The sequence below is a fragment of the Odontesthes bonariensis genome, chromosome 6 (assembly GCF_027942865.1).
Source record: "Odontesthes bonariensis isolate fOdoBon6 chromosome 6, fOdoBon6.hap1, whole genome shotgun sequence".
NCBI classification, from domain to species: domain Eukaryota; kingdom Metazoa; phylum Chordata; class Actinopteri; order Atheriniformes; family Atherinopsidae; genus Odontesthes; species Odontesthes bonariensis.
In genome coordinates this window covers 12,683,032-12,823,739 of record NC_134511.1, presented here as the reverse complement: position 1 = coordinate 12,823,739, position 140,708 = coordinate 12,683,032, and the positions used below count along the sequence as shown (strand labels likewise).

The following is a 140,708-nucleotide window of genomic DNA, read 5'->3' as shown; positions in this document are numbered from 1 at the left end:
TTTCTGTATCATCTTTTATATGTTTATACTTTTTCTAGTTTTTTTTTAAGTAGAGTCAGGGAGTCACGGTGCCGCTGGTTTTAACTTATTTGTGTATTTAGTAAAGAACTGTGTTGACTGATGATGCTTTTCAAAGGGGTTCTTGAGCCTGGGCAATAATTTTGAATACAAAGTTGAGTCTGTTTCTAATGCAACAGCTGAGTGCACCTGAAGACCACAGCCATTCATCACTGGTTTTCAGCACTGTGCCGAGTGTAAAGACATTAGACCTGACTTTTATTCAGATTGCAGAAGCTGTAAGAGATGCGTGAGCAGTAAATTCTCAAGCTATTTCCTAATGCAGTCTTTCACAGTGGTGAACCCCTCTTCAGCTTTGTTTTTGAAAAAACTCTGCCTCTTAGATCTTGCAAATTTTCCATTTTTTTTTCAAAAAATTGAAAACAAATTTTCTTTAAGGCGTCAATGCTATCATATTCAAGATTTCAGTTGAAATGATTTGTCCCAACTTGTTTTTGGTATTTATTATGATTCAGGAGTGATATCAGTGGGTGAGCTCTTCGGCACTTGTGGTCGGCCAGGATTTTGCGTTCCATACAGCTTTTCACCTTGGTCAGTAAATTGAAATATAGATAATTGTTTGAGAGTAAAATCCTAAAATGAAAGAAAAACAAATCTTGCATTGATACTGAAATACATGTGTTGTCATGACTATAGGTGTATAAGAGAATGGAGTCATGTCAAAAGGAGTCATTGAGAAGAATCAGGAGAGACAGCAAGACTCTTCTTCGGGATCTTTTTTACAGGGGTGTTCATGAGGGAGACAGAGACACTCCTGTAAGTGCCCATGTGCCTGTTTCTGATCCACGTTAGACCTATTAATACAATAAATATCATTATGATAATTACGGTTTATTGTTTGATTCTGCAGGTTAATGCTCCAGCCTTCTTTTCTTGGTGATCTTGTTTTTGTCATCACAGATTCCAGCTCAGCCAAGAGATTCTAAAATGATCCACTCCATTGCCAGTCTCATTAGAGCAAAGAGCAAACTGCTCCTTCTCGAAAATCCTGATACAGTGGAAATTTACAAGGTAAGCGTCCATTTTGAACAATTTTGTGTTTTGACAGTGGGCTGCACGGTGGTGTGTTGGTTAGCACTGTTGCCTCACAGCAAGAAGGTTCCAGGTTCAACTCCCAGCTAGGGCCTTTCTGTGTGGAGTTTGCATGTTCTCCCCGTGTATGCGTGGGTTCTCTCCAGGTACTCCAGCTTCCTCCCACTGTCCAAAAACATGCATGTTAAGTTGATTGGTGTCTCTAAAATTGTCCTTAGGAGTGAGTGTGAGCATGTATGGCTGTTTGTCTCTGTGTGGCCCTGTGATGGACTGGCGGTCTGTCCAGGGTGTACCCTGCCTCTCGCCCATTGACTGCTGGGACAGGCTCCTGCGACCCGACCGACAGATTCAGCGGGTATAGAAAATGGATGGATGGATGTTTTAACAGTGAGAAATCCAACCATTTTTTCACTTAGCACTTAAAATACCAGAACCAAAACAAGCTCCCGCTGTTTTCTTTTTTAACGCATGCTGTTTTCCTGCCATGTTTTATGTTTCACATGCATTCATAGTCACACACCGGCTTGTCTTGCACAAAGACAGATTGCAAATCCTTTAGACTTTTACAGCCTGATAATATTTGGGCTGAAATGTGTTTTTATGGTGTCTATCAAGCAGAACTACTGCATCAAATCATTTCGGAAATGTAGCATGAAACATGTTTTACAGAATACATCTTATTTGCCTGCCCAAAAATCAGTCACATGGAAAAATGTATCCAACAAATTAAATTGACTTTTTTTCACTGTCGGTCAGGCCTAACGTACCTTACACTCTCATAATGAAGACAAAATTACAACACCAAACGCAGATACAGAACACGCAGCCGTACACAACCGTGGGTCACCAGTTGAAGAAAAGTATCATTTTCTGCAGCAGACTTATGAGCATTTCATCAGTTGAAAATCATATTCATGGAGAATTCCTTTAAGTTAAGGATAGAGCGTGCTGAACACAATAAACTAAACTAAAATGAAGTTTTGCTTGCATTTTCTGCTTCTTCTTCAAAATGCTGCATGTTCTGAATCCAGCTGGACGAGCCAGCAGGTAGTTCTAGTAGACCTGGAAAAAGAGACGCGTACCTTCCAGCCATCACAAGAAAAGCTTCCAGTCTGAACACAATCAAAGGGACTCTGAGTCAGTCCTGCCCTTATTTATACGACAAACGAAGAGGATCCTTCTCATCAGTTGCCTCTCAGAGAACAGCGGGTTGCTCTAAACAGGTGACTGTTTAATCTCTTTACCTCCCAGTACACTTCAGCCACACAGTTATTAAAAGTTACAATGCCTTCCCCTTTCTTCTCTCTTCATACCAGAGGAATTTGAAGGCACAAAGAGAGGCTAAGAAATCCAATGTTACCGTGACGATGACCTACCTGGGACGAGGCCATCCAGGGTCAGGGTCTGGAACAAGTCAGGATGAACTGAAAGTGCTTCAGCAGGTCAACGGAGGGGAAAATATCTGTGTCTTCAAAGGTCTGGTTACTCCAGGTGGTAGGTGCCATTACAAGACCTTAGATTGCTCACTTTCCAAAAATGAAAAAAAATGAGGACGCTGGCAACAAGGAGGCCTTATTTGAGACCAAAAAGAAGAAAAAGCTGATATGGCACCATTTCAACAAATACCTCTGTAAACCAAAGATTTTTTCTTGTAGCTGCTAGATGTTTATACACTCTGCACAACCATCACCCGATGAGGGCATTAAAATGTTAGGAACATGTTTAATAAAGAAGTTATGGATTTCGGCTTCAAACTGTGTGTATGATGTGTTTACAATAAGGAGGTGAAGCACTGAAGCACAATCCAGTCTATACAGCATCAAGCTTCGTTCATGAGATTTGATATGACTTATTACTCTTTATGACCTTTTTTTTTACCCAGAAATGTACACTGTTTCTCGACATAGATGTCCATCCATTCATTCATTTTCTATACCTGCTTCATCCAAATGGGGGGGTTGCACCTATCCCAGTTGTCATTGGGTGGGAGGCAGGTTACACCTTGGATGGGTTGCCAGGCCCACATAGAGACAAACAACCGTCCACGCTCACACTCACCCTAGAGTCAATTTTAGAAACATGGATAATGCATATAACTCCACACAGAAAGAACACAAACCAGAACTGGGATTCGAACCAGGAACACTCTTGCTGTGAGGCGTCCTGTCTTATTTTCAATTCACATTGTGGACACAACTTTGTTTATGACACTTCAGACTCCAATTGCCAAAATTCTACTTCAATCTTGCCAATAAATATGGATATCTGCCTTCTTGTGATCTATCCTTATTGAACTTGCATGTTGATGTGTTTTAAGCCTGGTTTTAGGCTAAACATTACGTAACAGTTTGATCCAGCAACTGGCTGAACTTACTCAATGCCTTTGTTAAAAAAAAAGAAGTAAATATGCATGCAGTATCTATCTGAAAAAAACAGGAATCACTCCTGAATGTTATAAGGAAACAGTCATTCCTAAAGTTCATTGTCTGTGTCCATTTATCTTTCAGAGCAGTTCCAGTTTGTGTCTCAGAGACACAGAGGTTACCCTTTCAGTGCTACATTGTACATTAATGGCATTATGGTGACCAGGATCAGTTCCTGCTGTGAGTACCGCTATGCTCCCGGATTTCAGCAGGGCAGGAAGAGTTGCTTCAGACTGACTTGGCTGGCTGGTGGGACACCCTGTTACAGGTCAGATATTCACCTTCTGAGGACAGTCAACATTGGAGGTAAATTAGAAATTGGGACCAGTCCAAACAGATTGGGTAAACCCAACGTGACACATGAAGGAAGATGATGCAGGCTGCACAACACCAGGGAATGATGTTGGTGGTGAGACAGGAGGGGAAATGTGACCCATGATGAAAGCAGATTTTTCATCTTTTTCAGATGCACGAGTCTCCGAAACAAATACGGCTCCTGCCAGCAGCTGAACAACAGCACAAAGGACAATTCAATTCTCCCTCTTGAGCAGAAGACTGGCAATGGTACAAAGTCTGGAAATAAGTGTCTCCATGTTCCATTACTTCCTAAAGCTTATTCATCAACATTTTTTGACAGTGGGCCCAGTCCTTGGTTTCCGAGGACTAGTTTAAAGACAAAATGTCCCACAAAGCATGTTTTTCTTTCATTTTTTTCCTCTAATGTTTCCAACACAGGCACCATTGAATCATGTCCATCATCCCCGCTTTTTATCCCAGCCAGACCTGTGAAGAAATCAGTGAGGAAGACAAAAAAACACATCAAGGAGGGCGGCGGAGGATCCACTGACAGCGAAGACCCCGTTGTTGCTGGAACTAAAGAAACCTCCACGAAGAAAAGACGCAAGGGTCAAACTAATCAGAAAGGGAGCAAAGGCAAGACAACTGTAAATAACAGAGAAGCAGAGGGTAGAGACAGCAAGGGCTCAGAGCGGTCAACAGTGAAAGAAAAATCTGAAGATCAGACAAGACACAAGCAAAAACAAGTGAAAACAGCCAGCAATGCCACAGCGTTGCAGAAAGGGCAGCCACTGTCAAACAAGACACGCAAAACTCTTGGTGAGCACTTTTTGACTGAGTTTTGGTTGGTTTCATTCCTGTAAGAGAAGATGGAAAAGAAAAAAAAAAGATACTGATGACCCTCAAGCCAAAAGCATGTGGTATTTCCATTTAATAGTCCTTGTGGAAAAAAATGGGAAAGAACAAGAGTGCTTCTTTTTTAAGTTTTGTTGCAGGATGAGGAAGCACTGACTAAGCAGAACAGGGAGAAGCAGACAGACCCAAACAGAGATGGGGAAAGACAGAAGGACTTCTATGAAGAATGTGTGGAAATGAGTGCTGCGCTGAACCAGGTCCCAAACAAACACCGGTTCAAGGAAAGCAGTGAGTAAAGACACCACAGCACAGAAGGAATGAGCTGTCCCACAGGAGTGCTGTAACTGATTCACATATTTCTGCAGAAAAGACTGAATTCGCAAAAAAATCCATTGAGCAATATCTGCTTGTTGGAAGATGGATGACGTGTGGCAGAGATCATACAGAAATAGTTCACACAGATTCACACATAACTGTGTGCATAAGTCTCAGATCTGCTCCCTCTGTTGCCCCTAACAAATGCACCAAAACTGAATATATTATAATTTACACTCTCACATTTACTGTAGGCATTACTATCAGACAGCTTTATGGCACCTGGGTTCTTTAATTTTCTCTCTGTATGCCAAGTCCTGGAGAGGTGCCGACTCCAGAAGAGGCTGTCGTCGTGCCCCAAAGCTCAGAGCTCCGAGGTGGAGCTCAGTGCAGAAAGTGACACCGTGCTGCAGCCTGATGGAGAGCCTGTGGGAGAACAGGACATGACCTGCCAGAGCGCTGGCAAAGAAGAGCCTGTTAAAGAACAAGACCTTCAGGCACAGGTGTGTGTTCTACACAAATTTACCACAGTGCGTCTGTGTTTCTGCCAGAAGCCGTCTTGGCATTAAATCCCTGGCTCGGGCTCTTGAAACAGCCCCATCCCTGGATTAAGTAGAAGTTTGCCTTACCTTGTGTTAGGATGACACATGGCATAATAAAATGTCAATATCAAGATAATACATTGCTTAACATACAGCCATCCCCTTTCACTTTCTGTTTGGTAAGTAAGTTTGTCAAGTTATTAGGTGCTGCCTTGACAGTATTACCTTGCTCCAAGTCTTCATCAGTTCCATGTGGTGTGTTACTCTGAGACAAAAGCTCAAACACATGCTTCATTTGAGTGCCAGCTTTTCTCCTCTGATGACTTCCTCATATTTTTGCGCTTAAGCATGGACTGCCTCTGGAGCACACAGGAGGCAATCTGTGTTCTGCTTTGACATACGACATTTTTCTTTTTTTTATAAATGCTCAAACATGGGAGATTAAAAGCCTGTGACACCTTCAGTCTTTTCTGTATTTCTGACATAAATAATAATGAATATCAAAATAAATGTGATATAATAATGAATTTAAATGAGAAACTAAAGTCCTTTATCGAGATGAACAGTCCCATATTATGGTACATATATGCAAGTGTCAGGTGTGTGTATCTTTGCTGGTGTGACACCCTCATTCAGTAATAAGTACAGCTGGATGTCTCCAGAAAATGTTGGGCAGTCCTGCGCATCAGCTTGGAGGAATTTAACCCATTCCTTTGTGTAGTACAGAGGTGTTTGGTGTTTTTGTCCTGTTATATTTTCCTGTATAATCTGCAGGTGTCATTTAGAATTCATTGTTTCGTCATCAATGGCGGGCCGCCCTGTCCGTGATGCAGCAAAAACAGGCCCAAACCATTATAGCACTACCACCTGCTCTAATTTCCCCTTCAAAGTAACTGCTAATCCAAGAGGTTTCACATCATTTTGTCTCGTCTTTTAGAGATACCGTTCTCTGTAAATTATTGTAGGTTTGTGTGAAAATCTGATGTTTTTTATAACAATGCAAAAATATTCCCAAAAGGTTCACAAACTTTGAAGCACAGTTGATTACAAAGCAAATGCTGGGATCTGGGGCTGCACGGTGGTGTGGTGGTTAGCACTGTCGCCTCCCAGCAAGAAGGTTCCAGGTTTGATTCCCGGCTGGGCATGTTCTACCTGTATCTGTGTGGGTTCTCTCCAGGTACTCCATCTTCCTCTTAATGCTCAAAGACATACATGTCAGGTTAATTGGTGACTCTAAATAGTCTCTAGGTGTGAGTGTGCATGGTTGTTTGTCTCGTCTGTCTCTGTGTGGCCCTGCGGCGGACTGGCGACCGCTCCAGGGTGTACCCTGCCTATCGCCCAATGGCAGCTGGGATAGGTTCCAACCCCCCCTAAATTGGATTAGGCGGGTATAGAAAATGGATGGATGGACAATTGTTTAATTGTTTCATTCTTAATAGAGAAGTCACATTGCAAATTTCCAACAATGGCACTGGAGAGAGAAATTATCACTATGAGGAGAAAAGTCCCTGACAGATACAAATGTCATACACCACACGTGGTAGAATCTAAATCTGTTGCTTCAGTTTAAAAGGGATTAAAATACATGTTAGTGTCACTTTGATAAGTTTAGTCGTCGTCCACCTTGTCTTAGACATCCTGAAAAAGTCAATAATACAAAATCTTCCAGAGTGGCAAAATTGTAATATTACTATATATTTCTTATTCATGAACCATTCAGAGTGGCATGAACCTGATTAATTCACGACAGATTCCCTCTATTCTGAAGGGTTATTTCATTATTTGCGAGTTTAATAGGCTAGTTGTAACAAATGGCCACTGACTTTTATCTTGGCCCGGCAGGCGTTTGGCCCCGTCGAGCAGGTCCTGATGAAAAAGCTTCTGATAGTGCCTGAAAAATTCCTCAAGGTCTCGTAATGTGGCACGGTGGACGTGGCCGACAGCCAGAGCGTATGACTCTCATCTTGTCTCTGTTCTTGGAAAACCTGCAGCAGCTGTCTTACTGCTGCTCTCAAACTCAGTAATTTCTTAATGTCAGCAATTCTCCACAGAATTGAAGATGTATTTCAGTATAAAGGAAAGGTAAACTGTTGGTGTTGAAAAATGGGATTTTTAAAAAAAAAACTTGCTGTCTGGTAACTCATGAGATGAAGAAGAAGTTAGATGTAAGAAATTTCTTTGTCTTGTTTTTTTTTTTTTTTTTTTCAGTTTTGCACCTTATTATTGAGCACCATTTCCCACCAGGTTTGGAGAACATTATAAATAACATTATAACACAAATAAGGAAATATACAGAATGGTTCAAACATTCAACAAACATTTTTCTTCATGGTTACACAACTCCTGCCCGGAAATCTCAAGCTCTTGACATTTTGGCTTACCTCTTACACAAAGCCAAACTACATCAGAAAACAGCTCATCCAAACACCTAACTGAATTTCTCTCGAATGTAGCTTGACGCCATGATGACGGTGCTGAGCACATCCGACGAAGTGGAGCAGCTGGTTCTGAGGAACACGGACCTGACAGACGATCTTCTGCTAAGTTTGGCGGGGGTCCTGAAGAGCAGCCCTTCTGAGGTCACAATGCTCAATCTCAACCTCAACCTCATTGGTCCTTACGGTGCCCACATCCTGCTGGACGTTCTGAGAGTGAAGCCGCAGGTCAAAAGCTTGCAGTAAGTTCCAGGCTCCTTTCGAGCCACTGCAACACCAAATGTCAGATCAGGAATAAAGATAGAAATCCTAAAAGGGACCCAAGGCATTTAAAAGCATTCGTATATATGGCTCTAAAAATAAAACAGTGGAGACGAGGAGAAAGTAAAATGTGGCAGCAAATCTAAAGAAGAACTACACAATAGAAAAACATGAGCTTCCACCTTTCTGAATTATACAGTCCATCTCTTTTATGTAACAAAAAAAAAAGCCTTCAGTGCTTCACCTTATTGAGTTATTCCCTTTTTCTCCACAAAGCACAGTTATTGTGTAAGAGCTTGCCTTTCTGACTCTGACTCTGATCAAACATCCTGACAGATTTAGAAAGGTAAGGTGTGCTGACACGTGACATCAAACCAAGGGTCAAGACAAAGCACAATGTTGGTGAAAACACGTCTTGGGAAAATAAAGATTTTGCTTCCCAGAGGGAATTAGAAGTTTGACACCACTCTCGTAGCTGCGAGTTAAATGTAAATGCAGATGTTTAGTTTAACAGCTCAGAACAGTTGCTAGGCAACCAAAGGAGATGCCAGGAAGTCATGGCCCATAATCACCCTTTAAATTGGTGTGTTATTGTTTCACACTGAGGTTTTATGTGGAATAAACAAATGAGATATGCGTTGCTAAATATTGAGCTGGTAGACTGATTTTGTTACCTCTGTCACACCATCTGTTTCTCTGTCTGGATAAACCAACCAGCTGCTGTCTGAGAATGGCATTGTGCTTCTCATCTGACTTTCTGATTATGAGCATATAATGCAAACTTTAAAGGTTAAGATACAGGTTAAGGGTTCAACACGTTTTTGAGAGTCAAAGCAAACCCATTAAACTAATTGGGAAATGTGTGTCAGAGGAACAGGTGTGAAAATTAATCTTTATGGTTTCCGTCTTCTTCTTCCTGCAGCTTGTTTGGAAACAAGCTGCGTGACCATGGCGTGCTGACCCTGCTGACTGGAATAGCTGAGCTGCAGGAGCAAACAGCAGGAGCCGCAGCCGCCATCCATCAGGCGCTGCTCACCCCATCAGAGCAGAGTGTGCTGCTGCAGCTCCCCACTGGGTGGAGCTCTTTTAGCGCTTTTGCCCTTTTTGAACTGGATATTGGTGCAAATGGCTTGAGCAGCGACGGGGTCAAGGTGCTAGCATCATATATGCGTTCCCACTCATATATTCAGTACTTGGGGCTGGCACAGACCAACGGCGCAGATCTGGCGGCGTGGAAGGAGCTTTTTGAAAGTTTCAAAGGAAACAGCTCACTGACTCAGATCATCTTAGATGAGAACAACTTGGGAGACCCCGGGGTCAGGCTGCTGGCCGAAGTGCTGAAGGTGAACTTGAGTCTGCGGCAGGTGGATCTGGACAGGAATGGTATCAGCGACGTGGGAGGAAACGACATCATGGGGGCGATGCTTTGCAGGACACAGCTTCCACTGAGGCACCTGAGCCTTCAGGAGAACAACATCAGTGCAGGGTTGATGAGAAGGATACAGGAGGAAGTGAAATACATATGAATCCTGCACAACGTGAGATTCTTTGTGTTTATTCTGAGGCCAGAGAAGAAAAGCTTGACTCATTTGGCTTATTTGACCATCAAACACACATGCTCACACAAAAGTCTCTCCCTTCCTATAAGTGGGTGGCCCCGCTAACAAATGCAGCGTCTCACTTTAGTCCAGGCAGGTAGTGTAGGAGGCATGTTTGCTCTGGGCCTGCACTGTGGTCCGGAGGCATTTTCACAGACGCATCATTGAAGTGAACCTTTCTTCTGTGCGTTGAGATTGCATCTTCACCTTTTTCTTCCCACCAGCGTTACACCTCATGACTTCACACCCACTTTGCTAAAACTGACTCCAGCACATGGCTCACTGATCCCTCTGATGTTTCATCGAATAATCTGTTGCCTGCTGAGAAATAAAAAGAAACTACGGTGATTCATTCCACCCACAGTGTTTAGAAGTGGACAACTTGCTCACAGCCCCCTCCTTCCAGAACATCAAAGCAACCATCAACAGATCGCCTTCCTCCACTTCTACAAATCAACCAAGCTGTGCCGCGTCATCGACCCCCATTTTGTTGTTCTTGTTTCTTCATGTGCTAGACAGTGCTTCTATTCAGAACCTCAGTAAGGGGGAGCGAAGCTGAGGAAAATTCATCAAAATTTCAAGGCCATCACCTCCTTGTTCTATCAGCACAGGCATTTTGAGAATAACTGTACCTGTGATCAAAGCTTGTCAAAGTGGTAATTATCTCTTCCTCTCAGAGCTGCCGGTAGTGATTCTGCAGAAACCAAGCCGTCCATATTTAATCCGCGCTATTTGCAAAATTCCTTTCTGTGGATCCCTGATAAAGACGTTACCCAAACCCCCAGGAGGATGACAGATAAATGAGACTGGCGCTCCTTAAGATTACATCTGCAGAAGGTATCCCAGTGAATATGCTTCTTTTTGTGCTGTTGTACATTTAAACACATCGTAAAGCAAAAACAATAGTCTTACATATGAGACACATCTTGGTATTTGCGCTACATAGAGTCCAAGTTTCTTTTCTGTATAACCGTTGATGTTTGTACATCTCAACGGCCACATTTGTAATAGAATCAATATAGAACTAAGTAGTAAACCATCATGCCTGACTGAGCATAAGCTGGCAAACAAGAGCCGCACTGTAATTTGCAGACTCCTTCAGTACGGTCTCTGTTACATGTGAAACTCAGATCACTGACCCCATTGTCCGTCTGCTAATGTACTTGCCATGAAAGAAATCCTGCGGTGTAACAAGCTTCTTTCAGCTGCTTTTCAAAGAACTAGGCCTTCAACCACAGAGGCTCAATCTGTTTGGAATTTACAGGTTTGTTTGAGAAATAGTTCCCCCTCTTAGGTCTTTGTAGATTACCGTAGAGCATCTCTTGGCACTGGAAAGTAATATAATGTCTTGATACTTCAGCTGTGTCCTCTTGTCCTGGAATGATCGAGTTAAGCACGTCATTCATCAGTGCTGTGCAGATAATAGTACTACTTAAGGATGAAGTGCCTAAATCTTTGAAAAAGCAAAGGAAGCACTATATACAGCTAAAAGAAGAGTGGACCAAGCTGATACACAGGCATACATGGCTTCACTTCCAGGTAACTGATATTTTGCTGAGAGCAAACTAGAAAATGGAAAGTCTTGGGAATTTAGTTTCTTAGCACTGAGCAAAGGCGTAAACAAAACAAATAGAGTGAACAATGGTTCAATGTTCAGACTTCCTGTAAGTTTCCCGGGAAAAGTGATGCCATTTCTTCCCATATGAAGGTTCCGCGTCTGTTTGCTGAGCCATTAACTTTTGATGTCTTTTTATTTTTTTTATGTGCAAGTTTAAAATGGAGAAGCACAACTTGTTGCAGAGCCACTTATTGTTCATTCAGTATATGATGTAGACTAAAGACAACACACCACCAAGAGACTGACATTTGTAATTCTTCACTAAAGGTGTTGACATTTCAATGGATAGCCATGAAATGTGCTTCAGCTTTTCGGTCTAGCTCCGGATAAAATGTGTTAACTTACTATTACCTGGATCTTTAATCTGACATGATCTTTGAGTAAAAACTATTTCTATTTCTGACAGAGGCGATTGCTGTTTGCCTGTCTCTTTATTGTCTATTTGTCAGCAAGATAACCCTAAAACTGTAGGGTGAATTTGATGAAACTTAGAGAGAGCATGGACAAATAAGGAACCCATCAACGGAATACTCTATTCCTTTGTAGTGGGGTTGTGTGAGGTACTTTAGGTAGTTTAAAGAATTGATCATTGGATTATTATCATCAGTTTGGGCAATCAGAAATGCATGCTGACAAAGAAGCTAACCTAAATAAATCTCAGAAGAAGACCATGAGAGAAACAAATTTTTTCGCTCCCCCAAAAACACCTAAAACTGCCAATTACTGCTTTTCAGACTGGACAAATGTCTGTTTTAACACATTGATAAACAAAATAAGAAGCTTATTCTCCCTCTCTGCAACTCTCATGTGCATCATTTCCACCACTGAACACCAACTCGTGCTGAGACAGACTGGATGCACTGTGCAACTATTTGAGTCACAGTATGACTTGAGGGAAAGGTTGGGCAGGAGTGTGACTGTGTGCGGTGGACCTGTTTTCAAACGAGATTTAGAAACCCAGGTGCTGTGTTTTTGTTTACGGAATCCTGGACCTGTCATGGCACCAAACTCTCTGTCTCATTTAAGTGGAATCTGATTTGACCACAGGCACACACCAATTTGTTTTATGTACTCAGTCCGAAGATGTTCATTCAAAACCTTTTTTTATTTTTTTCTCTCAATTGCACTGGAGAGATGCCGCAAGGCCAGAAAACATTGGCGGGCTTTGTGGCACGCTAATTAGGCAGAAACGTTTGCCAGCGTGTGACAATGAAACGCAAGCGGCTGAGTTCCAGGGCTCACAGAAAACTATCCTCCAAGCTTTTGCAGTAAACAATGAGTCTAGAGCAGGAAGTTGATATTGGCTCTCACTTGATGCATGCAGTGTAGCAAAAGATAAATGTCAAAAAGCCTTGATGGAGTGAGGATGAGGGTCACTGGACTTGAGTTTATAGTGTGACCTCATAGTGAGGTCTGCCAATAACAGAAAACAAAAGAAAACTTTGCCATTATCAAAAACTTATTTGAGGATGACTGCGCATAAACGTGCTTAGAGCGTCCGTGGAATCCATTTTAAGTGCGCTTCATTCACAATAGGAAAGACTGCAGTGTTAGAAGATGAGCAAAGTCAGTAAGGAAAGTGAATGGAGGTGGTTAATTACGCAAGAAGCAGTAATGTTTCCGTCCTTTAACTCTCAATATTTTGGTTCCCACTAAACTGGCACATTCTCTGTGTAGTGTGACAAAGCATTATGATGATGGCGAATGAAAAGTTTTAGAGACAGCTCCTATAACAATGGCTCAGGCTGCTGTTTGACATTTGGCAGAAAGAGCAGCTTTTCAATATGGATTATTCATCAGCGGTTTGATCCTCCACTCAAATGTCACCACAACAATGCCTCTGGCTTGGCAGCAGTGCCTGTCTCTCTGCAGCTCCACGGGGTGAGGAATTGGGAATAATTACCACATCCAAGCAGCCTTCAGACAGATTAAGACATTTTGTTCAAGCACGTTGTTTTTCAAATTATTATTGCCGTTTTACTGAGACGTAAAGTCTTGGCTAACCACATTACATCCCTGCAACTTGGTGTAAGTAATGACTTATGATGCCCTCTAAATAGGTTGTTAAGATTATGATGCAGAAAGTTCACAGACTGCTGTTCAGGACCTACACATGGTCACAAAACATATCACCTGCATTGACTTAGCAAGCAGCTTGAACCCAAAACATGTTGGCAACTTACAAGAACCCTGATCTGTTTCTCATTTAAAAAAGAATATGAAACCTTGTTTGAAGCTCTAATTGAGAATAGCTTGCAAAATAAAAGCAACAACCCTCCCTGTTTCTGCCTAAAAACTGTCTTTCTTTGATCCATATGGACAAAATCTGGACAAAAAGTTGTCTATTTTCACATTTAGTAAACACGGAAGAACATAATTATATGTTTGAGGCTTTTATTTTCAGTCCACTACTGACTCATGATGGTAGTTTTCGGCTAAACAATGTTGACTTCATAAGCCTTTAGCATTTTCGGCTCATCAGAGCTTTTTCACTGAAATTTGGTATCTGCTGTGATGAAAAAAAAGGGGAAAAAGCAGTGAAACCTTGTAAAGCTGTGGGCCAAAAAGCAATCACAGCTAAAAATGGTTAACTCCTCTGTGAGCAAAAAGTCATCTCTTTTTGTTTGCAACACACATTTTTTACGCAATGTTAACTATTTATTTTGATCAGCACCACATCACAAAATTTCAGGTACAGAATATAAGACTTTAAATGATTTTTATGGTGGCTCCCGATGATTATTTTCATGATCCCGTGGCCTTCCAAATATTTCGTCCTGGAGGCTGCAGGGTTTTCCACACTAAATCCTGGCAACACATCACCGTCACTCATATCCACCTACACTGGCTTGAAAAAACAGTCCCGCAATCAATACAAGATTCCCCTTCTTTCCTGCAGGTCCGCTCACGCTCTTGCCCCTCAGCTCCTCTCTGACCTCCTTCACCTCTTCACCCCATCCTGAAATCTTTGCCCCTCTGACACTGGGCAGCTGTCCATTCCTTCCTTCAGGTTGCACCCTGGGGGACAAAGCCTTCTATGTCCAGGCTCAAACAATACAAAACTCTCGCCCTCAGAGCATCGGGTGTGCCGATAACCTGTAGGACAATTTAAGTCATTACTCACAGGTCACCTTTTTCACATTGCCATTTGAGCTCAAACCGCCACAGTGCTTGGTTGCTTCCCTTGACTTAGTTTGTTTTATATTTTTGTTTGTTCTCACGTTTGCTCCCATACTTTTCCTTATCCTATGCCTCTACTCTTAGGTGATTTTTGTATCTTGAAAGGACCTTTGGGAGTACGAGCTGTTACTGTTTGATAGATAATTGCTTGTTTGGACTGTAAGCACCAGAAAAACAGTGAGACAATTTCTCTCAAAGATGACACCTTCATATTGCTGGTTTTAACAAAACCATTGGTTCAAACAGGAAGAAAATACTATAAATGTACTTTTTAAATGTTATTTTGAATCACTAAACTTCTCTCTAAATTTCCTGTTGTAATGTATGGAATGGGTAAACAGAGCACCAGGACATGCTCTTATTGAATCCAGCTGTGCCAGCACAGAGTTTGCTGCATTCAGCTGGCCCCAATTCAACAAGACATGAGAGTTCAACAAAAGAGTCTGTGTTTATTTGACAAGAATTTCCATCACTTAAGCATGGCATAAAGGAAACTTGTACAGTGTGCTTAGCTCATATTGTGATGCCTCGTAAAAATGGAACAGAACAACTTAAACCATCATAACTGTCAGATTTCTTGATGTTTTTACCATCAAACATCATTTTTGGACTGAGCACAACCAAACGTTGCGCGTGTGACTGATTTATTGACTAAAATTGTTTCATATGGATATGGTATAGGCATTATAATAGCACTGACACAGTCTGCAGGGAAAAAAAATCCTCAAATTTCCTGCAGACACTGAACTTCTAATAATGTCAGGGTATACAGCTGACTTTTATTACCCACCCTTGGTCTGGAGTAAAAACAGTCTCAGCAGCTATCTGCACCTGACAATGGTTATATACGAGATCGCGGATGGTAGTCATGTGTGATGAGTGGAAGAAAATCAACTCATAAAACGGTTGTAGAAACACTCCGAATCTCTTTAAAAAAAAAAAAAAGCGTATTTCCATACTTCTTTTTTTTTCTTACACAAGCTCATTAGTCACTGCCAAACAAGCTTTTGGCTACAAATGAGTTCTTTGCTGAACTTTGCTGAACTGCTGTCAGGTAGGAAATCAGTGGTCAAACTGCTGCATTCTTGCTCTCAGGCACAATGTCCCTTTGGGCTAACAGTAAACGGATTGTAAAACTTTTTAATGTAACGGACCACCAGCACGTGTCAGATCACAATCTCTGAGGAACCATATCCGGAAAAACTTTACAAAAGAGTAACACAACTTTTCACAGCCGAGGTTACAAAGGAAGGCTACTACTGATCATTTCTTTCCAAGGATAAGTCTGATGATATTTAGTACCCTTTCTACTTTAAACATATCATTTGAAAAGAGGAAAACAGCAAGTTTTGCCTCTGTCGTCAAAGTCTATTCTACTTTGCTATCCAGAACCCACTAAATCATTCTGTTGCAGAGGGGAACAAGTTTATATAGACTCAGTTCACCCCTAAACAACATAAAAAACTATCAGTTCATAGCAACAAATTAAGTGTAAATCATTTTTTTTAATGGAATGTACACTAAACTCTACAGTTCCCTTCAGGAGATTGTTTACGAATTTTACATTCCTTTTCTTTTACATCCCTAAGCAAGAATTAAAAGGCTTGGGTGTGAGTGCCAGAACATGTTGAGATAATGACAACCGTTGGTCAATCTCAACCGCAGCCCATATAATCTGTTTATCTTAAGATGCACAATAAGAATCTTTGCTTGTGAAGTAAACATTCAAAGTTGAATCCTGTTCTACCTTCTACTATATAAAGTAGACATAATCATGTTAGGATCCATTGACTATATTTGGACAAGAGGATGAACTGGGAAATAATACCTTAAACCTGATTGGACAAAAATACATTCCTTCTTCCTTTGAAGCCTATTTAATGTCTATTTCATTAGGGAATTATTTTCAAAATGAGCATGAGCTCATGAAATGAGCTCATTGATTAGGAGGAGTGAAATAAAGGTTTTGGCATAGTCTGTTGGAGATGTTTAGGAGCAAACCCATAACAATGGTCAGTGGTATTACAGTTTCAGGCATTTTTTTCTGCAAGTCTCTCCTGAAGCAACCTCTGAAATTTTCTTTAAAAAGTCTTTTGGATTAAAACTACTGATACTTTTATTCAAAGAGTGTTAAAGGTAATTGTACATTTTGGGAAATAATTCAGAAGATTACTTGTCTTGTTTGACAGTAATATGGGAGGACACTGTTGTGCCTGTTTGGTACTGTGAAGTTATTAATGGCAGTTAGTTTAATTAGGTTAGTCAAGCATGGGGAAGTAAAACGATCTGTGGCTCTGACTAAAGGTGACAAAAGAAAGCTGTAGCTCAATAATTGTTGTACTTCGTATGTTTCAAACAAAACTGAAGTGTAAAAAGAATTAGATTAAAATTAAACTAAACTGATCCCAAAGATAAATTAGAATGTTTCTTTTTTTTTTGTATTAATCTTTATAAGGCATCATTGTGTGGGGCTACTGCTGCTGGCAGGAATGAACCCATTTACAGTTCTGTGTTGCATGACTGAACATACTCCATTCTTTCAAGACTTTGTTATATAAAGGGTGGGCAGTATTGTCCATTATGTTCAACAACTTGTGCAGCGTTCTTCTTACCATAAACAGCTCCAGGAGTTCCAGAGCACTCCAAGAGCACAGAGATAGTCTTCTTTGAAAGATTATTCAGTTTCTTTGACTAAAGTAACTGGCTCTGGTGCTGCTGCCCTTACAGTTGGAAGTAAAGCAGATTGTGCTCTCCACCACAGACTTCTAAGATATGCAACATCATGCTGGAGACACTGAAGTACCTCAGCTTCCTTAAGAAATACAGTCTGTTATATATCTGTAGTCCTCTACCACCTCCAACTCTTCTCCCAGAATGGAGGGTTTGGCTTATTCTTGGTTTTCCTAAAGTCTAAAAGCATCTCTTTTGTTTCGGTCATGTTCAAGATGAGGTTATTATTCCTACGCCATGCCACAAAGTGGTCGGCCAGATCCCTGTACTCAGCCTCTTTTCCATAACTGATACATCCAACAACTGCTGAGTCATCTGAGTATTTCTGGAGATGACAGGACTCTGAGTCGTACAGGAAGTCTGAGGTGTACAGAGTGAAGAGAAACTATGCTGACCACCCTCTCAGATACACAACTTTTTAGTCTCACAAATTGTGATCTGTTTGTAACGTAGTCAATAAACCAAAAATCCACTTGGATCATCTACAGCTTCATACATAACAGTACAGGCTGAATTGTATGAAAAGCACAAGAGAAATCAAAGAACATGATGATGATGATGACATCTTTAACACCAACCCCAGGACAAAATGCGAACTGTAGTGGGTCCTGGAAGGTGTTCACTTACTTACTTACTGAGATAAGCTAATAACAGTCTCTCTAGGACTTTCATGATGTGGTATGTTAGGTGGTGAATGGAGGCAGATGGATTAGATATTTAGGTACTGGATCAAGGCGGGATGTCTTCCACAGCCCTGGAACTTTCTTTTGACTCTAAGGTTTCAGCTAAGGTTGAAAAGGTGCCGTAGAAAACCACAAAGCTATTCTGCAAAGGCCTTCAGGACCCCGGGGCTGACTGACACCATCTGGACCTCCAGCTTTTTTCTAGTTCAGTCTTTCCAGCCGCCTCTTAACCTGACTGCTGGAGACATGCAGGATGGAGGGGAGCCAGAGGAGTTTTAATTGTGTCCCGATGTGGGGGGAGATGTTGGTGAGGCTGTGTTAAGATCCATAATTGAGGTGGAGTGTGACGTTATGGAGGTGTGACAGGGAGTACAGATGGGGTGTGAGGTCTGTAATGCTGGAGGCAGGTGAGGAGCATGCTGAGTTTTGATCAGAGCTGAACCTACTAAAATGCATGTACAGCTCATTGACTCTGTCTAGACTTCCATTAGTCTAATAATTCTCTTATAATATTTTGTCCCAATAGTGTATTTTGGATGCAGTGTCTGTTCTTTTCATGTCAGTCATGCCAATGTTAAACTTATGGCTGCCCCATAAAAGATTGGGCAATTCAATCCACAATAGTAGTGGATTTACTTTGACTGTTCTTGTTAAACTGTATAAAATGAAAAATAAACAGTTTAATTGCATTGTAATTTGGTTGTGTGATATGTGATAAATATATATTAAATGCATAGAGTATTGGTTACATTTATTTGGTAACATTTATCAAAAGAATAATGGCAAGGATTACCTAATTTTAGTGAGTAATGTAATGTATGCAACCAAGTAAATTCAAATGTCAAGCACAAGAAAATAATTCAAATCTACTAAATTACTTCATAACAGCAAATACTCCAGATATATAAAATTTACTTAAAATTTTGAGTAAAATGATGTTCCTGCCTATGAAAAACAAGTAGACTTTACTTAATTTGTTTAAATAAATATAACTTAAAACTTACATGTAATTAAGTAAATGTTACTTAATATCTTCACAACTGTAATGTTTTATGGTAAGTAAATTTTACTTGATACTGGCAAGGGAGTGTTACTTGATATTGCAGCCTTAAATTTTACTTAAATCATTTGAGTGCAAATACTTACAAAGGGTTTTTTAAGTAAATCTTATGAGTTGTTTTTTTCAGTGTAAAAGCCTGTGATCTTTTTCATCCCTCACCACACATCTGTCACATTGTTCTGTTGGAGCTTGCTTTCAAATGTTTTTCTGTTTACCTAATTGATTCTGTTATCCTTTTTTTCAGCTAGATTTTTCAGGCCAGATAAAATAAACTTGTCACTGTTAATATGCTAAGCTAAGCTAAGACAAGTTAAGCCAAGCTAACCAACAACCAAGTTTCTTCTCATCTAACTTTACTGTTTACCCTGACATGCTTTGCCTGTCCCTAGTCCACACTCTGAAACCCACTTTCACAGGCTGCCACAATAATTATCTGAAGTGAAATTTTACACTACAGATAAGAGATTCACATCTGTGCGCCTCCAAAGGCTCTGAGGACATTGCCCTACTTGTCTGTGAACTTGTGGTAATAAAAGCTCACATCCGATGTTGCTCAGGTACATGGGAAGTGATCTTTCAAGGTGGTGAGCTCCCTTCCTTCCTGGCTATGAGAGGATGAACTGTGAGGGGGCACTGTGGGAGGAGGGGGGATCTAGTTGCAAGCGGCTGAATCGGTGCTCTGTTGGGTCTCCCCTGGACACTGTCATAGCGTGTTTGTTGAAGGCGGGTCAATGAGGACTTTCTTTGGCAGAGGAATTTCACAGCACACGACAGCACACACACACACACACACACACGTAAACACACTAGAATCACTGCAGCCCCGCAACCCAGATCTGTGCAACTCTGGGGAGTATGAATGTGAATGTCAGTCAAGCGAGAGATGAAGAAAAGGCTGTCCAAAAGCTGGTACATTGGTTTTTAAATTTCACTTGATTAAATCAATCGGTCATTTTTGTCGCCGGTATATGTTTGTCATATTTGCTCTGGTTTAATGGAACTCGACAGAGACAGAGTAGTTGTGAAGGACAAACAGTGGGAGTGTTTACTCTTCAAATTTTTAACTGTCAAACAGATTACACAGTAAAAGTTCAGCCAACACTCTCACCAGAAACGACACGCGGAGGTCATGTCCTGGTTTTTGGCTCCAGAGATTTATTTTTACATGAGAAGCAGTTTTCATTTGAGACTGAACAATAAAATCATGTAATGTTATAATTAATATACAGCCAAGTATGGGCTCACATGTATGCAGGAATGTGATAGGAAATTGCAAGATATCAGCTGATCAAGGTTATTTTAATTGCAAAAACGATTTGAAAACAGCTGAGATAACTTTTATTTTTAGAATAGAATTCTTCAAATTGGATACTTGTTGGGTCAAAATTAAATCAAATTTTGTGAACAGACACAGGAAAGTACAGATTGCAAAGTCCATAATGTTAAAATATCATGTTAAAATATTACTAAACATATCATGAACTAAAAGTAAAAAGCTGTTTGAACAGTAGACATTTTGACATACTATATGGTAATGCCAGCATCGTAAACTGTACAGAAAATCTATTTGGTCACTTGCTGTCAAAAGTGAAGCCAACTCGGAAGTGACTTAAAGCGTAATACTGTACAATTAAAGCCAGGTTCACACTACAAGGTTTTTAAGTCTGATCGTCACACCGCAGACAAATGTTTTAGGTTACAGACTAATATAACCCCGATCTGAATTAAATTGGAGGGAAACATTGCTCAATGTTCATCAATAGCTCAGTGGGAAAGTTGCAAAGATGTGACTTAAGAGGCTTGCAGACGTGTCCCAGTCTCTGACCAAATATCTAACATGCTAGATATTTTGGAGGAGTCCACGGGGGAAGAGTTGCTGAGGAAGGCAATGGGCAATACATTAATTCAACAAAGTTGACTCCAAAGATAACGCACACCTTAGCAGTATTTATATCTGCCATCATCAATGAATGAAATAACTTCTGTTGTTGCTTGGTACCTGCTGTAGAAATGCTACAACCGTCAAAATCATTGTTGGGTCTTTCTGGTCCTGGTCCGAAGGTGGTTTATAATAGGGAAGTAACAGTTGCGTATTTTAACAACTTACCAGTTTTGCAAACATCCCCTGATGCACTGACTTGGACACATCATCAGTGTTGTTTCCTGGAGTCACTGGATGTTTCGGGTCTCGCAACAGACACCCTCGTCCAGGCGACCCGACCGGGGATGATCAGACCCCGGCCTGTGTCCAAGTGGCATTCTACTCCCCCCACCTATCTCCCCTCTTCAGCCAGAGCCATCTGGATGCTTTCTCAGCAGCCTCTGCATTGCTGTTGATGGCTCTCTTCCGATTGCCACCCGTTATGCCTAGTGTGCCTGGAGGCCTTGCTCAGGGAGTGGCTGGCAAATCCCCGGCTCCCCACCTCCACTGGCATGCATCTGGTCCTCCAGCCATTCCTACGACAGTCCTCTACCAGCTCCTGGTATTTCTCCCTCTTTCTCTCCTGTGCCTCCTCCATCCTATCTTCCCATGGAACTGTCAACTCGAGCATGACGAGTTGCCTTGTAGCCTCCGAGACCAGGATGATGTCTGGTCTCATCTTGGACTGGGTGATGTGCTGGGGAATTTTCAGCTGCCTCTCCAGGTCAACTGTCATAACCCAGTCTCGGGCCGTGGAGAGCAACCCTGTCGAGCCGTTTCTTGGTGCTTTCTCTGGCTTTTGTCCTTCCTTTACGAACCGGATGGTTTTGGCTGTAGCTTGGGTGTACCGGCTGTCCTTAATCCCCTTGCTGATTGCCTCAGCTATGGATTTGAGGACCTGATCGTGCCTCCATCGATACCGCCCCTCGCTCAGTGCCTTGGAGCAGCTGCTCAGGATGTGCTCTAATGTACCTATCTTGGAACAAAGGGTGCATGCAGGTGTCTCCATTTTTCCCCATATGTGCAGGTTAGATGGGCTCGGGAGGACATCGTAAACCCCTTGGATTAAGAACTTAATCCTCTGGGGGTTCCACTGCCAGATGTCCTTCCAGGTGATGTGTCGCTCCATCGCCTGCTCCCACTTCATCCAGGCCCCTTGCTGCTTCATGGCCACTGCTCTGCTGGTTCGCACTTCCTCCACTGAAGCTCGCACCTCTTCCTGCACCAGCCTCTGTCTCTCCCTCCCAGTGGCAGACTCGTACTGGGCTGAGGTTGACACCCCACGTCCCGCTCTGCCCTGTGCCACTGTGCCGAGCATGGCCTTGTGCTTCAGCCGAGACTCTGCATGCTGGACTGCATCGGCTGCCCTCCACTTCCTCCCTGTCCTCACCACGATTCCTGCCCCGGACACTTTGGCGTCCCTGGATCCTACGTACTGCAGGTGTTCCCGTGTCCGTGTCACAATGAACTCCTCCCTGACCGAGCTAAAAGGGAGCCTGAGCTTGTTGGAATTCCCACACAGCCCAATGTTACTCAAGCTGCGTGGTAGCCCCAGCCATCTGCGCAGATAGCTGCTCACCCTCTGCTCAAACCCTTCCACCAAGGTCATGGGAACCTCGTATATGAGGAGAGGCCAGAGGATTCTTGGAAGGATCCCATGTTGGTACATCCAGGCCTTGAATCTACCAGGGAGTCCAGACTTATCCACTGTTCTCAGCCATCCATCCAAGTCAGCGCTGGTTGCCTTGATAGAGTCTCTGTCATTCAGGCTGCAGTTGAAGACCTTCCCCAGGCTCTTCACTGGTTTCTCAGTAAACCGACGGGATCAGATGTTCTCCCGACCTGAAGCGGAATTTGTCTGAGACCTTCCCTTTCCGTAGAACCAATGACCTGGACTTTGCTGGCTTGAAGCACATGCGTGCCCAAGTCATGATCCTCTCCAACCCCTGGAGAATCCATCTGGCTCCTGGTACAGAATAAATAAACAGAATAGAACTGAATAATCTATGGAACCATAAGATCCATCACTGGTTCTCACCCCTGGTGATGTCAGAAGAATCTCAGTGCTGATAGGCCGTTGGAAAAAAGAGTCATGCAAATTGTTTGCTCAAGACATTCAACTGATACGTCCTCTGTCGTTTTCCATCCATGCCTTTTCTATACCTGTTTTATCAAGTCAAGGTCATAGGGGGGATGGTGCCTATCCCCGCTACCAATGGGGGAGAGGTAGGGTATAAACTATTAATGGTTACCAGTCCAACACAAAAACACAGCCATGTGTAACAGGTTGGCTGTTGATTCCACTTCCACAGTGACTGCCAATCATATTTACCGTTATTCATGTATCATGGATGCTCACTGGTTGGCAGGGCTCTCCTCAGCACATAAATATGGGCTGTGATGTAGGCGCAGTGCCAGTGCACGAGGATTGAGCCCATGCTGTGCCGAACGAGTGCTGTGCTTGACCGTGAGCTGACCAGTCGTATTCCTTATCGTTATTCAGGCAATAAAAGTCCAGTCCTGAAGCTAAAAGAGTGTCGGTCCTTCTTCTAAAAACGCAACACAACGCAGACAACGGTTACACATGCATGCTCACTAGTGAAGTTCGGCTCTTTTCCGAGAGCCGGCTCTTTTGACTTGGTTCCCAAAGAAGAGCCAACTCTTTCAACTCCCGAACGGCTCATTATTTAGGATCTTTTGTAGCCTATATTTTACCTTAACTTTGCAAAAACAAATCATGGTTTATGTGTTGAAAACCATTTTGCTTTAAGTGTTTTTATGAGAGACCTTATAATTGCCTAATTCTTTGCATTTATTCTGTGACAAAACCACTCATACATTTGTTTATTTCAATTAAATGTTTTCATTAACAAATTAACAATAAACTTCAAACAAATCCACAGAACAGAACCAAAACCAGAACCAAACTCAAGCTAACATTAATAATGTCCTCAATTAAACTTTTTTATTGGACAAATGAACAAAAAAACTTCAAACAAATCCACAGAACAGAAACAAAACCAGAACCAAACTCCAGCAAACAGCATTAGTCCTCAGGGCAGGTTGGCATTCAGGAAGATCAGATGCCTCAGCTTGGATGGTGTGATGGCCACACCTGCAGCCACACAGTTGCTTGGACTGGGCTGAAACTAAGCACTCCACTCCAATCCCAGACTGATTGGGTGATACCAACTATGGGGGGGGGGGGGGGCTATGGAGTCTTTTAATTTCTGCATTAGTTCTTTTTGCTTTTGTGATTTGTTTATTTTGTTGACTTGGTTTAGGTATTAGGCATTTAAGTTTATTCTTGAGCTAACTGTGTTTATTTACTTTTGTTAGTTAAATTTGTGTTGATGTTTCCCTTCCCTCTTCCTCAGTGTGTCATGGTTTGATCAGCCAACATTTAAGTCCCCTTTGTTTCTGGTGTGTCAGGTCAGTTTTGTTTGTTAGCTTAAGGTTATGTTAAAATCTTGATTTTTGTCTTTGAATTTAGTTTCCTTATCTGACCTCTTTTAAGGGCCCTGTCAACTATTGTTTAAAGTTTATTAATTTTTGGGAATAAACCCCTTCTTTTTTGAAAATCTTTTCTGTGTCCTCATGTTTGACCGGCTCGGTCCCTCACAGATGGGCTGATACGATTTTGCCTCTCCGTGAGTATCTGCCCTGTTTTGGAAAAGATTCTCTCAGAAGGAACTGATGTGGCAACCAGAGCTGGGACTGAGCACTGAAAGTGAAACCTAAGCAGCGAATGGAAAAAACTGGGAGCCGTGACTTCTGATTCACTAAAAAGAGCCGGCTCTCAGAGCCGATGCTTGTGCGCATGGCCCATCACTAATGCTCACACTCAATTTAGAATTGCTTATTAACTTAACATACATGTTTTTGGGCTGATATTTAAACCAGGGACCATGTTGCCATGAATGAACCATGCTAACCACCACACCACTGTGCAGCCCTTGGTATTTTTTCCATGTAATCGCACTGCCTATCTTCCTCGCAGGAAATGACCAGTTCAAGTGGAACCGAGTTTCACTTTGGGCATAGCCTCTAGAAATTCTATTTGGTTTTATATTTACTTCGTGTTATTGATTATGAGCAGTGATGTTGTGGTGCCTTTAGAAGCAGGTATACTTGATCTCTGTCTCCTGTTGCTTGACATTGAGATGTAAGCATCAGTAAAAAAGTTATTGTCCTCAATCTCATGCATGAACTGAACCAATCCATCCAACCAAGGCAACTAATTCTAGCCAGTGAGAGGCCAAATGTCATGTTGTTGCCTTCATGTCTCCTCTTCACATAAGAGATTTACTAATCTTTACTGTTAACAGCAACAAGAAGTAACAATACAGAAGCCGCTAAAAAGAATACAGCCTTCATTTAAATTGAACATCCATTACAATTAGTGATGGGTCATGCGCAGAAGCCTCGGCTCTTAGTAGTGATTTAGAAGAGCCGGCTCCCAGTTTTTTTCCATTCCCTCCTTTAGACTCCAGAGTGTTAAGGCCTCAGTATGCTTCTCCGTAGTCACGGAGAGGCTCTCCGTCCTTTCGAAGTTCTCTGTCGGGCTGTCGGATACAAAAGGCAATTCACCTCCCGATCAGTAGGCGTCGCTACGTTAAATGACCCAATCTTGCCACGTCTATCGTGAAAGTCGTTGATTGATTGTTTACCTTCCGGATACGTTTCACTCCTCACAGTGAACGATGGCGACCGAGAGAGAAAGACTGTTGTTGGAGCTTATTACCTCCGCCAAGGAGGTTATGTGATCGCCCGAGTTTGTCTGTTGGTTCGTCTGGATGTCTGGATGTTCGTCTGTTCGCTGCAATCTTGCGACCTGCCACAAGGTGGCTTGGCTTGGTTGTTTTGTTGTCGTTGAGGGAGGGGTAGGAGGGGGGGCGCAGGTGGAAAGCTTACACTAACTGCGCAGGGGGGAAGGTAAACACAAATGGAAGCCATCTTTAGGCTGAGTTATACTTCTTTTAACTGCCCTTGCGCTTGGGTCTTGCGCTTGTGTTAATGGCTCGAGACGTTTATGCTTCATTTAGCTTTGCCGGCGCTTGCGTGTGCTGCGTGGCGATTCACCGCCAGGACAGTAGGTGGAGTAGCGGCTTTTTTCAATGACAAGCCTACTATGATGAAAGGAAATTCACCGCCAGGACCTCTTCGAGTGGATTCATGCTTCTACTTCTTGTAAATAGCCGGTATTTTGTCAGGTTTTCAACACGTTGGGGGTCTAAACGACTACTTTCTCGCCTGAAAATGTTTCAAATGTTGCTAAAGTTATATATTTACAGAGTTTATAGCTTAAGGGAAATCAGCTTTTCAGGCTGGCTGATTTCGGCTCGGACAGGAGTGAAGTGCACTGTGTGTAAACGTTCTGCATACTGTCTGATCGATGAGTATGCCGTTTTCAAGTAGTAGGCTTGCGTCTCTTGCGTGAAATTTAGAAAATTGAGGTGACACAGGCAACCACGCAAGGGGGGGCTTGCAAACGCGCAAAGGCTTGCGTTTCTTCTTGCGTCTTGCGTTACCGACTATAAACCAGGCTTTTGCCGTTTCTGAGAAGTCGCATCTGAAAGATAGCATCTTAACTTTGTAAACCTTTTAAATCGGAACACGAGCCAGCTGAATCTATGCACAAGTTTAAGCAGACGCATCGCTTTCTCTCGGACGTGGTAGATTACAACGTTAATCGTTTCAGACCATTCACTACAATATATGGGTGGATAAAAAAAATGCGCTTATAAAACAAAGCTTCATTGGCGGAGGTCTGCACTCTCTGAGTGCATTTCTAGGTGATTTTGAAATGCAAATAATTTTGACCAAATGTTGACCGGCCACACAGTGAACTCTTTCAAAAATGGCAGTGTTGTTGTTCTGAGAGGAAGGCGCTAAACCGCAAAAGTGATTCCGGAAATGATGTTGTTAGCTGACCAATCACAACCCTTGCGGTTTCCGTCGCAATGTAAGAGGGGTTTTGTCACAGAATAAATGCACAGAATTAGGCAATTATAAGGTTTCTCATAAAAACACTGAAAGCAAAAGGGTTTTCAACAAATAAACCATGATTTTTTTTTTTGCAAAGTTAAGGTAAAATATAGGCTACAAAAGATCCTAAATAAAGAGCCGTGCTGGAGTCGAAAGAGCCGGCTCTTCTTTGAGAGCCGAGTCAAAAAAGATTCCCATCACTAATAACAATAAACCAATGAGCGAAAAACTAACAAACAAGTTTGACAGAAGTAGCCTGGTGTCTGGTCAGAATCTTCTGTGGGTGGGACCGTGGGGGCTTTGGCTCATGACGTCCCTAAAATCGTAGCAGCGGCCCTGCACATGCACCAAACGCAACAACATGTACGATCACGAAAAACTACAGCATTTAAACGCAAACAGCACCACCATACACGTGCAATCTGGGAGGGAGTCCTGCTCTCTGAAAAAGACACACCTTCTGCTGAAGGAGCGCAGAACCGCTGTTTCTCCAAGTGTGTTTGCTTGGATGTCAGCTGAGGGCGACAGAGGGAGGTCTCCCCCCCTTTCCCGGTTCTCAAGATTTCTCTCAGTCCACAATAAACTTTCATTTAGGAAAGTCGTCACACATGCACACACACAACCGCGGTCGTCATCTTGTCCTGCAACGGTTACCCAGGAAAGCTGAACAACACTTTACTTCTCGTTTATTGTTCTGTTGTACAAAACTCTCGGAGGGAAGACGGAAAATCTATAAGAAGCGCACAGGTGGACTGTCTTATTCTTTTTTCAATTTTTTATTATTTTTTTTTTAATTAGACGGTCGTCTAGTTTGAGACTCCAGGGAAAAGAAAAAAGAAGAGAAAGGACAATGACAGCAAGTAGCCTCTTCATTGTTGGTTAATCCCGCATCATTTTTCTAAAAAAAAAAAAATATTTTGCACGTTCACTCCTCGCGCAAGAAACACCTGGGATGGAAAAAACTTTGCTTCATCTGGACTGTAATAAAAACTCCCAAGAAAGAATGAAGTAACCGCTATGGAGCCGGACAATGCCCCGTACTCCAAACTCACAACCACTGGAGTCGGGGGGTGAGTTGAGAGATTAGTAAAGCTTTTCCCTTTTTGCACTTTCTCAGGGTTATCAGGTTCAAGACTCGAGTCCTCCATGTGCTCGCGCACACCGAATGCGTCTTAATTAGGGGACGTTTGACGAAGATGTTCGTGTTAAACTGCTGGTTACGTTAAGAAACTTGAGCATTTTTGGACATGCAGTCCGGAAAACCTCTTGCAGAACTTGTTGGGTTAATAAGTGAGCTGGATTTTAAAGTCTCTGTTTGAACGTTTGTTCAGATAGGAATGGTAACAGGTGACATTCTTTAATAGGTCGCATATATAAGCGTGTGGAAACAAAATTTTCCCTGCCATTCATACAGTTTGGTGAAAGTCAGTTTCTCCGGCTTGAGTCTTTGCAGCTTGTTTCAGAATGAGCTGCCAAGTTATCTGGGACTGATTTGAGGGGGATGTATGAGAGGAGGAGACACTCTTCTCCTCCCTCCATCCCCTCTCCTTTTCTCTCCTCCCTGCTGTGCATCTCACTCAGCTGGTTGGCCAGGCAGCCCCAATGGGAGGGGGAATAAAAGTTAATAAAACAAAATGTTGCATCATGTAACCCTGCCGGACTTGTGGGAGGCTTGGTCACAAACTACACACCCCCTATTTTCTTTCTGCTGCTAATTTGAGTTTGGTGTGACATGAACAGTAGAGGCAGGACTACTTTTTAAAGCATTGAGCAGGCATGCGAGCTGTTGACCAGTGTTTTTTTTTTTTTTTTTGTGGCTCCCTGCAAAAATCACAAGTGTAAAATATTTCCAGAAGGCTCCTGCGACTGAGGCAACCAATTACATCTTTCATCTTGCATTTCACCAAATCCTTACCTGTAGGGTGGGAAAAATCCAGCATGATACTGTGATAGTTTGGATTTACACTCGTCTGATGTAGTTTAACACCTTTTAGAGTGACATCCCCTCTGGGTGTGAGCCATAAGCACCCTTCTTTTATCCCATATCTTCAGACATAGATGTCATTGGAAGCTCATTTGTGGAAAATTAGCCATTAAATGGCACTGCCGTCATGGTGAAAGCAGGTTTATTTGAGATTACACGGATGTCTACATTCCAAAACGTGCACAGCGAGGGTGGGACACAAGTTCAGATGCTGCAGACGGTTCTTTTCAGACATTTATCTGGATCGCGTTGAATTGAGGTTTTGAGGGGATGCAGTGTTCATTGTTTTTTTTTTTGTTTACGTTAGACAAAGGTGGCCTTGTTGGAGCACTCCCCAGCTCTGCTGAGCAGTAGCTTATCTCGTCAGGCAGCGAGATAAGATGAAGCTTGTTGTTCTGAAAAAAAGATGTTTGAGCCTTTGAACAAAGCAGAGCCGAAGCTGCAGCTGGCCTGGTCGCTTTGGTGCGAGCATGTTTAAGTTTAGGTGTATTAAAATGTACATTTAAAGACCGGCTCTATTTCCTGCCACTGCTAGTTGACTGTTTGAGTATGTGACCGTTTAATTAGGAGCTGAAACAACGTGAACAAAGTTGAGGCTGTCATTCCCATATGTGAGTTACGACTTCATAAATAAAAGTCTGATCTTGGTTTTCATTGTTTTATATGTTTTTGAAGGGGGGGGGCTTAAATTTCTGATTCAAAATGTCCATTTCCATAAGAATTCCTCACTGTATTTGACATTTTATGTAACTTGACTGTCTGCCCTGTTTTCTCCCACCTTTGTGTGCAGGAGAGCTCTGATTCTTTGGACCGTACTCTGTTGCACCTGCTCTCTGACGCTAACACAAGCACAAGGTAAGCTGCCCCAATCAAAGATGGCAGAGTGCATGCAGTCGCACTATTGAGAAGGAAGTGTGACAAACCAAATGAAAACTGCATTCCAGTGACTATTACAGGTGTCTCCTTTCACCTGAGTGAGAACCAGGGAAATTTACGATTTTAGAAGTGTAGTGTGTGGTTACGCAGCCCTAAAGTAAAGAAAGGATGTAAGGAGGCCCACCCTGACATGAAATCTCTATTGTGTACATTAACTATCCAGCTTCAGGTATTCATATGGTCTGTTTCACTCTTTTCTATTGTTTTTGCTGAACTCTTACAATGAATTAAAAGGAAACTCTACACGTCTTTCTTTATATTGTCAGAACAAACATGAAGACAAACCTGGAATCTTAATAATTATGTAGTTAAAGAATCTACCTTATGGAATGATGTGCGTTTTTTTTCATCCTGTGATGACTGCTGGTAGACTCGGACCATAACAATGTAGACATGAGATATGCTTTGTCATCTGAACTTGGAAAGAGAAATTGGCTGTCGGTATAGACCTATTCTTTGATCAGTTGTAAGAGAAGCACTCTTTGATCAGCTCTTGAAGAACAAAATAGCATATTTTAAAGTCAGGGCCTTGTTATCCCCCTTTAGCGTCTAGATGATTAACAGGGACGAAAAGGCTTAGAAATGGTCCAGTGTTGAGTGCGTCATCTTGATTTGAGGAAAAGTTGCCCGTGTCAAAGGGAAAGCGCTCGCCTCTGCCACTGGAAGTGTCTGGTAACATTATAGAGAGCATTCTTACAGAGAGAGACGTGTCCCACTTTCAACGGAAGTCAGAAAGAAAATGCTAATGTGCTACATGTCATGAAGATTTCACCGATGAGGGTGGTGACAGTGTGGGCTGCGAATGGAAGTTCGTTTTTATCATTTGGAGTGCATTCAATGACCAGGCATTGGTACAAATGAAAGAAAGGCAGCAAAAAAACGAGCACTTTTACTTTGATGCTACATTGCTACTGTTTTTGTTTTTTTTGGATGCTCACGTTTCTGACCCAATTGATCATTTTTAGACCCTAAAAGAGAGGAAGATTGGTCCCGGTACATTTTCAGTACAACACATGCCACAGATGTCAAGCGTAATAAAAACGGCTTTGCCATCTTGTTGTACCACGTCTTTGTTTGTTTTCTTTCCCACGGTGCTGGCTTTACTCCTAAAGACAGAATCCAGGTGTGGTGGGCTGAAAGCCTTTTTTCCTCTGCCGTGCTGCTACTTTTGACCACAGTGAGCACAGGTCCTGGAGTTCAACCTTTTTCGCTCACTTCCCACTCAGCTACACATACATTATACATACACTTTTCCTCAGAAGGGTTTCTGACTGAGGTCATCCAAAGCCCAGTAGGAGCCCTTGAGTAGGTTGGGGGTATTACCGACCATCTTCCAGGTGACGGCCCAGCTGTCAAAGCCAGAAATTCACCAAGCGCCGTTTGAGCCCTCACATCTACCTCTACTTTAAGGTCAAACTATTTGAATAACATAAACAACACCACATTATCCTTGCATACATAAGAAAGAGATACACTCTGGTGATTCTGGGAATATACTCTTTTATGTGGTTGACTGTGGTGTGTTCCTTACTCAGAGTCAGAGGCCAAGCAGTATGTACCTTTGAACATTTTATGAATTTTATCCTTCTATAAATGCAGGTTCTAGTTTATCTAGTTGTATTAAGTATTATGATCCAGTGTTCCTACTTAGTGCCTTACTGCCATGTGCAGTGCATTTTTCGCACTGTTGGAGGATTGAAACTGTGAGGCGGCTGCAGGAGGCGACGGGACCTCCCTCACTGCATGCTGATAGTAAAAAAAAATGCAGTAGTCCGTGTTGGTGCCTGCTTTCTCGCAAAGTTTTCTCGTCTGATGTTGTTGTTCTATTTTTCAAACTTGTCTGTAGGATGTCCTGTGCTTAATTCACAGTTATTTTTGTTCTGCTCATCAGGAAGTCAAAAAAAGCCTCGGGCAGCCCGCCTCCTTGCTAAGATATAGATATTATGCAGCGACAGCCCTGAGAATGAATCGCACAATCAAAGAGCAGTTTTGCTTCCTCGTACCACATTAACAATTCAGATTAGTGCCACATAAAGAAAACCAACTGTAGACGTCTTTGTTTGATGTTTCCTCTCCGTGCGTTCAGCTTTTTCAGTCGGGCTGACCTCCTGCTGCATGTTCTCACTGAGTTGGCCTTCCCTCCTCTTAACAGGAACTGAGTCTATACTTGCTTCTCCTCTGCTGAGCAGCACTTTATTATTCAACAGTTAATTTCAGTCTTCCCCACATTTGTTTAGCATTAATCTGGAAAAGGATGGATATTTGAGCTTTTTATGTAAGGTTTTAGTCTGTGTTGGACTTAACCGAGAGGATTTAGGATGTGCTGATAGATTTAAGATGACATGTTATTTTCTATTTCCCATCCTTGCGAGGGTAAACAAAAAAGCCTCTGTTTGACAGTACTGATGACTTGCAGTTGTGTAAAAAGAAAAATACAGTAGGATAATGGAAACACTCAATATGTTTTAATGTTTGACTTTCAAAGGACACGGAATGTTACGCTGGTTGTTGAATAAGTTTTATGCTGCTGTTTATCTGTCTTGCCATATCGAAGCCATCCCATAGTTCTTTTTGATATTTCTCTATGCTCACTGTAATATGTGGCCACCCGTAAGAAAGTTCAAATAACTGCCTCAAGAATGAGAAATTGTTTGAAGAGTCTCCATAATGGAGGACAGTTTCTTTCTACACCTGAAATGTGGGTTCAATTAAACTCCTCCACAAACGTGTGGATCCAATTAGGAGCAATATAGCGTGCACACTGCACTGTAATGTGTGAACATAACTCACATTTTCCTCCCATGAGTTACAAGTAGCAATTAAAACCTGCAGAAAGCACTGCAGTATGTTATGAGCTCTGGCTGCTGTCAGAGGGATCATCTTTAATCAGCGGACATTTCCAGATAAAGAGAGATAACATTCCCATCCTCGCAAAACTCTTACATCCCCACAACTGTCCTCTCCTGGGACTCGTTCAGCCCCTGTTTCCTGATGTTGTCCTAATTAAGAGTGATGTAACGATTACATAATACGCAGCAATCCCCAAAAGAAAATGTTAATGTGCGACGCTACATTGGAACTTTAATGCACCCTTTTTGAAATAGCTTTTGCTGCAGGTTTTCTATTAATCTGGCTTTAAACTTGGGAACTCCAAGTATAACATCTTAAAAATCACTTATGTTTTTGCAGTTTTATTTTGTTCCCTTTATGCATTTGATGCAGATCAGTACACCTGGATGGAAAGGTTTTTAAAAGGAGTTTACACTAATTGATACCACATTTTTCTCTTTAATGTCTCATTAAGTGTCCATTTTGGGTGAAATGCAATATGTGCCGTTAATCCCTTTGTAGTTTGATGAGAGCCAACAGGTGGTGCAGGTAAAAGAAAACTACCTTTTTGTCACAAAAGCATGAAAATCTCGATCCTTTCAAATATCATTAAGTCTAAAAGGCCCGGAGTCACTGACTTCTTACTCTGTTCTGTGTTTTTTTTTGAAGATGTGGATATCCTGCAGCAACTTGGGCTTTTTGGGCGAAGGACAGGCGGCTCGACATCATCGGGCGTACGGTCCATCCCCAACGGCGTCATTCCCTTCAGGTCCGGCGTCATCCTCACGCCGAGGGCACGTATCCAGGTGCCCCTGCGCTCCGTCATCCCTGCTGCCTACAACACCACCAGCCTCTCTCTGATCCTCAGCCTCTCTGTTCATCGCTTCAACAGCGCCTTTCTTTTCTCAGTTCTGTCTAAGAAAAGACGAGTGCAGCTCGGAGTGCAGTTCCTACCTGGGAGTGTCCTCGTTCAGGTGGGGCAGAAGACATCGGTGAGCTTTGACTACGATGTCTATGATGGTCAGTGGCACAATCTTGCTTTGGATATTCAAGGCCATCAAGTATTCTTACACACGCCTTGTGGTAAGAAAAGTCTACATGCAGATTTGTACTCCAAAAAAGAGGAGGCCCTGGATCCAGAGGGCTCTTTCTTGCTTGGCAAAATGAACCACAACTCGGTGCCTTTTGAAGGTGCCATCTGTCAGTTTGACATTTATCCCTCTGCTGAGGCAGCTCATAACTATTGTGATTATATCAAGAAACATTGCAGAGAAGCTGACACATATCGGCCGGTGTTTGCACCCCTGCTACCTCTATTTTCAGACCCAAACATTACTGTCGCTCACAAAACTCCACCGTCATTGACGGAGATATCTAAAAAGGCCCAAACACCTACTTTGGCTCTGACTTGGGTAAACACCAGGACTGAAATTCCTCTGTCAACCGACCACTCGCTGATGCTTAAAAAAGCAGCAGCGTATCAGGCTGTCAGCTCTCCAAAACCTGCTGCTGTGTCTGTTTCTCCACCGGTTCATCTGGGTTTGGAACCCCCGTTCAACTTTCCAGCTCAAACTGTTACCGCATCTCTTAGGATTAGCGTGACTCCACCACATCCAAAACAAAATTCCCACACAAGAAAGGACACAAAGCGGGGAGAAACTAACTCTCCGAAACCTTTTGGGAAAAGTATACATTTACCTTTTTCCACCAGACCATCAGAAATGAAGCCAACCCTCCGGATTATGGCTGCTCCCACACAGGGGTCTCCTTCAAACGCCTACATTCCCCATAATACGCAGCTAGCCACAGTTGCTCCAAAGAAACCTGAGCCAAAAGTGACCAGTGTGCAGGATTTCAAACCCACCTCACTCATTCCAGTCACTCCAGCTGCAACAGATGGCTTCCAAACTTTTGACCTGGAGCCGACCCAGTTCTCAATGCTTGCTGGACCACCTGGACTAAAGGGAGAGCCAGGCCCGCCGGTGAGTGAGTCAGTTCTTTACAAACACAACACAAACCTGTACAAGAGATCCACGAATCGGTGTATGCATATTTACTTGTTGTATGATTAGTTTAAAGTTTAGCTCTGGGGTGTTTATTTTTATGCCTGGATTGGGGCACATCTCTGGAAGACAGTGATGCACTAGCCTGACAGCTTGTCGTGTGTTAGCTTGTTTACCCTTCGATGACTGGAACCACTGCCGACGTGGATACTGACATTTGTCTTGACTCTGTGGTTCCTGTGAACTTGGCAGTGTTGTGTTTCTTGGTGACTGAGACTTTTCAAAGTACTTCACTCCAAATCTGTTTATTTCCTGTTCTGCATACATGTGATAAATGCTCTTTCTTCTCTATTTTTCATCCATTTAAGCAGCAGTGTAATTCCTCAGGGTCCGAGCCGCCCTTTGCCACCTACTACTTAGTGGAGGGGCTGGCGGTGAGGTGTCAGATTCCTCTTGCAGGGGGTGTGACTGCGCAGAGAATGGATACTTTTAAAGCGGGGTCAAAGGTTAAAGGGATAAAGCACATGTACACAATCAACCATTCAGAGTAAATATTGAAAAGCCCCATGAACATGAATGCTGGGCTTTATGTGTCATTATGGAGCACCACAGATTGTCCAGGTAGAAACGTAAAACACATTGAAATATTGAGCTAATTTATTTTTGTACGAGCATCTTTAAACTAACCTGGACCTGGACATGGATGGAGAAATTAAATGAGAGCCTCCCAGGCATTATTATTCTTAATATGTGGCAGGTTACTTTCAGATTCACTTGATCATACACATCCAAATCAGCAGTGTTATTTGTGATCGTGCTTATGGGCTTCTATTCTATAATCACCTCCCCCTCCCCTTCATGAATCTAACTCATGAAATGATCATCGGTTGTAGAAATCCATCACAAGATCGAATAGCATTAAAGAATTACAGAGCGTAGGCTTCTTTGTATACTGTGCCCCACTTAGCTGTTGCACAGTTTTTGTACCAGGACAAGGGAAACATACTGACTGTGTAAATCGGAAAGCCTTAGATTTAAAGATAGTGAGAGTTCTCACACAACTAGGACTCTTCGTATCCTTGCCATGAGTTATGATACAGGCCAGTTTAACCAAAGAACCTCGATAAATTGGGTTTATATGCAAAGTTACACTTTCAGATGATATCCCATGACAGGGGATTCCATTGATTGTTTTATACCTTCACAAAATGCTTGTGATACTGTACTGGAGTGACTCTTTGATAATAGATAATGATGGATGCAATGACGGTGCATTGTGTATGACATTCAAACATCAGCGTTTTGATGGTAGTTGCTAATCATGCACACCACACTTCAGTTTTAGATACATGAATAGACCTGTGATAAATCTTCCAAAGTTTACTCACTTTTTCCATTGTTGAAAGGACTTTGGTTTCGCAGTGGATCATGTTTGACTTAAAATCTATGTTTTAAGTGAAGCCTTCCTGCTTTGGCAAAGATGAAAAAACGGAGCTCTGTAATGGAAATGTTTTCAGCTGCCTCAAAAAGACCGCAGAGAAGTAACCAACAATCCCCAAGTCCTGTGTGTGCTCATGCTCGCTCTCATGAAGATTTTCCGTTTTTACACTGCTTGTTAATGTTTCAGACCGAAAAAAGTTTTTTTTTAAGTCATGAAAATCATGAAATTGTTTTGTTCCTTTGGATAGAGCGATGCTCAGAACTTTGCTGGAGTGCTGGCTTGAAAGTTGTTTGAAACTATAATTTGATTTTGGTCTGTTTGACCAAGTAAAACAATGTTCAAGGCGTAAAATGGCCGATCATTTGTCGGTTATTTGTGACAAAGCAATCTGGAAGTCCAATTTCGACTTGATCTTACATGTGGCATATTCTTATATACATAAACTGTATTGAGACAATAGCTCTGGCACTGACCCCAACAGAGACTGCAGCTCGGACCACTGATCACGTGTGGACAAAGCGATGATTTCAATGTAAAGAATCTTAAAGTTGCCATCAGGGTATATCCTGATTAAAGCTCAGGGTTCTGTCCGAGCTACACAAAAAGGCACAATACATCTTACAATATTACACAGGCCCAATCTCAGCCAGATTGCCTCGAGTTGTTTTTAGGCCCATTTCGCCTTTTTTTCTTTAAACTTCTTGAGTAATGGGAAAATAAGTCACACTCTGACATTTAGAAACAAACTCAGGTTCCCTCAGGTTGACCTCTCATTAAAGTTGACCTTTCAGAGCTTTGCTAATCCATGTATGAAATTGTTTTAAAGCGAGCTGATGCTTATAATTAAAGTGATTGGCTGTGTCTGGAACTGTTGTCGACCTCCCTGCCAGTACATTGACTCATACCTGCAGTCTGTGCACTGTTGTGGTTATGGGCTGAAATAATGTTGGCTGAAGGAGAGGGCTGTATCAGCTTCTAACAAGACACCTCCTGCCTGCCAGAGTCTTACCGACTGTTTTGTAACTTTCAGCTAATGTCACCAAATGTGTCGTCAGGAAAAAAAGAAAAAAAAGCTCACGACGATTTTACTGACTGAATGTCTTGTGACTTTTACAGGATTTTTCTTAACTTTGAACACTTGTTCTTTAGTGTTCAGCTCTCCTTTAAAATGACACAACAAAAGGCAGCAGCTTTTACTTTCGCTGTTGTTTTTATAGGCTTGCTTCACTCGACCCGTGACATCTTTTTCTTTTCCTCTTAGGGCCCTCACGGATTTCCAGGTTTGCCAGGAAAACCAGGCAAGAGGGGCCCAAGGGTAAGCATATCCCACTCACAAATGACAGGTGTTTCATTTAACTTTGCACAGTTCCTTTTTGTTTTTCCATTTTCCCTTCCCAGTACCCCTAAAGTGTCTTCCACGTGTCTCTAATCTCTGCGGTGCCTTCATCACAAGGAGATGACTCCATATCTGCCGGCGCAGATATAGAGGACATTGGAGTATTCTCATCAAACACTCAGAGGCATCTTTGTATGAGAGAGAATTGCTCAGCCAGACCTTGATTTGCTTTGGCTCGCTGTTTGATCAAGCTTTGCTGCACTGCAGCCAAGGTTCATTTGTAAATTTGTAGCGCAAACAACCATAATCTGCAAATCTGTGGTTTGCCGGTATTAAATTAATTGAATACATCGGGTAGGTAATAGAAGGAGGGAAAATATTGTTACTTTGCCAGGATATACTGTACATGTATTTCCATGAACAAGTGTTTTAGATCCCAAGCATAAACACTGCAGGTTCGTAAATCAGGCACAGGCCGTGCTTTAACATCAGTGAACACGTCTGGTGTATTCGACCTCTAATGCAGTCCCTTGGTGGCGTGTCTCTCATTTAGATGATCTCCAGCTGATGGATCAAAACAGAGAAGGTGCAGATGCTGTTTTAGGCTAATGTTCTCCAAAGAAATATAAGATGAAAGAAAACTCCAGTACGTGATTCCTCCCAAGGGAATGATGTGTTATTCTGATTTTTACTATTTGTTACTAATAATTGTGTAGCTGGCCTCCTCCCAGCAAACTACCTCTTCTCCCTCTACGGATGAAAATGAATGAAGCAGAGGTTGAAAGTGGTATTTTAGTGGTGAGATGACAGTCTTGATTGCTCCTTTGCAGAGCTCCTGCAGAGTGCTTGTGCTTCTGAGGAGTGTGTGTGAGCTACCTGCTGCAGACCTGCAGTTGGGCCTCAGGGGAGGGTTGTGGGAACCCAATCTCTTTAAACAAGGAAGAAAGAGGGCTTTGTCCCCATCTTATTAAAGGCATTTAAGATCCTGTCTGGGGCTCAGTAGCTCCATCCAGTAGTACACCAACCTCTATAGAGTTCATTCATCATCAGGCTCTTGAGACCCAACTGCAGGCCACATGGACTCAGGTGCAGTTCAGTTTTTTTTTACAGACTGTTTTCTTGAACCATTAGAGTTTCCCTAGATGGTTCACATGATTAGAGGGAAAAGCCTCACGGCTACACACATGACCTGCAGAAATCCCGCAAATGGACTCTGGCCTTGTAAAGCTTGTGCAAACATTTGGATTAAAAGCCAAATTCACTTGATGTTATATTTACAGATCATTTTCATTTAACCTTCAACATAGTTGATCTTTTTGACCCAGTCTGTGTCAACTTGTTGAGACAACCTTGAAGCTGTTGGACATAGAGCAATATTTACTGGAAAACTGACTGCACGCTCGAGTACAGGATCAAATTGTGTGATTTTAAACATAACAAGATGTGGTAATTTTTAAAATAAACTTCCCGATGCTCAATTTATAGATAACAGAGACAAGTATGAGTATTAAGTGGTAAAAAATAAGATAAGGAATTACAGATTATGTGAGTTTAAAGTCCTTTTCACACAGTGGTCACTTTAAATTGGCAAAACAAAGAAAAGGTAGCCTGGTTAAAAATGAATATTTCAGTTCAGCTTTTTTCTGTCTTGGCTTACTCAGCATTGCTGCTCACATCCCACCAGCACTTCATACCTGCATACTGTGGGCCACCTTTAGAAACCGCGTTGCGCAGTGGCTCATAAAACACAAATGTTTTATTAATCCCTGAATCAATGGATATTTGGCCCGTATTCTTGCCATTTAAAAAACCAAAACAATGAAACATCGATCACCTTTATGAAGCTCAAAGGCATCACAAAACAGAGGATGTGTGTTGAATTTATTGTCCTCCGCATTTCCTGAAGATCAGAGAGCAGCTGCAGTTCGTAGCAGAGCATGACCTCATTCTGAACTCTTCTTTTCAGGCCACATGTAGAAAAGTCTGAGGGGAAGTGTGTCACACAAACTATTGCTGTTGCAGAAGCAGTCCAGCCTCTCCTGAAGGTTGTAGGCATTCTTACTCATTGCGAAAAAATGCTTGACGGCATTTGGAACCGCACCGTACTGTCAGGGCTGTACTTCCCTGACAGCAAGGTGTCATGTCTGACTGAGCAGACAGTCTCACCTCTGCTTCCACCAAGCAAGCAGTCTTTTCACGTGAGAGCGTCCACGTTCCTCTACGTAACTGTAAGCCCTGCTGAAGTTCACCCCGGTCCTGGAGGGGAGGCTCAAGAGCGGATCAAAGGTGGCTTTGTGCTGTGAAAAAAGACCTGCAGTCAGCTTCTGTGAAGTTGAGAACATTTAGATCATTGCTTAAAGAATGATTGACACCACATGACATGAATTAAGGCGTCTATGGAGGCTGAAGTAATGGCACCATTTGATGGTTACTGAAAACTGAACTGATTTATGTCGGTTGTAAAATGCTGATTTTTCAGAGACAAACCACATGTGTGGGCATGAGTGAGCAGTTTCTCCGAGGCTTGATTCTAATTTTCTCTGTCATTATTGGTTACACAGACATTTTCCACTGTTGCTTGTACTAAGGCTAATGAGGAGCACATTTAGAGTTGAAGTTAAGCGGCGGAGGGTGTGCCAGCAACAGCACGGACACCTTATTCCGAGCATCAAGCGTAAAACTAAGCCAATGACAATTTCTTTGCGGAGACTTTTTAAAAAAAAAAAGGTTTTTAATCTAATCTATTTCCCATCAGCCCCTGTAATATGAACACACTCTGAGACTCAGTTTCAGAAAATGCTGACATTTGCTGCTGTCAGCATATGGTGCGTCTGCCCACCAGACATCACCGCTGGTCCAAAGGAGGTGATGCATTTCATGTTCCCAGCTGCACCAACAAATGTTTGCTTTGAGTAAATGCATGAATGATAGCACCAGTGCAATTAAAAAAAAAAGGCAGTTAAATCTGTTTATCATTCTGTGTCATTGAGTCAGCGGATGCAGTCGTCTCAGGGAAGTAATTGGCACTTAATTAGCATCAAAGTCCTTAATTCTAGATTAAATAAACATGAGTGGAAATCCTTCAATACACATTCAGCTGTGTGACCACACTAATCCCACTTTTTCCATCTCTGCAGTCCAGAGAAGGTGTTGGCAGCTCTGTTCTGGGTTAATGGCTAATAATAAGAATAGCACCCCACGCGTCATTACTGTAAAAGTACTTTGCCCTCATCGTAAAGCTGCTCACAGCTCTGGCACACAGGTGCCCTTCATCTGCAGGCTCCAGGTGCAATGGTGTGTGTGTATGTTTCTCTGTCTGCTTCGCACTGCAGTTTGTGTTTAATTGCTAGTTGTCTCCAAACTGTTACTTGACAGGAGCTCTTTTTGGTAATTAAGCAAAAAGAGTATTTTCATTCTTCTTCTCGCCCACATGAAGATGGATGGACCAAGTGGCTTATTCGGCCCATTATTCTTGTCCCAATGGGATACCACCCGGTGGCTTCTCATCAGCATTGCGCCTCCTTATCTTTTGCACTGCAAGAATGCAATTTGTAATACTCAATCCCGACGCCACTATTTCTATACTTCTCCTCCTCCGTTTGCTTCCTATCTGGATATAATGACTTCCATACGTTTTAATATTGAGCGAGTGAAAAGAGGAATGGTCTGAGTAGAGGAGGAGGAGAAGGAGGAGGAAATCTGTGTATGAGCTTCTGTTAAATGTCCCCATATGTCCTGCAAGGGGCGAGGTCTGGCCAGGTTGAGAGAAGCGGAACTGCCTTGGCTCTTTGAGTCCTTTCCGCAGTGTGATAATAGAGCACAGATAGATGACAGACCCTGTCTGGATCACCCAGCCATACACTTACACCTCTTAGCCCTGGTCTGTTTTACTCCTCCTTGGGGGGGGGGGGGGGGGGGGTCTCTCCTCACTACCCACGGAAACTCTGAACCACTCAAAGAACGGGTTGAAGATAGATTTTCTTCCTGTTCTGGCCATCTGAACATGTTTCAATGCTTTGCTGGAGAATATTTTCCATGCTCGGCATTTCATCTCAACTCCACACAAGCGTGCAGCTGAACTGAAGGCTCTTGGATGGAAGTTGTGGCTTTAATTTTCCAAACATTCCGCCTTTGCAAACTGTTTGAATTTATGATCCCTTCAACCCCCAATGTGAACGCAAGGCCTGTGCCTGCCTCTCAGCCCTTTGTGTCTGTGCATCCACCCACCTGGTATGCCATGCAGGAGATGGTTCATTTAGACAAAATATTTGCCACAGATAGTTTAATGAGTTTAACTGACTTACATTTCATGTGATGTGATGGATGAGTGGCCGACGCTTTGTGGGACATCAGAAACCAGTGGAAGAAGTGTAAGACTGAGGGAAATCACATCCATATGTTATAACTTTGACAGGCAGGCAGAAAACACAAGACACAGTATGTTTCACACAGCACCTATACACAAACACAGAGAGCGCTCGTTAGCTGTACGGGGAACATGAATGACATGTCTGTGACTACTGCACATCTACCTCTAGCTCCCCCTTAAGTGAATGTCCTAATAATGGTACCTGTGCTCACCTTTACTCTGTGTCTTTCTTTATCACGTGCATCTCTATTCTAGGGTCCTCCTGGTCCTCATGGGAATCCCGGTCGTCCTGGACCGCCTGGAGTGAAAGTAAGGAGATAATGCCATCTACATTATAGTCATCAGATATTTGATAAGTACACTGGATTAACATGACCCAGAACATGTTGTAAGGCAACTAGTGAATCGCGTTATGTTCCAGATCCCTAAACTATAACTTAAATAGTGCTAAAATCTGTCATCTCTTTCGAAGAGCAACTATCAGTGTTACCAATCTTCTTTACTGCATGCAGTAATGACAAAAAAGTAAAGAATAATCCTGGTGGGACTTTAGATTTTTCCTCTCCTTTCTTGTAAATAAATTTTACAAAAACACCAAAAGAATAATAAATTCATTCTGACAGTAAGTAGTGTCTTTGTAGACGGAGCTTATGTTTCTGCCAGAGACCTTCATTGTTTTCCAGAAACTAGTAAAAATGCATCTTGGAGCCACACTGTTGCACTGGTTGCTACGCTCATTCATCACATTGAACACGAGAACTGTTGTATATTACTCCAAACTGCGCTGTCCTGCTACTGTAAATACTCACTTGGGAGTGTGTATTAATCTGAAGCCAAAATATGCATTCTGTTTTATTTGCTTCAGTTGAGTATGCCTGGCTAAGAAATTCAGTTTGACACAAAGCTCCCTAACAAGATTACACAGCCTTTAAGATTAAAAATAAACTATGTATTTCTTAAAAACTTAAAATCATAGAAATTCAACCATAGATAAACAATGAAGCATGAACAGTGAAACAATGAAAGTGTGAAAAACTTATCTCAATTTTAGTTAATAGGGTAAGTAGCAGCCAGGTGCTGCTGATCCAATCATTCTGCAATGAGAACGATTGTCCACAAGTGGAACATTGAAGACATTTGCCAATCTTCCCAGGAGAGGACGTACCAGCAAGTTAACATGAACATGCGAACTCTACACAGTAAGGCCCCAGCTGGGATTCGAACCAGGAACCGCCTCAACACAGAACAGAAAATATGGTGATGTTGCGCCATCTAGTGGCTTAAATAGCAAAATGCAACAAACTGAATTTCTGCACAAAATGCTAAAGGCCCATTGTGGAGCTAAGGGGCCAATGTAGTGACATGGTGGTGCAGAATGCTGGAAAGTGAGGAGAAGGATCTGTGGTGACTTTGAATCTGAAGCTATGACTATTACATTCTGCCAATATGTTGCTCTAAATATAACACACTGGAAATTTAATGAAACAATTTGACTTTTAAACAAGGGTTTAAACTAAACTTGCTCTCCATTAAAGTATCCCAATTTATATTTGCTCTCAACGGACAGCCTTGACTCAAAGTTAGGTGACATGGCATTTGTGTTTAGCATCCATCTCAATTGAAGCAAAGGTGCATAGATTAACAGCGGGGACTCGAATATGAGCCCCTCAAGGGCTCAAGTAGTTTTAATCACGGTGTGACTGATCAGGTAATTTTAATCAAAAACAATGAAAGACATGCATTTTCTTCTTTTCTTCATATTTGAGCGTACTTAATCTCAGTTTGAGGAGGATTTCAACCTCGAACAGGATATGGTCTTTTGTACATAAACTAGTACTAGTGGTTCTTGTGTGTTTTCTTAGTCATCCAATGTTTGTTTGTGATTTCAGTCAGTTCGCCTGCCTGAGGTCAGATCTTCTTGGCTTTTCTCCTCATAAAAATCCATTTTTATCATTGCCCTCTGGAAGAAACGGGAGTTTTAAATTATTCTGTCTCACTAATTTGCAGGTACTCGTGACAGTCTGTGTTCCAGCTGAATTCTTTTGTCCACAAAGTGGGTTCTTAGCTCCATAAAATGCCTGCAAGCCTTCACAGAGTGGGCTTCTGTGGTAATCTTTGTCAGAATGAGGTGACAGATTGCTCGTATTCCTGGTCTAATGGTAATCCACGTGAATGCAGTGAATTTCAGCGCTTCCCAAATGATTGGGGGAAAAACTTAACTGATACCACGCTTTGGCCTACTTAAAACTGAAAAACCATAACTCGTATTTTGTATACACGTGTTTGTTGGAGCTGAACTGAAAGCCTAGCCTGGCTTTGTTTGGACAGTTTGCACACAAACCTCAAACCACAGACTGTCTGATATAACACAGTGCTTTTATATAAAAAAAAAAGATGTAAAGATATTGAGTTTTAGAAGAATTTGTAATGATGACAGATTGAGACAATATGATGCTCAATTCATCCATTCATAATAGCCCGGCATTAGACCTAAACTTCACACTTTCACGTGAAAACCTAAAAGTAGCAACAAAAAAAAATGGTTCACATAATGCATGTTGCTTTTAGCTGGAGGAATTCAAAAGAAATGAATGCCTCTGGAGAAAGAAATGCCACCAAAAGTAGTTTTGTTATTCCCAGTTGTGCCTAACATGAACATGCAGGTTTAGATGGGCTGATTTACTATAGATGGAGAGATTTGTATCACTTTTACCAGACAAACAAGTGTCACAACTTTCCATATATGCTTTGATCTAGTAATTCCAAGAAGTTTTGAAATAAATAACCCCCATACAGCTTTAAAAGTAGGCTTTAGCTGTGGTGTCGTGTGGCAGAGGTTGATTTATTTCTACTCTCAGACCTCAATTTGTCAAATAAAATGTGCATTCAGCTGTTGTCTGATTCCAGTCCAACTCGCTCAATAAAGTAACATTTTATTAATTTGTTTCTGTTTGCGATAAGCACCAACACAGGAAACAATCTGCTTTCTCCTTTGAGCTCTTGTATTGTAATTGCGCCGGAAGATTACTGGGCTGCTCTTTCACAAGAAAAATTAAACATCGAGTGCTGGCCCAGACTGGACTAACAGGATTCCCACTGCCCGAAAAGGGAGAAGAATGTGCGCGATCACTCCCCATCCCTTCTTGCAGGCTCTCTGGAAACCGAGTCACAGGAGGGCCTAAACGGACTGCACGTTTGTGTAAACACAACCAGTCGAAAGAAATAGAGTGAACTCACGAGGCTTTGATAGTGTAAATGTCGCAGAGGCTCGAAGCTCACTGGAACCCAAATCATTCTTTGCCGGCGGAAGTGTCTCTAAAAGTGAAAAAAGAATATGCTTTCTGTTTTCTTTTTTTGTTCCAGGGACAAAAAGGAGATCCTGGACTGTCCCCTGGTCAAGCCCCAAAAGGACTAAAAGTATACACGTTGTTATGGTTCCTTACTTTAAACACCTTGACAATAGCAGGCATGTTTGGTAAATGAATGAGACTTAATTAATTCTTTCAGGGAGAGGCTGGTGTTATGGGCCCCCCCGGACTGCCTGGCCAAGATGGACGGAAGGTAAATAAGAAATCAGTTTTTTACAAACATGAATTGCTTGTGTGTGTATATGTGTGTGTGTAAATCCACATTTACATCATGTCATCACAGTTTACGGGCTCAGCTCCATTCAATGGAGCCGTGGATTTCTGTATATTGTAGATCACAAATTTAATGCACCCCGAAATCTGCCTCTGAAAGCAGTGTCTCCCACATGGTGGTGTTCTCAGTGTCTAGCCAAATGGGCATGTTTGAGCTCTTGTTTGGAAAGCAGGTGTGGAAAAGCAGCCCTTTGTTCTGGCTCCCATGCAGGTCCAATTATTAGAGGGTTTGGATATCAGGCGTGTGGCATCATCTGTGTCACAGGCCTCAGATGTGTTGAACGCAGCTGAGGAGAAAATGAGACTCACTGGGTGAAAAGTTTTGCATGCTTCCTCCACTCGCTCCCTGGAGAATAGCTCCTCTCAAAAGTAGGACAAGTTAGGAATGTGGGTTAGTTCTGTGATCTGGTCCCGCTCATGATCTTGAGTACGGTATTTGCCTTCTTTGCGTACTCCTTTGCTGGGTTATCTTGACAGAGAGTGACCACAGATCGTTCGCTCCACGGCCTTGTGCATTTTATCATTGGCCTTTTCCCAACCCCGCACAGTAATTACACGTGTCGAGTGGGCCGGTGCCTGCCGGGATTTCTTACGCCGCATAGTTTGCAAATAAGATGGTAAACATAGTTCGCTTCAACACCCCAGTTTTGCATTCATTTTTAATCAGGAAATTGTTCATTTACTCACCTGTCGAAAAAAGTAAGCTAAACATTACGTTTTACTTGCCAAGCTTCCTTTTTTGTGAGTTTCTCTAAAGTGCATTAGTTCCCACTGAAGATACCTAAACAGCCTTGTGTAAAAGCCTGGCGAGAGCCACTCCTTATTTCTTTACATTTCACTTCCAAGCAAACAGACTCTCACTTTTTTTTCCCTAAGCGAATTAACTCTTGCTTGTGAATCATTCAAGCATAAAAAGAGGCTCCAAACTCAAGGTTTGAACATCTACAAGTAACAGACAACTTAACAAAGAACATTTCTGAAATTGTATTTTTAAGCACTTTGTGACTAGCAGCCTGTTTCTAAGTTCCCATTTCTTTAGTTATAAGTATGAAAAATAACATCGACAACACAGCTTTGACAGACATAAAACTGCATAAAAATAAATGAGTGGTGGCTCAAGACTTTTGCACAGTACTGTGTTACAGTTCCTCTGTAACATCTGGACACAGTAGTTTTACAATATTTATATGTCTACACCTACTGTACCTCATCCCTGGAGAGTTAGATAATGTGCACCTTTTCCAGCATTTCCCAACTTCTCAGTTGGGAGAATAAACAGCCCTAAACTCTCCTCTGATAGCAAAATGTAGTGATGTATAAACTTCTAGTTTGGCAGAAAGCATAAATGATCATGGGAGAAAATGCTGAGACAGAATCTCCTTTAAAACACACTTTGGCAGTTTATGATAACTGTTCGGATGCCAGATGAAAACTAAGTAGAAGCAACTTCATTTCTTTATGCGATGCATACATACACACCACTCACGTTTTTTAATCAATAGCATGAGTGGAATAATGCCTTGGAGGGAGCTCCAGCAGTGTGTTATGTAATCCGACCGGGCTGGCGGTGAAAAACCATCTGGTGTGCTCCAGGTTCCTCCATTCAGTGTGTTTGTGGGGCTTAAAAGAGGAAGACCTCCTCTTGTCTTGTGAGTCATGGAACATGGAGTCATTGGAAAAGGCCCATGTTCTCCCCCACTGATTTACGGTTTTTGTGAACCTTTGCTGGCTGTGCACCAGCCATTTCATGTCCTCATGATCAGTTCAGGTGGGATTCTGATCCCTCTGTTGCAAGTCTGTGTTAACTTTTAAGAACTCGTGTGTGTGCAGGTAACAGCTGACAGCCATTCAAAGCGTTAAAGTGCAGTTTGTATCCAGCTAATAAAAACAAGGCAATCGGCTTGGCTCTGCTGAAGGCCACCAGACACCTCATTGCTTGCAGCTGTTCTTGAGACTTCTTTCTTTTCTTTTTTTTTTAAGTGGTTTTCTGGCACAGAAAACCAAAACTCTTTAAAATGCAGAATTTTACTGAATTTCCACAAGCAGCCACAGTTCAAGCTCAAGGTTTTCTTTCTTGCTGTCTAACCAGCCGGTAAAACTTTGACCCGCGGCAGCTTGATGGACCCTTTTCGCTGAGGTTTTCTGCTCAGTCCCTGGCTCTCTGCCAGAAAAAGCCTTCCTCACTGTGGGAAATGTGTAAAGATGTAATGGGAAGGTTGCCTGGGAGTCAGTCAGTAGTTTGCACTGTAAGGAAAAAGGGGACTGGTGGTATGTGTGTGTCAAACCCAAAACACTGTGGAGAGTATTACCAATTCTGGACCAGATTGTCTTTTACACAGCCAGCTTAGATATTTTTTCACACACTGTGCTAACACTCAATTTTTTACGAAGTGTGCAGCCCCCGTGCTTTTTTTTTTTCTTCCTGCTTCTCAGCTTTATACAGTAACATACTCGTTCCTAAAAGTTTTTATTATGATAAAGAGAAAAATCCATAAAAGAAGGGTGTATATTTTCTTTGTCCGCCAGGTCTGTTACAGTCTGTTACTTCCTCTTTAAGCAGGGGAAACACTGCTGCTGCCTCAGTTTGAGGTTTGTTGGCTGCAGGGTCGATCTGGTGTGAGTCACACTAATTAAAACGGTTTGCTCTTCATTAGGATACGGATCTAATTGAGAATGTGCTCCTTTGCCATCTTTGTGTCATTTTACAGAACCTTGAAAGTTGTCCATGCACAACAGACATGCACATGTAAGGGACGGCCTTCTTTTTCCTGTTTTCACTGTACTCAGCTGTTTTCGGCTTTGCTGGAAGGTTCAGGCACATTTTTTGTCCTTTTCCCGTCAGCATTACTTTTGCTCCTGTAGGAGACTCATTCACTCCCCAACATCCTATCAAATATCCAACTCCCTGCCTGTTTACAGATGAATGGACAAATAATCACAAGAACTAAATTACAACAGTGTCTGAGAGAATCATTGTGTCCAGTGGGCCAGCATCTGGCTTCAATCTGTCCAAAAGCTGCTGGTAGGAGGGCCAGAACGTTGTGTCTCAAAAAAATAGTTTTTTGTCTGCGTGTGTTTATTTCTTTGTGAGGACTTAATGGATTCAGGAACATTTGGCGAGGGGACAATTTTTTCAAATTATTTTGCCCAGCATGATTTCGCTACGTTTTCTGGTCCGTCAGTTTTATCTCCCCCAGTCCTGTCTTGGCTTCAGTATGTCCCTCAGTATTAACTCCCGCTGTGAAATCAAATCACTTTCAAACTAAAACTAAACCTCAGCCAGAGCCGTTGTACTATCAAAAATTATGACATATCATTTTCAGTCATTGATATTTAGTGCTGCGACTGATCTGGGACCTCCCCGACCTATCTCAAGCATCGGAGGCCCTGGTCAGGGGGAGCGGCAGCCAAGCAGAATAAGATTCGGTGACGTCAGACTTGATATTAAGTAGAACACAGTTTGAAAAGAGAAGGAGGAGCCGGGCTGGAGTTGGGTTGCAAAGTGCCTTTCAGAAAAGGCAGCAAAGGCAGGCAGACTAAAGCAGTTTAGATAAAGTTCTCTGTATGTGGTTTGACAGTCGAATGCATTGAAGGGGATCAGCTGTGTGATCGAGTGGTGTGGCCTTAATTTTGTGGCCTATTTTAAGTGAAACGATGTGTCCACAGTTTGGAAAAAAACAGTGAAGGCATCAGGCTTCATAACTGCAACATAATTGACTAGACATGGAATTTATGGAGTTTTATGATACATTTTTTTAAGATACACCAGAATGTTGTATGTGTTGGGCGAGTGTGTGTGTGTGTCTGTGTGTATGTGTAACAGTTACCCAACATGTCCTCCACTAAGGCTAATTTTCTTGAAGTTTTACAGAAAATAATCTTCATCCAAATTTCAAAGGCTCGTCCTTTGGCCATGCTCTAACCCACCACCAGATTTCATGAAATTGGGCTTGGTAGTTTTTTTTAGTTTTTTTTTTTTTTATAAAAAAATAATTAATTTCTGTTTTCATTTTCCGATCCTTTCCCAAAAAGTGGATTATTTAAAAAAAAATTTCAATGATGCTGGAGTTAAAATCAGCCCGATCCTGTTTGAAATGATTGAATTTAGTTGTAACTGATTGCATTGCACTGAGACCCAATAAAACAGCATTTAACATTTGGAGTTTAAAAACTTTCAAAAGTTTCCTTGACGTATTTTTTTCTTCCAAATGCCTCTGTACATTTGCGTAAGTAGATTTAATTCTCTCTCTGACTAACTGTTCGAGGATACTTTGTCTGAAGACATTATTGTTTACACTGATTCAGTTTTTTTGGCCTTCACCGCCTGCTGGTTACTTGTTCTGCCGCTGATAGGCCAGCACAGCTGGTGGCAAATGACTTTACACTCGAGAGGACAGACTTGTTCATCCCTCAGAGATGACCTCACACAACTATCTCTGCGATTTTAAGTGTTGATTAAAGAAAAAAAAAAGGATTAATAAAATTTGTTTCCTGCTGGCATACTCATTCGAGATCACAGAGCATGAAGATGAGCATCAATTACCCTTTAGGGTGTTCATGTGTTGCTGCCTAATTAGTTTACCGCTTTTGTTAATGGGAGACAGTTCTAAATAGTTTTTTCACATTGCAGAGGGGGCAATAAATAGACAAACAAAAAAAACAAGCAGCAGGGCTACGATAATAAATGGAACCTGCATTGTTTTTGTGTGGAAATTGAAAAGAATGACTTCATTCAGCGCTGAGGAGCGGCCTATTAGTTTCACAGCCAGCACATTTGCTTTTTCTACGGAGCCTTTTAAACTAAGCTTCCGTGGTTTTATTAAGTTATTTCATTTAACTTTGTAGAAACAAACGAATCGATGTTCTCGATGAGAAAACCTTTCAACCTAATTCCAGCCGTTGCAGTGTTGATTGAGACCCTCATGGGAACAAAGTGGAAAACACAATCCATGGTACTATAAATGGTATACAAAGTATAGTATATGTGTACTTTATTTATAATGTAATTTTCATTTCACTTCACAAAAGAAATGTTAGAAGATAAAGGAGACTAATTTTTCTATCAGAAACACAAACTTATTCATTACAGTCGTATTTAAGTCTCTTCATCAAGCCCATTTGGTCCTGTGTAATCTTGACTAAATATTTGTTTAGTCACTCTCCACTACTCCCTTTATTGTTCTTCCCTGTGGTTTTGCGATGAGAATCTGGGATTAGATGCACCACAGCATTTTCACTTTGATTTGCAAAGCCCTTAACTTGTTTATTTCTCATATCAACAGGGACAAAAAGGCCACCCTGGTCCCTCTGGCCTCCAAGGTGAACCTGTGAGTATTTTTTTCCCCTGTTAAAAAGTTATTGGAACTTGAATGTACTTTATCTGACATGCAGTGCTATCACAGACGGCAATAATTTCAGTCAGCGGCATGAAAATGAGCTCAAACATACAGTCGGCCTTGTTAAGAGCTGCAAACTGTGATGCAACAGATGGAATTTCTCCCATAGAGTAATTGCAGTAAGTTTTCTAAGTCGCTTAGACAACCAGCCTGCAAGTGAATAACAAAAGACAAACACTTGCCAAGAATGCAGAGGAGAGCTGGTGTCAGTTTACCAGGCAAATCTTTCATGGTTTCATTCAAACTTTATACTTTTATTCTACTTTGTATCAAGGTAAAAGGCCAACTACTAAAATCCACATTTTACTTTAGCATTTACACTGTATTGAATATCACACATTATCTCGTGTATGATCCATATCAGTGTAATATTTACTGATGAAATACCACAGCTCAGAGTCTAAATAGAGAAGTTTTTGGTACATTTTTTCATTTATAGTTTGAAAACCGGACAAAAGAGGGTAAAGATGGAACAAAAACATTAACACAGACAATGCAGGGTTTAAAAAAGCAGCAGGGGTTTCTCAACACTTGGAGAGTGCAGACGCCAGATATATGACGTTCAGGAATATTGGCGGGAAAATGGCACAAGATTTTTGGCACAGGTACAAGTGGGCTAAATAGTTTGGATGTCACGGGTCATTCCTCCTCCACATCCTCCTCTTCCTCCTTCTTCAGTCCAGACTATGTGTTACATCTCATAGAGAAATGTGTTGTGTCCCTAAGAAAATTTTATTTTTCTTCCAGTAATCTTTCGAGATGATGCCCTGTTTTCTGTTGAAAATGTCTTAGACGTTATGCTTGCTTATTTAATGCACACTTCTCTTTCATCTGCTGGAACCTCTGTTTGACCCTTTGTTGTTGTGCTCTGTAGATAAGTGAAATAATGAACTTTCAGGAGTGTAAGCATGTGTGTGGTTGTTTGTCTCTGTGTGGGGTTCTGTGATGGACTGGCGACCAGTCCAGGATGTACCCCGCCTCCTGCCCAATGACCGCTGGGATAGGCTCCAGCCCCCCCGCTACCCGACAGTTGGATTAAACGGGTATAGAAAATGGATAGATGGATGGAATTTACTTTCAGTGTTTCCTATCAAAATGTACTGCGTTTATCCTTCGGGGTTTATTTTTTGGTAAATGTTTATGACTAATGGTCCTGTTTTGATTAATGTTTGCAAAGGCTAACAGTTTGTCCCTCCATTTTGGTGGCGATTGACGCATTTGTTGACATATTATTGCCCCCTGTTGCTAATGATTGATGGATGGCAGGCATGTATGAATTATTTCCTTGAAATATCACCCAGGGGTGTGTGTTTAACATCGCTTGCATTCTTGTGTGCCTGTGCTGCATTTACTGTAACTCAGAGCTTTGAATAAATGAAAACACTTCAGTCTGTAACTCAGGTAATGTTTCTCAACCCTGACTTCCATATTGTAGGTCATTTGGTAAAAAGACAGCTTACCCAATGCAAACTCTCTTTGTTATTCTTGATCTAATTAAACATCTGATGAAATAAGTCATCAGCCCTTTCCGTAAATGAACTGTATATCAGCTGATGTGTGCTTGCTGTTGATGACAAAACAACAAAGTATATTCCCACTTCCACGATATATCAAATACAGCAAACACACGAGTATGTATTTGTTGGGAAAGACCTATGCTCCCTGGTCGTCAGCGACTCCACAAAGTACCTTTACAGTAGTGCTACTTTTTGTGTCACATTTTTAAACATGCCATTTGATAAAGCTTACTAATGTAAATACATTTCCTCTGTTTCCGTTGTTAAGCCTTGGCTTTTTTAAGCCGTATTTTAAAACGACAACCTTCTACTGTACAAAGTGTTGAGTCTTTGTTAGGTGTTCCTGTAGAGTTTAATGGAATCCAATGAAACTGTTTTGCTTCTGTCTGTTGATCTGCCACTGAACTCTTAATTGTAGTTCATGATGGTATTTTATTGCATTATATTGCCAAGGTTTCCCTGGCATTCTGCATGTCACCCCTTGCCTCTTCACATATTGCCAGGAAAATGGGAAATAGATGAATATTCATAGAAATATACAGACATAAATGGAAATACAAAAAAAAATAGAGCAAAACGAGAGCTTGTACAATTCTAACAATCCTGGAAGCCAATATTCGGTCGTAGCACTTTTATTCTTCAACACAGCCTGAACCCTCTTAGATGAGATTTATTGTGATCTCTTTAAGGAGTCTTCAGGAATAGTTCTCCAGGCTTCTTGAAGGACATCCCAGAGCTCTTTGGATGCTGGCTGCCTTTTGTTCCGTTCTCTGCCAACATGATCCCACACTGCTTCGGTAATGTTGAGGTCCGGGTTCTGGGGAGGATTCATCCCTCCATCAGACCTGTTGCCACTGATATTCAGTCCACTTCTTGTGTCATTTGGTTCACCACAGCCTTTTCTCCCTGTCTCCCTTCCATGGAGACGATTTCTGATGAGGCTTCAGTGAACAGTAGATGGATCAACTGAAGGTCCAGATGGATCTCTCAGGTCCTGTGTCGGGTCTTTGCTGCAATAATTTCCCAATAATTAAGAACATCAAGATACTGTCCATCCACCGTAGATGGTTTTTAAAGTGTACCCCTTCTTCTTTTGCCCTGCACTTGTCCAGTTTCTTCAAATGCTTTAAGGACTTACTGTACACCCTGTTAAGATATGCCAAGTTTTCAGCTAAAAGCTCTTATGTTAAGTGGCTTAACAACGAGCAAAGGCATTGCTGAAAGTGAGCGACAAAGCAGCCAATGTCCAAAGAAAAACTTTGAAAGACCTTCAGAGGCCTGGAGAACTATTACTCAAGACCACTTCCCTTTAGCTCAGGACTGCAGCTTGCTGCTAGTGTATGATGAATGTGGTCATGCTAATCATACAGTAAACTATATGAACAGTCTGGTATTTTTTGCATGCCTTCACTAATTAACTCTGTTTAGCTCTTCGCATACATGTTGTATTAAGCATTCCTCTCTGTGGAATCCGTTTGGTTTGGTCTCACCACAGGGAAGGACTGACTGATGTATTGAGCTATGCATTGGTATACTGAGGCAGAATCGTGCTCACTGTTGTCGGAGCAGCAGTTGGCTTGACAACATTGTTATAGTGCTTACTGTCAGATTAATATAATGTTTACAGTGGAAATGTCTATAGTGGCGCCTCTTACGCAGCAGCGACTGGACTAAACAAAGGGTGTTTATTGAAAATGATGAGGATTTAAATAGTTTTTTTTTTTAGGAGCAACTGGCCACAGTTACTGCATACAAACAGTGCTCGCTTTCAAATTGAATTTCTGTCTCCTTTGACTCTGTGTTACTGCAGTTGTGAGGATGCAACAGAAACCATGTGGGCAAAAATTGCTGCTTCCTTCCCTTCATCCCTCAGTCTTTTCTTCCTTCCCATTCCAAACTTCAGACTCGTCCTCTTGTAGCGCTGATGTCTGTACCTTCTTTGTCTCCACAGGGCGAGCGGGGAGATGATGGAAGCCCTGGGGCCAAAGGCTATCCTGGCAGGCAGGTGCAGTAAATCTAGTGTTGCGGTGCTGATTGAGCAGGGCCACACACACACACACACACAAACACACACACACACACACATGCAATTGATACAACAATGAATGAAGGACGAGGATATCCCCTCTTGTTGTAAACCCCACTTCTTGAAATTATTTGAGTGATTCTGGTCTTTGAAATGAAAGATATTTGAATTAAAGGGAAATTAAAGGAGAGCATTGAATTCCTGTGCGTTTTATCTGCCTGAGCAGAATAACATTCACAGATTTTGGACGCTTGGGGAGAAAAAAAAGGTTGGGGGGGGTGCTCCAGCAAATGTGTCGAGCTCCACCTGTGGTGGAATTCAGCAACGGATGCTGCTGAATTCCTGCTATCGAGAGGAAATAAAACGTCAAAAGTTTTACTTAGAAAGCACAGCCCTGAGGAAGGAAAGGGTAATAAAAGTGTGACTAATGCCACAGCTCCCTGGTTACAAATAAGATTCCTCTGTCCTTCCAAACCTTCCTTATCCCACCTCTTGGGATAGTGTGTGTTTAACATACAGTAAGAAGTCAAAGCTGAGGAGCATTAGGGCTTCTCTGTAAGTTAAACTCCAGAAACAGCTGGACGGCTGTTCACTCGCTTTGCTCTCTAAATGTTTAAGATAAGGCACGGGTCCCATTATATCTGTGCTTTAGCACGTGGAAAATCAGAACTCACATGAACACTTAGTGACATGTGATCGATTAGGTTTTAGCACCCCCTACCATCACGAATCACTAGGGCTGTATTTTTACGTGTATCAACCCTGAAGATTTTGTCCATGGTGCTCATTGGAATTTAGAAGAAGGATGTAATGTTCATCCGTCTTTAAGTCCTGGCTTTTCACCAAGGATTTAATTTTATCTAACATGTTTTAGCTGATTGAATCCTAAGCAGAGCAGAACTCTTACAGCCAGGAATAAGCTCACCAGCTGACTGTAACCACATGAATGCGTTTTTTTTTAACCTTAGGGTTTACCAGGGCCTGTAGGAAGAATGGGGCCAAAAGGAGTCACAGTAAGTAGATGTTTAGGACATTTATCATTTTTTGTTGCGGTAGATACAAACTTTTTAAGGTAGTATGTTTGATCAATGAATTAAATGCTGCTTTTAGAGTACTCAAGTTAGTTAAATTTGTTCATAAAGCAGGTTTAATTACAGCTGACTGGATTTCCTTTGGCAGTGAAGAGAAAGATGTTTCTTCTTTGTAAACCAACACTGTTGAACTTTCACTTTCTTAAAGGGACTGTAAAACGCCTCTGAAATGCCTGCCTAACCAGTGTGGGCACATAAAAAGACCAGTGTCATAAACGCCATTCATCTGCCCTCGTTAACTCCTCGATCATAATAGCAGATGGTTTTGTTAGTTTGTTACGTATTGCGGGCCAAATATCATAAAAGTGTATTTCTTTGGTGCAGAGTGTAACTGTAACTGTAAACATCTGAAAGATGGAGGCTTTAGATGTAACGCCATTGTTATTTCTGCTTTTCCGCCGAGCAGGTTTGGCACAAAGATCTTCAGAGATCCCTGATGCGAGGGTATGTGCCCTTGGACTACATCGTGGAAGCCAGCACCATGCAGTCCATGGGCATATACACTTGCTTCAAGGCTTTGCTCTTCAGGACACCTCGACTGTAAAAAAAATGAGTGAACAAAAAACTGGCTGAGCTGCAACTGTTAGGACTTAAAAGTGAATTTTGTTAAAATTTTGGTTGACAACTATCAGTCCTGAATAATACCCCAGTCTCATTGTGTCCCCCGTTGTCCTTTTTCTTCTCTGCATATCTGCTCCTTATCCTCTACCCCATCTTTTATTCATCCTTTCAGGGTCACATTGGCATCCCTGGGCTTTTTGGCTTTCCTGGTCCTGATGGGGAGAGAGTGAGTATTAGTGGTTGTGAGAGTAAATGATTGCAGGGCCTGCATTATGACTGTCCACGGGCCCAAAACGTGGAATGAAATAGAAATACATTTCACTGTTGCAATAATGAGACACTGGAGGCAGATTTCACCAAATCAGTATTCGAAGCTTAAAGTGGAGCAAAGTCTCGTATTCTGTGTTGGATCGAGCCTCACGCCACAACCCAGCTGCTGTCCTGGATAATGTTAAAGTGTAGAAGATGGGTCTAAATATACTTAAACCCAGCCATAATTCAAACAGTGGATCAAAACAAAGGCACCACATTTCTTAGGACTTTAGTGCCAAGTGTTCCTCGCTACAGAGGATTTTAATTTTAGTCAACAAAACTCAAACCACATCTCACACCACGAGTCACTTTATTACATTCCCAATGCTTTGATCAAACTGCATGATTTTCATCAGCTGATCGGTTTTTGTCTGATTATTCTGATTTTTTTTTTTTTTCTGTTTAAATATCCTTTTTTTTTTTTTTTCCTGAGCACTTTTTAGATCACTTGATGAAGATCATAAGTCCCATAACAGCCTTTTGAGATTGTAATACCTTAGATTAGAGATTGTGCCCACCTGAAGAATTTACTTTGAATATTTGATTTTAATGAAAACCTCGTTGCTCATCTAAAACAAAAAGAAAAGGCTGTTTCTCTGTTCTCATTCCGTCAAGTAATTAGATTTTTGGTCTGCAAGGAGCAATGCAAGTTTACTTGGCTCATTATCGTATCGTCTGATAAGATTAGAAGTTTTCAGCTTATGCACTTTCTCTAGGATATTAAACATCTTGGTGTCTCTTCGCTCTGTTTTCTTTTCTGTTTTCTAGGGAATTCCCGGCGTTCATGGGAAGAAGGGCAAGATGGGTAGGCCGGTAAAGTTTTCTCTCAACATACTTCCCAGACAACATTGTTAATGCAGCCTTGTGGTACTTAAAATACTTGTGATCTACTGTAAGCTCTATTAAAGTACAGGCACTCTTAAAGACAGTTTAGTATCAAACCCCTTCAGGCGTTACTCGTAAATTTGTGGAAAAAAGTTCCTCACTGACACAGTGACGCATCGGCAGTCTTGGAGAGCCACATGCACCCTGACCAGTGAAATAGATGCTTTGGCAACATGAATGCTTCTTTTTGAAATCACATTGAAGTGGGTGCATTTATGGGTCTTTATGATTAATTTCCTCCTGCTGTCGTTGATTCAGAAACTTTGTGTTTTGGACAGTGTGCTTATTACTGCCCCTGTAATGGATTAGAGGGATATGATAATGGGATGTGTAAGTTGTGGGTTTGGCCCTGTGGGGGCTTTACCCACAGACCATGGAAGTCTATCGTCATCGGCGCCAGCCGGCCAGGCTAACATGGAAATTACTGATACTGCACATAACCACTTGTGTAAATGGGATATTTCCCAGGCTCCATCTGGTTGTACATGATTTTTAACTGTTGTTATGTAATTGTGGTCAGTGACATATACGGAGGTCTAAAAGTAAGCATATAATAGCCAAGTCATGAGCAAGGCATTTCTCTTGGTGAGAAGGGAAGTTAATTGCTTTGCCTTTGTCTATTGTAAAAAGATACAAAAAAGTAACACTTGAACTGCTACACTTATTGTGTCTCAGCCATACAGATGTTTTTTTGTCCATTAACTTCTGTTTTGGAGTAAAGCAGTGAAGAGGTACTTCATTTGCACTGGTCTCAAAATAAAAACAACAATGAGAACAAATACTTGCCCGGCTCTCTGAACAAACGAGCTGAGTTATTTTTGGAGGGAGGCAAACTTTTCCACATTTGCTGTGGGCTTCATGTTGCGCCAGTTATTGCTTATTACCACATTTATGTAAAGAAGCAGTTTGCCACCAAACATTCCCATCTCTGGCATCTCTTGTGGTCCGTCATTGAATCCCCTGCTTTTTGTCTGCAGACAGAGAATGAGGGAGCTCTCTCCGCTCGTCTGCCATCTATCATTCGCTTCTCCTCAGCTCTCACCTTCTAAATGGAGTGCTGAGCCGTGATGTGTGGCAAGTTGCGTGTTGACCTTGGCATGCTGACAAGCACACGATGGGCGTGTGGCCTCATGGCTGCATCACGCCTCTTGTTCTGCCTCTATAATGGAATTACGAGCACCAAGCAAAAAAAAAAGACGCAGTCAGCAATTCCTGGTCCAAGCAGCTTTATTCAGCCATTTAGGAAAAGTCCTGGGGGTTTGGTTCGCAGCCCGCTGAGCACTCCGCACACTCATCGCTTGGAAACATACTGCCGTGGAATTTCCTGCCGCTCTCCCAGGAATGAAAGCACTGCGAGCGTAATTGATGGGATTTGCTTGGCTTTGCTCTGCAAACTTCTGTTTTGGGAAACACTCTGTTGATCCCCTGTGTTTTGTGTAATAACTCCAGTGACAAACCAACTTATAAACATATCCAGCATCCACATGGGCATTTTGACATTGTGAACATGATAATGTCTCTCAGTGCCCCCTCTGGTTACATGACCATCCTATTTGTGTGTGTGTTCAGGGATTTCATGGTGACTTTGGAGAAAGGGGACCTCCTGGCCCTGATGGGAACCCAGTAAGTGAAAGAAAGTTCATCCCTGGCTTCATCACTATTTGCATGATGCAGTTCCTCCTGTATCTCCAGAAATGACACCTGACAGAGAGTCTAGTTAAACAGACTTTTTTTCTTTTGCTTGGTAACGTTTTTTAAATTGAGTACAATGACCCAGAAGCACCTGAGTGAAAGCCATAATAAGAGCTGGTTGAATTTCCTAAATGCTTCCTTGAATACTTCATTTAGAATGGGGAAATAATGCACCATCTTTTAGAAAAGGAAAGGAAAGAAAGCCATCCCACACATTTTGCGGGTGCAGCATTCAGAGAGATACTAGATTATTTCACTGTTCATAAATGTAAAGGCTTAATGGAATTTTCTGATGCGGTCAAAGAAAAGTGCTTGGGGAAAGACTATAGAAGGGTAATGTTTTATTTTGACTGTTTGATTGTAGCTGGACATTTCAACACTTTTTAACCACACAATATAATTTATGTAGCATGCTTCGTGCTTAAACACAGTTCAAAGTGCTTCCAAAGAGACCATTACACCAGGAGCAAGTAAATCTGTGATATCTCTTATTGTTTAGCGTAGATCCTGTTAAACAGGTGCACCATTTTAAAACAAAGAGCAGAGTAACAAAGTTCGAGCTTGCTCGCACATTCCTACATTGCAGACCATTTTATTTTTATACAAGACTGACTGTGAAGCAAATCCTTACAGTGATTCAACCACTCACTCACCCACCCACCATAATCCACACTGATATAAGGGCAGCAGCATCAGATTCACTTTGCGCTCCTCTTTCTTTAGTTTGACCCTCACTGCTTGTGACTGACAAGGTCAGTGTTAGATTAAAATTGGCTGACCTCCAAGAGTCTCCAAGCTTCGCTTCCTTTCCCTCCAGAGGGAAGAGGGGATGATGTTCCATTTGGCCGAATTCATCTCCTTTCATTCAAAGAGAGGCGGAGGAGGCGGCAGGAAGGCCACACTGTGCTTTTCTGTGTGCTTCTTCTCTCCACTGTGCGCGTAGCTCAGAGAGGATGTAGGCATGGCATGTGGATGTGAGGTAGACAACAAGCCCCCTCTATGTGTCAGGTGTCAAGTCACTCACTTGCTATGCTAAACTTAGGGAGAAAACTCTAATCATCAGAGAAAATACAGAAACACGCGGTAATCGGTAATCTTAACTGAGTGCGACCCCTACAGTTCTACAGTCTCTTATGTGACTGACTGTGTTGTTTCTTCATCTTGCTCAGGGGGAGCTGGGAGCCCCTGGCCCATGTGGAGTCACTGGTCTTATTGTGAGTGTTTAATCCCCTTCGATTTACTATCTAAATGTGTTTTGTTATTTCTACACTCGGATTACTTGTCTCTCCAGGTCATGTTTTGCCTTTTTATTAGTATTTGGAAACTAATCGGTAGCTTTTAAAAAGAAAATAGAATTGCAAAGAAGGGGATCTAAAACACCTCTTCATCTTTTTGTCAGCTAAGTAAAAGCCTGTTAGATTTATGCAGCATGTGCAACTGCAGTGGATTTAAAACGTCATGACTAACTGCTCCTCCAGTGTCCAAACATATCCAGAGACATGGCTGCATCACAAAACCGCCAAGTGCCAAAAACAGGCATTAATCACATTTTTCTAAAGCACATTTGATAAATGTGGCGTGTTATATTTCTGGAAACCGTCATTTTTCGTAGTTATGCTCAGTAGTTGCATTGGATAAAGGTGTGTGTTTTGTGTGCAGGGAGATATGGGTCCTACTGGCTTAATGGGTTTTCCGGGACTGCCAGGACTCAAGGTAAAGCATGCAGTTCTCTACTTGCTTCGTCCGATTTTGCTACTGATCAATATAAATTGGCCACATCAAGGTAGAGGTAGTTGTTAACCGGGAGGTTCTCATACTACATTTAATCTCACTTTGACCTGACATATGGTCAGTACAGAGGTTTATTATTCTATAGAGTGTATAAATCACTGTGACCAGAATACCGCTGTGCCCATGAATCATGTTTTTATCACTCAGTTGTTTAATATTTTATTTTTTTCTTACCAGGGAGTTCCTGGAAACCTGGGGACAGCAGGACTGAAAGGTGATAAGGTGATCTGCATATGTTTTTTTTTTCAAATTACCAGTGTTTGAGGTGACAATTTGAATAATTCCAGACTCCTGTAATGTGTAAAATGCTGCTGTAATGCACACCTTGTTTTACTTTATTAGTTAGCACTAACATAGCAGGACTTGTGGATTGAATGTTTCTTTTCTAAGCATCTAGATTATTTTTTCTCAGCTAAGTCTGTTTTATTGGCAGGGGGATGTTGGCTTACCAGGAGAGCAGGGGGAGCCTGGATTCCAAGGGGACAAGGTAAGTGCAACCTGCTGTGTGATCAGATTTTACAGCAGATCAACCCTGAATAAGTCGATTTTAGGATTTACATCCAATGTTGTCTATCAAATCTGCATTTAGTGTGTCATTTCTGACACTAACAATGTGTTCATGGGGATGGATTGCTAAGACTTGGTAAAAGCCCTTGTGTTGCTCTCTAAAGTGTTATTGATGTCCATTTACCATTTCGCTGAATGCCAACCAAGCCACTAAAAGCAATGTGAAGATGCTTTCCAAAGTGCCCTACAGCACGATGAACAAAATTCTAAAAATTGAAAGTGTGAAAAGCTTTTGCAAAGAACTATATGTGCTTTTTTTTTGGTTTGATGTCCTTGTTTGTCTTGTTGACTTGTTTACACTCTGGTTTTTCATGTTTCAGGGCAGCCGCGGCTCACCTGGGCTGCCGGGTCCTCGTGGAAAACCCGGACCTCAGGTATTTTCTTTACCTTGTTCAAACACTCTGCTGAGTACACGCAGAGAAACCTTTGAGAAAACAATCTTTAAAGGCTTTAAGATATTCATAAATGACGATACCTGTAGAGTTACTGGCATGGAAATCCCAGACAAGGTAATTAGTGCTGCACTTAGATAACTGCCAACAGAGGCGAGGGATGTAGCTCCCACACTCACTGGAGTTTTGGGATTCCTTGAAGGGCATTCAAATTAAGTTCACAAGAAGATAGTTTCTCAAAGGGTCTGACAACTCTTAAAATGCACACAGGATAAAATGCTTTTGGCAAGGCTTTTGGTTACAATGGATGGAAATCTTCAAACATGTCAGAGAGGAAACTTCAGACACTCATTTATGACGAAGAATTTTGATTTAATCAGGCACAAATGTCCTCTTAAAGAGCAGAGCTGATGTAAATTTCCAGCGTTCGTGCTTTCTGAGATTTAAGAGTTGGCTCTTCAGTCAACACCCACCTGACATGAGTCTTCCATGGAAAACAAAGTCTCTTCCAACACTGAAAGCAGCCAGTCTGAGGAGCCTAATTAATTCTTCTTCTTATGATCTTAAGAGAGATTAACTGTGGAGCTTTGCAAAAATTAAATTTCATATTCTAACTTGGATTGACTTGAGCTTGAATGGCATAAAGAGGATGATTTTACAGGTTCTACGAGGCAGATTTCTTGTCACTTTCAAAATCATTTGGGATTTTCTTGCTTGGTTTCAAAATGTTGTTGCTCAAACTAAATATTTAGGAATTTCTTTGCTGTGATATGGATTGTACATTTGCTTAATTTGATGTTTCTTTGACATTTCTAAGGGCATACCTGGAGAAAAGGGCCCTGATGGTATACCCGGTCCTCTGGGCCCAGAGGCAAGACCGCTTCCTCTTATTCTACATTTGTAGTGGCTAATGAGCATCCAAAGAAATACATCCTATCGCTGTAAACTATTTATCAGCTCAAAGCTGTTAGCTGTAAGGAGGTTAACGTCCTGATGTTTTCACAGGGCTATCCAGGTGACATTGGCCTGCCGGGGCAAAATGGCCCTGAGGGACCTAAGGTGAGTGGAGTGACGTGAACTTGTTTCAATCATCTGAAAATAAGTGAATTTTTACCCTCAGTGTCTCATAATTAGGGAAAGCAAGGGACAAGAGGTTTGCCAGGACCAGCAGGAATGCAGGGACTTCAGGTTGGTTTACATATTGTGGAAAAAAAAGGTTAAATCGACAAGAAACGTTCCTTTCTCTCAACTTGTGACTTTTTTTTAATTTTCTTTGATTTGTCAGGGTGATGAGGGACCGCTTGGGCCAGCTGGACTTTCTGGAGCCGAGGTGAGTGCCGATTGGATAAGCCCTGCAGCTCAAGACCACTTTGAAAGTACAGTGACACAGTAAAGATCCTCACACAATGCCACAAAACTTGCAATGCACACGCTCGCACACGTGTTTCTGTCTAAATTTAGTTTGGGAGGAATGACCATGAGCAGTTATGGCTGCTCAGTTCTTTGGCTGACTGATCTTTCTATTGTTCTAAAGCTGTTTTGAAAGGCATCCTATTGGACACTTTTTGCTCATATTACCAGATTGGTTATCAAATTGCTATTTTGTTTTCTACCATAAACACACACACAAACACAAACAAAAGTAATTGTAAATGTTCAACCAAAACATAGAGGTGTTTATGTCCGTCTATAAAAGATAATGATTGGTGGATTTTAGGATGAACGCACGAGAAAAGGAAATTTTTAGTTCCAAAATGAAATAATACTGCTCTATATGTTATAGTAATAGCTAGTTTGGGAGGACAAATGTGAAATCACAGAATGAATATTGCATTTATGGAATAAAATCCCATTAGTTTTTTTTTATTTTTTATTTCCTCATGTGTAGATATTCTTTCATTGCAGTATCTGAGCGTAGGCAGTGGGGAGGCCATGCAAGCTAAACTCAGGACTTTATAAGAGACAAATTGGGTAGTTTGGAAATGTTTTATGTAACTTAAAGTCCAGAGTGAACAATTCTGAACAGTTTTCAAATGCAGCTCTTTTTTTGCAGAGGTTGGCTTCAGTGTATCATCTCCCAAAAGCCACAAAGTGATTACTGAAAACAAACACAAATGACCCGAAGACAGTTTTGAGTAATAAGCAGCAATTATAGCTCTTCCTTTTCTTGGTTTCTGAAAAGAACAGTTTTGTTTTGGCATCAGCTGTTGGTTTGTTAGGTTGTTAGGTGCCACAGCCTCGTGAGGGCCAGCAGACTCACACACTTTGTCTTTGACAAGAGCTATAGGGTTCTTTGTTAGTTTCGTGGAGCTGCTGTACGCTGCTGTACGCTGCTGTACGCTTCTCTCTGTCATTTTTGCTTTCTGTTCAGGGCAGACCTGGGAGGCTGGGATTCCCTGGACTGACAGGCACAGATGGACCCAAGGTCAGACTTAATTGTCCACATTTGCCGCTGAGCCTCTGTCATCCCTAACTGAACATTCTCTCCCTGGTTGTCTTTTATGATAATGTATCAACTGAATTTGTGTAAATTAGATGTTAATTCACTGCTACCACAGGGCATCTGGCCTTTAAGACCATTTCAGATGAACTGACCTAAAATTAAAAGGCATGAATACGTTTTCCATAGGGTGAGACGGGGACAACTGGTGAGGTCGGGAGGCTTGGCGAGAGGGTAAAGGCTTTTTTTCCCCTCTTTCTGTTGATTATTTTTGTTTGATGCTCTGTGCATGTCTCTTTTGTTGAAGTTCCAGAGATGAGTGGCCTATAATGAGAAGTTTTAAGTTTATAGAGATAAGAGAAATAAAAGGCAGCCATGTTTTCTCTCCTTCAGGGGCTGCCTGGTTTTATCGGGCCTGTCGGAGAAATGGGTATCGCTGGAGAAAAGGTTAGCATCGTCAATATTTACCGTACTTTGCTGGCTATCACATCCGTTTGTCTCTGAATGGGTTATGCTATTAATCAATCACTCACTGGACCAAAAAGGTATTGAACAAACTTTAAAATCAGTAAAATACCTGTAACACTCTCCAGAATGTGCAGATTTTTCTACTTTTCTCTACATTGTTTACTTGTAAATTGAATATTTTTCAGCTTATTCTTAATAAGAACTAACAGTTGCAGGCCACCTTAGGTTTCACTAAATATGACTTGTGGTTCCTCAGGGGGATCGAGGGAAAATGGGCGCCCCCGGGCCGCCAGGTGAAACGGGACCGATGGTAAGGAGTAAGTCTGGACCCCATCTCTTGTTCCCTGAGGCATTCAAATTCTGCATTTCTAAGGGATGGGGATGTGATTCTTCGGAAAGATGGGTTTAAATAATAAAGTGAAAATGTAGGCTGGTGCCCATGTATTTGATTTTTTTTCATAAATCTCAGCGTTAATTTATAGGGAATTGTTTTTAATCAGTCATTAAGATATAAATTGCACAATGCTCTATCCATCAGGGTCACACTGGAATACCTGGAGAGACAGGACCACCTGGACTGCAAGGGATCCCAGTAAGAGTACATTTCTCACAGTTTTATGGCCTGTTGAGCAACTTGCCATTTTATACAAAGGAAACTAAGACTTGCCGAATCTTTTGCGGTCAAACTCAAAGAATATATTTTTTTTCCACACACATGCAGGGGCCTCCTGGTTCCCTCGGATCCGTCGGCATTAGAGGACCCAAAGGCAGGAGGGTAAGTGAATAAAATCAGTGTTCTTCTTATATTATGTAAACTTTGAGTGAGATTTCATGAGAACCTTATCTGATGATATGACAAACAATTCAGTTTATGCTCAATTTTTATCGATGAGCATGTTGATGCATGGTTTGGTTCATCAACTGAAGACCATCCAAATACGTGTGTCTGTGTGTGTGTTAAAATGCAAGGTAAAGCATTTGGGTGCAGCCTCACAGAGCTGCTTTCTAAAAGTGTGGCTCTGAGTGCTCCTGTATTTGCTTGTGGAGAAATGGCACATCTTCACTGAGAATCCAACCGTCACAAAATGCCCCACAAATACACATGGAGTGCCATTAACGTAATCTTACCAACCCTCCTAAAAGCGTAAAGTTAAATATAAAGTGCAGCGTATTTCCAGACGCAACAGGCCATGGCAGATTCTCCTTCTGAATAGATCCAACTGAATTTCCAACAGAGTTATTGACACCTAATTCAGTTCCAAAAGTATATAAAACAGACGGGTTTCAAATGCAGTTGTTGTATTAAGAAGCTGCTCCACCCACAATGTTCTTATACACAGGCATACAGAGACAGATATGAGCATTTGGTTTTATGAAAAGCAAACAACAGAACCACGTGCGCCTTTAGTACGGAGTGCAGATCCAGATGCCTGTGCTTGAACCAGTTAAGTTTTAGATGTTTCCTTGTTTCATTTGAAACGCTCTCTCTGACATACTTTGATTGTGTGACTCTGATACTAAATTTCTCAATGTGAGAACCATAGTGCACTGGAAAAAATCAAAGTCTTACCAAGTATATTTGTCTCATTTCTAGTCCAAATATCTCATTACAGTTAATATAAGATACAACTGCCCAACAAGTACTATTTCAGCCAGATATAGGGACTTGTTTGAAGACAATACATCTGGAATATCTTGTTAAATGAAAAAGTCTTCAAAACAAATTGTTTTGAGTCACATGTCATATGAAACAAGCTTTTTTTTTACATTTTAAGAGGTTTTTAAGCTAATTTCAAGATCACTTTTATCTCAAAAGTCCTAAATATCACATCTTATTTCAAGAAATCTTGACAAGCCGATTTTTACTAGTTCCATTGGCAGATTTTTTTGCTTATTTCAAGCAAAAGCGTCTTTTATTTGTTGTTTTTTTTACTTACTTTTGGAGGGGCATTTTTTCCAGTGTGTTTTTGACTAGCTCCTTTTTTTCAACGGATTTCTCTGCAAAAGTCCAAGTGGATGTACTGATGCACCCCTCCGACATGATGCTAATGTTCGCTGTCTCCAGCGTCCTTTGCATCAACAGTTCCCGGCTCTCCTCCTTTTTCGTTGTCTTTGGCCCTTTATCTTGTGTTTCATATTTCAGTCATACGTAAGCATCATTTCATCAATTTGTTTTTAAAGCGGAATCTTTTATGCTCTTATCCAACCGCGCTCTTGTGAATTTAAGCCATCCTTTAAGCCTCACATGATGCATTTCTACCATTTGCAAGCCAGTCGTTACTATCGTTTTCTCTCCGGTTCTTCCACAGTACTTTTCAGTAGAAAGCCCTAAAACATGGGCCCTTTATAAGAATGTCAGTAAAAGTGGGTGAGCTTCAAGCGAATGAGATGACAAAAAGAAGGGGCCCCTAAATAAGTTTGAAGACCTTTTTCTTGCTTTGCTGAATATTTGTATCTCTGTAAAACGTCTTGAATTATCCTTAAGAAAGCAGACAGCTTGTGATTTATTTATGTAACTAATCAAAATGCTTTCTTTTAGGATGATCATTAGGTTGAATTTATGATTTTACTCATGTTCACATGTTCTCAAACAAAGCTCGACTCACTAATACCTAAACTCCACGATGTTTCTCAACACATTTGTCTGTAATCACCACCATATTCTACTCTGGCTCTATTAAGATCTCTGATATAAGATCCTCACATGAAGATCCAGCACGGCACAGTTGGTCCTTCACTGCTTTGGCTTTGAACAGTTGTAATAGCGACTCCTTTGACTAAATAGTTTGGTTTGATTTTAAAGGCAGGAATGAATCTGCTACAAGCCCTCTGACAGTCACCCGTCTGCAGGTGGTAACACTTCTGTAATTGTGGAAAAGTGGGGTCCCCGCTGTGGGAGTTGGGCACACTGCAGGACTAAATCGCAGATGCCAAGTGTTTGCTTAATAGCCACAACGTTTGATGCTGTCTCTCCAGTGTAGGATCAACTAAAATACACTAACAAATAAAACCAAACGCACCGCTTCCCAGCTGCCAGGTTCCACCACACTTGGATGATGGAAAAGATCTTATTTGTTAAACACTCTCTGCTTCAGGTCAATCAAAGAGCAAATTATCATTAATAACAAGTGTTTTTTCTTTTACAGGGTCCAAGGGGTCCTGATGGTGCTGTCGGTGAAAAGGGGTCTACAGGGGTTAAGGTGAGCGCACAAAGCGTCAAAGAGTCAAAGGTGACAACCACTAACAAGTTCGAGACGTGGCTCATTGTTGTTGATGTTGATGTTGTTAGAGAAATGTTTGGCCTTGAGATATTTGCACACATCAAAAATGTGACGAGCAACATAGCCTGAACTTGAATTGTAAGAATATTTAGAGAACAGCCTTTTTTCGACTCCAATTTTTAAGAGCAGCATCTTAAACCAAAGAGCTTTAAAGGATTAATTGTTCGGGCAGCGTCTGGCAGTCAGACACATTTTCACTCGAGGAGGGATTTCCGAAAGCTCGTTTAACTGATGCTTTTTCTTTGCAGGGCCCTGATGGTCCTCCAGGAAAGTTGGGCCTCCCTGGGGAGATGGTGAGGAAAATTCCTTACTGTCCTAACAGAAGCGCATGACACAGTCTTCTAGATATATTTGATCAATGCTAAAACAGACACAGTCAAATAATACTATTGCACCAAATATTCATCAATCAGACATTTTTAGAAGTATTTAATTTTCCTAAAGAATAGAGTCTATGGAATATTATGTAAACATAATGTCCTTATCAGTTAAAAACAGTTGGTAGAAAACGGTTGTAATCTAAGTGTCTTTGAGCTGTGGAATGTTGCTTAGATTCAAAGAAAATCAAAGCCATCAAAGCGTGAGTTGTACTGTTTTTCATTCTTTTTTTGCACTAAAACTTGGAAGTAATTGACAGATAATAAGAATGATTATCACATGAAGCCGGCTTTCTATAACACGGAAATCTTAACTTCTTCTTGTAAAAACAAGAGCGCTTTATAGAGTGAACTGAGTCCTCATCTTATCCTGCCTGCACCCCCCGAACACATCTTAAGCTTTACACGGAAAAAACAACACAATTTAAGTCTTAACTTTCTGTTCGGGTCTGAGAACTTTTTTTTGTTGTTGTTTCCTGCAGGGGAAGCTCGGTGAGCCAGGTGAAGCAGGGCCGAAGGGATTTCCAGTAAGTTATTGGGACTAACAGTGTTTTCTTTAAGGTCACCTGATTTTGATACATTTTGTGGAGCAGGAGTGGATACGACATGCTTGTGTGGTACAATGTCTCTCTTGAGGGTGTTATAGTATTAGAACAGTAGTAATGTGTGTCACAAATGACCGTATTATTTTCAGGGTGTTCAGGGGCCCTCGGGACCTCCAGGGGCCAAAGGACTTGAAGGAGAGCCAGTGAGTTTATCATCTATGTTTATGCTAAGTATCTTGGCCCCTCAGTCCGGGAATCAAGCTGAGCTACTGTAACAGCAGCACTTTCTTTTCTGTTTGTTCCATGTAGTCTAATAGTGTTATATTTGGAAATTGTTTCCAGAGAGCCCTGCAATAACTGTTTACCCTCTACTTACTCTTACGTAAATTCCTATTTGACATCTTTTATTCAGCTCTCTCTAGAAACCCACATCCTGTTTTAAAAGCCCAGATATGCCTAATCCTCTTTCTCTGCTACTGTCCAAGACTCACAGCCACGAGCAGCACAGTAGTGAGGCTGAGACAATTTGATTTACGCCACTTTCTTCCTGTAGAGGCAGCTTTATTGTAGTCTGAATGTGTCTCTATAACAGCGGGGCATTTTTAAAAAAAATTTTTTTATCAGTTTCAGAAACTCTAGCCCATTATTTTGTTGGTTCCGAGCTGTTCAGATTAATTTATCTTCACAATCAACACTTTCTGCCTGGTGCTTATCATCTCTGTTCTAGTTTTTCACCTTTACTGTCACTCTCTGAGGTGTTTGTCCAGGATTATAAAATGCTCTTACCCTTTTTATCTGTCGCTGCAGGGACCAGCCGGGCCACCAGGAAGGATTGGGCCGCTGGGGGAGATGGGGCCGGCGGTGAGTTACGCAAGTGGTGTAAAAACTCCAAGTGAGTTTTACATTAGCATATGATAATAAAGGCCATCCCTGCTTCTTACAGGGGCCGCCAGGGAAAGCTGGAGAGAGTGGACTGCCTGGAGAACCTGGAGAGAAGGTATAGATGATAATGTATTCAATTTACATTAGAGCCTTTCATGCAGTAAGTGCCTATAGCCACAGGAGGTGCATGTCCTGCTAAATGGAATTATAAAGCATTTGGGCCTCAGTCCTGAGATCTGGATGTGATATTTTTACAAGAATGTAAATATAAATATATATATTTTTTGCTCTATTGTCCACACTGTGTGTTGCCATCCTTCCAGCAGTTTTACTCGAAACAGATTGTCTCACCTACTAAGCTAGATGAGAACAAAATTCAGCACTAAATACAATTGATCTGTTAACAAAGGAGTTTTTCTGTAAACTAAATGTCCGTTCACACGGCAGCTTCGGTACAACTGCAGTTTTTCAATCAATGGTTTTATTGATCTAGACATCTGAAAAAAATAGATCCATAGTTTTGTTTCTTTGCTTGACAGGGTTCTACTGGTCCACCTGGAAGCATCGGGGAGCAGGGTTTGATTGGTCAGAGGGTGAGTGTCCCATCTTTCCTTTCTGTGAAGTCTGTTGTTGAACACATCATTTGCAATCAAGTGCAAATCTGGATGGACCACAGTGTGATGCTTTTATCGACACAATGTCAGTCTTGACACTGAAAGGAATATTTCTTGAACGGGGTTGTGTGAAGTACTTGTGAGTAGTCGGTATCTTACCTGCAGTGGACAGCAGTTGGAGCGCTCTCAGTTTGGGAGATCAGGGAAGATTATGTTTTGAGCAGAGCCAACTGTGCTGCTGTGAGGAAGGACACCAGAAGAGCGAATTCTCACCATCTAAAATAGGCCGAACACCCAACATTTGTAGAGAGTCAAACCAACGTTACATTGTGGATATTTAGTACCATACCACTTTTGCGTCAGTTATTTTTCCAACAGCACAGGCATTAATAACACACAGAATGAAGAGATGAAATAACAGAGTAAAGAAATATCCCTTTAAATCAAGACAAAATTGACTTGAAACTGTAGAGTTTAGGTGTGTGTTTTGATTCTCACAAATTTGCCTGAACCCTTACCCCTTCAGCATTTATTTGCACGCATGTTGTGCCTATTAGGGTGGCAATAGAAGCTTGAGACCTCGGTCCCTCAGCACTTTGCAGCAGATTCTTTAGAAGGATTCAACTTTTCTTTAAATGTATGCATTTGAATTGAACAGCCTGCACAGAAAGCAGCTTATTTTAGTGTTTGGCTGGCATTAGATCTGTTTATGCTATTTGTGGATACTCTCCCTGTCACACTGAAACAAATCCATCCATATTTTCTCTCAGGGTGAGCCAGGCATTGACGGGGAGGCTGGTCTGAGTGGACCCGACGGAGCCAAGGCAAGTATGAAAATGAACAGGCGCACTGCTTTCACCTTAGATTCATTCTGTCCTAAAGCTGCTCATCTGCGAACCTGATGAACTCTCCTGTTTCCTGCAGCAGCCTAATAACACTACAGCAAGTATCGTTAGTAAGATGTTGGCTGTTGGGCTTTTGGAGATGCACTGTTTTGACTCTCTGTGGAAAAGGTATTTTAAGAGCTCTACTGTCTGGCAGGCGTTGTGACAGGAAAAATAGAAAAAGAAAGAGCACAAAAAGCCTTCGTATTTAGCAGCGCCAAACTGCTGGAAGCACTGTATGGCTGACAGACTGAAAAACAGCCTTTGGCTTCAAGGAGGGAGTAAAATGTGAGCACGGGGTAAGGAAGAGATTCAGAACCTGTGAGTCTGTTCAGCTTCATGCTGTACAAGACGTTTTCTGTTATTCAGGGGAGTAAACTGGTATGAGAGGTTCCTGGCCTCCCTGAGGGCTCCTGGATGGAAAACCTGTGAGAGATTTGCAGCGTTTGCGCTCATCGTTTTTGGGGATTTATAGTCAGTCCGACGGTAAAGACTCACTGTTGGAATAATTTGTGAAACACAAACTCTAAATGCAATCATGAGCTTCATTTCTCATAAACAAAGACGGGGGAATTTCCAGCCGCATACCAATATGTAGGACAGCTTAGGTGGCAAACCCAAAAGGTTCAGGCTTGGTCAGGTTAGCCCTGCTGGTGACCCTGAATCCTCCAATCGGGTCAAACTATTGCCTTACTTTTGATTTTGACTGCCTTTTTACTTCACTCCTCAAACCGAAATCCTGAATTTTGTTTCCATGTGTTGCGGGAATACTAAGTGTTGACATCTTTGGCATGATTCCTAAATCAGAGATAAGGCCAGCTTCACCAAAGCTGTGTGGCATGTGCAGAACATCATATTTCCTCTGCAGCTCCTATGCTAACAGATTAGAGCGTGCACACCAGCTACGAGCACACCTCTCTCAGCCGTTGCTCGGGCTGCGTCACAGCAGCGGGCCATGAGGTATGTGTCAGGGAAGCGGTTCGTGTTGCTCATGCTGTAGACCTCAATTCAATAATGACTCATCTTCCACTGTAGTTTCAGTGTGAGCACAGTCTGTCACTGATATGTCAAAGCACATTTATGCCTGTCATGATGATGATTCACTTTTGACTGTAGTAATTCCACGTGGGTCATTTTAAATGATGTCAAGTCTTTTTGAATCATATAAACACGGTTTACACAAAACTTTGGATATTTCTGGCTGTTAGTGGCGGAAGCGCTACGCTGAAAGATTGTGCAGGGAGCAGCGTGGCAGCCGAAAGGTCAGCAGTGTGAAAACACACATGCAGCTGCAACGCAACATTTCAGCAATGCACACGCGTGTGAAGCCATTAGAATGGATCACACTAACGCGTTTATGTGCTTTGCTTGCACATATGCTTTTGTATGGAGACCTGTTTTCGTTTTATTTCAAATCAAAATCAAATCAAATCAAATTTATTTGTATAGCACATTTCATGTACAAACATTTCAGATGGAAAAGATAAGAAGTCGCGGGACATCCGTGTAATAGCATTGTGAAAAGGAAATACGAAGTTTGTTTAAAAACAAATGGACTAAATTATGATTTCAAAACACTCTTTGTAGGCATCATCGCTACTTTTGTCATCTCCCGCAGAGGTTTTCAAAGTGCGAGACGGGCCTCCCCAGGGGGGCTCAGTGAATGGAGGCAGGGAAATATTACATTAGCTATGATAAGAAAAGCCTAAATGTTTGTGATGTGGTTGGACAGCTCAGATAAATTAGCTCTGTGGGGATTGGATTGTTTTCCACAAATAAGTTTAACTACAAAATATCTGAGGACAGACCCTTTATGTATTTAGTTCAATCGGGATGTGCCAAAAAAAGCAGCATGCAGTTTTTCTTGCTTGTATGAGATTAAAAAAACATCACAATGATCCTCATGGCATCCAGGAATTCAGCAAAAGCAAAAAAAGGCGAGCGAGTGTGTTGTCCTTTTTCTTCCAAACTTTATCTGACAGCAGGCTTACGGTGTCAGGCTTTGACAACCCTGCTGTCTTAGTTGTCTTAATGTTCCTTTTTTGCCCCCGTGTTGGTCTCAGAGCTCAGTTTTTGGTTCAGTCTTTCACATTATTTACATGCTCTCCTACTTTGTAGTTGTTGATTGTATTTCTGATGACTTCACGCAGACAAAGCATCTTTTATATTTACCTCAAGGTTGCATGACATGTTGGTCTTCTTCGAAGAATATTGCATACTTTGAAGAGTTAGACGGACTGACAATTTCTCGCAGTAAAATTGCATCAGAACATGCTGTGGCCTACTTTCTTATGACATGTGATGCTCTGGGAGCATAAACACCTCGAACAACATGTCAAGTCACATTCTCATGTTTCGTCTTGGAACTATCTCCAATTCTCCGCTTGCTGGGTCTAACTAATAAATAAGTCATGCTTTTATGTCATTCTGGCTCAGCTACTGTAACTCTTTGTTTACACGCCTGAGCTGTCACTGTGGAAACTTCAGCGGTAGTTCAGAATGCTGCAGACTTTTGTTTAGAGCCAGTGATATGGCTCGCATCCCCGCTGTCTGGGATTCTTTTAGCGGCCTGTGAACAATGCATTAAGCTCAAGATTGTGTTTGAAACCAGCGACGCTTTCCTCTGGTGAGACTTTCTGAGACTCGCAGATGATAACAGTTTACCACAGGAAGACTTCCGTGCTCATTAGGTGAGGACTTGTTAGCTGTTCTTTTGAGCAAATTTGTCTAAGTGGCCATGCTTTTGTTGCAGCAGATGCCCTATCACGGCAGGCATTTGCTTTCATTTACATGGAAGTTTTTTTTTTTTCAACGTGGCCTTCTGAGTCTACACTTGTAATTTTGTTGCACATCTTCTGTTGTACAATGATTCTATTCAACCTTGAATCGTAGTAAAAGCACAGCAATGCTATAAGACTATGTAAGGTTTCTTGTCATTGCAGTTTAACTCAGGAGTGTCACCCTTTTCGATTAGGCTTGTGCTATTCTTTCCCAGGGTGAAAAGGGGGATGCCGGTCCAGAGGGCGGCAAAGGGGACAGAGGTGAAATTGGTCTGAAAGGAAAGGAAGGACCACCCGGGCCTCTTGGACTTGTGGGGGTCAGGGTAAGTGTCTGAGCAGCCACCCTCTAATTTCTTTCACTTCTAACAAAGACAGCACTTTTTTTCCACTTAATGCTCCCTTTGATTTTCTGTTTCCAGGGTCAGGAGGGTAAACCAGGGAAAATTGGAGAAAGAGGCAAGCCAGGCGAAAAGGTTTGTCAGCTCACTTGATTGGTGCAAAGCACACCTTTCATTTTCGGGTGTCTGTCAGTTTGCTACCTTGAACGCGGAGTTGAATATTTCTTTGCTGCAGCTGTAAACAAACCGGTAGGTCAGTGACCTCCTTGAGAACAGCATTTAAGTTTCTTTTCAAATAGAGTTTAGCAATTAAATGTTTGAGTTGTCATATTCCACATCTGTTTGGGCATCTGTTTGTACGTGCCTGCTCATTGGTGGCCTTTTCTCCAGGGGAGCAAAGGTCAGCAAGGCCATGTAGGTGAAACTGGACCAGTCGGTGAGCAGGGACAGCCTGGGTTTGTTGGACAGAAGGGAGCAAGAGGAACCATCGGGCCTGTGGTATGTTCCTGTCAGAGGAAGTAAACAATTATATAGTGTCTATGGGTTTGTTATTTTCATACGTGTTTCCACAGGGTGCTCCTGGTAGAATGGGCCAACAAGGTGATCCAGGCATAGCAGGTTATGAGGTAAGTACTTCTTCATTGAAATCATTTAAGTCCTGGAAATTCTGTAAAGTGATCAACCTTTGAAAGTCAATATTTGGTCTGAGCACCTTTATTTTCCAGCACAGCCTGAATCCTCTCAGACAAGCTTTCTGTCATTTCTTTAAGGAGTCTTCAGGAATATATCTCCAGGCTTCTTGAAGGACATCCCAAAGCTCTTCTTTGGATGTCGGCTGCCTTTTGTTTTGTTCTCTGTAAAGATGATCCCACACTGCTTCAGTAATGTGGAGGTCGGGTCTCTGGGGAGGATTCATCCCTCCATCAGACCTGCTGCCACTGGTTTTCAGTCCACTTCTCGTGTCATTTGGCATAACTCAGCCGTATCTCCCTGTTTCCCTTCCTTAAGAATGGCTTCTTGACAGCCACCCTTCCATGGAGACCATTTCAGATGAGGCTTCAGTGAACAGTAGATGGATCTACTGAAGGTCCAGATGCATCGCTCAGGTCCTGGGGCAGGTCTCTGCTGGAGTCTGCCAGATTTCTTAAGGACATTACTTTCAGATATTGTGGCTGTAGTTAGGTCTATTTCTTTTACTTTCACTTGTCCAGTTTCCTTGAATTTAGCAATCATTTAGGTGGTGCAAAAATATAATTTTATGTCTGTCAAACTGTTTAATCTTTTTTCTAGATGCAGAAATGGGAACAAACTGTGTGTATTTCTGACAGGCTGCTAGAAGAAAAGTGCCTGAAGATACAGTTTAGAGCAGGCTCTTTGCTAAATTGTCTGTTATGTGTAGACACAAGACTCCCTTGAGCTCGGAGGCTTTTTTTATGCTTGAATGACTGACATAGATCAGTGTTAAATTCAATAACGAACTTAAAAAAAAACACATTCCTCTGTAAATGGTCAGGTACGAGGACTGGACTGTAAATGAGTGACAAAGCAGGCAGTGTCCAAGGCCGAACTTTGAAAGACCTTCAAAAACATCCTGTAGAACAATTGTTCAATAACACTTTAAAAGATTACAAGGACGTCAGGCTCAATGGAAGCAAAATATGAAGAAATGAGGGATGGATCAAGACTTTTACAGTATTTTATTATAGTGCTCCTCTTCTGATGTTGATGAATTTGTGTTTTGATCTCATGCATATCTGAACACTTTGATTTAGCAGGAGTTTACAGTGTTAGAAAGATCAAAGGAGTGTCTTTCACGTGACTTCGATTACAGGTGAGAAGTCAATCCTTGCAGAGTTAGGATTAGATTTTAATGAGGTTTTTGACACACGTAACCAAAAGTTTTCTTAATTTAAAAACGTCTGTCTTCATGGCAGCTGAAGACGAAGAGGTGGTCAATGACACATGCTGCATTCCTATGTGTCTGAGGACGCATCTGATTTACGTGATTCTAAAAGGGTTGGATAAGTCTCAAAGTAGAGTGGAGTGAAAGGCTTAGAGACTTCTGTCCTGGAATGATGCGCATTCACAGTCATTTTCCTGTTTCAGGGTCACATGGGACCACAGGGCCCTCTTGGACCTCCTGGGCCAAAAGGCGAAAAGGTACATCATTCCCCACTCTTTATTTGCTGTCCCGAACAGCTGTCAGCAGTTTGATTGTGTCTAATGAGCTCTGGGGGCCTGTCATGTAGCACACTGCCTTCAGGGCACATAGTCACTTTTTTAGATGCAGTGGGACTTGAGTTGTGTCCCTAATTAGCGTTTTCCTTTGTCTGCCTAGGTGTCCTTGCAATTTTCCCAAAGTTATCCCTAATTTGATCAATGATCTGAACTTGGACACACCCAATTAGGTTGGCACCATCGAATGTATATAATTAGCCAGGCTCCTGGACTCCTCTGCTCCTAATTTTGTAGATATTAACCACATGATTAGTGTTTGTTTGACAGGAGAGCTGTATAATGTAACACGCTGCACCGGAGTTTAGTCATACACTCATTTGCATTTTTTTTGTCCCTGGACAGAAGCCATCTGGAGGTGGATATTTGTTGTTTTCTCATTGCCCGTATCCTCAATATAATGGCTGTGTTTGTGCACAGATTAAATCAATATCATGCTATTACACAGGTCATTGCAAAATGTATTGTTGTCAATTTAGTGCTGGATAATTGTGGCTTGAAACTAGGCTGCAGGTAGATACAGATCCAAATCACTTATGTTTAAATCCCAAAAGCTTCCAAGTGTTGTTTTTCATCCAAGCAATTATAAACTTTCTTTGGCCCCTGTTCATCACTAATTATCCATTTTTCTTTTAGATTCAGTGTTGGGCTCTTTCTTTATTCATTCAATGTGACACATGTGCAGAACATTACTATTTAAACTATACAAACATCTGTGGCTATTGTTTAATGAATCCCATAAAAAAAACCCTGGAGCAAACACTGGCTTTGTTTATGTGAAATGGGGTCGTTGTGGGTAATAGCTTGTGTAATGATTTGCCATTTATATTAAGCGAGCAGGGCATGTATTTTGAGCAAACGTGCCAAACACACATCGCCTCCTCACCGAGCACCGGGTGTAACCTTTGATTCTGGTTGTTTGTTTCTGTATTGCTTCTTTAGGGAGAACAGGGAGACGACAGCAAGGTAGAGGGTCTTCCAGGTCCCCAAGGTGACAGAGTGAGTTTCATACATGTCCCATAGTTTTGTGTGATGTTTGCCGGCAGCGTTCTGCATTGCTGAACTGTTGTTTATTCCCACGTGAACCCAGGGTCCCCCTGGACACAGAGGTGAGAGAGGAGAGCCGGGTGACCCTGGACACATTGTAAGTGGAGAAAATAAACCCTCCCCTCAAGCAATTTTCTTGTTTTACATACTGGGCATAGTAATATTCTGGTAAAACAGATGCTAAAATGCAGAAAATTCAATGCATTTCTCAGGGCCAAACAGGCGTGGATGGACCAAGAGGTGAGGCTGGCGCCCCAGGGCTTCCTGTAGGTATCAACTTTATTTCTCCTAAAATTTTAAAACTCAACCTTTTTTGGCTCAGTATTAAAAATCTTCTGATAAAAACCAGCAATCTTTAAATCAATCAGTAATGATCGTTTCAGGGCCATCCTGGGCCAATGGGACTCCCAGGGCTGAAAGGATCCAAAGGTGATCAAGTAAGGACATGAATAAATAGCTGTATGATTCTCTATGTGTGAGAGTATGCACTTTTTTTTCATTTATGCCACTATGTCAGAAATGTGGAACAAGAACTCTTTATGCTTCAGGGCCTGAAAGGAAAAACAGGGGCAGTAGGGGCATCTGGGAGCAAAGGACCACCGGTGAGTTGGAGGCATTTCTTCTCTAACAGTACAGCCGCTGTCAGATTGTGTTTCTGCTTAAAACTAAAGCCAGCTTTGGCATTAAGATTTCTGATTGTCTTTCTCAAGGGTCCAGAGGGCCTGCACGGCCCCCGCGGGGTCACGGGCAGGGAAGGACTTGAGGGTCCACCTGGAACGGATGGCCTGCCTGGCGAAGACGGAAGTAGAGGAGTCAAGGTGAACACACTGTCAGTGGCGCTCGCTCCGATGACAGAAAAGAAAAACAGCTCTGCTTAATATCATTGATTGATTGATTTTTATTTTCGAACATGTATACAAAAGAAAATGTATGTAACTATTTGTACATACAAAAGAAAGAAAAAGAGAAATAAAAAAAAAATAAAAATAAAAAAAATTCAATCACATAAAGTGCTAATACATAACAAAACACCACACATTGTTCGAAAAAAGGAATGGGAAGAAGTACAATACTTCTTTAGTTTACCACCCCTTTTTAACTACTCTTCAGTTTGTAAATATCCTAACTACAATACACCTATATAAATATATGCCATATATACACTTCCTAAATATCTAAATAAATATGTAATCACAAAAATAAATATATACTACACACATATCCTTGTAAATATAAATGTAAATATGAATATATATATATATATACCATGTATATCATATACTAATTAAATTACAATATAACAATTAACCCTATTCTATTCATATATTTATCCCTCATCGTCCTCCGTTAACATACTTCCTCTTCCATGTACTTGTTTAAAAATATTTTTTTGAAAATATTTTTTTGTACCTTTATTTTAAACAGAATTATATTTGCACTTTGTTTTATTTCTGTCTCCAGACTGTTCCACAAACATCATTAACTGTGTTCTGTGTTTAGGGGGAGCAAGGAGAGGATGGAAAAGTGGGTTCACCTGGAAAACCTGGGCTGCAGGGTGAAAAGGGTGTGACAGGGCTCCCAGGAAGTCAAGGCTCCTTTGGTCCCAAGGTGAGACGCACTCACCTTTACACTTAAACATTCCCAAGTTCTTTTTCTAAAATGCAGCAAAGCTTATCTATAGCTAGTTAATGAACCTCTGTTTAACAGAGTAAAGAACAAAATAAATTATTCACTGTGTCTTCACGGACCAACCTCATTACATTTAGAATTTACTGTGAGAAAAATCAGAAAACAGGCATGTTTAGTTACAGTTTTGTGACATCACCCTTACTTTAAAATTGCACTTTTAAATTGTTTGGGAAATGAGGAATTTGTTAGCAGAATCTGTGTCTGTTCTCAATTAGATTCAAGATTTGTGCTTGTTTTTGTCTGCTGTCAGAACACATTTCCGTTTGAAGTTTTTGTTGTATTTTAGAAAACTTTCTAACTTTGTAATGTAAATGGGTTTCATGGGCCACCGGAGTGAAAAAGCTCCAACCCTGTACCACTAGGCTGGAGCAGTCGAGTTTCCTTCTTGCAAGGCAATTAGCAGTGACCACTGGTCGGAAGCCCGTGATGGGTCACCAACCAGCAGCGTGCAGCATTACTCGCTTCAACGGGGTTGTCTCGGGTGCCTGAGCAGATGTTGTGGAGTGGATGTGAGGAAGATGTTGATGCATGTTTCCTCAGGGTGAGAGAGGTCTGCCAGGTCAGGTTGGTCCAGCCGGGAAAAGAGGCTCCGTAGGTGGAATGGGGTTGCCAGGAAAACAAGGAGATCTGGGAGCAAAAGGACAACAAGTAAACTCCGATTTTTTTTTTCTTCCCAACAATCCAAAGCTCTTTTCACACAGAGCAGGTGTCTGCAACCTTTATTTACAAAGGAGCCACAGTTGCCCCCGCACCACAACAAATAGAATTACTCTGCAGTCACAAACCCTATTGACCCATAAAATAAAGATAACACATTTTATAGAACTTTATATATAGTAATACTCTATATACAAAAACTATTGTTTATGATGCATTTCTGAAATTAGCGTAATGCAAAAAAACCTCTTGGAATTGTAATGTAACAGATGGTCAGAATTGCACATTAGCCACCTACAGGGAAGTGCCCAGAGGTGGGGTACAGCGCATACTGTAGTGGACGAGATATGAAATCTTTTTTTATTTCGAAATTTCGAAAAAATTTTATTATAAAAATGCAGAAGTGTTCCCTGTGAAAAGATTTAGCAGTGCACAACGAAAACCAATAAACAAAAATAACCATGATCTGTTTCCATGTCAAAGCTACAGAGAGCCGCTGAAGAGCAGCAGGTTGTCGACCTCTGACATGTTAACGTTTGTAGTGATCACCACACTTTCCCCTCTCTGTTTTTATCAGGGGGATAGTGGTGAACAAGGATTCCCTGGAGTGTTCGGCTGGTTTGGACCAAAGGTGAGTTTCCATATAATCTTCATTCACAAGCAAAGTTCCACCCTTCCAGTTGTCAGTCCTGAAAGACCTGACAGTTGATTTATAGGTTTAACTTAGCTTTTGTGTAAAGTTTAGACAATCTAAAATTGCCAGGGGGTACATAACATTTTATTGTCTTGGCAAAGATTACTGTAACATGCCCGAAGATGACATCTGCTCTACCCTTTAGTTTGTTCTCCTTGGAGCACCGTTGGTAGATCATAACCAGCTGAGGAAACACGGCTGGCTTTATTAGTCTAAGGCTTTAATTCAAAAACCTCAAGAGTGCACGTTAGTATTCAGAAACGGTGGGATTAAAGTGAGAGATGAAAATGTAAGCTTTTGAAATCCTAAAACAATGCTGTTTATTATTCTAGAAAAAAGAGAGAATAAAGAGGTTGTTTCTGTTTTTGTTCTGCTACTATTGTGGCTAAGATTTTTCCCAAAACACAGTGCTGCTACCAATTTACATTTACAGCCGTATTAAAAAATGATTATAGTATATTAAAGTATATTAAAGGGTAACAACGCGTCATTTTTACCCAGACGAATGAATGTTAGAAAGAACTTAACACATCCAACACCATCCGGGGGAATTCTAAACTCGATTTTAACATACATTTCATCATGTGGTGATTTTCTCTGTAAAGTCAAATTTCATGACAAATATGCTGCTGATGGGAGGCTAGTCCCTCTCATGGTGTCTCTGCCTCTGTCAGTGCACGTGTGTTAATGGTTGGAAGAGAAACACATTGCGTGGTGCTCTGTAAAACCAGGCTAAAGTTAAAAGGTTAAAGAAAATCCTGACGCGTTTTGGTCTGCGTCCATTGAAAACTCCCCTGTGAAATAAAATAAAATAAACTCTTCATGTTTGGTGAGTCCATGCCAGCAGAGTTCTGGGAGCTACCGTGTACACAGTCGCAAGATGTGGCATTCTGCATTTTCATTTGGAGTAGTGAGGTGTGAGGATGAAGTGTGTTCACACTGGTAACGTGACACGGTTTGGCACATTTTCTTTGGCGGTTTAATTCCTAGGTGGGATGCTGGTTACACACTTATCTGGGGGAAACAAACACAGCAGATTGGAGAAGTTAAACAGACAGATACAGAAAAAAAACAATGTAGTTATTCTTTCAGGAACATTTCTCTTTGTCAGTGTAAAAACAAGGTTTCTACATAGTTCACGTCTGCAACTGTCTACAGAACATGAACCGCAGCTGGAGACGTCTCTTCGGCCTCTCCCCAAAATAGGTTGACACAGATCTCTGGTGACTTTATTCTGGTTTAACCTTAAACCTGCGTTTTGCACTAACATTTCTTTATGTGTTTCTAAGGGGCCCCCAGGAGACATTGGCTCAGCAGGAATACAGGGACCAAAAGGACCACGAGGTTTGATGGTAAAATGAAGATTAATGGCAGTTTGGCAACTCTGTGCACTATTTCAGCCTATGCTGGTGACCTGAATTTCTACAAACTGCAACCTTCCCATTAAAATTAAAATGTGGCCTCATCAGATGCTCCATCATATGTGTCCTCAGTCACTGAGATGTCTCTGCTTTCCAGGGTGTGGACGGAACTTTGGGTCCCATTGGCATTATTGGGCCCAGCGGTCAACCGGTATGTACCCCATCTTTCATCCCATCTGCCAAGCTTTATGTGACTCCTCTCTGTTTTTTGGCAGTGATGGAGGGGATTGTCTGTCTTCTTTCTCTCCATCAGGGACCCCAGGGTGACAAAGGAAGTCGGGGGGAGACGGTGCGTGTCGCTATTTTGATGAATCCTTGTCTGTCTGTACTGTGAGCACAGAATAGGGCTCTTAGTATGAAGACAGCACAACACTCAGCCTCCTTTGCCCCTCAGCAATTTTCATTTCCCATTGTGTTCCGCTGTTTGTCGTTACACTCACAGTGACACTTAGCAGCGGCGGAAATCCTGTCAGTGTGATAAATGTTGGCTGCTTGCTCATCTCAAGCTTTTTAAGCAAGCTTGTTGAGCACTGGTACACATTCACAGACTCACTCTTAAAATGGCAACATTCACATTGATTCACATTGATGTTGGAAAATAGGATTTGAAGAATAGAAACAAGATTTCTTAGTGGAAACTTAGAAAGAGGCTAAAGAAGCAATTCAGTAGCAAAATACAGTACCGGTAGATAAAAATGTGAACTGGTAGCAAATTTCTTTATGCTTTGCCTAATGAATAATCTATCTGCTCTGCTCTAATTCTCTCTTTTTTTTTAAATTGATTGGGTTTTCTTTGATCTCTTTCAGGGGTTGCAAGGACCAAGAGTGAGTAATAATTCACATCTGCATCATTATTCCTTACGCAGTATGAGAAATGATGACTGAATTATATAATCTTATATAAAAGCTTAACCTGTGGCGCTGGAATTTTTCAGGGATTTCCTGGTCCTCGAGGACCACCTGGACCACCAGTGAGTTCTTTTTCTTTTTTGCTCATTTTCCACATGAAACAGATTAATCTTCCTCATAAATCCACTAATGTTTGGAAAGCATTAGTCATGTCACAGTTACATAATGAATATAGACTAAAACTGCAGATTCTTGGCTTTAATTTGAGGGTATTTGTATCCTAACTGCCGGAAGTAAGTGGTGGAGTTTTAGTAAACGTAGCCATAAATAAAATGGTCAGTTTTGATATTTTGTAAAGAGTCCTTTGCAGACGAATGACTGTCTGAAGCGCGGAACCTGAATGGGTTTCCTGCTCTGTGATACTCTGCCAGGCTTTTCCTGCAGCTGTCTTTAGTCCTTGTCTGTGAATCAGCATCTCTCTAGTTTTGTCTTCAGCAAGTGGAATGCAGCTCAGATGACTGGCCCAGAAGTTTAGCTTTTTTAATCATTGTTCCTTTCACTGCGTTTTGGATCCATCTGCACTGCTAGTTGCTGTTCAGTAAACTTTGCTGCACTTGGCTGAATCTAATCCGACAGTCAAATCTGGCCTTTCTATTCTTTAGAGTGCGGAATGCACAGGTTTTGCATATGAAGTCTCCTCTTGGTAGACTCTGAGAGGTATTTGCGAACATCCTTTAAGGTGACCTTCACCTGGTTGGATGTAGATTGATCTTGCCTCTCTTAATATTCACATTATCTCTCTGATAGATTTGTTTTGTTTTTTTTACGCCTAAGGACGATTTGCTTCACTGGCAGTGCGAACTCCTTTGATCCACTTTGTGGATTTCACAGCAACACTTTCCAAATGCAGTTATCACACTTGGCATTAACACCACACCTTTCCCTGCTTTATAGGTGCTAAAATGTTGAAGGTAGAACGCTCAGCTGTCCATTGTGAATGTAGTTTTGGTCCCTTGAAAAAACTGCACTCTATATTTCCAAAAAAAAAAGATAATTTCTGAACTCCTTTCATTTGACTGTGAATACACTCAAATTAAAACTTGAAATATACTTTAGTAATAGGCCACAAAACTCTCCAAAAATACAAATAGGCTTCCAACATTCTCCAGCAATGTGGAGCAGAGTATGTTGCTCCTCAGATAAACAGCGTATTGAAGAGGGAAATCATTTGGGGTCTTTCTTTGTATGATTTATAGTCTTGCAGTTGCCAGTCTGATTGTGCCACACTGACAGGCCACAGTTTTGATGCTACTGTTTGTTCACGGGTGTTGAAGTGTACAAATGGTATAATTCACACACCCCCCTCTTGTGGTTAATTATGACAAACTCCTGGTTTCTTCGTGGATGTGAGGAAATGGGCACATTTTAAAGGCTGATGGAAAATCATTCAAGAGATAAAAATCCACTTGAGTCCACACAAGTTCAACACTCTAGTCGAACTGTAATTACTTTGTGTTATTTGGGGGAATAATCTTTCTTGTTAGTCCATCTTTTTTCCCCTCTGTAATCTAATACAATAGACGATAGCTAACGGCTCTCCTTTTTTGCATTTAACATGATTAATTTCTCGTACATCCGTGCCTCAGTTCCTGTGCATTCATTACTTTTTCTTTGCTTATCTGCATATTGAGTGTGAATTGAACTCCAGCACCAGTGCAGACTGAGGTTTTCAGTGCCTGCCACACTGACTGCTGCAACAGAAATGCAGAAAGGGGAAAATTAATCTAATAAAACTATGTTTCTCCAATTGCTTTCAAGGGCCTTCCCAGTTCTGCCTTTTTACTCGTAAGTATGATTCTCCTAATTTCATTATATGGACTTTTTTAATGTCAAAGTACAAACTAAACTAAAAGGTCTTCTGCTGGCAGAGAAATGAAGCTCTTGGTGCTGCTTTTGAGATCTTCGATTCCCATGCTGCACTGAGGCAAGCGGTCAGTTCATAGTAAAACTTTACATTATGCCCAACTAAACTTGCAGTATTACAGTAGCATAGAACACACTAGTGACAATGATATGCTATGAGCAAGCAATTGAAGGCTTGGACCGAAAACCTTATGCTAAAACATGCTCACGTTCCAACCAGAATTACCAGAGCATGGACCTGCCCATGTTAGACCAGGGCTCAGAGATCTTGAAGACCCTGCAGCATCTTAGCTCGCTGATCCAGAGTCTGAGGAACCCGCTGGGAACCCGTGACAATCCTGCCCGAATCTGCCGAGACCTCTACAACTGTGAGCAGCGGATGTGCGATGGTGAGGTGACATATTAAGGGGTCCATACGTTTTGTGCATTCGTCGTCTCCGTTTTGGTTAACCGGACTCATTTCCTCCTCTCTCGCATCTCTGTGGCAGGCACTTACAGGATTGATCCAAACCTCGGCTGCAGGGCCGACAGCATCGAGGTGACATGTAACTTCACTGGTGGAGGACAGACTTGCCTGAAGCCTATCACGGTTTCCAAGGTTTGAATCTCCATTTATGTCCCCGTAACGCAGCTAGATGAAACGGACAGAAAAATGTAAATACCTATCACTCGGATGCGGACAGAATTACTGCGTGAGGATACTACGCTGATAGGGGATTAATAAATCCAAGATTGCTTGTGTCCTTGTGGAAAATGTTCTCATGGTGTCGTAACAAGGATTTCTTAAGAAGTAGAGAAGCTTAGAGTTTAAGATAGGTCATGTGAGTGCATAAAGTAACTCGTGACAGATAAAAGAGAAAAGCTGCTCATTTCCTGGCTTCATACATTAAACCTTAGCACTATTTGGATGGATCATTCCAGAAGTCAATCTAAAAGCATCCCATTTGTTCCTCCGCCATCAAAGGCATGCATACTTGGCAAGTAAACCTCTGGACCTAATCTGCCTTTTATCCTTTGGAGTTATATTTTATCCTCAAGATATTCCTACTAAACATCAGATTGCACACGATAACATATATGGGCTGACCCATTTCTTGTGCAAACTGCAAATTGATGAAGAATAGACAGTCATACTTAAGACACAATCTGTGATCCAGATGTAACCCACTGAGTTTGATAGCTCAACTGAAGCCTGGATTCAATTACCAAACTTTTTCTATCACAAAAACGTCGATTTTTTTTTTTATTTTTTATTATTGTTAGTAGTGTTTACATCAGGAATGATTCTAGATAAGCTCATGAAAGCACACCTAAATTGTGATAAATGTATAAATCTGTGCTGAATGATTACATTTGATATAGTGCACCATCATTTGTGGACTTGAAAGAAGAAGCCTGTTTTTAAGTACGACCAGAATGCAGTCGAGCCAAAGAAGCACTACCAAAGGATGTAAAATCCACTATTCGGATCTTTTTACAGTTACTGCCACTTCTTCCATTTTAGGATGTTACACAGCGAATTACTTAACCACACAACCTTAAACGGTTTATAAAATGTTCATTGTTGAAAACAAACTTGGCAAAAATCCACTCGCTCCACAGTTGGAGGTCGGTGTGGGTCGCATCCAGATGAACTTCATCCACCTTTTGAGCACCGAGGCCGTGCAGCACATCACCATTCACTGCCTCAACACACCTGTGTGGGCGACAGGACCCTCTCTGCAACCTTCCTCCGGCGCTGTGAGCTTCAAGGCTTGGTCAGGGGAGAAGATTCGGGCAGGAGACCTCCTGGAGCCGCTCATACCCCGGGATGACTGCTGGGTACGCTCTTTTACTCTTACTATCTGCAGATCTTTAACAATTCTCAGTGCTCTGGTTTCAAATGTGCGCATTTTGAAAACACATATGCTTTCTTACTGAGAAGTTGAGATTTTTGGGAAACTGAAAAACATGCATTTTGTAAAACTCGCTCCAGTGTAAAGATACTGAGAAACTCTGCAAAGTTCATGTCTAGTCAGGGAAAACTGGAAAGTTTTGGTGGGTTTTGGTTCCATGAGGTGGTTCTTCAGCAATGTGCCCGACAACTGTTTTGCTTTTAGCTATAAAATAAAGAAGATGAAAGATGCCTGTAGGTTTGGCAGCTTTAAAACCGTCTGTGTACATGTCAACCAGACCTGCCTCTGTGCAGCATACGTAGAACTAAAATCAGTCCTAGTTAGCCAAAATCTTGTTTATTTAATCTGTAAACTTCAAGAAATAAAACAACAGTTTTTTTTTTCTTTTTAAGTCAAAATGCCCAAAAATAGAAAATGTATGATTAGCTCCTCATACGGAAACGCTTATGTCCCAAAATAATTCTCTGAAATGTTTCCTCTCCAAAGTAATAAAGTCACAATCAATGGAATTTTGTTTCAAGTGCTCATGGCATTAAAAAAGTAAACAGCATTCTTTCTATAAATAGCCTCTGGATGATCCACAGGCCTCAGAACTGGTCTCTTCCAGAGAAACCACTGACTCTAAGGAAGATTGTTAAGGTCAGGCCTGTGGATTATCCTGGATGATTGGTGCATTTAAGGTGCTCTTTGATAGTGTTTTTCCACACAAATAAAATTCAATTTGTGTCCACTGCTCGTTTGAAGACAGAAAAGGGGGAGAAGTGTCTACAGCAGAGATACTCATGCAGCTCCTTAAGCTCTGATTGGCTCGCACTCGCATAGTTGCTTATAACAATATGGTAACAATAACAATAATTTTTTCAAATAACACACAGTGAATACTGCACAGTATTAAGTATTTTTATTAAGTTTGCGTTTTTGTAGTATTAAGTATTTTTATTAAGTATTAATTAAGGCTTAATGGTGTTTCCTAAAGGGGGCTCTGTTAAACCTGGCAACGCAGCCCGCTTAAACCACCGTCACACTTGACCGCAGTTTACACTAGCTCCTTTAGCCAGTGCGAGATGCAGGCACAATGGATCGGTTTTTAATTAAAAAAGGGCAAAAATCAGCACAAAAAGCATGCTCAGCTTAAATGTCTCACTATGAGTACAACAACAAACTACAAATACAACATGAAGAAAGTCACAGACATGCATGCCAGCTTCCGCTCATCCCAGTATTAAGGTAAATATGGACTTAATTGAAAATGTATTGGCTGTGTTGTTCCTTTTTTTGTGGGATGTTTTATATGTAGAAATGCATATTTGCAAAAGGGGACTTTAGTATGTTGGCGTAGAAATGGCTCTTCCCTTGATTTTGCTCTGCCAATGTGGCTCTTGTGAAAAAAATAGTGAGGATCACTGATCTACGGTGTTATTTTGTCCTCAACATAAAGCAAGTTATGACATAATGCGATTGTGACTTTCAGATTAAAGATGGGCGCTGGCATCAGACTAGTTTCATCTTCCAGAGCCCGGACCCAAACTTGCTCCCCATAGTGGACGTGTTCAACCTGCCGACCGCAGAGCCCGCTGCACGATTTCACCTCGAGGTCGGACCTGTGTGCTTCCTTTAGGGCTCGGGGGCCCAGTTGACTCCTCAAAGGAGTTGCGGCATGGATGACTTGTGACGGGGGGGGGGGGGGGGGGGGGGGGTACTGATGCGTCTGTGGTTTCCACACCAACGAACCCCCCATTTCCTCTCTTCAGAATATGCTTGGACTGCAGAAACATGAGGGGCGTCAGATAGAGACGGCTCATTGGAGTCGCAGAGATAAGACTTTCTGACACTTTGCAGCCGCCGGAAAACAATAAGCTGCCCTTTCAAAGACTTGCTTGTGTGACACGACCCCTGGCTGCCCCCTTTGGAAGTAATAGAAACGTCTCAGACCATGTTGTATCATATTTCCTCACGGTCTGACACTCAACCTTGCAAAAAAAACAATTGTAACTGTTTTATGAAATCTGTACAGAATTACGAACCGGTTACGTCTGCAAATTCAGTAACACCTCTTTTAAAGTATTATTTATAAATGTACATGTACTGTATATTGTGGTAAAGTGAAATGGTTATTTCACCATCTCTGGGGACATGCGGTATCTAAGTCATATCAGTCATTCAGGTATGCGGTTTTGCCTCGGACACAAAGACTTTAACGACTCCAGGTAATTCGTTTTCGAGGCAGTTTTGGCTGTCTGGTGACGAGCATTTTGTGCAGATGTCTTCTCACAAACAACTGCTGTGCGGTGCTGTCAGTGTAAATGTGGAGCAGAGACTTCCACAGCGTGTCAAGATGCTACCTCGTTCTGCACCTCTGGTCTCGCAGCCAACGACAGCCGCGACCTGACGTAATCTGAGATGACGCAGAGGTGGCACCTGGTGCTGCCACAGTTGACGCTCGGATAATCAACTCTTGTCAGCTCTCATCAAAGCTATGTCTGTGCTTTAAAAAAAAGGGAAGAATGTAAGATATATATTTACACAGTCCAAATTTCTTAAATTATATTTTTAAGGTATTATTTTAATATTTTCAATACTCTTTGTATGAGTTAAGTTTTGTCAACGTGTAAATGTATAACTATGCAACCTTTCATTATCCGTGGACTTTTTATTTAAATATTATTTAAATTCTGATTGGCCTACCGCTTTAAAACAAAGTCCTGTTTTCAGTTCATTTTTGGTCATTTCGAGCTTTAAAGATGACGGAACATTGGTCACATCTGTAAACCCAGGAGAATTTCTTCCGCTCCCCAACACCATGGTACATGAGCTTCCAGCGTTTGGTCTGTACAGACATTTTGAGCCCAATGAGGCCCAATGACTCCGCAGATAATTCAAGTCTGTAACCTTTGTCTATAAGCAACTTACACATCCAAAAAGATCAAAAACCTCGTAACACGTAAAAAAAAAAAATTAAAATGCATTTTAACAGCCTGCTTGTCGCGAATCATTTTTGTTCTCCTCTGTTCATTTCACATCAGGAACTCCAACGTAAACATGCAGAGAATTTGCTCTTTGTCAGGTGCCGCTTCTTTAAACGCAGCTTTCCTCCTCAGTTCAGCTTCGGTCGCTGTCTGGTCGATTCTTTCCACCTGACTGACTGCAGCCTTGTGTGACAGAAAAACACGGGCACACTCCAAGAGTTTTAAAGTACTATATTTAGCGGTGTTGGATGTTGGCATATATAGTCTTTATCTTGGGCACATGGCATGACGACCTCCATCGATAGGTAGGTTGACCCCGGTGATAAAGCTGGCAGCATCGGATGCCAGGAAGGCGATGCTGTGCGCCACCTCCTCCACCTCACCCGGCCGACCGAGCGCGTGGGTCTGCTTGCACTTCGCGAGGAACTGCCGGAGAAAAGTCACAAGAATGACGATTACATGTATCAAGATTATTTTTAGATGTATGAGCCAGTCGAGAGGAAACGGGTCACGACGTTTCCTCACGTCAATGGGAAAATCGACAAAGTCGATCTATACATGATGCAAATGTGCCGAACCTGAGCATACTGCTCCTCGTCCAGGCCAGCTCTCCTGTGGACATCTGTGATGATCACGCCAGGACTGAAGAGATAAAAAAACTAAACATGAGTGTTAACTTTTATCAGTGATTGCTAAAGGGTGCATTTTATAGTTTAAGGGGAAAAAAAATTCTGTGCTTGAGAGCATATATTTGGGTGTCTTAATTTGAGGGGAAACTTCTATTTTCTTGTTATCTGTACCTTGCTTCCAGTTCAGATAATCCTTCACTCTCTGTACTTTGGAAGTTGAAAATCTTGCTTAGCTATTAAACAGTTAACTGAAGAAATAAATGAGCTAATAATATTCTGCCAGTACTTTGTTTGTTTCCTTAATTTTTTTTAATCCAAACAAGGAAATCCGACTTCTATTTTGTGTTAATCTTATAAATATATGTACACATATAAAAAAAAAAAGTTTTTAAACTCCTCAGTTTTTAAGCACCATCAGCGAAACCTCGGTGAAATATATTTCCAATATAAGCAACAGACCTTAATGTTGGCCACTAAAAACTTTAACAGAACAGAGAAATGGAGCGACGGTGAAGTCCAAAGTTTATAGAGCCGATATGTGACGGAAAAATAATGACTTGAGTTCTCAGTGTTGTTATTAGCCGGTTAGCAGCGGTTACATTCGGCAGTGTGTGTTTGAACACACACACACACAGGATCTGGGATCAGTAGCCCATCAGCTTCCCACGTAGTCAGTCAGTCAGTTTGGTGTTAGTCTGAGCTCTTGGGGCTGTTACAACATGCTCCCACAGTTAGTAGGTACCACAGATCTGGACAGACCCGGAGGAATAGAGGAGCGGAGTGAAAATGAGTCTGTCACTCCACACCCTAAAATGTTACATTCGAAAGAAAGGTGTAAATTAAAGCATGAAAAAGGAGCTGCTGTAGAGTCTGTGATGTCTCAGACATTTCATGTAGACCCGTCATAGTGCCAGCTTGTGAATAATAATCTGTCTCCTTCAAGTCGAGCTAATAGAAGAATTCAGAGCAACACAAAAGTTAAAGTAAACTCATGCAACAAGGAGAGGTTTATAGAACGTACCAGACGGAGTTCACTCTGACTTGCTTTGATGCCAGCTCTGAAATAAAAAAAAACAGTTCTCTGACATCCTGCGCACATGGTTAACTTTTACAGTGCTTTGTGTGTGAAATGGCTCAACTCACCGAGAGCTATACAACGTGTAAACTGGTCAATGGCAGACTTAGACATGCAGTAAGCCAACACACCAGGGAACTATAGAAAAAAAAAAGACACTCATCATATCTGCTCAATAGAAATGCAGCATGCTGTTGAAATCTATGTGTCCAGATGCAAAATACCCACCGATCTCTGTCCGTTCACACTGGAAACATTGACAATAGAGCCTTTGGTCTTAACCAGGTGGGGCACGCATAGGCGGGTGAGGTGGTACACAGATCTGTGATAGGGGGAAAAAAAAAAAAATTAGTGGACATACTTAATATTCTTGAAAAATCGACTCCGAGTTCAAGGCGCAGTCTTCTCAAAGTCTTTTAAACGTGTCTGAAGACAACATTTCCGTGGCAGTATAATTATAACTAAATGAAAAAGTGTCCAACATCTTTGACTGGGCTGACAAGTGAGATAACAGCATCACACCTGCACCCACACAGTCACACATTTAGATTAGACGACTGGTGCTGCTGTGGATTTAACACAGTTTGGGCTGATGTTAGGGTTTTTTCTTTTTTTTTTTTTGTCTTCCCTCCACTCACAAACTTCCATTTTGCCTCAATGTTCACCTTCATTTACGGTCCAAATTGACTCAGTGCAGAGACAAATGTGCTGGCAGGGCAAACATTAGATTGTGTGACCTCAAGACGATATCATGTCCACATCAAAATGAAAGTGCGTCATTAAAAAAAATAAATATATATATATATATATATAGTCCTTGTAATAAATTGACTTTCAGTCACCCACCCACATTACTGCATGATGCAGGGCTTTACGTCTATGAGTGAAAACAGTTACAACTATATTTTAGCACCAAATACGACCACATTTTTCTAAATTTCCCACCTTGCTTAATGAATACACCCTTGCATTACCACTCAGCTTATCTTGTATGAACAAACCTATTTTCAGAAACTCACAGGGGTTTATTTCAGTACCAGCCTGTCGCCTTTTCCATTTATGCTTCACGGGAGCTGTCACAATTGATCAAAGCCGTATGCAGCATGTGTACAAAGTGTACAAACTGCATGTGTAAATGGCCACGCCATGGACTCTGCAAGGGTCTGACCTCGAAGCATAATTTCACTTTAAAGCAGAGAGTGCGTGACATTTGTGAAAGGAAAATTCTTTTTACCCTCATCAATTTATAAAGGCTTTGGAACAGCATGTCTTTTTTTTTTTGTTTTCCTCGAGACGATAACAAACCACACTACACCGGCACAGCTCAACAGCAGAGAAATGACTCAAGCACTATATCAGACCTGCCACCCACTGAAATGAGAAAAGCAAAAAAAAAAGAAAAGAAATGAAAATAAAAAACGAGGCCCCGATGAGAGTTCTGGCTGCTCAACAGAGTGCTGAGTCTCCTTTCAAATGTTTATCATTGTTCCGTTTGTCTCGGTGCATTTGAAATGAGCTCAGGCCCAGACAAGATGGCAGCATTTCTGGATCACATACAGGTGTGGCTTCTTCTTTGTGTGCTAGGGCTTTCACCCACATTACATCTTTAATCCAAAACAAAGGTAAATGATAAGTCAAAATAAGTTTCCTTTTAGGGTCAATAAAATATTATTCAAAATCACCAAATGATTGGATGGTACGCTGGACTGTCCACACCAAGGTTTCTGAGCCCCTGCAGGGATTTCCGTGACACTAACGCACTTCCATCACCCGTCATGATGGCAGGGTGTATAAATCCCACCTGACATTGACGTCCATGACCTTGTCGTACTGAGCCAGGTCTGTGGTCTCGATGCTGCCCATCGCCAGGATGCCGGCACTGTTGACCAGGACATCCAGCCGGCCGAAGTGAGCGATCGTTTCCTCCACCGTCTTCTTCACCATCTCCTCGTCAGTCAAGTCTCCGGGAACAAGCAAGGGCTGCACACAAAAACAGGTCGTCATGGCTTTAAAGAGGACTATTTACTACAGATAATTTAAAGGGTTAGTTCGCCATTTTGCACATTAAGCCCTGTTTTTAGGTAGTCTGGGGTGAATTATAGATGTTCTGATCACAATTTGGACATTTGGTGCTGAACGGAGCATTTAGGTATCCACTGCTGCAGCCCCCCCACCTTTGCATTGAGTCAATGACCACTCAAGCAAACAATCATAAAACGGCATTAAACTTTCGTTTGAAAAGACATGGAACTCACCGTGTGGTCAGTGGTGGACAGCGATAAATTGACCCGAAAATCGCAGCGAAATGTGCCTTCTAACAGTTGTTTTAGCATTTGGTGGACCTATTTTTCCGGACACCGTTGAATAGCAGCAGCAAGACATCCAGCGACATACAGCGCGCGGAGTAATACTAGTCAAACCAATACAAATCAATGAAGACGAACAATAATGGTAATATAACTTCTCTGGAAGCGTATTTCGCGGTGATTTTCGAGCCAACGTATCGCTGTCCACCACTGACCACACGGTGAGTTTCATGTCTCTGCAAACGAAAGTTTAATGCCGTTTTATGATTGTTTGCTTGAGTGGTCATTGACTCAATGCAAAGGTGGGGGGGCTGCAGCAGTGGATACCTAAATGCTCCGTTCAGCACCAAATGTCCAAATTGTGATCAGAACATCTATAATTCACCCCAGACTACCTAAAAACAGGGCTTAATGTGCAAAATGGCGAACTACCACTTTAACACAGATGTAAAAAATGGATGTGTGCAACACTGGACAAATGCAAAAAAAAAACCCGTCCATTTCAAAGAGAGCAGATTCTGAGTTAAATACCACCCTCAAAATGATAATATAAACTGCATGGGATTACACCAGTAAAGCATGATCCTGGTTGACATGTACTGAAAGTCAAATGATCCACTGAAAGGTGCTAAACCTGTCAAGGGATCACACCAATTACTCCAAAAAGTACACTTACATTATCTGTGTACTGATTTTTGCACGTCACGTGACGTTGATGGACCCGTGTGTGTTCGTGTGTACCTCCGCAGCTCCACAGTCGGTACACTGTTTGGCGACTTTTTGGAGGTTTTCCACGTCTCGGCCGTTCAGAGCCAACAGAGCTCCAAGTTTAGCAAACAGGACGCTCGTGCCTGCCCCGATGCCCGAGCTGGCTCCAGTTATAAGGGTCACTTTCCCCTTCAGGGAAGAGACCTGAAGTACAGACATACAAACAGATTAGCCTAACCTGTGGCAACTTCACGCGAGGAAATGAGCTCGTGCTTGGTCAAAACTTGGAAACAGTGTTAAATTTTACATGCAAAGAACGCTGTTCAACCTGCAATTAACGTTGACTTACTTTAAATGCGTCACCTGAGGCCATTTCTGGGACGTTTGCCTGTTTCTAAATCGACACAACACGCTTCGTCCTCTACTGATGACGCAACAAGACGCGACCGCCGCTTATTTGTAGTTCCTAACGGACCTACGCCTCCCCTGGCTGTCCAACAGCCTGCTCGCACGTTTACTGTCCAGCTGGAGACACTTGAAATATGATTTTTTTCTTTTTTGCAAGCAGTATACGTTATGGAACAACAAAAACTTGAATACAAGGTTGATTTAAATGAAAACATCCGATATTCATTCACAAATACATTTATTACAAAAAATCTTTACAATGTCAGACATGTTTCCTTTTTTGATTGAACTGAATACATAGGGAATAAAAGCTTAATACCCAAAAGCATTGAGCTGGAGCTTTTTATCCATTTTTTCTAAAAAAAAAAAAAAAAAACAACAACAAAAAACTCATTTTTTTCTAAGAGTTTTCTCCAATTTCTAGCCTCTTTAACAAATTTTTCAATTTTAACTTTGGCAAGGCACCACACCCTGCATCTACTGGTTTGCTGGAACTAACAGACGATCGGTTATCCAGCAAAAGGGTTGGCATGAAGGGTCACATCCTTTATCCGGGTTTCAGTCAGTGGTCGGAATGTCTTTTCATTCACAGGCAACTTCTCCAGTTCATCCAGTGTTTCCAGGCCGTCGATAATCCTAAATGTTATCAAGTGAGACTTCAGTGGAAAGATATAAAAATGAACCGAGATCACGACTGCTGACATTTTTCTTTTTTATATAAAACCGTGCATAATATATATATATATATATTATGATACATTCAGTGCATTCGTCTCCACATATGCATCGTCTCATATCGTCATCATACACCGCTTTATTCTGTGCAAGTTGCTTACTTTCCAAAGACTGTGTACTTCATGTCCAGATGGGGTTGTTTTGCATATGTGAAGAAAAATTGTGAGCCATTCGTGTTGGGGCCATTGTTTGCCATTGAGACCACTCCTCTTACATTGTGCTGAAAATAGAAAAAAAAAAATAATAATACAAAAATGATAACGATCAACGCAGAACCCCGAGAAAGAGGAGTAAAAGTGTACTTTTTTCAACACACTTGTGGATTTACTCACCTTTAAGTGTTCACTGTACTCGTCTTCAAATTTGCGTCCCCAAATACTTGTTCCGCCTTTACCTGTGCCTGCATAGTTCCACACGAAGAGAGAGTAAACACAGCACATGAGCATATTAATTTAGAGATTTCAGGTGTCGTTCAGATGCCACATTATGCCCATACCTGTTGGGTCTCCAGTCTGAGCCATGAAGCCTTTTATATTTCGATGGAAGACGCAACCATTATAGAACCCGCTGGCACACAAAGCAAGAAAGTTCTGCAACATATAAACCAACCAAGTTACGAAACAAAGACGGCCTCATATTTTCCTGTTCTTAAATACTCCCACAAAGCACTTTAAAACAGAAAGAAATGAAGACTTTCAGGTGTATGCTGCTGTGTGCCGTTAGGGTTTAAAGTAGCACAAAACTTACCTCGCATGCTCTCGGAGCGCGTTCACAGAATAACTCAATTTTAAAGTCTCCTACATCTGTGTGAAGGGTAACCGCCTGCAAAATGATAATGGACTCAAATTAGAGCATTGAAACGTCACATTTGCGATTCTCATATGCTAATTATGGTTGGCTTCCTAGCTATAGCTAACAATTCAATAAGCAGTTACACGCATGCAGTTAGCTGAGCGGCTCGCGGCTAAACGAACCCCGTTAAAACACAACATCAGATATCAATCAGACGTGTTTGTCTTTCTGATTTAAAGTTTGACCAGCACATTATGGAGCCACTGAGAAATATACCATTTCAAATGTTGCGTCTGTGACCAAGTGCGTCCGAGAAATAATTCCGGCTGGCAGTAAGTGACATTCGTTGGTTCCGCCACGAAATTGGCAACCTGAAAATGACTTGTGCATATATGGTTATCACGTAGGTTAATTATAAAAAATTAAAAAATAAATTATTCATAAATAATTAATGGCTTCCTTAATCTAGTGTCGCTCAAACATGACGTGGCAGAGAATTATGGCCAAACTGAATTCCTCCACTTGGCCTTACCCCTCTGGCCAAACTGCCAAATGAGCTCTTAAAAATAAGTCAATATTTAAACCACCCCAGATGTCATTTACTTTATGTCACCGAGGCAAATGGCTTACACATGTTTCAGACGTACAAAAGAAACCAAGACAAATCTCGTCAAACAGATTTGTTTTATTTTTCACTAGTGGATGGTGCACACAAGAGGATGAGACATGTTCACACTGAATACTCACACCATTGCATGGTTCTTGTCAGGACTGTTGCATTGATGATTTTATTCTTTATGTGACTTTTGGCAAAAGAAAAACAGCACAAAACTAAACGTGTGCATCTGTTCCGATTGTGAATGAGCGTGGGAACACTAATACTGATTCTGTGCCCAGAAATGAACAAACGTGGAAGGGGTGAGAATGCATCATGCAGACACACATACAGTACACACTTGACCTCATTATCAAGACAAATTCATGACACAGCTCAATTAATACACGATCGCTGATGAAAAACACAGAACTGGCATCAAACCAAGGGGTTTCTCTTTAAAAACACAATTTCTGTTTTAAACCAGCAGTCAATAATAAACACACCAAACTAGAAAATAATGTATAGAAATGCATATAAAATGTTATCACCGTTTAAATTAATACAAATATCAGGTGTAATAATAATTAAAAAAAAAAAACAGGCAATTAACTCAAACATTAGGTGAGTACTAGCTGGTTTCCTGAGAAATTTACTTGTACTATAATATAGCTGTCATGATTGAAATAATAAAAAGTGGGGAAAAGAGAACACAGTTTAACAATGAAAGTGAGACAAAACGTAGTCTATGAAATGCTACCACTTTACCAGCAACCAATACATTATTTTTTTCACTCACAGCAAAACTTCATTTTTGACATTAGGTGTTCCCATACCATCCCCAATTTAAATATCTGATTGTCTTAACAAGAGGCCTATTGCTGACATGTTCTGGGCTCATTTAAAATGCTCTAGGTGTGATTTAAAGGTAAAGAACAAAGAAGTACTATTCTAATGCCCCTTTTATCTCTTGGTTGGCAGTCACACCGTTGCCATACCAGAAAAAAAAAAATAGATAAAATACATCTTGTATACATTAAGCTGCATACAACTGTTTGCATTAGTCTGAATGTGATTTGTGGGAAAGGTGCTGTGGTGCAAAAGCATTCTCTGGGATGTTCCTGTAAAACTTCTCATCATATCAGTAGTAAATAGCAATGTGAAAAACAGGAATGCCAATGCACATTAGAAAAACTATAACACTACTAACCTTCATACAGTTTAAATAAAGGCAATATTGCACAATATAGCAGTTAAACATGTTAAAGAAAAATACACACATAGCTTAAATCATGTCTATGCTTCTCCATCAAGTTATGATTCTTTATATTGCTACTGTCCAGATTTCCTTATACTTGGGTTCATTAAAAAAAATAGACGGTTGTTTTTTTTTTTTCAAAGGGTAAAAACACAAGAATCCCTGTCGTATGTTGTGCTGCGCTTTTAGAGCTGTGCTTTTGTCATCATTAGCAAATTTTTTCTCCTTGTGGCAAAAAAAAAAACAAACAACAAAAACAAACAAGCCCAGAGAAGTAACGTTCGTAAACAAAAAAAAAAATGTATACAAACATCTCACATCTCACTAATGAGATTTGAAGCCCCTTTAAATTGCCTGGTAGGTGTGCATCAATGCTCTGCTTTCTTTGAGACTCAATTAAAAGTATCTAATAGGTCCAGTTTAGTGTGTCAAGACTTTGTCATTTTAGATTTAAAAAAAAAAAAAATACGTTTCTAGCACTGATCTTCTATTTTTCCCCCCCTAAATCCCCTAGCAGGACCAGCTTTCTGTAAGAGATGCATTTGGTACTAAAACACACACACACAAAATAAAATCCATGAAGGTAAAAACTATCCATTTGTCTTTGTCAGCAGTGCGCAGCAACAATGGCTAAGACAGAGTTAACCTTGCACTCGTGTTAAAATAAAATCAGCACAGCCAAACTCGCAAGGTGAGAATACAAAAGAAAAAAAGAGTCAGATCCATCCTTTTGAGACATTAAATGTTTAAGTTGTGTAACTTAATTACTTTTGTCAAGTGTTGTTCATTTACTTGTGAAATGTCTACTGGAAGCAACGAGTGAAACAACAAGCTTTTCCGGAGTCTCCCAACTTTTGGGGCATTGTTGTTTGGTGCAGATTAAAGGACCAATGACTGCATCAAGAGATCCTTTTATCCCTACAGATGCTAAAACATAACACAAATAATCCACAACAATGGCATGGGGAAATATATGTAAAGGCAGCTAATCTGACAGACTTTAAAAAAAAAAAAAGAAAGAAATCCCCAAATATCATCTGTTGCACAAAAATGAATTAATTTCCAACATTTCTTTTTTCATGCTTGTTTTCATAAAAGTACGAGTTCAAATTTCATAATTGCCAATGCTAAGCATTTTTACTTAAGTAAAAATAACAAACTTAAATTACATATTAACTTCATCGTACATGGTCTGATATGAATTGCTATAAAAATTTGAATTGAACAAATGCTGATCTCAGAAATTAGGGAAGCATCTCCACTGAAAACGCCCCTTCTGAGATGCATTTCAGCCAGATTCAAGAAAGATGATATACTGACAAGGTATAAACATAATAATATAATGTTTAATTGACTAAAACAAACAGGATGGGGCTTAGAAAACAGATTTATGGACATCATGTGTCATTTGTCAACAGCAACACTCCACTATTCAAGTCGACAGCTGGTTCCTTATCTATTAACACACCACTAAAAATCTAGTGTCTCAGGAAAGTTAATTTCCATCAAATACATAACTGATATTCACTGCAATGTCAGTAGTGTTTCAGTCTGTTTAAAAAATGAAATCTTTTGATGCAGACATGGCTCATCTTATTCAAAACCTAGTCACTATTTGCCCCAGATTTGTTCATTTTATTCTGTGCAAAGAAAACATACAAATGGCCATACAGCACTGGCCATTATTTTTCTCAGTTCCAACTTAAAAGCATACTCACAGTAAGGGTTGGGTATCCTAATGAAATGCTTTACTAATGTATTCATTATTCTGGTCCAGAGTGAGGTCATTGGCCCATCCTCTTTACTAAACTCATTGTAAGGATCACATGCTCTGATTTCACCGGCTGTGATGGGGCCAAGATTCAACTTAAGAATGCTCTTAGATCTTTACAGCCCTGGCATTTGTAACTATAGCAACCCTTTTCTTCCACATTTGACCAAAACTACATGAGAACACAAGGATGTTAGGATCTGCAACCTTCCATGACACCACCCATGATAATCCTGACATGAGATTTTACAATCTAAGCCTGCACAATTGAATTTATTTGGCAACTACAGTTGCCCAACTATGGTAGAAAAACAATGACAACCAGAAAATAAATGAAGTTGGTTAAGTGACTGATTGACAATCGATGAGCTTTGGAAAAGCCACAATCCTGACCTATAAGAGAATGTGAAGATACATCATACAGTGTTGCATGCTGGGATGGTAGCGTTTCCCCTATTACCTCCATTTGCAAACACTTTCACCTGGTTAGAGTTACCTTTGTTCGGCTTAAAATGGTCTATTCCACAGGACACAGGAAAGACATGAACAATAAAAGAAAGGAAGAGGCTGATGGACTTTAACAGAATAAACTGAACCATACTGTTGAATGCAAATTTTGCTCATTAACTAACTGGTATTGTGTTGATTTTTGACCACTCGCAAAATCCGACCTGTTTTTTGGCTAATTTATTTTAACGTCCAAATACATTCAACGATGTGTTAACTTCATGAAGTTGTGTATTTCATGAGTCAGTTTACCAATAAACTCCTTCAAAGTGTTATTTTATTTGCAGTGGACAGATATAGAGATGGTTAACATTTGGTTATGAGGACTAGAAATGGACTGAAGGTATGGTTTTGGAGGCTGGTCCAACAGTTTGAGCTTAGAAACACTATGCTGAAGTTAGAATTCAGCATCTGTGCACACAAAATGCATCCTAGGAGCAAGCCAGAATACAATATGGCATCCAAACAAACCGATACGTGACATCAAAAAACGCATTCTCTATAGATTGGGGTCCAAACTTAAAAGATTGCTCGTTATTGACATAGTTATTCTCTATATATAACAGCTGATAACGAAGTCAGCTGAATTTTCAGTTATTATGAGATAACTCTCAAAAGAAAAAGAAAAAGGGTCTAAAGGAAGAATTTCTTTTAATCTAGTTTGTTCCTTTTAATCATTAATGTCTTATATTAACGATGTATCAATCTTGACCTAACATAAGCCCGGTGTCGTTTTGTGTCTCCTTTTGTTTTCAAAAAAGCTGTCCGACAGTTTTCCACACTTTGACCTGTACACCACAACAGAGAAGCTCAAACTGTAAACAGTGGATCCTGATCACAATGGCACTGCTACATTTTTGCTATAAAGTATCATCACTGGCCTGAGAAGTTGTTCGTAAAGGAATGAAAAAACAAACCAACACAAATGGACTGAACAAACAACCCGAAGCTGCCAGATTCAGCTTTTTGGTTCTGTCACACTGGCACTTGCTCTTGATACCCAACCTTACTGGCAGTACACTGCAGCAACACTGCCGTCTGCTTCAGCATGGGCATTGTTTCTACACCAAGTTGGTCCGTATCAGTTTTTACTCACAAACCTCTTCAAGCCTGTTCTTTGTCAGCTTTCCACAGTTGCTCCTTAACTTCAGTGGGCAGGGTGTTGAACAGTTCCTCTTCCACAACAAGACTGGTTCTCTTGAGCTGTTTGCAGTCTCCCAGCTCCACGGGTAGACACTCCAGACGGTTTCCTCTCAGCTCTAACTGCGTCAGAGCGGTCAGCTCGCCGAAACGGGATGGCAGAGACTGCAGGCAATTGTTCCCCAAGTTTAAGGTGCTAAGCTTCTTGCACTGGAACAGTTCGTTTGGAAGGCTTTCAATCTTTATTTTTAGGTGTGGAGAGTGTTGTGTTGGAAAAAAAAACATGGAAAGAAAACATAACATGCATATATTAATTTCTAGCTTTAGACTAAGTCGAACAGTTCAGTCCAATATACAATAAACAGAGACTTGTATGGCTGGGAAGACAGAGATTAAAATACTCACCCTGTTGGCTGTCACTGCCAGGTACTGGAGATTCTGAAGGAAGCCAATGTCTGTTGGAATATTGGTTAGGTTGTTGTGGCTCAAGTCCAAGAAGCGCAGCTTGCGGCAATAAAACAACTGGCTGGGGATCTTCTCGATCTTGTTTCTGTTTAGGTACAGCTTTTCTAGGTTGATCAGGGTGCCAATCTGAATGGGAATGTAGGCGATCTGGTTGTACCAGAGCTTCAGGCAGACCAGCCGATGAAGGTGCTGGAAGCTGATTATCTCCTCAATGGTCTTCAGGTTGTTGTCCTTCAGATCAATCTCCTGCAGGTTGTGCAAACTGAAGATCGAGTGTGGTATTCGTTCCAGATCACAGCGAACAAGCTCTAGTTCTGTTAGATTCACCATCTTCTTCAGGCTATTGAGCACCATCAGCTTGGTGCCTTCATTGTTGATGGAGAGCTTCTGGAGGTGCATGCCCACGTCAGTCACCACTTGAGGTAGCTTGGTGAGATTGCTTTTCAGACGAAGAACCTTGAGCCTCTTGAGTTCTCGGAGCCCATCGATGACAATGTAGCGGTTGTTGTCAGCGCTAAGATTCCCTGTCAGATGAAGCTCGCTGAGATTCTTCAAACTGTAGATCCATAAAGGAATTTCTTTAATGTCAGTGAACTTGATGTGCAAAGACTTCAAGTTTTCGCGCAAAAAAGCCAAGGCTGGAGCTTCGATTTTGGCTGGGGTGTGATAAAGCCACATCTCTCGTAGGTTGACCAGTTGGGCGATGATTGGCGGAATGGTGATGTCTGGGATGAGCTCCAGTTTGAGAACCTCCAACTCCATCAGATCAAATACTGTATCTGGAATGCCACTCAGCATGAAAAGGTGCAACTCCAACTTCTCCTGAGAGTTCTTAGTTATCCTCTGCCTGAGCTTGTCAAGTGTCCACTCATTGTTGAGGTTGAGCTGCCGGAGCTTATTTTCGCTAACCTCTGAGAGGAACACCGCAAAGCGTTTAGAATACAGAGGGTCATACTGATCAATCATGTGCAACATGAACGCAAAGTCATTCTTCACATCAGGTATGTCACTGTAACTGCTCTCTTCCCGAATGGATTCAAAGGAGTACTTCTTCAGAGAGCGCCGAAGCATCCAGCATAGTGTGTACATGCAGATCAAACCATAAACCACCACTAAACTAATGTAGAAACAGGCTAAGATTTTAAAAAGCGTAGCCAGAGGGTGAGCACAACGGTACACACTGTAACCAGTCAGGCTTTCTATATTTACAGAACAGTCCACACTGAATTTGATATCGTGCACATAATACCCTGTGTAGCAGATAATCAAAATAAACTTGATGACTTTGATAATGGTCTGACGGATGTACAGTCTGTACACAATGTCTCCTTCTTCCACGTGGATACGAAACTTTTTCACCTTCTCAAAGAGGGCTTTTGCTTGTTCCCCTTCTTTTTTGTCCAAAACTCCTGTTTCTGTTCGATCTACAATGCCCTGCTCAAAGCGCGTCTTTGTCCTTTGAAGCATTGGAACATTTGCTTCAACATCCTCACTTATTACAGACTCCTTGTGGTCCATTGAGCCATTCATTTTCATTGGTTTTGGATCACTTTCTTCGACCACGGTCTCTGACAGTGCCCTGGTTGTCCATGGAGAGTCAAAGCATTTCAGCAAGATGGATACAAAGTGCTCTAGTTTGGAGCTAGTCCGGGGAAACTTGAACCAAAAGTTGCTGCAAGCTAGAAAAATGAGGGTGTGGAGTAACACTAGGTAGGGGAAATACTTGGCAAACCAGTGCAATCTATTTTCATAACACACTGCATCAACATAGTTGTACTGGTGGCGGTCTAGATCATACTGGATCCCTTTGGGCTCCAAGAACAACGATTTGGAGAGGGTGGCGCTAAAATTCTTCTTGCAGGTCTCATTGACGACCCATTTGCAAGGCAGGCAGATCATCTTGTCCTGGGTGACCTGCAGAGTCCCCCCAAACACCGAAATCATGAGCATAACAATGGAAATGTAGTCGGTGAACACATCCCACCATGGTTTCAGGATGCGGTATGCTGGCTGCGTATCCACAAAGTACCGCAGATCAGTGATTGGGATCATGGCTTACCTGAGGGGAAAGAAAAGAGTTAAGGACATTATCATAGCAGCCTAACATGAAAACACACAAAAAAAAGCTTTTTAAAAAACAAATGTCTGAACCACAATACAATATCAGGCATAGAAATCAATACTACAAGACAAACTACAAAGGTCATATGTTAGATCATTCCAGATGGTTCAATGTGAAAGCTGCCAAGAATAATGACGTAGAAACTGTAACAACAAATTTCTTGTTTGACTAACCGAGAGGAGTAGCATTTGGTTGATTTAAACGTTATTCAACTGGCACTGGCAATTTGCCTTGCCCTCAAAAGGGAAGTCTAACGAGACGTAGCATTCAAAATGTAGTCCAACGGCAACCTGCTCGTAAAACAGAAAAGTCTAGCTTGTTTGCATTTAAGTCTTCCTGAAAGATGTTTGTGATCAACTCATGTGTTGCTGCCAAGAGACAGAACATATGAACAAAGGGACAAGCTGTCCAGGGAACATTTGAACACAGTAAATTAAAAAAAAAAAAAAAAAGAAACAACACTGGCTTCAGTTTTCTTCTGAGACTTTAATGAAGACGAGGAATGATGACTTGCTTCAAGCAAACAAGTAAGTACAGCAGGTTGGTGTGAGGGTGAAGCAGAGAAATCAAGAGGACAAAAAGCATTAATTTAATAATTTATTGCTCAATGATGGACAGAAATGTTCTAGTACAACACTTTAGTCTCCCCTCTTTTCTTTATATGTTGCAAAGAAAACAGGAAATAGGTTTCAGAGGTTTATTGAAATACCTGCAAACACAAATGAAGGACATTTCTTGAAGGACATTTCAAGAAAGCTCTTCTTTGGATGTTGGCTGCCTCTTCTTCCGTTCTCTGTAAAGATGATCCCACACTGCTTCAATAATGTTGAGGTCCGGTCTCTGGGGAGGATTCATCATAAGACATGTTGCTGCTGATTTTCAGTCCAGTTCATGAGTCATTTAGCCTTTTCTTTCTTAAAAATGGCTTCCTGACAGCCACCCTTCCATGGAGAACATGTCTGATGAGGCTTGAGTGAACAATAGATGGATTAACTGAAGGTCCAGATGCATCTCTCAGGTCTCGTGTCAGGTCCTTGCTGGATTTTTTGCCCCTCTTTCTTAAGAACATCACTTTCAAATACTGTTCATCTGCTGTAGTGTTTTTAGGTCTGTGACTTCTTCTTTTATCCATCTGTTCACTTTACTCATTTCATCTTCACACCATGCTGAGAAATGCCAAGTTTTCAGCTAATAACTCTTTGGGAATCACCTGGTTGGTGCCAAAAAAAAAAAAATTTCTTCTTCTTGTCAAACTGGGTTATCTTTGGCATTTTTTGTAGAAAAAAAAATTAATAACCTTGGCAAAAAAAAAAAAAAAACTAACAGGGAAAATGGCAACATATATCAGATGTCACCCCTTCATTTGTGTCGCGCTGATGGTGGGATTATTCCCGAGCAAAGGCCCTGTCTAATCAATCTTTTCTTCTCAACGATAACCTGACCAACACTTTAATCCGAGTAGTTCAAACTTTTAATTTTTCAGACATTCTAAAATCGAGTTTGAAAAAATAAAACATCAGCCGTGGCGACGACGCTGATCGCAGGCGTTGAGCAGATCCCCCACTCAGCCCAACGCTGTCATTAAATCATTATTTGTGCTGATCACAGTCATTTGGGCATTACCACTTAAATCCTTGCCATTCACTGTGTAAAAACAGGGAACAGAAATCAGTTATATTGGCTCTCTTGTAATCATGTTATCTTGCTTCGTCTTCCTCGTCTTCTATTGTTTAATGACACTTGATTGGACAATTATTTCCAACGGCTACTTATCTTGAGGCGCTCACTTTCTGATCAATTGCATCTCGATGAAACCCTACTGCGATAATAGCAGCCCTTACACAACCGCACTGCTGTTCGACACAGGTTGGTCTGAAAAGGAAAATGGAGCTTTGTAACGAGCAGTACAAAGACAAATGGATATGGATAAATTATTATGTCAAATCTTCCTGTGCAATTTGTGTTTCTGACTTAAAAAGCAAAGAGAAATGTCCTTAGTAATTCTGCAATCAAATGTTCAATTCGAATAAAAGACTAATTTTTCTACTTTATTTCCATGTCAAGGCACACATGAAAAATGGAGCCGTTATCGCTCACACTTTGATAATGACCTAAAGTGAAGTAAGACAAATGGTTATTTTAGCTTTTTAACAATTATTCCTCAGTTCAAATATGTTGATAATGTTAGCCCCACCCGAACTAATGAGTGCAAAAATGTGGTTATACAGTTAAACAAATTGCCAAACAACGTAAACATGTTAGGCATCGAAGCGTTTCCGTACGTTTTAGGCCGAGGCGGGTAATGTGGCAACTCGAAGAGCCAGACGAAACAAAAATGCATCAGTGCGAGGATTGCGCTGCTGTACTGTAGCTCTAAATTAGCCCACACCAAACATTTTTCTCCAATTATTCTATTCATTCGAGTTGTCTTCATTAAAGGGATAATCCGGAGTAAAATGCACTTTAGGTCAATTTACGGGATGTTTGGAGTACATACGTTGAGTTGACATCAAAATCATTTAATTCTGATGTGTTTTGAGAATTTTGATTTGACCGTTTTCAGCCAAAAGTCGTTAGACTGGAGGAGAGTGGGGCATATGGTATCGCCGCTACAAAACGCTATTTTTATACCTCTTCTACAGCTCCAAAAAACATAACACTTACGTGGTAGTGAGTAGAGGGTCCCTAAATCCAAACAGAAGTGTCCCGAGGTCTTCATGTGGTCGGATAGAGAGTCCAGAATGAATTTAATCAAGCCAGTATCTTTCCGGAAATGCTCCTGCTGCAGCTGGCATCTTCAGCGTAAAGTCCGTATAGTAGAGAGCCGAGTGTGGAGTAACACGCTCTGGAAATTCACAATTTCGTTGCCGTTTTTTTTTTTTACAAACATAGTCCAGTATTTCTTTCGAAAGCCAGGATAGGAACAAACACGCATCATAACTCCAAAAGTTTGCTCCGCTGTTTGTTCAACAATCTGCTCACACACCTCTCCTTCTTCTGTGATGGTCACTCCAGTCACGCAAAAGACGTCTTCCGTAAACAGGAGGCTAGGTCACGCGAGACGTAAGGTCACGTGACATTTTATAAAATTCCAACCTGTTAGTAAGCTAGGCTTTGCTGTTGCATACAACTTCATTTCACTTTCGAAAGAAATACTGGACTATGTTTGTAAAAAAAAAAACGGCAAAAAATTGTGAATTTCCAGAGCGTGTTACTCCACACTCGGCTCTCTACTATACGGACTTTACGCTGAAGATGCCAGCTGCAGCAGCAACATTTCCGGAAAGATACTGGCTTAATTAAATTCATTCTGGACTCTCTATCCGACCACATGAAGACCTCGGGACACTTCTGTTTGGATTTACGGACCCTCTACTCACTAGCACGTAATTGTTATGTTGTTTGGAGCTGTAGAAGAGGTGTAAAAATAGCGTTTTGTAGCGGCGATACCATATGCCCCACTCTCCTCCAGGCTAACGACTTTTGGCTGAAAACGGTCAAATCAAAATTCTCAAAACACATCAGAATTAAATGATTTTGATGTCAACTCAACGTATGTACTCCCAACATCCCGTAAATTGACCTAAAGTGCATTTTACTCCGGATTATCCCTTTAAATCACGATAAATACTGAAATTCTGAAGGAAACCTTGCCCATAATGAAGGTCTAGTGCTAACTAGGTATAAATCCCTACATGCAAAAGTAGCAAACCTTTGACAAGCTGGCTTTGTAACATAGCCAACTCAAAAACAAACAAAAAAAATACAAACAAGACTCAAGTTAAGTTAAATGAAAGAAAAAAATGCCCCATGTAATGTGAAAAGTGGTTTTACTTACAAATCCAAACTGTAAAGCACAACAACGCCATTCATACACAGTCAAGAGCGATCCTCAACTACTCTCCTTTACCACGGCTGTAGTGAAAGCCAGTTACAGCCCTTCAACTCAACCTCTTGCCTTGTGCGACTGCGCCACACCCAACATGCAAGCTCGAGAAGTCACTCTTCTAAAGATGATGTTCCGTTTTGGCCTGTCTAACCCAAACAACATGAGCGCCAGAGGAGCCACCTTGCTCCCTTGCTCTCTATTCTTAGCCATTTCCGTTAATAATACCCAGAGTATTGTCTGTGGGGGCCTTGAGAAGCACCTCCCTCGACCTTCAGGAGGAGATCCTGTTTACCTTACAGATGCTTCTGTCTCCAACCAGTGTCTCTCTGGAATAGTCTGCCGTCACCTTTTGCACACCCACCGCCCCCAAAACACACACACACACATACAATAAGAATCAAGAGCTGGCATTCATCACAGCCTGTACTTTGTTAGGAAATTGTAAAGTCAAGGAGTTGAGACGCCTAGTCTGAGCCTTGGCCAATTAAGCAAATAGACACTGGCTCCAGTTCTGAGGAGCTTTTACGCACCTAACAACATGACCTATGGAGAAGTCTGGATGAAGATGATGTAGCAGCACCAGGTCCACCCAGTGAGATATAGAGGCCAGCTTGAAGGTGTTATCTGTGCTCCAGCACCTGGGTACGTCCCCCATGGACCAGCCACTCTCTGTGTATCCAACACTCTTTATGGATTATTGCCCCCTTCATCGCCATGCAGTTGAACGGGAGGTCTGAAAATAAGATTCAGGAGATGAGAATGTGGTTCCTACTGATAATTCTGCTTATCCGAATAAGTCATGTCTCGGTAAAGCAAATAAAGAAAGTTACCCGCAGATACGACACATTATCACAAGCAACTTTACAGGTTGCGACTTTAGTCTATGACCTATCTTTGCAAAGGGAATCACAGATTCCGTTCATTTAGAGGGTTGTGCCTACTATCTATCAGCCACCGCCGGTAGCGGCAGCACGAGAAGCCTTTGTCATCTTGCTAAATAGGTGAGCCAGCGACTCAACGGAAAGTTCAAGCTAGGTGACTTTTTTTTCAACACACCGTTAGATAACGCGGTACGCTAATTTAGAGGAAGCACGCTGGTATCAGATAAAACACTAGTTGATAAGCAAGTTATCCAAATTGTCAGCACCGAACACAGACATGAGCCACCTGTGCTGTTGAAACACGTTAGCAAACTAAGCTATCCTGTTATTAGCTCTTAAGCTAAAACAGCTACACGCTGACCAGTGGTTCTTTCGGTCATCGGAAGTTTGTATCCTAGCAAACGCTGCACTTCGTGCATTGGTGGTGCATTTCAGACAATCAACAAAACGGCTGGGGTCTTTGACTTACTTCGTATGGCGTGCTGCGTTCAGACCAAACATTACTTTAATACTAACAGTTGTTAACTAGTTGTGTTTGCTGTTGCTAGCAGATGAGCTAACCAGCTAATGTTTTTATCCCAGCACTCTCCAGAGGAACTCTTTCCTTTTACCTCACCGAGCCGAGCGGGGGCACTGTGGTGTTTAACAGGCGTAGAAGAAGAAATCTCCCTTCAGTGCTTTTCGGGAAGTGAGATGTTCGTGTTTTGATTAATAAGGGTTTATATATTGACTGATTACACAACAGCAAACAGAGTATTTTAACTTGAGGAATGATGGCAGCCAGCTCCCTGCGGATTACATGTTCCCGGACTGTCCTGCAGCCACACCGGCTGATGAGGAACCGCCTGCCTGTTCCTAAGGCTGTTACATGTTCAGTACACTGTAGGTCTACCAGCTTTCACAGCAAGGACACATGGCACAGCAGTATGAACTTCAGGGTGCTGGGGACGGAAAGAGGACTACTTTACCACACTAATAAGGTCATTTCACCAAGGAGTTGCAGCACAAGTCCAGTCAAACTGAACTGTTGGAACTGTAAGCAATTTCTTGACAAAACGCCTGCATTCTTCTGCAGCTCATGTAAAGTAATCCAACCCCCCGAGGAAGGGACATCCTTCTTCAAAATAATGGACTGGTGAGTATGATATCCTCAACTGTAACCATTCGTGTCCATAAGCATTTCTACAAACTTAAGTCTGCCTGTGAGGAGAAGCATCTCATCTCACCATGTGCTGCCTTTTTTATTTTTACAGTGACTACAAATTCACACTGGATACACAAAAGCTGCAGAAAAGATATCTGCTGCTCCAGCGGTCTCTTCATCCAGACAACTTCAGCCAGAAATCTGTGGTAGGGCAGGGGATGTTGTGAGGTGAACGGAGATCAGCTGAGCGAAACGGCCCATGAGTCAGAGGAGGCTTTAGTATCTAGTTGCTCTGCAACAAAGGGAATTGGGCTGAATCCTTTTATCCCTTTTAGGCAACTGAAGTGTAGATTTCTGTTTCATTAAGCATGGTTCATTGTGTTTTGTTTAAAGAAATGACTCTGGGCAAATTAATATATATATATATTTAACCCCCCCTTGAGATGCAATTCCCTATATTAAGCTATCAAGACCACTATGCCAAAGCAAGCAAGTTCATTGGATAAAAAGCCAAGCTAGAGATGAAGAAGTGCTACACTTGTACTATTTCTCACTTATCTGAGGATGACTGTCAGATTAGATCTGTGGTATAAATAGCTGATTCACTTGAATTATTTTAAGAGGGAGATCATGGCTCGTGTTTCTCAAAGAAAACATTTCAAACTGTGATGCAGATTTTGACCTAAATGTAAATATTGACAGCTTAAGAAAGAAGCCTTTAAAGAGGAGGATTGTAACCAGACGCGACAGGTTAGACAGCAACAATGAGCTTCCAGGGTATTGCAACGGGAGCAGTTGTGTGACATTACAGTTTTTCACTACCTTAACACTCAAGCACAAACACTCTGTTGTGACAAAAAGACGACAGTCTTCTGCTCTTCTAACAGGCGCCATATAAAGTGTGTGTACAGTTATCATGTTTGAGATCCCAGGATTGATTTTGACACAAAACCTACTTTCTCTATACAAAATATGTTATTAGTGTTTACCTGGTTGGTGAAACAAAATCCATACAGATTCCTGGTTTCAGCAGATTGAATGATTTATATGAAACATTGTATACAGTCACGTGTGAAAGAGAGTAAACCCTCTTTCAGTTCTAAGGTTTTAAAGTCAGGTTAATAAAGAGGAACACCAACACTTGACATACTACACCCTGTCTTTATTTATTTAACAAAAAATAAATCAAAACGTAGAGGCAGTATGTGGAAAAATTTAGTACGCTCCATGATTTAAGAGCTTGTAGACTAGGAGCAATAACTTTAAGTAATCATATTCTTTATGATAATATTGGTCTGTCCCATCGCTGTGGCTGTAATTTGGCTCAGTTCATTGAGGTTTGAGGGTATTTGTTTATACACAGCTCTCTTAAGGTCCCACCACAGCATTTCAGTCGTGTTGAGGTCTGAACTTTGCCTGGATCATTGCAACAACTTGTTCCCTTTTTGATTTTTTTTCTCAGACATTCTGTTGTGACTGGATACCGTTGTGATAAGCCAAGCCTCAGCAGTTGTACAGGTGGCCTCACATGTGACTACAGAGGAGTTCATGGTTCACTCAGTTGCCACTTTCACTCATGCACTGGCCTAAAATGATATAAAAATGTTCAGAGGCTCTGGGAACGCAAATGTCAGCGACATTCACTTCGGAAATCTTGCAGAGATTTTCCACACTGCCCCGTTGTTGGAAATTCTGCAACATCACTGGGTGAGACAACCCATGGATGCTGCAGCAGATATTCCAACGCATTTGGAGTGGGTGTGCTTTAGAATTCCTGTAGTTTGCAGGGAATGAGCTGTACTTAACATAGAGGACACCGATGCGCAACTAAGAGGCATCGGCCCTGCTGTGAAGAGAGACTGTGAGACAAGGACCAGTGATGTGGCGCTTGGCCACACTCCAACAACTACAGTTTAACAAGGACATTGTTTTTCCGACAGAAAGGCACAGCCACCGTGTGAAATTGACTGATGATTACCCTTATCCCCCTTAGACGATGAAATGAACTATGCTTCTGTATTAACAATTTGAATTTGGAAATGATTTATGTGTGGTTTCCACCTGTAGATAGAGGCAGCTGCCTATATTAGGAAAGACTGTCAGAAGAACACATGAGCAACACTTATTATTTTTGGTTATTTTGGTTTTGGTTATTTTTGGTTTCAGTTCCTTCTTCATGTGGGAAATATGTAGCTCCAGATCCACGTTTGTGATTGGTCGTGTGGTGCCAACGCTGCCAGTTTCACTCAAACATGTCCAGACTTTGAAAAAAAACTGAAAGGTTCCCCTGTGCAAGGTGAACTTTCTTCTTGGCATATTTACTGCCCAAAGTTTGCGATAAAGAAATATATGGTATACACCAAAAAACAAGAAGAAACAAGGGCAGTGCAGCCAGAGGGCAGGATCTCTGCTGATTAATGTGCCGTCTCCCACTGTAAGTGGGTCATAGGTGATGATTGAGAGGAATAACTACTGTTCGTGTATATGTTCGACCTTACTCTCATGCTCCCCACTTTAGATAGTCAATGCTTAAAGGTGGAGGACTAGATATTCCAAACACAAACTTTATGAGGAAAAATAACACAGTTTAGCTGATGATAAAGTGGCGCCCAAATTTTACTGGAAGAACTAGTGTAGCTTTCATAGAAAGAAATCAGATGTGTCCACGTGCACGCAGTAAATCTGAATGTGCTTACTGTAGGTTATTTTATACAATGTTGATGCATCACGACGCACTTTCACATGGTTCTATTCCCTCCTTGTAGATCATTAAGAAAAATTCATGGCAGTTTAGAAGAGTAAGCATTATCAGCACCAGATTGAGAGGGACGTATTGCTTTGTGTGTAATTCATTTTGGACACTCGCAGCGCAGGATGTTGTCGTGTTATGACGTGAAAGCGGAATTCAGATTCAGCGGAATGTGTGCAGCTCCAGCTCCTCACAAGCAGTTTGTGCAAGATTATCCGGATTCTGCTTTATTTATCGCCTCCTCTGGATCTTTTTTTTTTTTTTTTTTTTTATTGATTAAGCAACCCCCTGCTTTAAGGATCTTCATCACATATAGGGAGCTCATTACTTCTAAAAGGTTAAAAGGCAACTACCTACTGCACTGGTTGTTATTAAAGAAATCGCTTCACACGACAGGCTTATGGGCCAGAGAGTTAGAGTATTGATTTTTACCAGAGCTGACAGACCAGATAGCTGCAAAATGTTCTGAGATCTGCCAACCATTTCCAAGATATTTTCCCCCCTGTCTCGACTTCCACACACCTGTCATGTCAGACTCACACTTGCATCCCGTGAAGGGTCCCAGATCGCTTCACTATAAAAGAGTTGCTGTATGTCATGCACCTAATTTGACAGGGGCTAGAGATTCAAATGGCAAGGCATGAAATAGCTCAGGTGTTATTTTCCTTTTGTTTAAAGTTTGAGTTTTGGTTGTTCCACGTGATGGTTTAAAAATTGAATGAATGTGAATGACAGTGGCCTCCATTAACAAAATGTACTGGTATTTTGCAGAAAGAACGGGATTTTTCAGAAAGCCAGTCGGCTCTTGTGAACAAAGCATACAAGACCCTGCTTAAGCCTTTGAGTCGTGGTCTGTATATGGTAAGTTTGAAATCACTTGCTTATCTTCTTCTTGTTTATTTTTGGAACTTCAAGCAGGTTACCGCCTGACTGCTTGATCTTCAGCACCTGACAGTCAAGAGTGCATTAAGAAGAGCATTCAAGGTTGATGGACTCCTGGTGCATTTTTTTCAGCTGGAACTCGAGGGGATGCACCTGGAAGAGGGCACTGACTCAGGAGCTGATTCAGGCTTTCTAATGGAGCTGATGGAGATCAATGAGGCCCTTGATGACGCACAGACTCCAGAAGAAGCCAATAAGATCGGCTCAGACGCAAAAGGTAAACAATTGTGTAAATGTCTTTCTGCATTATTGCTGACTGTTGATAATAAAGAAGCAGAGGGAAGCAAATACATGTTCAAGTAAGGTATGTTTAAGAAATGTATCGGACTGCAAATGCATCGATGAATTCTCTCTGAATGACCTCTTACCCAATCAATCTATACACCTAGAAACTACCAACCAGGCCAGAAATCTGGGTGTAGTGATGGACTCAGACCTAAATTTGGAAAAACACATTAAGGCAACAACAAAGTCAGCCTACTATCACCTTAAGAATATATCAAGGTTAAAGGATCTGATGTGTCAGCAGGACCTGGAAAAACTAGTCTATGCATTCATCTTTAGTAGGCTTGACTATTGTAAAAGCATTTTTACAGGTCTACCTAAAAAGTCAGTTAGACAACTGCAGCTTATTCAGAACTCTGCTGCTTGAGTCCTCACTAAGACCAAATAAGTGGACCACATCAGTCCAGCTCTGAGGTCTTTACACTGGCTGCCTGTCCATCAGAGGGTAGACTTTAAAGTTCTGATGCTGGTCTATAAAGCTCTGAATGGTCTCGGACCAAAATACATCAGTGACCTCCTGACCCAGTATGAACCTTCCAGACCCCTCAGGTCATCTGGATCCGGTCTTCTATCAGTTCCCAGAGTCAGAACCAGACATGGAGCAGCAGCGTTCAGCTTCTATGCTCCACATGTCTGGAACAAACTCCCAGAAAGCCTCAGATCAGCTGAAACACTCAGTGTGTTTAAGTCCAGGCTGAAGACACACCTATTTTCAGCTGCGTTTGAATAAAGCTCCAAATCTGAAGCTTGAGTTTCAAAACTTAATCACATTTTAACTACTGATTTTATCTATTGTTCTTATTTCTTTCTTTTTTGTTTAAAATTTAAATCATGCTTCTTATTTCTACTGTTTTAATGTATCTGTAAAGCACTTTGAATCGCCTTGTTGTTGAATTGTGCTATACAAATAAACTTGCCTTGCCTTACCCCATATATGCATCAAACTGTTGTTTCAATAGAGAGGTACAAACCCATAATGTTAAGCCTCCAAAAAGATGTACTCTTTCGAGATAGGTTTCAAGAATCTCTCCAGCGCTCTAATGGAGCTTGGGTCTGTCAGAAAGTAAAAAACGGAAGGCCTTCACCACTTTACGATATAGGAAGCAACTTTTTTTCAGTGTAGATGGCAAAGAGTCTTTTTGGACTGAGAAACATTTTTAGAAATCTTTGCACTGCATCCACAAATTGATTCAAATGAGTTCAAACTCCACCACCGCAAAGAGGAAAAAAAACTCTAGAAAAAGGCCTGAAACACAGGCCTGCTCTCTCTGTGGATGACATGAAATGGATAGCCGCATGATTGCCCGATGAAACAAAAGGTTGTATTACTTATTGGAACTTTCACAATGGTCATAAATGTCGACCGGCTTTGAAAATGGGAGATGCACGTTAGAGTTCTCTGCGTTTTATGACGTCTGCAGTTTTCATCTAGTACACTTCAATATTTTACCATGCCCATGAGTAATATGCTGCATGTTTTAACATAATCAAAGTGTGCGTCTTTGATTTTTCTGTGGTGGTTCGTTTGCTTCGAATCAAGCAGGTAGTCTTAGAAGCTGGAGCGCTGTTGAGTTTCTCGGGGTAAAAAGCAATATACCGTGTGTGCCTTGCCTTGTTAACATGTGCAGAACTGGAACTTGTCTTCTCCTCCCCTGCAGGGAAACTTGCAGACTTGACAGAGCAGATAGATGCTGTCCTTTGTAAAGGTATTATATTCAGATGTCTCTCTGAAACATTGTCACTGAGCGAGTCACCGATTTAACTTTCTGTTTGCCTTCTTTTATCTCTTAACAGGAGAGTTTCATGCTGCCAAAGCACTTCTTGCCCAGATGAAATACTATGCAAACATTGAAGAGAAGGTGAAGGAAAAGCTCTCAGAATTCATGTGAAGTTTTTTTTCCTTAAATCCAATGTTTTATGGTCACTTTAAAACTTTTTATGTGTGGTTTGCACAAATGATTGTATATTTACCTTATGTTTTTGATGAAATTTTATTGTTCAAGTGCTTAAATAAAATTGGTTAAGATTAAATCCAACCCTTATGATGGTATTTCTTTCAGGTATACTTTATTTTTTTCATTAAATCTGTAGACATTTGCGGCTGTGATTGAATGCATACATTAACTTGCCTGACTCCTCAAATACGCATGTACCTAATGTGTTATTACATGAGACAGAGATCTTGGCCCTGATTGAAATGCTGCTCAGTGTTTACATGATTATACTGCCTATCCGTTCTGCATTTTGTCATGTGGGACACAAACACACGCCCACCCACACACAGGGCTCTCACTCAGTTCCTCAGGTTACCTTTAGGTGGAGACATAGCACCTTGACAATCATCCTGCAAAAGAGCATAACATGTACAAACAGAATATGAGACCAGACCAGGCCGGAGGGAGGTCCTTAATTGAGGTAGACAAGGTATTGACTCATCAATGATGGCTTCATATGTAGCATGAATGCTATGATATTCAGGAAAACCCCTCTAAATTAAGATTACTCCAGGAGCCAAACATATGTGGTCTAAGTCATTTAAAAACTCTTAAATTCTATTGGGTGATAATTTAGGCCCACAGTGCATTGGCAGATCCATCAAATTTAAATTCATCCACCCTCTCATCAATCTAATTTAATTTTGAAGTACTTTTTTTAGAAAAATTGTCATTCGCTCTAATTACTTGCAAATTGAAGATTGAATTACATCAAGGCTTTGATCTAAGAAACAGATGTAGGAGGAACTACTTTGAAATGCGGAAAGAATCCATTATATTTGATGAACCATCGGATCAAAAATCTTATTTAAGATGTAAATCTACTCCTAAACAATACTGTTTCACGGTTATTCTGTGTGTGTGACAGCCCCTGGAATGTCCCACTGTAATACAACCCGACTGGTTGTTTATTAAGTCCAGAACAACAATGTCATATGTCTGAGGATTTTTACAATGGAGAGGCTGTAACCTTGATACACTTGGATAGACAGATAATTAAACAGGGCCTCTTCCACCAGAAGGAGACTAACGGACCTATTTATTATTCATGTCGTAATCAGTGCGGCCAATGCTGTCGCCCAGAACTCGTTTGAATTGAGTTTGAAAGAAACGAAATAGGAAAAAACTCACTGCAGTCGAGCTGTGAAATTGACTTGGATGGGAAAGCTTGGCATAAAGTACCGGGAACATGTCACCACCATCCAGCTTCTGGAAATGCTTAGGTCAACATCAGGCGCACTAAACAAATAACAGCTGCTGTTAGAGATTGGACTGGTTGAGGTGCACATGGGTTGATTCACATATTTTATACAGGTAGACAATCGCAATTAATTTTTCTCAGCTATTGTAACTACAGCAGGGGTTTGCCGTTTTTTTATTCGCTCAATACGAAGCTACAGCTTGCAGTTGGTTAGCTTAGCTTAGAAGACAGCAAATATATGACCTGATCTCAGAAATGTCAAATAAGCTCAGATCTTTAACAATACATTTCATGGTGGTGTCGAAAATACATCATTCTTGCCAATTAAGAGAGATTTGGAGGGTGTATAAACACCCACAAAAACCTAGCTTTTGGGGAAAGGAGGGGATCATGATGGTGCATAAGGAGCACAAGATCTTTGCCAAAAAAGGGTTGTTGGTTTTGTTTTCTGTCAGTTTGGTTATGGTAAGTAAAAGAAAAAATAGTTACATTTAGCCACCCAAAGTACGTGGTTAGAATTAGGAAATTACATGATTTGGAAAGCCAAGAGAACCAATTTTCGCTCTGCTCTGGATAAAATAAAAACCAGTTGAGCCTTTCATCACTGCCTGGGACAGGACTTTTCATCTCGGGAGAAGGAGGATTTCAGATACCTAGGTGTTTAGACTACAGACAAGACTGGAAATGCAACACGGAGGCTGTCTACAAGATGGCACAGAGCAGATTATTCTTGAGAAAGCCTTGGTCCGTCACTTTTTGAAGCAAGGTGCTGCATATCTTCTGTGAGTCTGTGCTGGAGAGTGCAGTCGGCTTTGCAGCCATCTGTAAGGGCAACATTATCAGAGCCAGTGACTCAGAGAGACTCTGTGCTTGGCACTACTTTGAAGCTGATTGTCCAAAAAAAGAATATTGCAAAAGCTGCTCAACATAATGGACAACACTCCACACCTTCTACACAACATAGTGATTTATTTTAATCAAATTGAACTGAATTATACATTATTGATACTTAGGAACAATTCGTGTTTGTCAAGTTAAATTGACTGTTGGCTCACCTACCCTCCCCCTGATAGTCATCATATCAGAAGCTTTAGCTCTTACTGGTTCTTTACATGCAGCAGTCAGTGAAGGAGAAACTTATGTGCCTTACATTATGTGCCTCCACCAAAGAAGGAAGTGTTAAGAATTATGCTATTTTCACAAGTTTCTGTGGGACTAGGCTGAAGAATTTGCCCACATTTCATCAGGTCAAACAACTTTTCCATCCTGCTTTTGAAAAGTAACTCCTCAGCCTGAGGAGTTGAACTACAGCACTTGACACAGAAAATTGTCATCACATGGTCCGGCAAGATTTTAATGTCAAAATTATTTTAATGCACCATGTGCATCTGCCAATAGAGCTCCCTGTGCGACAAGCTAAGGGCTAAGGTTTCTGAGGTTACCACATTCTGTTTCCTGAAGCAGTTTCCATAGATGCTGCTGTAGCATCAGTGATGCCAGAACAGGAGGTGTATTTTGTGACTGGGGAAATAAATAAATGAATAAAAGTATATAAAGAAAATAACAGTGTTGAAAGCACTGTTAGAAAGGGAGAGAATCATAAGACTACTGCTTGGCTGTGAGGCGAAAAGATCTTTGTTCAAGTGAGTCATCCTCTCTGGGTTTTAACCTTTGTGGGCAAGTGACCACAGTTTGAAGCAATAGCTAAATGTCGGTATGGAATTCCTGTGGAGTTTTTTGCTCCCTCATTATGACCCAAAGACTGAAATGAAAAATGCTTCCATCATGTTCCCATTTAGTGTATAGCAATAGTTAGAAGCAATTGCAAAGAGGCCTTTTTTGCAATTTTCCCATGCAGTTTTCTGCACAGTCTCGCTCCAGAATCCACCGCAAAAGTTAAAATATTTCAACATACTCGATTCTCGCAGGGGAATAAATACTGGAAAGCACCTGCTGGAGGTTATGATGAATCTCGTGAACAACTGGACTTTCACTTTGTTGTTCTTGCATTTGAGAATCTGAAGTATTTGTTTTAGTGCTTTAAGTACTTCCTGACGACAACCTCCATGTTGAGTGTTACAAACCATCATGTCCAAAGTTTTAAGTGTGGTGATGTAAGCATTATCATACCAATATATCCTTTTGTTAATCTGATATTGTAATAGACAGTACTTAATTAGCATTTTAGTATTCATTTTGTCATTAAACTGCCTTGATAACACAGACAAAACGTCTGATTACTCTGATTATACCTGGCCGGTGTTGTAACTCAGTGAACAATTTCATCCGGCCTCAAACATGACTTATAGTGCATGTAGTAATTGCAGTGTTAATCATCTCCATATGACCTTAACATAAATATCATTACAAGATTAATGTGTTCTTATGACCCATGTCCTAATCGTAATGTTCTCTTAATCACATTAAGACAGGAATGTTGGTGGGCGACTGAAACTATTGCTATACACTAAATGGGAACATGATGGAAGCATTTTTCATTTCAGTCTTTGGGTCATAATGAGGGAGCAAAAAACTCCACAGGAATTCCATACGGACATTTAGCTATTGCTTCAAACCGTGGTCACTTGCCCACAAAGGTTAAAACCCAGAGAGGATGACTCACTTGAACGAAGATCTTTTCGCCTCACAGCCAAGCAGTAGTCTTATGATTCTCTCCCCTTCTGTATGACTCAGCTCCTGAGTGCATCCCACAGCCACCTCTAGCCAGCTCTGTGTACTTGTGCCTCTCCTGGTTGTAATACCATTATAATCTACCACTATTAGACTTTCTTCCCACCCTTAATCCATGCTTTGATTATTTTTTCCTCATCATCTCCTTACTATGCAACGTTTTTCTCTCCATGTGAACCTCCCAAACTATAGCTCATTTTGAAACACGGTCCTTTAGAAATGTGTTCTCCAGATAACTGAGTCCAGTCTGTTTTCCTTTGAGCTTATGATTCATTGATGGTCTTTGGTCTGAAATTAAACATAACTTTGACGACATCGTGAACAGATGGGGAAATAGTCATTGGTAGCATGATATGAATGTTGCTATTTCCCCCATTTTTTTTCTTCACATTTTAACACATCGTCATTCATCTATTTTCTCAAGAATTTGCAGCGTGCCTCTATCGCTTCATTAAAATTTTGTATGTGACATCTCAAGCACTCCAGATTGACATTTTTTGCCTCACTGAATGTAATAATAAGTCAAATCGGAACACGCTTTGACAGTAAATGCCTTTGTTCTTGGCTGCGTGTTTTTGGGGAGAATTCCCAGAGGTGTGAGCAGGAGTTAAGCTTTTGATGCAGGCACTGCTAAGAGGTTTCTGGGGGAATCTCTCCTCTCTTCAGCAATATCAGGCAAAGGCCTGCGCATTCAGACACTGCTTTATGGGTTGCTTGTAGGTGAGGTCATGCCTATACATAGTTGTGTATGTATATCTTCAAGTCACTTTGACCTCTATGAATGGGTAATCAGCCTGCTAAAAAGCAACTCCTTATCATTTGCTTTTTTTCCACAAAAACCTTGATACATGTGTTGCTCTGAATGATATTGGGTCTGATCTGTTAAACTAAACCAATCAAATCCATTTAATGTTGTGTCTTGTTTCTCATGTCAGAATTGACCGTATTTGTGAATTTGGCTATGGATATGCCAAAAAAGGAATCCCAGGAAGAGGACACAATACGTCTTCAAAGTGAAATGATTCAATTAAAATAGATATTTAAAATTTGCTATGTTTACAACATACGCCCAGCTTTTAAGGGTTTAATCTCCATGGAAATAAGCCAGTTTTAATTACACATCTGAGAAGCTGCAGGATAATGGAGTCTGCATGTTGGGAAGAATTTTTTTGTGGCACTCGGCTGTCTTATCGAAACACCAGGAGATATTTCTTCAAAAGACTCCTCTGTGGTTTTATGTTTGGGAAGCCTTTGAAGGGGAACAACCAGGGGTTTTAAACAATGTGCATATGTGTGGAAACACAGATCAGTTCATTTTGAGTGGAGAGGAAACCATTCACCTCTAGTGAGTTTGCTACATTCATGCCGATGCAGAGCAATGTCAGCAATCATTTTGAATCATGTATCTTGCTCATTTACACATCTGGGCAAAATTTACTGAACAGGGCAAACTAGCGTAGTGTCAATCCAGAAAAACCCAGATGGGAGTTACCAGTTCTGTGGGTGATCTACTAACATCGCCTTGTCCTGTGAAGCTTCTCATTTTAAAAATGATCAGAACGTTTTATAGATGGCGAAGGGTAATTTACTAAGAATACAGGTTCTCCATAACAGATGTTTTCTCTCATGATCTCCATCCAGTCATCACAACCTTTGCAGTTTGTTTGGTGCTGTGCGGTAAAATAATTTGAGTTTCTGATTTATTTTTCTTTTCTTTGAATGAATGAATAAACAATTAATGCAGTGAAACTGTATACTTACCACAACATCAGTGACCTCAAAAACATTAGAAGACCCCATGGAGCTGAATGGAGCACAATTATGTGAAATTTCTACAAGCGACCCCTTTCACAAAGTTTGCCCTAGTGTTACTATAAAAAAATTGACCATAGCAATTTAGACCCCCCACAACTGTGAGTACAGTATGTGGAAATCATGTGGAAAACAATACTTTCAGATGACAATGCATAAAATACATAACGTCCTTGGTACCTGGATAAACACACAAGGTAATGTAGTGGTTTCCATGTTTGAAAATGGCTCTGCACATCTCAGATTTACTGTCACACCTCTGCAATATGGAACGAAAGTGCAAACACTTGTTGGAAACAGGCTAACACATTTTAGAGATTCTGAGTGTCATTGGAGGTTCTCTGTAAGCCATCCTGGTTGTTGTGAATGCAAATGTGCAATCCTCAGATAAGGACACATCACAGCTCAGTTTTACTGCGGGTGAGCCAGACAACCTTCATTTCTGGTGGATAGCAAGATGGCATGATTGCATTGTGGTGCAGGTATAAACCAAATCAGTGCTTTAAAAACACATTTCTGTCATTGAGCTTTATTACAATGCAGGAATGCAGTAAAATCACTGCATCTGGCGCATTACTGTATACCACTTTGACCTAATATTGTCCGTGATCCTCACCATCTTCGCCCGCTTTCTCATTTAGAGGAGGAGAGTTTGCAAGCCCCAGCACACATTAATTAGAAAGTACTCTTCTTTTTAAGCAAACAGTGAAGGCAACAGTCCTCTCTCTACTTTTGCTTCTGATATCTCTTATAAGGACGACTCTCTTTACTCCATGCACACTACCAGGTTCACCAACAATTTAACCCTTCTCTATTGCAGCTGTTTCTATGACAACGTGAGCCCCTGCTGCAATTTTAAAACATGAGCACAAAAGCTAGATAATGAATTTAATTGATCTTGTTTCTCTGCATGGGACTGATATCAAGACCAATAGGGATGTTTAGAATAACAGTCAAAGACAAAACAGGTGGTGTTTTTTTTGCTCCGCTTAACAATTTGATATAGTTCAATATTTTCAGCACAATGTCAGAATTGGATTTCTCAGGCTGCAATATTGTGTTGAATGTGCATCTCAACCATTACGACTTGCAGGAAGGTCACATTCTTTTCCAGCGATGTACTAATATGAAAGTAAATCTCCAAGGCAAAGGTGCAGGCCCGTCTTCCCATGTCATGAAAACATAATTGTGTTATTGCCTGCAGGAGGTATACAGGGCTCTGGTTGCAAAAAGGGAAATCTTGGGCTTTTCTCTGCTTTCTTCCCTTATTGCTTTTGACAGGACAGTGACCACATAACCCAATCCTGTCATCAGTTCAAATTGAGACCTTTAAAAAAGTGCTTTTCCCTCTATCCTTGGGGGTCTGTACCTCTTTAGCTAACCTAAGATTGTGTTGTCTGTATAGACACTGTAAGATGTGATCCAGATTCACAAAAAATGGGCGACTTCGACTTGTGGTGATGCCTGGCCCGATGATGATGTGCCACACTCAGTTTGAGTCTCTTGCCAATCACGAGAGTGGACTGGAATTAATCACTCTCGAGGTTGTCAGTTGCCGTCAGCCAGGAGACATTTATCTTTGAACCCATGTCAGTAATTTGGCAATAACGGTTCCTTTGATTAATTCACTGCCTGTATCTCTGCCAGCAGAGCAGGAGTTCACAGACTGACAGATTGATGACACTTATATCCTGTAATTCCTTGAACCTCAAACTTTACAATGATTAGGCTTGTGTGTAAGAGACAAAACAGATACATTCGATTGTCTTAAACAAATCCTATGGTGATATACTGTATTAATTATTGTTGGTCTACAGACCCGCCCTGTAAGGTGAGTTGTCACTACAATGATCGACGTTGTCAGGAACTTACAGTTGATTCAAGCTAGTTATTGAACAATACTACAGATTGTTTCCAGCACTGCTTCACTAGATCCCCCACGTCAGTTTTGGTCATGCTGCTTTTGCAAAATTGTTGACACATCTCAAGCTAACAAAGTTCTTTGAGCACCAAAAAAAAAGTTCAGCTCGGAGGGAAACACACATTGTGTTGTCAGACCTGTAACAGAAAAAGTTCATTCAGCTGACGCTGCTCCACATATTGCTACCTCTCCCGGATTTGTCTTTTGGACAAACTTGATGTTTACTTCAATGCCTCTCATGGGGTTTGCCTAAGAGGTAAACAAGCCTCTCAAGGTTATCTCATTCCTTGTCATTTGACAGCTCAGAATGCAGCTGCAGGTTTCCCGAGTATTACTTATTTTTCCATAGATTTGCACACAGCACCTTTTCCCAATGACTAAATAGAAATTAATGAGTGTTATCCTGCAAGCTATTGTATCTTTTAGGAAACACTGGAATCTTAATTTGTCATCGCATGTGCTAGTTCTTTAATTCAGCCATATGTCAAAGTGAAAAATTGCCTTCATTACTTAATCTTAATTGGTATTCTGAATTAAAAATGCTTTTGGCCAGGAGTCAAGAGTATTCACAAAAACTTTTCAGAAGTAAATATGAAAATACAATGCATGGATAATACTTGTATATATATATATATATATATATATATATATATATATATATACATATATATATATAAATATATATATTTAGAAAACAGCTCTCTTTAGACCACTTGTCAAAATGAATAATGTAACAAACCCACTGTTTACAAACTGTCTGATATAACTGGTGTCAAAAAGCAATGCTCATGTCTGTAAGAAAAAGGTGGAAAACCAAGCTGGGTTACCAAATACTCTTATCAGCTGTATGGGACTTCTCTTTCCACTGGGTCCTATGTGAGATGGAAAAAACGGTTGTTTTTAAAATTGCTTTATTGTTTTTTATTTCTGAGCAGATGGCCTTGTGGTTTATTTCACTTTAGTTCACCTGCTCTCTTATCTTCTCTTTTCTTCCTGCAGTCATCCTTTCAGCAGAGCATTTGAATAAAATGTATTTCCTGTGTTAATGACTGTTTAGACAAATACAATCTTATACCTATTCATCAAATTGTATGAACTCATACTGTGGGGTTGTCTCGTGTTACTCCTGCTTTCTCTGCCTGACTAGTACTTGCCAGTTGATGGGGGGAAATATTTTGAAGTCTTGAAGCCGTATCGTGTGCGTGGGTGTTATTCTTCACTCTATATTTCATTCAACTCTAGATGTATGACTGTAGCCATGGAAACCCAGCCACATTGGGACCCTTCCCTTGAAAATACCTCATTAAAGGGAAAATTTATAATTTAATAAAATAGAATCACTGCAATTGGATTAGTATACTATTACAGCCATTACGTTTCTCAGCAGCTCTCCCTGAAATCTCCTAAATGATTCTCTCATTGATGTACTTTCTAATGCTAGTTGGTCCCCTTGCAGAGCAAATGCAAGTACCCTAGGAGGCATTTGGCATATTCTTGCATAGATATGAAAAAGCCATTAAGGTCACTGATAAGTGACCTTTTAAAAATGACTATTTAGAGAGCTTTTTCTTCTAAAAAGGGATTACAAAAAAAAAATGTTTTATTTTCAGACTGGTACATTTTTAAAAGCAAAGCTCCATTCTTGGCATGTGTCCTCAGCCGATTCCAGCTGCCTGCTTAAGGAATTAAGGAGATTTGGGTGTCCTGGGCAGATGTAACAGCTGAGTTGATATTAGGCTGTGTCAGACAACATATTGCTCTGATAGAGAAATGCTCTGGACTGGTAACTGGGAGGCTTAAGGATGTTGCCTCCTTCATTATGTCCCAGACAAGCTTTCTGACTTGCAAGCCAAAGTATATTTTCTGCCTGCTGCCCACGCGTATTATAAAGCATCGAGATATAGGGCTGGGGTCCAGGGTTGAAAACCTGCTGCAGAATGTAAGCACTTTGGCTGACCTCAGGTAAACTAGGAGGAAACTCTGTGGCATCTAAAAGGGATGGACATAAAGTGTTAGTAAAACTTTTTTTTTTTTTACATATAAGACATATACTGCACATACTTAAGCACTTTGAATTGCCTTGTGTATGAATTGTGCTCTAAATAAAATTGCCTTGCCTACTGTTTTTCAGGATGAAAAAGCTGACTGTTCTGTCTTTATTCATTCCAGCAGCTGCAAGGGATCCTGCTCTGTAAAGTATAGTAAGTAGGTGCCATGAGAAGGAGTAAAATTACCTTATATTGCATAGGCTATACTTTAAGATCTATTTAACCTAAAGTCCCTCTCAACTAAAATGTTTTTTTGCTATATTTCATAAGTCTATAAGGTGTTTTTATGTGGTACAATGTACATCAAAAGTAAAATCAATACTATGGCAGCCAATTTCTGCTTTTAATCTCCAGAGCACCACTTACATTCTCAGCAAGGCATGATCAGAAATCCCATGAGTTCTATGTAGACTATTTTCATGAACCAGCCTTGCAGGACAGGGCAGTACCATAGAATGTGGAAAAAAAAAAAAAATTTTTGGGGCTTTACTGTTTATTTCCATGCACCATAGGAGCCAATGAAAAGAGAAGCTATCAAGCTCCGAGCAGAAGTTAGCAAAAGCTAGGTGGAGAGAACAATTTAAGTCGGGGTGACCAGACGTCCTCTTTTAGTTGGACATGTCCTCTTTTTGAGAGCTAAAATGTGTGTTTGGCTGGAATTCTAAAATTTGTCCGGGATTTTGCTCTATCTCAGCCTCAAATATTTGTTCACAATGGGATTTGCGTTATGTTTCACTCCCATACTTGCTTATTATCATACACTCACTACCCTGATAGCCCTACAGCATAGGCCGAGTGGACGAGAGTAGGGGAGGGGCGAAGACAAAGGGCAGGTTTTGGACAGGGTCTCTTTCTTTATGTCCCCTCTTCTTGCACAGTCTAGAGAAGATAGAGAATTTTCATCATTGATCAATCGCCTTCTCTCTTCAAACATTCAATTAGTCAGCACTGTGATGAGCACCAGTGACTGCCCTCAGCACGAGCTTGTCTGTTTACTACAGCACATGGCGCCGGAATCCGGATGAAATACAAAAAAAACAACAACAAAAAAAAGGTTTTATTTTTTAGATATTTGTTATTGTCATTGCTTTATAAAGGGACAAACATTGAATAGAAAGAATTAAAACTTGGCTAAAAGACATCTTCTTAGAGTCCTTTAATGCACCACACTAAAAGTGGACTGAATGCCACAGCAAGATTTATTTTCCACACAGTTACACTTTATTTAATCTTTGTCCGAAAAAAAAAATAAGACAAGTTGTTGTTTCATGTTGTGGAAAGTAGCCAAGATTCAGTAGAAAAGTTCAAACGTTCAGTGTAAAGTAGGTTTATTGGCCACGATGTTCTTAAAGGCCATTGAAGCTTATTATCATACTGTGGAACCCTTGACTGTGGACACATTGGTATGCATTCAAGTGGTCATGGTGCCACATGTGATACTCTACCCAGTACCCCAGGAATCCAGAGCTGGCCAAGACACTAGCTGACTCAGGTTCACTCAGCTGAGAGCTCGAGAGCCACAAACTCAGCAGGAAACCAGTAGGGAGGTAATTTGGCCATGAGCTTGAGAAGTAGCCAGACCAGCTCTTGTGCAAATAAACCAAGCTCTCGAGATTTGTGGGAACCCAAAGCACACAAGCAACCTCTCCAGAGTGCTTGGCTGGGAACATCTGCAAAGCGAGCTAAACCAGGGTTCCCAGGTTGTCAACTTCTCAGTAAGCAAAGTAGCTATTGGGTGTCCTAAAAGTTGCTAAATGACACCATTGCCTAATTTGCAATGTGCATGTAATTGTAATGAACGCTGTAGGAGAGAAGAATAATAGGAGAGAGACAAAAATTGAGCAAAAACACTATGTTCAAAACTATAAATTAACTTTTTTTGCAGTCATTTATTTTAGATGCATTTTTGTGGAAAAAAGACATATATATCTTTAAGGAACTGGTGACTTCTGCAGTGTGACCTTAAGTTGGTATCAATTTCACAGGAAGTTATTTATTCTGCCTTGCAGTATAATCCTAATAAAGAAGATGCATAAAGTAATCCAGAAACACGATCAAACACATTATTATTAATTAAGTTGCAATGGACTTGAATAGTTATGGAAATGACTATTTTAAGACTGCATAGAGAAATTAGTATTACTACAGAATGATGTGTTCTCTTAAGCCACGTAATTGCCTTTAGTTGTGCATTCAGTAACAACAGAGAAGATAAAGTGCAACAGATGCACAGAAAATATTTCTATTGGCCTGACTAATGGCTGGCCAGCAGCTTTATAAAACCCCTTTTTCACGCAGCTGTTACCAAAGGTTTGATGCAAGATCTACCGTTACTCTTGTATTTCAGCTGTTTTCTCACGCTCAGATTAATGAGCTCTCTTAAACAGGACTGCATCCAAAACAAACAATTTCCTTCTGTGCTTGTAAGTGTTATAAATACAGTTGCATGCTGATAACGCTTTGATTGGCTTCTTTCTGGGTTCCACACATGAAAGTCATCAGACCCCATAAGCTGCTGAAGAATGCAAACGATTCGTCCTACTGAAATTGCAGTTGGAATTACAGCATCTCTGACACACCTCTAACTCAATAGGTACCAAAATATTAAAAGAGAAACATTTGATACGCATATTCCCATGACGTATATGTAAACAAAATAACAAACTGCACGATCCCACAAAAAGTTCACATGAACATTCATAAATATTCACATAAAAGCTTCCTTTGTAGCTAGTATAAATAGTGCTTTTCCATTTTAAGTGTAGCCTTGAGGAGAGCAAACCTTAGGCAACCAAGTCTTACACCACAAAGTGTAACAGCTATGTTTGTCCACAGTGCAAAATGTAGCCGTTTCAGAATGAAGGTCCAAAAATCTTAAAATTACCATACTTTCTGGCTCTGACAAAATTGTTATGTGCCCACGTCTCCTTTTCAGAACTGCAATGTAGTCGTGTTGCGCATTTGGAAAGTTTCACAAATGCTTCAAAATTGCAAAGGCTCCAAAAATACTACGTACATGTTTTCCTTTGGAAGTGGTAACATGTTAACATTTTGTAATGTCTTAAACTGTCACAACATACTCATACCAGGTATGTTTATACCAGGTATGTTTCTTTTGTAACACAAGGTTACAAAAGAAACAAAGATTGAATTCCATAATACTCTCAGAAGAGTCTCCTTCTGTCCATCCAAAACTCATCTGGAAATCCCTTTTTTATCCTTCCACTTTTTTTTTCAAAGTTCCAGAGTAGCACCACACATGTGGCGACCTTTTGCGGTGTCGTTTGCCTTATTAGGCTATTCACTTTTTTTTTTTTTTTTTTTTTTTTTTTAGATTTCCCACTCATGTTGGGCTGCTTCAGTGATTTTTGTTCTGGCACTTTTTAACAACTGTTATAATCAGCAACCATCCTGGTAGGAAAGTTGTTTACATGTGATTGCCGCCGTTTGCGATCTTTATTGCTCAAAAAATGGCCACAATGAGATCCCAAAAAGCTGAAGACATCTAGGATGGAGGACAAGAGGAAAAACAGAGAGCAAAGAAGAAGTGTAAATGTCTCTCAAACCCTCAGTCATCATGGGATATGTGACGTCTCTGACCTGGAGGATTAGTATTAGGATAGAAGTACATCTTTCACTGAGACATGACAGCAGGAACATATTCCGGACTCCGGATACTCTCCATACACAAACGTCAAACTATCAGAATGAGACTGCAGACTGAACGCAGGAAGTACAGAGCTTGTTAACAACAGATGGTATAATCCTTGACATATTACTGAGGAAGAGCATTCATCCATATCAGATAATGAACTGTTGGCTTTGTCTACCAAGAAAGTTCCTCTACCTGCCAATGATGCATTTCACATCACCTAAGTGGTTGCTAATCAACAAACACACCTGAATGCATTCATGGTGACCCCTGGAGACTTGAACCGTGCCTCTTTCTTGCTACACTTCCAATCAACTCGTAGTTTGTCAACTTTTATTTTTCTATTTCTCCTCGATAATTTGCACTACCACACTGTAATTTCCATTCAGGGACAAATAAAGTACGAGTCGAGGCAATTAAATACAGATTCTTCCAGTATTTTAATGACCCTTAGGTGAAGTTCTCTTGAACTTAACTGCAAAGACTTCTTGGGCTGATCAAACTTGCCTTCTAAATTCCAAGTCTCTCCCTAAAAATTATCCTTTGATTCCTTTCACAGGCAAATTACACCGACAGATCTGCAAAAGCTAATTGAAAGATCAAATACAAGATTTCAACATGAGACCTTGCGCGCTGAGATGAAGACAAACATTAGAGAGGTTGTTGTTGCATAATCATTACTGGTTGAGATCCCTGCAGACTCAAATGTTATAAGCTCTACATCTGCTTTCTCTTTATATTTCTCCTTGATTTCACATTCCTAACACATGTTTACTTCACATATTCACACTTATTTTTATCTGCCTGTCAGCATTAGGTGATTATGGCTGTTTTGGGTTGGTGTCCCTGGCTGAGTCATTGAACTCTGTAGTTTGTTAGATTAATCTGCCAGCAGGTCATGTTCCTGCCTTCCCCTTTGGTCGGGCTACACTGTGTTAATGATGCATCAGCCGGGGCAACGCCATCGCCTTTCCTATAGGCTATATTGCGATGATTCACTTGAATGAGCCATTAGGAAATAGCTGTTTTCATGACCTAGTGTGGAGAGGAGTGAGTGGGATGAAAGAGCTGACTTCCTGAGAGACAGGCACTTTCATAACTCATATAGCATCTTTATACATGTGAGGTGATTAGCTGCACAATTAATTTGACAGAGTCATCTTTTTAACTGTCTGAAGGTTCCCACGGAATGTATTTGTTTAAAGTCTCGTAATGTCTTCATTGTGACTTGTGTAGACTGAATCAATTAAAATAATAGATGAGAAGCTGTTAGGAGCATATTCAGAGTGCTTTTCTATAACCTTCAGACAAGGTCTCAGTCCTCAATCCCTTGTTTGGACACCCCTGTTAAGCATTCAGTCTGTTAAAAGCTCTGTGAAAACATGAGAAACACTTAGTCCTTGTGAGGCAGGATCTGTTGTTGACAAAACGGCAGACCTCTTAAAGATCCGACATGCTTTTCCCTTTGACTAAAAAAAGCTTCATGGAAAAATTCACAGAACTGTTTAAAACCAACTTATTAAGAAAATATGGTGGTTATTTGTCTCATCCCGGTAATCTTTATATATTATTATTGTTAATGTTACTATTAGTATCATAATTATCGCAAAACTGTTTGTTTAAATATGTGCACTACCTGTATGAAGTTTCATTTCCTTTTTTTTCTCTTTTTTTGATATAAGGGCATATTTCTATCTACTCCTTTTCGGACAAAAAATAACCCAATACACCATCAGACTGCTGATACTAAACTCTCTAATTTTGCTTCATATTTTATTCTATTTTAGATGATTTGTTTGAAATAATGAAACTAAAACTAAAACAGGGTTCGAGGAACTGAGAACAACACTTCTTCTCCATCCTCTCCATTTGACAAATCTTCTCCATTTGAGTGCTTTAAATGCCATCTTTACTTCAATGTGTTTTTGAATGAATCCTCTGTTAAAGTTTGCATTCGACAATATTTTTCTACTTCTTTCTTCTGGTGCCTCATGGCAGTGGCTGGGCCTGGGCAGTCAACCACAACACAGCCAACGAATTCATAGTCAGGACCACATCACTGGGCTGCCATCCCACCCACTGAGAGCTGTGGTTTGCCATGAGGCTGACCCATCACACACTGCTGAAGAAGCGACGGGGCCAAGGAGTTTATTGAAGTACACACGAGAGATGGCTGTGGGGAAATTAGCTATCCTACTCCTTCTCTGTGCTTTTGTACATGCTGCCTATCTTTTCTTTGCCTGCACTGTCCAACACTGTAAAGGCGTGGCAGGCGCACCCTGAGGGAGCTATTTGCCTTCTATAAAGCCTATTGCTATGGAAATTGTGTGTAATTTCAGGGGCCATTAACGGTGAGAGTGACGGCGTGCATATAGAGCGCTACTATCATCACTGTGGAGCAGAGATTCACTCAGGGCAGAATCTCATATACGTTTCTCCTTTGCCAGTATTTGCCCCGATATCAAATCATGCACCAGATACAAGTAGACTGAGGAACTGACAGAGGGAGGAGTGGGCAGCTTGCAAAGAGGGAAAATCGAGGAGGAGGCAGCTGTTCTGAGAATCACGAGTGGAGAGAGGGTGCTGAGAAAGAGAGGAGATTGGAATAATATATGAGAAAGATGGAAGAAGCAGAAGAAAAAGTGAAGCGGATAGTGGAAGGGGATGCGAGGAAAGAGAAGCCTGAATCAATATTTATACTGTGAGGCGAGACAATTCTGAGGCAGTAATTAAATTGGTGTGTCATATTTCATTCCATTACTGGGCTGCACTTGCATTCAAATTATCCAAAAGGCCTCCTTTTCAAGTGGATTTCATTTCTTTTATGGCAGTGAATAGAACTGACACAAGCAGCGAAAAATAAAATACTCCAGTATTCATGAGACTATTGTTAGGAACTTGGGGGCCATTTGACTGCTGATCAGCAGGGGGTTGGTGGTGGCAGTCTGCTCCACTGTAAAACATACCACAGTAAAAGTTGGAACAGGGGTGGAAAGACAAATTCATCTCATTTGAGTGATGATTATCAAAATGAGGCAACGCAGTCACTGATCGGATATACGGTCTGATTCCCAGCATCACCTCCTCCCTCTCTCTAAAGTCAAGAAGATTGACTAAAACATAAGTAAATGTTGCACTTGAACACTGCCTCTGCAGATATTTTGGCTCAAATGTAGCCTCCCTCAAACATTTAGTAGCTACATATATCCCCTTGCCATTCTCACGATTATGATGAAGAACCGCTCAGTGCTGAATTGGTTACTTTACTCGCTTGGAAAATTGCATGGAAAGTAACCGCCCTTCTGTAAACCCTGCCATCGGTGTTTACAGTAGGCATTAGTTGCAGGTGCCTGCCTCCCTATTACAGTGCTCTGCACTTCTGACAAATAGAATTTTGGACAGGAGGGGGACACAACACAGCTGTGCTCAGTGTAGCCAATTAAAAGTTTCCCTTCCATCTCTTTGCCTGTAAGTATTATCTGTTCTTCTTCAGTTTCAGCTCTGCTCTGCAAGAAAGGGGATCAAAAGATAGAGGAGAGTCTTTAAAGCACAGCATCAGTGATTTTCTTGACTAAGACTGCCTTTTTGTACCCTTTTCTATTCCTACTGAATGTATTCAGTTTCCTGAGAGGGGAAAAAATGATCCCGACTTGGGAGTGCAGGCAGGGGCATGGCAAGGAATGAAACGCCACTGGATTGGTGCCATGCTCACAGCACCAGTTCTGCCAATGGCATCTGAAGCGCTGCCAATGGGAAACACAATATTAACAGCTAGTGGTTGAAAGAACGACAGCTGCTTTTGTTGGGTATCCCGCTCCCAGGCCCCATAGGGAATCATGGTTGTCAGATATTTGCCTCTCCAAGCTCCTGGAATTTATGTGCATGTGCTCTCTGTTTTGTAATATATGCACAGAAAACAGGAACCCATAAGCAGTTGTAGAGGATGTGTACCATCAGGTCTTAATGGGTTAAGTAGATATATAACCCAAAATAAACATAATCCACAGGTCAAAGCAAATAATGTATGAGAAATATGAACGTATCCACAGTCACCTACTTGCTTAAAACTACTAATTTTGCTTAAAATTAATTTTTGGAAATAGAATTGACGCATGAGGATTTCATATGACACAAGTATGGGGGGATAAACCAAACACTGGCTCTATGTTTATTATGGCTATCATAGTTTGGAAATCAGTGTGCCACTGGATCGCATACACACAACAAAACAAAAATAACCCGACAGATTTCAGGTCCAACTTTATTTATCTCTCCAGGTGGTGAGGTTTGAGTTCCACGACATAAATATCTTCATTTTTGCTAGAATGTGACATCTTGATATGGGGTTAAAATGCTATTACACATGTAATCGAGGTCAACTATGTTTGGTTCTCCTCCTGTTAATTATGTTTGGAAAAAAAAAAGTTTGCTTATTATAACACATAATGCTTATAATACGTAAGTTTGTATGTAATTTGAGGATATGGTTTGTGAGAACATTTTATGTGGGAGTGGTATTGGCACCTGTTACGCTTAACAGCCTGTATAATGAACCCTTATTCTAAGGGCACTACAATGTAATTGGAAGATTTTTGAGAATGTCGTACAAAGCATTTACACTTTAGATACACACAGAAAAAAAATAAAAGAAAGCAAAAAAAAAAAAGGGTCAAAAGCCATAGCGCAGATAGATAATTATTTTGATGGTGCTGACAGGCTGATGAAACTTCAGGCATGGCTTCTCGCTTCCTCAGGAGCAGCCAGCTGGAAGAATGACACATCTACTCATTGATGTGGAGAACATATGTGAGGTCACACAGCTGCTAGACACAGGGACTGGTGCTCTGTGGCCCTTGGCAAGCCCTCTGCTGTTTGCTGGTAGAGCTGAGCTTCAGCAGAAAGGCTGAGAGCGCGATGTGAAACTACAGAACATAAAACAAACGTCTTTAATTTCTCCATAGCAAGATTTACTCATATAAAGCTGAAGAGAGATATTTAATCAGCGCTTTTTTGCTGTAGCCTCTTTCACTTCAGGGTCATTGACACAGGCATGAGACAGAAAAAACTGATCAATCATTTTTAACTATGTGTATGATTCTCCTTTAATGGAAAATGCATGTCCTCGAATAGTACAAGGAAAGTCGCCTCAATGCGATCATGCTAGTTTTCTAACTCTTTCTTTCTGTCTTTGAACTACAATGGAAACAAAATTCCAATAAATCATAATGTAAAAATTCTTATTTTATTATGCATATTTCCATCAACTAGCTCTAGATGGCACTGGAGATCCAGTGGACTATTTCCCCCTGAATTTCATTGCGTGCTTGTGTTTGTGGCGGGCTTTTTTGCATGCGAGTGTGTGCACACATGCAACCATGTCTAAGTCTACATCTGCATGTATGCCTCCCAGATTAAATTATTCATCATTTTCAGTGCAAATATGGCTTGCCTTTTCTCTGTCGTCTTTTTTTTCCCCCCTCTCTGTTTTGTTTATTATTTATAAAGCTGCGTCTCACGATGGTTGGGCAGAATAGAAAGCTGGGTAGCCATTAATGTCACTGTGTGGGTGCCATAATTATCCTCTGAAACAGACTCACAGGAAAATGTATTGGCCGTGTGTTGCAGTACACGGTGCTGCCGAGTCAGTGATTTTGTTTGCCCGTGCACTGATTGCCAGCCTCTGACGACTGTATCATCTCACCAATAACCAACAGACATGCTTGGTGAATACTGTGGCCTGGAATGCATATCAGCCAATAAATCATCCAACACTCCACCATACGATTCATTTAGCTTCCTCCATTCATGTTTTTTTTTCTCTGAGGGAGATTTCACATGCAAAGAATTATTCATCATGACATATCGAGTTTGAAAAGAGACTCTCTATCTATGTTATATTCATGAGTTATTCAGCACCCATGGAAAAAACATTTATTGATTGTCATGGACTGCCATGGATCTTCCAGGAACATGCAGCGATATACTATGCTTTCCAAACACAACACCAAGAATGCCGCTTTAATCTCACTCTCACTGAATACAAGTAGGATTTTTTGGGGCAATAGACGTAAACATTGCTGAGTAGATTTGCAGTTATCTTGCAAAATGGCTTGAAAATTTGTAAAAAAAAAAAAAGATCACGCAGTGACTTAAAGAGATCAGACTTAAAGATTTGGTTGGATTTCAGTCTTGTCATTGGACAATCTAGTCATCTCCTTCAGTCATTCATGAACATGCACATGAATCCACTGTTACATAAATGAGTCTGTAATGAAGAGTCGCGGTGACTCTCTCCCAACTGAAAATCCATCTTCATTAAACATTTAGAATGATTAAATATCTGGAATGTAGTCAACATGGCTTGCGCTCGTGGTGCAAAGGCCAAATAAACATGATTATTTAATAAAAGCAGGAGTGATGCAAATGTGTCTCCTCGTAGACACCCACGACACAGCGGCACAGTATCCATTAATACTAATTTGTTGGCATACAATTTTCATCTGCTATGTGAAACTGAGGCTGAAACAGCATCGGTGGCAAGATAAGATTATCACAGTGACTGAATCACATCAAACTCACCTCGAACTCTTTGCAGCTCAGATTTTTCTGTCTTCTGTTTACTTCCTGTAGAATGTTCCCTAAACTCTAAAGTGGAAGAAATGTCTTTCCTCCTTCTACCCGTATGACATTTTTGCAGTTTAGGAGTCATTGTCAGAGTTAAGAAGCTCCATGTTAGAACTTTGTGTTGCTGATATTTACAGTAGCTTCCAACTACCTGCTTGAGGAAAAACTCTTGAAGTAATGTGCATGTCAGTCACAATGTTTAGACTCACATTGCTTTTTTTTGCTGTCTTCGATTAAATCGAGCTCATCAAATCTAGTTTTTTTCACCTGTGAAGAGTGAAAAGCAGTCAGTAACACCTCTGAGAAGGAGGTGCAAACTGTTCCAAACACCTTCTGTTGGGAATCTGTCATTAAGCCTATAATGTTGTTTTTTCAATAGTTTTTTTAATGTCTAATTTTTTATTTTTTTCTGAATCTAACCTTCCTTGAACACTTACAGCAAAGAGACCCTGGCACCAAACACCCTGGCACTCTGTATTACCTTTCAAGGTTGGCTATTTTAAATGCCTGTCATGCACATGACCGCAAAAGTAACCCACTATTGTAACTTTTCAAAACACAGAATTCAACTGCGGTTCAATACTGCCACAAGGATGAATGGAGTGGCACTGTATTTCTATTTTGTGAGTTTACTCTCTGAAATGGGGCCATTCATTTTGTGCAGCTTGAGGGGAAATTCTTGGAACATTGATAGCTGGACGGAAAACAAAACGATTTTAAATAGAATGTTTTCATCAATCGGGAACACAAGTCAGAAGTATGATGATGAGATATTGTATGTAAATCTGAATTATTTTCCATTGTCAACCCTCTAAAAGGGGAAAGTATTGCCACCCTTTTTCTTCTGATTATGTGTGACTTTAGGGAGTCGAGTTAAGTTGTAGGTTTGTAGTAGTTTTTTGTTTTTCTGTGGTAAGCTAGTGGCACTAGTTTTTAATCATTTAGTGATGTTTTTGTTGTGTTGGCTTTGGCTCTTCCTGAAGCTTTTGTGTCTTACCGTTTTAATATCTGACAAAAATAAACTGCCAAACTGTTTCCTCGATGAACCTGCTTTTTTTAATCTTTCATATCACTGTTTAAATTTGTGGTAGTATATTCAAAACGTCCTGTTCCTCTACTTTAGATTTAACGATTTTACTAGATCCAGTAAAATAGTAAATGCACATTCCTCAGAAACCATCACCATGCCACTTGGTGGCAGAATCCCCAGGCTCCTTTGGCTGTGAAATGTGCACATGGAGTTTTTTCTAGATATGTAACATAGCTACAGAATTCTTGGGAGACCGGGCTGCCTGTGCCCAAGCTCCTAAAGTTTTTGAACATTCTTTTTGAAAGATATTTCTGAAATCTAGCCTCAGCTACCTCAAACCCTTGAGTGGTCTCTTTCATGTAGTTCTTCACAGTCCAAGTACACATGCATGATAGCTCAGTCGGCTGCTCAAATGTCTGAGAAGATAAGGTGTAAAAGTTATAATCTGCCAATACAAGATGCAGTAAAGCAAACCTTTTTGAGGTTGAAGACCAAACGTCTTTTTTCTTATCCCTCCTGCAGCTCTCTGGCAGGCAGACACATGATCCTACCGAAGCAGTGGGGCGAAGGAGAAAGGCAGAGAATACGGAAACCAGACAAGGAAATGTTAAGTCCTTTCTATGTCTTGGTTATGGTTGGCACTGCTACACAGAGGCTGAAGATAACAGGGAAGCCAGGATTTCTGCTTAAGCCTAAAAGAGTTAGTGATTGAAAAAAGATAGACTGGAGAGGTGGTGGTGGAGGTAAAAGGACAGAGGAGGACACGGGGGAAGAAAAGGAAGAGTTAAGACAGAAGGAGGACAAGCGGTCATGCTTGAGCAAGGGGAAGGAGCAAAACAAGCTAGGAGAGACAGATTTAGTGAATGGGGGTGCTAAAGTGGAGGGATGGGGCTGATAGGATAAAGGGAGAAGCTGAATTGGAAAGCATGACAGTGCACATTTAGGCTGGCTGCTCTGTTTAAGGACATGATTCTCGTACTTTCAGATCTGCTGTTATTTTCACTTCAGTCAAATGTTCACATTGGTGCTGCAATAGAATTTTTTGACATGTTATGATTTATCAGAATGGTTTACATTATGTTTAGTAGCACTCAGGGCACACTGAGTTGAGGCATACAGCTGTAGACGTAAAAGACAAATTTAATTAAACTTTTTAACATAACGATGTATCAACCCCCCTTTGGGGGTGATATAAAAAAAAAATTCTTGAATTCTGTTCGTTTGGTAAAGACATTTTTGACTAGAGCCTCCTGTCTATAGCCTGATGGTAGACTAAAAAAAATTATGAGAGCTGAAAGAAATGTAACCCTGTTGAGTCATTTCCACCAAGGAGAATTTCAGTGAAGATTAGATACAGATTAGATAAAAGATCTCGCTCTTACTTTTCCCTGAAAATTTCAGCCTTATTCTTTAAATAATAACATTTTGGAGTGAAGCTGTCAAAGCCTTGGAGGGGGTGGGAATATGAAGAGGAGCACCACCGTATAAAGGTTTGTACTATGTCATGTTGTTGCCCTCGGAGAGTTCAGCCTGCATCAGTAGAAGTTTCTCTCTGCCCCAGACAGAAACAAGAGAAAAGAGTTGGTTACTCCCCGTTATCACTGTTAATGGAGCAGCTCCAGGGTGTATATCGATGTGACAATGCAGATTAGAGTTTCAGCACTCAAACTGTGGAGAAAAGTTTCTCCAAAATCCTGCACAAACTTTCCAGGGACAAAAAGAATAACACACATGGAATTTCAAAAATATATCACTTAAGATAGATCTGCATGGGAGTTAAACAACAATAAACCTCCTTCTAGAGTTGTTATGTGCGTGTGCAATGCATCAGGGCTGCTGGCTTGAGAGGAGAACACCTTTGACAGTATTTTACAATTTATCAGAAACTCATTTGTGTATCCTGAAACTGTAGCGTCGGTGTTGACATCCCTTACCGACACATTGACATGTGTTACAGCACTGACAAGAAGTGTAGCTTCCATCTGTTCTCTGTGGCAATCTAGGCAGCTGGCCAGTCTAAGCTACTGCAAGGAAACTGCAGAAAGCAATATCTGCAGTTCTGTGCAAAAGTCTTGAGCCACTCCTTTTTTCTTTATATTTTCCTTCAAAGGAGCCAAACTTTTTTATAATCTTTCAAAGTGGTCTCAAGCGATATTCATCAAGATGTTCTGAAGGTCTTTCAAAGTTTTTCTTTGGACATTGGCTGCTTCCCCCCCCAATATTCAGTGCAGTATATGACCAGTTTCAGAAGACAAAGTTTTCGTTAACGTGTCATAAAACTATGAAACATTCAAGCCCAAGACAGGCACCTACTCCAAGGGATGAAAACTAGTGTTGGATTTGTACCTGACAGACAACTCTGCAAAGAGCCAAATTTAAAATGAATATTTAGGCACTTGGTTACTGGCAGCCATTTGTTGCCATTTCTTTCGTTGAATCTGTTGAAATGATCAAATGCAAAACAGTTTGTCAAGCACAGAAATAGTATTTTTGCATCAATAAGGAGATTCCCATGTAGTTTATAGCCAGAAACTTGGCATGTCTTCTGGTGGTCCGTCTTTAAAAAAATGAAGGACCAAAGAAGACATGGCAGGACTAGAAAAAACTATAAAGATTAAATTATTCCAGCAAATACCTGACACAGGACATGAAAGATGCATCTGGACTTTCAGTTGATCCATCTACTGTTCACTGAAGCCTCATCAGAAATGGGCTCCATGGAAGGGTGGCTGTCAGGAAGGGATGACAAGGAAGGGTTGGCTGTCATTCTTATGGAAGGGAAACAGGGCGAAAAGGCTGAGGTATGTCAAATCACACAAGAACTGGACTGAAAATCAGTGGCAACCGATATTATGGAGGGATGAATCCTCCCCAGAGCCCGGACATCAACATTACCGGAACAATGTGGGATCATGTTGGCAGAGAATGGAACAAAAGGCAGCCAACATCCAAAGAAGAGCTTTGGGATGTCCTTCAAGAAGCCTGGAGAACTATTCCTGAAAACTACTTAAAGAGATTACACTAAAGCTTGTCTAAGAGGGTTCAGGCTGTGTTGAAGAATAGATGATCATACCGAATATTGACTTTCAAGCTTGTTGGAATTCTACCAACTTTGTTTAGTAGAATTCCAATTATACTGTTTTTCCATTCAAGCTTGTACATTTTATCAATAAATTGCAACACTCATTTCCTGTGATCCTGGCAATATATAGTACACCTGCTGTAAATTACACATGGTGTTTTTCTAATTGTTTTTTTTTCTTCCTAGGTCAGAGTATTACACACAATGGAGTGTTTTCACCGGCTGTCTTATCTAAGTAACATTATGTTCTCACTAGCTTTACTGGTCTCGGTTCAGTGTCTTTATCCTTTATTTGTATACTCCTTAAATCCAGTTTTGCAGTCTGGTTCACTCTGTGTCTCACCGATGTGTCAAGACAGTCATTCAGTCAAGGCAATCTTGTTCACTTGTTGGAATAGACATATGTCTGTTGATGCTGATTTCAATCTGTTCTGCCAACATAAAATGGCTTTACTGTCTCCAACCTGGGTCTTTGTTATTTT

At 41.1% G+C, this 140,708-nt stretch overlaps 5 protein-coding genes and 1 pseudogene across 6 annotated transcripts; 2 read left to right on the top strand and 4 right to left on the bottom strand.

Annotated features, from left to right (window-relative positions):
* Nucleotides 1-21,337: 21,337 nt before the first annotated feature.
* LOC142382716 (uncharacterized) lies at nucleotides 21,338-23,354 on the bottom strand (annotated as a pseudogene).
* A 4,256-nt stretch (nucleotides 23,355-27,610) lies between these two features.
* col27a1b (collagen, type XXVII, alpha 1b) lies at nucleotides 27,611-88,479 on the top strand. Of its 2 annotated transcripts, XM_075467417.1 has the most exons (61): nucleotides 27,611-28,086; nucleotides 29,791-29,855; nucleotides 33,435-34,747; nucleotides 37,471-37,524; nucleotides 42,170-42,223; nucleotides 45,278-45,331; nucleotides 45,422-45,475; nucleotides 50,838-50,882; nucleotides 54,420-54,473; nucleotides 55,463-55,507; nucleotides 56,319-56,372; nucleotides 57,227-57,271; nucleotides 58,913-58,966; nucleotides 60,205-60,249; nucleotides 60,695-60,748; nucleotides 61,004-61,048; nucleotides 61,260-61,313; nucleotides 61,714-61,767; nucleotides 62,603-62,656; nucleotides 62,791-62,844; nucleotides 62,920-62,973; nucleotides 63,071-63,115; nucleotides 64,157-64,210; nucleotides 64,415-64,459; nucleotides 64,619-64,672; nucleotides 64,950-65,003; nucleotides 65,232-65,285; nucleotides 65,415-65,468; nucleotides 67,840-67,893; nucleotides 68,223-68,267; nucleotides 68,834-68,878; nucleotides 69,046-69,099; nucleotides 69,704-69,757; nucleotides 69,840-69,893; nucleotides 70,318-70,371; nucleotides 71,163-71,216; nucleotides 74,272-74,379; nucleotides 74,476-74,529; nucleotides 74,785-74,892; nucleotides 74,967-75,020; nucleotides 76,501-76,554; nucleotides 77,572-77,628; nucleotides 77,720-77,773; nucleotides 77,889-77,942; nucleotides 78,060-78,113; nucleotides 78,225-78,278; nucleotides 78,387-78,494; nucleotides 79,177-79,284; nucleotides 79,906-80,013; nucleotides 80,600-80,653; nucleotides 82,006-82,068; nucleotides 82,235-82,288; nucleotides 82,391-82,426; nucleotides 82,945-82,962; nucleotides 83,073-83,108; nucleotides 84,805-84,831; nucleotides 84,915-84,977; nucleotides 85,130-85,298; nucleotides 85,398-85,507; nucleotides 86,512-86,730; nucleotides 88,276-88,479. In XM_075467417.1, exons 1-61 carry the CDS (start codon nucleotides 28,034-28,036, stop codon nucleotides 88,420-88,422), a joined length of 5,103 nt encoding a protein of 1,700 aa, XP_075323532.1. In that variant the 5' UTR covers nucleotides 27,611-28,033; the 3' UTR covers nucleotides 88,423-88,479. The 2 variants fall into 2 exon arrangements, with proteins under 2 accessions (XP_075323532.1, XP_075323533.1); XM_075467418.1 differs by lacking the exons at nucleotides 27,611-28,086; nucleotides 29,791-29,855; nucleotides 33,435-34,747; ... (4 more) ...; nucleotides 50,838-50,882; nucleotides 54,420-54,473 and having other exon boundaries at nucleotides 57,227-57,263.
* Nucleotides 88,480-89,986: 1,507 nt separating this feature from the next.
* On the bottom strand, nucleotides 89,987-94,919 carry LOC142382012 (3-oxoacyl-[acyl-carrier-protein] reductase FabG). The gene is made up of 8 exons (XM_075467416.1): nucleotides 94,838-94,919; nucleotides 94,522-94,692; nucleotides 93,276-93,454; nucleotides 91,703-91,796; nucleotides 91,543-91,612; nucleotides 91,421-91,457; nucleotides 90,349-90,412; nucleotides 89,987-90,196 (listed from the first exon to the last, which is right to left on the bottom strand). Exons 1-8 carry the CDS (start codon nucleotides 94,859-94,861, stop codon nucleotides 90,038-90,040), a joined length of 798 nt encoding a protein of 265 aa, XP_075323531.1. The 5' UTR covers nucleotides 94,862-94,919; the 3' UTR covers nucleotides 89,987-90,037.
* A 198-nt stretch (nucleotides 94,920-95,117) lies between these two features.
* ppil3 (peptidylprolyl isomerase (cyclophilin)-like 3) lies at nucleotides 95,118-96,740 on the bottom strand. The gene is made up of 6 exons (XM_075468953.1): nucleotides 96,700-96,740; nucleotides 96,379-96,453; nucleotides 96,128-96,221; nucleotides 95,964-96,031; nucleotides 95,733-95,851; nucleotides 95,118-95,532 (listed from the first exon to the last, which is right to left on the bottom strand). The coding sequence occupies exons 1-6, from the start codon at nucleotides 96,700-96,702 to the stop codon at nucleotides 95,406-95,408; spliced, it is 486 nt and encodes a 161-aa protein (XP_075325068.1). The 5' UTR covers nucleotides 96,703-96,740; the 3' UTR covers nucleotides 95,118-95,405.
* A 348-nt stretch (nucleotides 96,741-97,088) lies between these two features.
* On the bottom strand, nucleotides 97,089-109,650 carry lrrc8ab (leucine rich repeat containing 8 VRAC subunit Ab). Its single transcript, XM_075467413.1, has 4 exons — nucleotides 109,521-109,650; nucleotides 108,701-108,903; nucleotides 102,100-104,218; nucleotides 97,089-101,934 (listed from the first exon to the last, which is right to left on the bottom strand). Exons 3-4 carry the CDS (start codon nucleotides 104,209-104,211, stop codon nucleotides 101,659-101,661), a joined length of 2,388 nt encoding a protein of 795 aa, XP_075323528.1. The 5' UTR covers nucleotides 104,212-104,218; nucleotides 108,701-108,903; nucleotides 109,521-109,650; the 3' UTR covers nucleotides 97,089-101,658.
* Nucleotides 109,073-116,175, top strand: hscb (HscB mitochondrial iron-sulfur cluster cochaperone). Its single transcript, XM_075467415.1, has 6 exons — nucleotides 109,073-110,186; nucleotides 110,305-110,401; nucleotides 113,716-113,805; nucleotides 113,959-114,103; nucleotides 115,830-115,877; nucleotides 115,966-116,175. Exons 1-6 carry the CDS (start codon nucleotides 109,822-109,824, stop codon nucleotides 116,058-116,060), a joined length of 840 nt encoding a protein of 279 aa, XP_075323530.1. The 5' UTR covers nucleotides 109,073-109,821; the 3' UTR covers nucleotides 116,061-116,175.
* The last annotated feature ends 24,533 nt before the right edge of the window (nucleotides 116,176-140,708 follow it).

What these genes read in the sequence shown, in the direction of transcription:
- col27a1b (XM_075467417.1), top strand. Translation starts at nt 28,034, where the DNA reads ATGGAGCCGGACAATGCCCCGTACTCCAAACTCACAACCACTGGAGTC. An exon ending in CTGGCCTCCAAGGTGAACCT is followed by an intron (nt 50,883 to 54,419) that starts GTGAGTATTTTT and finishes TTGTCTCCACAG; the next exon opens with GGCGAGCGGGGAGATGATGG. An exon ending in CTGGCGCCCCAGGGCTTCCT is followed by an intron (nt 77,943 to 78,059) that starts GTAGGTATCAAC and finishes TGATCGTTTCAG; the next exon opens with GGCCATCCTGGGCCAATGGG.
- LOC142382012 (XM_075467416.1), bottom strand. Translation starts at nt 94,861, where the DNA reads ATGGCCTCAGGTGACGCATTTAAA. An exon ending in CCTCAGGTGACGCATTTAAA is followed by an intron (nt 94,693 to 94,837) that starts GTAAGTCAACGT and finishes TCTGTACTTCAG; the next exon opens with GTCTCTTCCCTGAAGGGGAA. An exon ending in ACGAGGAGCAGTATGCTCAG is followed by an intron (nt 90,197 to 90,348) that starts GTTCGGCACATT and finishes TTTCTCCGGCAG; the next exon opens with TTCCTCGCGAAGTGCAAGCA.
- ppil3 (XM_075468953.1), bottom strand. An exon ending in GCGCTCCGAGAGCATGCGAG is followed by an intron (nt 96,222 to 96,378) that starts GTAAGTTTTGTG and finishes TATATGTTGCAG; the next exon opens with AACTTTCTTGCTTTGTGTGC. An exon ending in TCAGACTGGAGACCCAACAG is followed by an intron (nt 96,032 to 96,127) that starts GTATGGGCATAA and finishes GGAACTATGCAG; the next exon opens with GCACAGGTAAAGGCGGAACA.
- lrrc8ab (XM_075467413.1), bottom strand. Translation starts at nt 104,211, where the DNA reads ATGATCCCAATCACTGATCTGCGGTACTTTGTGGATACGCAGCCAGCA. An exon ending in TGGCAGTGACAGCCAACAGG is followed by an intron (nt 101,935 to 102,099) that starts GTGAGTATTTTA and finishes CTAAAAATAAAG; the next exon opens with ATTGAAAGCCTTCCAAACGA.
- hscb (XM_075467415.1), top strand. Translation starts at nt 109,822, where the DNA reads ATGATGGCAGCCAGCTCCCTGCGGATTACATGTTCCCGGACTGTCCTG. An exon ending in TTCTTCAAAATAATGGACTG is followed by an intron (nt 110,187 to 110,304) that starts GTGAGTATGATA and finishes TTATTTTTACAG; the next exon opens with TGACTACAAATTCACACTGG. An exon ending in TGAGTCGTGGTCTGTATATG is followed by an intron (nt 113,806 to 113,958) that starts GTAAGTTTGAAA and finishes CATTTTTTTCAG; the next exon opens with CTGGAACTCGAGGGGATGCA.